This window comes from Emiliania huxleyi (assembly GCF_000372725.1).
Source record: "Emiliania huxleyi CCMP1516 chromosome Unknown EMIHUscaffold_17, whole genome shotgun sequence".
NCBI lineage: Eukaryota > Haptophyta > Isochrysidales > Noelaerhabdaceae > Emiliania > Emiliania huxleyi.
This window is the reverse complement of record NW_005200881.1, coordinates 257462-382352: the sequence shown is the minus strand read 5'-3', so window position 1 is coordinate 382352 and position 124891 is coordinate 257462. Positions and strand designations below refer to the sequence as shown.

Genomic DNA, 124891 nt, shown 5'->3' with positions numbered 1-124891 from the left:
GAACGCGGCCTCCGACTGCTTGCGGTGTAGCTCGTAGTACCCGATGGCGTCTCCGGCCGGAGTGGAGAGGGCCCGCTCCCACATCAGTTTCAGTTGGTTCGACGCGTCGCACGCATCCTCCCACATTCGCCGCGCCGTGTCGAGCGCAGTCCACGCCTTGCGCTCCGCGGCCTCCCGCGCCTTCCAGTTCTCGTGCGCAGCGCGTAGGTCCCGATGTGCCGCTCGTTCCGCTGCTCGCGCCACCTCTGCGTCAAGCTCCGTGGAGGCGGCGGGCTCGGGCGGTGACGGCGGTGCCGATGGCGCTTCAGCCTCCACGGAGGTGACGGGCTCGGGCGGCGACGGCGGTGCCGATGGCGGCGGCAGCGTGTCACCTGTTGGATGCTCAAGCATGTGGTCTTCGGGCGGCGCGGCGGCGGGGGTGGTCGGTTGTGCGGATCCGGTCTCGGCCGGGTGATCGGCAGCTGTTGTCTCGGCGCCGCACCACAGGCACTGGTAGGACGACTGCGTCAATCCGCAGCAGACCCGACCCGCTCCGAGAGAGCGGGCTTCCGCACCATCCCATACCTCTCGGAACGGGAAGGAGCACCGGGGGCAGTCCGCGTCAACGAGTCGGTCGGGCGCAAACCCCGTCGGTAGGGGGGTGGTCCTGAAAGTCGTGATTTCTTGTTGGTCTTCAAAAATCTCTCTCTCACTCACTCAAACACACACACAGTGAGTGAGTGTGGGAAAGAAAGCGAACGACCGAGTCACTTTAAAAGGGGTCGATTAGGGCGGGCCACCCTGTCCAGAGGCAGAGGTGCCTTTCTGGGATCTTGCGATCGAGTCTATGCAGCCCTCGTGCCTCGGCCGTGTTGGGGCGCTCCATTCCGTTTGGCAGCTAGGACCTAGGTCGGCTCAGGGCCCAGTCCACTTCCCTCCCACTTGGCGGTGAAGATGAGATGCCACCCAGGCCGGCCAGAGGGCAAGGGCGGAGGGAGAGGGCGGAATGGGCGCCAAAAGCGGGAGGGAGTGGACGGGCGGGGGGGGATCGACGAATCGTGGAATGCACGGATGGGCGATGGAGAGGGCGGAGGGCGGGAAGGCCGGAGGAATAAAAAAAAACAAAGAGGGCGGCGGGTTTAGCGCGGGGTGGGAAAATTCTTTTTCATCCGCCGGGTTTATTATAATCAGCAGATCCCCCCACCGAAGATGCTAGCCTTCCTCGCGGCCGCCGCGACGGCGTGGGGCAAGCCAGCGCCCGCCCCACCGCCGCCTCCTCCCCCCGGAATGCCTACCTCCTTTATCGTTTGCACCGTGATGTGGTTCATTCACGGCTTCGTCCTCGATGTCGTCGTGATTGGCGTGCTGCCCTTCCTCTCCGCCTCCGCCTCGGACGCTCAGCGGGCTGACAAGTGCGCACCTGCCCCGTGTGAACACGCGACCCCTAGCGAAGGGAGCCGCCTGCCCCGTGTGAACACGCGACCCCTAGCGTCCGCCGTCGCAAACGCCCACACCGTTAGCCAGCGCCCTTCGAGTCCCACTCCGCACCGCCGCCTCCGCCATCGCCGCTGTCGCAATGAAGTCCATCTGGCAATCCCTCGCAGGTTCCCGTGGGCGCTCGGCGGGTACTCGGGCTTCGCAAAGGTGCCCAACCTGGCGCCGACCCACCGCCGCTTCATTGCCGAGAATGCGGCGTACGCTCTGCTGCGCATTGCGCCCGCCTTCTTCATCCAGAATGTGGAGGTACTCCTCCTCGCAGTCATCAGCTACTTCATCGAGGGCGTGACGATCGCGTGGGAGATCTCCTGCTACAAGGCGCCCGCAGGCTCGATGGTGCCGCAGACGCTCATGGCTGTCTTTGCGTCGATCGTCACCTACACCGTCACCAACAACGCCGGCGGGTATATCCCCAACGTGGACGCCTCTCTGCTGACCGCGATGCAGGGCTTCTGCGCGGCCACCTGGGGCTGCTGGCTGGTCGGCGCGCTGTCGACGGCCACGGCAAAGGAAGACGGCCACCGCGTCTGAGGACCAGGGCAAAGATGGAGGGTACGCGCCCTTGCCACCCATGGGTGACGCGAGAGGGCGAGTCAGCGCGCGTGCATAGCAAAACTCGCGCCTGCGGGCCGGAGCCTCCCTTCCGGACTCTTGGCCTTTGCACACGTGACCGATAGACAGACGTTGGGTATGTCGAGTACCAGTAGTAGTGCGGCCTCGTGTGGACGGCCTCGCTTATCATAGGACCGTGCGGACATGTCATGTGGTTAGTGGACTCTCTTCCGCAGGTGGGCGCGAAACACACCAACCACACCATGGTTGGTTGCATTAAATTCATTGTACACATCGCTAATTTTTGATTGTGTTAAATAAATAAATAAAAACGGACACCTCTCTACTGTGCGAGGTGATCTGTGATCTGTAAGGGTCCGCCCGCAGGCGCATTTTGTATACCGAGGCGGTGCCCGGTGCCGAACCTGTCGGACCTTAAGACAGCATTGTAGATCCCTGGGCGAGGGTGGTGGCGTCCCCGTCGGGAGGGGCTGTCTGGCGGAGGAGAGCAACCAGGTGCCCGGCGGCGTCCCGCCACATCCGGATGACCTCTCCTCGTTGTGCCAGTCAGCCCCGTTGGAGGTAGACCGCTCGTCTAGCCAATCAGCCTTAAGCGAGCGGTCTGGCCGTTGGAATGGCCGAGTTTGGTGGACACTGTGAGGTGGGTAAAAAGGAACAGGTCCCCGCCCTAGCCTTGCGATCTTTGTGCAGGGTTCTTTGTGGGTAGTGTGGTCGGCGACACCCGACACTACTCACTAGCCGGGGCCCGGGGTCGTCCTCCCAATGGTTGGGTATAGTAGCTAGTAGGGCTAGAGGGTCGCTCTCTACACTTACGGCTCTAGCCTCTGCAGCGAGCGAGCGCTCAACTTAGCCCCCGCACGGAGCCGGGCTCGGACTTAGACGCTGTATGGTCGGGGGCCATGAACTTAGACGACACCAGGCCAACTCCGGGTAAAACCCGGGTATAACTGCAAAAGTCCAGGTTTACCCGAAAAATACCTGGACGCGTCCCGACCAACGTATGCCGCGCACGACGCCATATCGCCTTCTCCCAGGGCCAGTGCGCTACTTGCGGCGCGCAATTCCTGCTCAATACGCGCACCGTACCATGTGCTGCCGCTATGCGTGTCTTAAGGCGGCTGCGGCGAAGCGGCGGGCGCGGCATGCCGATGGCAGTGCGGACGATGCGGTTGCGATGTGTTCTGCTTCAAGATCGTGGCGGTGCTTGGCATGCACTTCTGCGATCCCAATCAGCTCATCGCAACGAAGCAGCGCAACAAGCTGGCTGCTGCCAACAAGGTTCTATGCTACCTCACGCGCGGATCGTTCAAAGAGGACCAGCATACACAGGCTTCTGTGACATGCGTTTGTTTGAGCTTGAGGCTATTTGTGAGAACTGTTTGGCTTGAAGATTGCGCTCAAGAAGAGCAACGAGAATCGGAAGAGGAGGATGCTGAGGCGGCGATTGCTGAGCATGAGAAGGATCGACCCGGATTAGAAGGCGCCCGCCGCAGGCGAAAAATTTTTGGGGGCTGCGCCGTATCGTTGATCACGGTGGGAGCCTCTTGGCCCCAGGCCGTGCCACGGCAGACTTAGCCCGTATAAGAGGCTGCCGCCGATCTTAGACCACGTAAGCACCCCAGCGTGCCAGGGCACACTTAGACCCGCTAAGCCTCGAGGCTCAGAACTTAGACTACTACCCAACCAGTGTCCTCCCGATCGCCGGATGGGGGACGACTAGCACTAGCCGTCTTCCACATGGTCCCTCGGGTCCCTGCTGCTCCTAATCTCTTCGTACATCCTCCTGCTGATCTCCGCAAAGTCCTGCTCCCTCCCTCGTCTCGCCCTGCGCGTCTGCTCCGCCTAACCGTCTTCTGCCCTGCGTCGTCTGGCGACGGGTCCTCCATAGTCGGTCGAGGTCGCCGCCCTCCTCGTGCCTCTTCCCAACGTTCCCTCGGCGGCCGATGCCGTCCGCTCCGGCTCCCCAGTCCCCGGTTCTGCCCTGCTCTCGTCTGCGCTAGTTTCGATTGTGTTGGCTTTATAATCGGGAGTATTTCCTTCTGCCTATATCTCTTCCTGTTTTTTGTGGGCAACTCGCGTCCGTTTTTGGCTAAATAAATAAATAAATAAAAACGGACACCTCTCTACTGTGAGATGGGTAAAAAGGAACAGGTCCCCGCCCTTGCGATCTTTGTGCAGGGTTCTTTGTGGGTGTGGTCGGCGACTAGCCGGGGTCGTCCTCCCGATGGGGGACTAGCACTAGCCGTCTTCCACATGGTCCCTCGGGTCCCTGCTGCTCCTAATCTCGTCGTACATCCTCCTACTGATCTCCGCAAAGTCCTGCTCCCTCCCTCGTCTCGCCCTGCGCGTTTGCTCCGCCTCCCCGTCGTCTGCCCTGCGTCGTCTGGCGACGGGTCCTCCATAGTCGGTCGAGGTCGCCGCCCTCCTCGTGCCTCTTCCCAGCGTTCCCTCGGCGGCCGATGCCGTCTGCTCCGGCTCCCCAGTCCCCGGTTCTGCCCTGCTCTCGTCTGCGCTAGTTTCTGCTTCGTCATCACTGGCGCCTCTCCTCTTTTTTCTCCTCCTCTTGTATGCTTTGTACATCGCGTCGATTCCCCTCTTTTCGCGCGTGATACGTTTTTTGCTCAAAGTGTGTTTCCGTTTATTTTTGAAAATTTTCTTTTCCATCCGGATTCCCCCGGCCCGCGCACATCCTCCACTCTCCGGTTCATTGCGCGGATGCGCACACAATTTAAGTTATTTTTAAAGAGAGCCGCTCAACACCCGTCACAACCCCCCCGCGCCTCGGCCCTCGCCCTCCGCGCCGAGACGTGTCCAGACCGGGGTCACCCATCTTCGCCCGCGGCCCCGCCCATGTCCCTCGCACCCCCCGCTGCCGCCCCGGGCCGCGCCCCTCGTCGCCCCCCTCGGCCCTCGCGCCTCGAGCCCTCGGGCGGCCTCGGCGCCTCGCGCAGAGGGCAGAGTCTCCAGCGAGAGCCACGGCGCACACGCGGGGGGAGCGGTGGTGTGGAGATCTCAGTCAAAGTGAGAAGAGAAAGAGCAAGACCAAGAGGGTGCGGAGATCTCTCCGGACTCCGCCACCGTCGCCACGAGACGACTCCGGCTCCGGGCTCGCCTCTCGCTGCGCTCTGGGCCCTCGCTCTGCCTCTGGGGGTGCCGACTGCCGCCGTCTGGCGTCTCCCCGCCGCACGAACCCGCGCATGCAGACATCGTGCTTCGTCGTTCGTGGGTGTTTCTGGGTTTAACCAGTTAGAGGGGCTACCGGAACCCCTTGCCCGACATAAAGGGGGGCCGGAACGGCGCGCCCCAGTCTGCCGGCGTACCGAGGTTAGAGGGGTCGTGGAGGAAAGTGCACTGGTCGCCGTTTTTGCAGCCTCCGTTAGCAAAGTAGCGACACGGCCGTGTCCGATACCGCGACCCGCCAGGGCCGCCGGCGCCCTGCGGGAAGCCGAGACCGCGGCCGGCGGGGACGCGGGTGTTCGCCTGGGGAGAGATTCAGGCCGCGGGTTAGGCGGCCAGGCGCGAGACATGGCGCGAGAGCACATCTCTCATGGCGTGTGCACAAGGGGCGAGGACGGGGGCGCTCGCCTGCTGCTGCTGCATGAAGCTACCCATGAGCCTCTCAGTTAGCCCGCCTCCGCCACCTCCACCTCCGCCTCTTCCGCCTCCGCCTCCGCCAAACCCGTTTTGTGGCCCACTCATCATGCCAAACCCGACACCGCCAAACGGCTGCATCGCAGCCGCGGCCTGCTGCTGCTGGCGCTGCTGCTGTAGCTGCTGCTGCTGCTGCAGGAGCATCGCCTGCGCGCCCGCGCCGACGATGTTGACGCCCCCGACCCCCCCCGGCGCGCCGCCGCCCACACCGGCGGGCGGGTGCGGCGCCGGCGTGAGCAGCGGCGCCGGAGCGGCCGCGGGCGGCGGGTCTGGCGTGGCGGCCTTCTCGAACGGGATCTCGACGGGCTCGTGGGGCGGCGCGGACTCGGGCGGCGGCTCCGCCGGCATGCCCACCACGTCCTGCATGCGCCGGAAGGACACCTCGGGCCTCGACTTGCGCCGCGCCGCCTGCGCGTCGCGCTCGCTGCTGTCGTCGCCCTTGGCCTTTGGCCAGAACGTGTCCTCGAGCATGGGCGGCGTGCGCCACGCAACCAGCGCCGGCACCGGCTCGGGCTGCGACGCTGGAGCCGCCGCCGCCGCCGCCGCCGCCGCCGGGGGCTCGGCGGGCGCGGACGCGGACGCGCGCGGCGGCGGCGCGCTCGACGGCGCGGGCGCGCTGGTCTGCGTCTGCGGGGCGGCCTCCGCGGGCTCGTCGTCGCCGCCGCCAATCGCCCACGGGTCGTTGTCCGCCGACAGGCGCTGCTGCATCGCGAGCCGCTCGCGCTCGCGCTCGGCCTGCAGCAGGTCGCCCCACGAGGTGGTCGCCGCCTTCTTCGCCTCGACGATGTACTCGCGCGTCTCGACGAGCTCCTCAGTGCCCCTCCAGGAGACGCGCTTGGAGGAGGGCGGCTTGCGCGCAACCACGGAGCTGGCGGGCGGCTCTGCGGCGGGCTGCGGCGGCGGAGGGGCCGGCGCGGCGGCGGGCGGCGCCGCAACCGGCGCGGCCGCGGGACGCGGCGGCGGGGCCGCGGGCTCGGCTCGGGGCGCGGCGGCGTCCGGCGCTGGCGCGGGCGGCGGCCGGCTGCGCGAGGGGAGCGTCGAGGGGAGCTGCTGCACGGGCCTCCGCGCTCGGAGGTGGTCGGGCTTGAGCGACGCCTTGCGGGGCGCGCCGGCGCCGCTCAGGGCCGAGTCCAGCCCAAAGTCCTCGTCTTCGGCCGCCTCGGGCCGGACGCGTTTGGCGTCGGGCGCGGGCGCTGGCGCCGCGGGCCGCTTGGCAACGGGCGGCGGCTTTGGCGCGGCGGGCTTGCCGCTGGACATGGCCTTCCAGGCCTTGACCAGCTCGACCGCGGCCTTCTTGACCGCCTCGTTCTCCACCTTGCGCGCGTTGTTGACCACGTGCCCCGCCTTTGACGCCATGAGCGCCTCGACCGTCATGGGCAGGTGGGCAAACAGCGAGAGCAGCACGCGCGTCTGATCGGCCCGCTCGCCAGACATGCTCGCCTCGAGCCACTTGACGAGGCGCTTGAGCGCCGCCTCCGAGCGCACAAAGGCGTCGAGCAGCGCCGCGTCCTCGGTCGCCTTGAGCGAGGTGGCGACCAGGTCCTGCCCCGTCTCGTCGAGCGCGCCGCCCGTCTCGTCCGACGCCAGGAGCGAGATGAGCTGCTTCATCTGCGGGGCGCCGCGGATCTCGTCGTTTTGGCCGCACAGCTCGGTCATGGCGGAGATGAGCGCCATGTTTGGGTCCTGACAGAGAGCGGGTGCAGGTCAGCGCGCCCGCACAGGGGGAGACGACGCGCGCGCAGGACGCGGGAGGCGCACATTTTCCATCGCGCCGCGGGCAGGCCCGACTGGCCGCGCGGGGGGCACAATCTGCTGGGCGCGCGCGAGACGGTCCTAGGCGGAGGGCGCGCAACATGGGGTTTAACACACGTACACGTGGCGCGCGCGCAAAGCGCGCAGTTTATGCGTAGTGCGGTTTGTGGGAAAGAGCCCAAGATGGGAGTAAGACACGTATACGCGGACGCCGCGCCTCTCACGCACCCCAATGGTGATAGCGCCCTCCCCCATCCCCCGTATACCCCGCGCCAGCACCTGGTTTTGCCCAAGCCCAGCAGCCTGACTCGCCTCCGCCTGGCTAAGCGAAAAAGAATTACGGGCGGGTTTCTTTTTCTGGGGCCCCTAAGCGACTCCTCGACGACGACGACGAAACTGGACAAGCAAAAAGAAATCGGTGGGCGCGACAAAGCACATGCTCGCCCGATCCACCACGGACACCAGCCCCGACGCGTGGGCGGCTGCGCTCGCTGCGCTCTGCTCGCTCGCCGACGCCGCCGTCGCCGGCGGCGCGCCGCCGCCGGCCAAGGCTGCGAGCCTGCTCTGCCGGCAGGCGGCGCGGCTGAGCGCCGCCTTCCCCGCCACGTCGTTCCTGCACGTCGAGGCGCGCGAGGTGCTGCCGCTGCTCGAGCTTCCCGAGCCGCTCATCGCCCACGTCGTGTCCCACCTCGCGACGATCGGCGACATGGCGTCGTTTGGCTGCCTCTGCACCGCCACCGCGGCGGCGCTCGGGCACGCGTGCGAGGTGCGCGCCGAGCGGCGCGGCTCGCGCCTGCCCGCGCTGCTCGCCGCCGAGCGGCCGCTCGACGCGCTCCGCTTTGTCGAGGCGCTCTGCGCGCAGCCGCCGACCACCATCGCCGCCGGCTCGGCGCACACGCTCGCCACCGCACCGGGCGGAGGGGCGTGGAGCTGCGGCGGCGACTCGCTCGGGGAGCGCGGCTTCCTCGGCCACCTCGGCCACGGCGCGCCGCACGCCCCGCCCCGCCCGCTTCCCGCGGGCACACGTCCACGACGCGTCCACGCCACCTCCCGCAGGCGAGCTGTACGGCGCGCCAGTCTGCTTCCCGCGCCGCGTCGCGCGGGCGGGAGGCGGGCTCGAGGCGGCTGCGTGCGAGGCGGCGGTGCGCGAGGTGGCGGCGCGAGGCTACGTCTCGCTCCTCCTCACCGCCGACGGCGCCGTCTTCTCCTGGGGCTGGAACGGGGACGGCCGCCTCGCGCACAAGGCCGCCCCCGGCGCCGCGGCCGGGGGCGAGGAGGCGCCGCTCAAGAGCGAGCACCTCCCGCTGCCGCGCCGGCTCGCCGGCCTCGGCGGTGTGGCCGTCGCGCGCGTCTCGTGCGGCGAGCGGCACGGCCTCGCCCTCTGCCGCGCCGGCGCCGCCTGCTCGTGGCGCGACGGCCGAACTCAAGGCGCCGAGTTGAGACGTCGGGCGGACGAGTCTAGGCGCGGTCTACTCGTGGGGGCTGGACACGCACGGCCAGCTCGGTCGCTCCGAGGCGGGGCGGCCGCCTCCCCGCAATGCCGACGCGCTAGGAGCCGCCGGCCCGTCGCCGCCGGCCAGGACGCCGAGCGAGACGCGCGCGCGCGCGCCCGGCCCGGTGTGCGCGCTCTCGCACACGCGCGTGGTGGACGTGTCTGCGGGCGGGCTGCACTCCCTCGCCGTCTCGGAGCAGGGCGAGCTCTTCTCGTGGGGCGCCGGCCGGAGCGGCAAGCTGGGCCACGGCGACGAGGAGATGCGGCCGCTTCCGACGGCCGTGCGGGCGCTCGAGGGGCGGCGGATCGTGCGCGCGTGCGCGGGTGACTCCCATTCGCTCGTCCTCGGCGCAAACGGCACCCTGTACTCGTTTGGGCTCGGCGAGGGCGGCCGGCTGGGGCACGGCTCCGAGGAGCGGCTGCTGACTCCGGCGCCCGTCACCGCGCTGCTGCGCGCGGGCGCCGTCTGCGGGATGGGGGTTGGGTCGTACCACTCAATCGTGCTCGTGAGGCCGTGGCCCGGCGGCGCGAGCGCGCAGAAGCGCGCCGCGGGCAACGACGCGACCGAGACCGCGCGGAGCAACTGCTTGACGTCCGAGGCCCCGGAGGCGAAGCGCGCCGCGGTGCTGTCCTTGCACGCCGCGATCGATGCGATGGAGCCGCCGGACGGCGCGGAGCCGGCCGGCGACGCGGACGCGAGCGAGGCGACGCTCGTGTACACGTTTGGCGACGGCGCGTACGGCAAGCTCGGCCACGGCGACACGGCCGACCAGCTCTACCCGCGGCTGGTTCGCTCTCTGGGCGAGGGCGTGGCGGAGGTCGCCGCGGGCTACCAGCACTCGGCCGTGCGCACGCGGCGGGGCGGCGTGCTGACCGCGGGCATCGGCTGGAAGGGGCAGCTCGGCACCGCCGACCTGGGCGCGGGCCGCGAGGCGCTCGGCATGGCCCCCGACTTTTACCACGCACGCGAGTTCCAGCCGGTGGGCGCCGAGCCAAGCTGCAGTAGTAGATGTGCGAGATGAGACGCCTATATGACGCTCATGCATGGAGTCCGAGGGGCTCGAAGGGGCGCGGAGCGCCGCGCGCGGAGTGCGTCCCCGAAGGACAATCAAAAGCGAACTTTAGCTCCTGAGTCCTGTGCCTGTGGCTGTGCCCCGCAGAGTAGTGGTGTAGACTATGACAGTTAGTAAGAGACGACCTGGTCCACGGTCTCACATATCACAACGCTCGACGAGAAGAGGACAAGGCAGCAAGCATGAAATAAATGGCTAGCCAAATAAATAAAAACGGACTCGGACACCTCCTCTAGCTCTACTGTGTGAGGTGGGTAAAAAGGAACAGGTCCCCGCCCTTGCGATCTTTTTGCAGGGTTCTTTGTGGGTGTGGTCGGCGACTAGCCGGGGTCGTCCTCCCGATGGGGGACTAGCACTAGCCGTCTTCCACATGGTCCCTCGGGTCCCTGGACCCTGCTGCTCCTAAAATCTCTTCGTACATCTCCTCCTCGCTCCTGCGGATCTCCGCAAAGTCCTGCTCCCTCCCTCGTCTCGCCCTGCGCGTCTGCTCCGCCTCAACACCCCCGGCGATGTGCATCCACCTATCCTCCGCCGTTTGTACGCCGTTTCTCTGTACTCTTTCTTGAGAATGAGATTCTTCGGACTTCGCCTCGAGCGGGGATACTGGGTTCACTTTGGGTTTTTAAAGCCGTGGGCGGGGGGCATCACATTGTGGGGTAGCACTCCCATGACCTCATGACCTCCTGCGGTCTCTGAGATGGGCACCACAGTGGGTGTGGGACCACAGGCACAGCCAGGGTAACGTACACTCGAGAGAACGCGCTCTCGTGTCGCTGGGCAAGCAGTAGAGGTCGACGTGGGACGACGCCGTACCACACTCCACCGGCCAGACGCGCACCGGCCAGGGCTAGGAATTACAATAGTGCCAGTGAGGCGGAGGCGCGAGTCGGAAAGCGGCCGCGACCATCAGCTCAAATAAAAAAAATCAAATGTGCGCCTGTTCTGTGTGTTCATTTCCCCCTCCTCGCCGCCTGGGTTCCAACTTTTTCCGGGGTATGGTATGGTAGGCTCGGCGGCCCAAAAGGGGGGGGGTATGGCCCTGACCGCCCAAGGCTAGCCCTACCATACCCCAAGCAGGTCTTCCAAGAGGCGGGGGGGTATGGTGTCTCGTCGAGGTGGGTTGGCCGAGCCTACCATACCATACCCGGGTACCCCGGAAAAAGTTGGAACCCTGCCAAATCACCGCGGCCGTCTGTGCCTGCTTCCGAGTATGACTCCGAGTTCGACTTTTCCGACGCTGAGGCGCAGGATAGGACGGCAGGGGTCGTACACGACGCAGTTTAGCAGGCTGTGATGCAATACGGCTATGGGCTATGCTAGGGGCTATGACGACGAGCTCTTCCAGGCGTGGAGGGACGGCGAGATACGGCGAAAGGACTTGCCGGAGGAGGTGGAGGCTATGGCTTTGGACCTTTGCGAGAGGTGGCGAGCGGAGCAAGAGCGGTGTAGGCGCGTCCACGCGGCGCAGCGGCTCTCCCGCGACCCCGGCCCCTCTCGTAGCCGCAGCCGTATAGCCGCAGCCCCAACCAGGCCCCAACTCTTGCCGTCTTCTGTGTCGGGTTGTGACGAGGGGTGAGGGGACACGGATTGAAGATCCCTCACACCAAGATCGTGCAGGGCGGGGACACATGTCCCTAAATCCCATCTCGTCTCAGATGTTGACCGTTTATTCATTTATTTTTTCCGATTTCAGTTTAGAGTTTTCAGAATTTGCAATTTCACCCCTTGGCCCTGCGGATCGCTGTGAACCCAAGCACGCGTATCGGCCTTCAAAACCCTTCATGAACACAACTTCACAAGCCCTCACTCCATGCGCATGCCTCACCCGACACCCCCAGCAATGTATCCCCCGTCCGCCGCTACAAACTGCCCTGCCACCTCTAGTCGACCATCTCCACGAGGCCTGGCATGTCCCCCTCGAGCGCTGGTCGGGACGCGTGGTGGCCGCCCTCGCTCGCGCCCTGCACAATGCCCCAGTTGTGGTCGCTCCAGTCCGCCCGCTGATCCACAAAGGCGGTCGCGAGCACCATCTGCTCGTCGTAGTCGAGGAAGTTGCTGTTGTGCAAGTTTAGCTCGCCGGCCCGCCCCCGCACGGGCGGGTGGCGCGAGGCGATCACCGCGTCCATGTACTGGTTGCCGCTCGGCTCCTCCACCAATGCGTAGGCGATCGGCCGAGCGCTCGCCACGTCGGTGCCGGTTGAGTCGCTGAAGACGACGCGGTCGCCGAGCGGCGCAGGCACGAGGTGGCGGACCTTGGCCTGCGCGCCGTACGGGTCCGCCTTCCGGAAGAAGCGCGACGGCAAGACGCCTGCGGCGGAACTCGGCCTCTCCCATGCGTCGGGGAATGCGAGAAGCTACGGAGGGGAGAGTGGGAGAGTGCGCCGGCGGAAGACTCTGGGAGTGTGCGCTCCGCGCCTGTGCGGAGCGCGTCACGCAGCCCGCCGAAGAGCTCGTCGAACTTTTGCGCCGCCCGGGCCGGGTCCTTGAGCACGTCGGTGCTGGCGGACGGGTCCCAGCCAGAGTAGCGGCCTCGCTCGCCGGCAGAGTAGGGCTCGTGGCGGAGGGTCTGGTGCTTGACGTCCCGCAGCAGCCACTCGACGCCGAAGAACTCCGCCTCGAGCAGCACTCGCTTGCAGAGGTCGGGATCGGTCTCCGGCAGCAGCGCCACGTGGTTGCGGAGGCACGAGAGCAGCACTTTGAAGGCATCCGGGTCGCGGTCGAGGTATATCTCTCGCGATTCGCTGGCCGGAGCCCACTCGTGGGAGAAGAGCGAGGCAAAGTATGTGCACGAGCTCGTCAGCGTGGAGATGGTTGACTTGAAGAGAGTCCCGCCGACGTCGAGCACCACGCAGTCCTGAGCGGTGCGGCGCCGCTTGTGTGGAGACGTCGCGTCCATGGCGTCCATGTTTAGCTCTAAACCGCGAGAAGGCCGGACGATGTCGGGAAACATTAAAAAACTCTGATCTGATTACGTAAGAGCTACATACACAGCGCCCACACACGCACACACGCGCGCGCGCACACACACACATGCATGCATGCACAGACACAGCGCCTTCCCCTTCCCCCACAAGGGCGAGGACACACACGCACACAGGAGTCAGGACGCACCTCTAGCGAGGCCCGCATAGTACGGTGGGAGACTCCTGCCGCCGCCCCTGCCTGCCACCCCTGTGTCAGTGTGCCTTGAGCACTTGAGCACTTGTTGATAGGGTCGATTCCGCATGGTACGGGCTAGGGTACGGGACCCCTCCGATCGTCTCGCCCTCCCTCACTGGGAGAGAGAGATTTTTAAGCAATACCAAACAACTCTAACACTCACGCGTAATTTGGGGCCTTTTTTGTTTGTCTCACTGGTGTGTTCATTGGGGGGGGTCATAACAAACACGGTACAGGATCGAGGTGCACGCTGCCGAAGCAGTGTCGTCCCCCCTCTCCCCGACGGCGATGGCGGTGTGACCGATCGAGCTACAAGAGGAACTTGTTCAGCAGGATCTGAGTTAGACCGGTGCACTACCTCAAAACTGGGCCTGAGATCACCGGAATGCTTGAGAGAGAGATTTTTGAAGACCAACAAGAAATCACGACTTTCACAGTGATTTGGGCTCGGCAGCTTGTTAGCCCTCAGCCGAAGCTGGGGCCGGTCCCGTAGCCGAGAGAGCCCGCGCCGATGAGTTCGACGCGGTCGGGGGGCCCTGCGGAGAGGCCAGCGAGATGGCGATCGCTATACTTCATGGTGTCATCAAGTGACGGGCTGACAAGCCAGAGGTCGATACTCTGGACGACCCATAGGATGCCACGAATGCCTGAAGGAGAGGGAGGCGAGGCCAGAGGCAGGCTCAGGCGCTCAGCTGCTCTCGGGTGATCTCGCTTTGGTGGCTGAAAGACCCGATGGTCCTGTCACATTCGCGTTCCGAGTCGTGGGGGTAGAAGAATTCGAGGTAGAATCGAGTCAGCACTTCCCCTCTCTTCTTGTGTGCCTGTGGTTGCGAGAGACTGCCAGTGAGATGAGTGAGAGAAGCTGGAGGCAGGTCGCTAGATAGACTGAGATGAGACCGCCAGTGGAGTTGGGAGTCCACCGTGCACCGCGCTGCGAGCCTGTCGTGTCCCTTGTCAGGAGCCCTCCTACCGCTACGAGTAGCGGCCGGACAGTCGGGACGGACTAAAAATTTCTTTTCCTTCGAAGGCTAGCCGAAGCTCAGAAAAAGAAAGGAACACAACGCATAAGGGACATTCTGCAGAGATGCAGGGAGGAGCTCAGCCTAAGGAGGAGCTGAGGGGAAAAACGCCGAAAAATAGAAAAAGAAAACATGCGCGAAGGTCATTGCAGTCGCTCGTCCTCTCGCGACCAGAGATACAAGTCATGTGGCCCCTCTGCGTCGCCGCCTCGAGCGGGCTGGTCTTGCCCGCGGCGTCCGGCTCGGCGCCCGCCTCCATCGCCGCTTCGCCGCTGCGCGTCGCGGCGCACCCGCTGCTGCAGGCGCCGCCCGCCGTCTACTCCCCGTCAAAGGATTTGGCAGGGCGTGGCGCAAAGTACTATGACGGTCGGCCGCCTGAGCTGTCGCAGAGCATCGCGCAGGCGCTCAAGGAGGTTGGGAAGCGCAAGATTTGCGTCATCACCGGCGCCTCCTCCGGTCTGGGGCTCCACGCCGTCACGGCGCTGACGTCGAGCTACGAGGGCTACTACGTCATCGCGGCGGTGCGGGACACGGCAAAGATGGACGAGGCGGCGGCGGAGATGGGGATCGACGCCAAGGACTACAAGGCGGTGAAGCTCGAGTGCGCCTCGCTCGCCTCCGTCCGCGACTTTTCGAAGGAGCTGAAGCGGCTGCTGCGCGGGCGCGGGTTGGACCGGCTCGTCTGCAACGCGGCGGTGTACTTGCCGACGGACCCGAAGCCGCGGTTCACGGACGAGGGGTACGAGATGTCGTTTGGCGTCAACCACCTCTCCCACTTCCTCCTGCTGCAGCTGCTCATGCCCGACCTCAAGAAGGCGAAGGACGCGCGCGTGTGCATCGTCGGCTCGGTGGCGGCGGCCCGGCAGCAGGCGGCGGCGCTGGTCGGTGGAGCCTCACGCCCTCCCCGGTGTGGGCAGGTGACGGGGAACAAGAACACGGTGGCCGGCTCGCTGGTCAAGCCGGTGGCGGACGTGGGCGACCTCGAGGGCGTCAAGGCGGGGGCCGGCTCTGTGATGGTGGACGGGTCGAGAAGCTTTGACGGCGCAAAGGCGTACAAGGACGCAAAGGCGCGGCCCCGCGAGGGGGGGGGGGGGGGGGGCCGGGGGAAAGCCGGAAAGCCGGAAAGGCCCCTCTTTACAAACCGTCCTGGTGGGGGGGGAGGCCCCCAAAATGATGACGGGGCTGGAGGGGCCCCGGGGAATTCCCCCCTCGAGGGGGGGGCCTCCCCGCGCCGCGCCGTCCGGAGGGGGGAGGGGGGGGGGGGAGGCCTCACGCGGCCCGGCCGCCCTCCGGCTCGCAGGCATCGTCTTCAACTCGATGTACCCGGGCTGCATCGCCCAGACTCAGCTCTTCCGTGAGAAGCGCGACTGGTTCCGCTACTTCTTCTTCCCCACGCTGATGAAGGCGGACACTTCCTAGACACTTCCTAGACACTTCTTCTTCCCCACGCTGATGAAGGCGGACACGCCGCCGCCTCTCTCTCTCGATCGAGAGAGAGAGGGAGGAGGAGGCGGGGGGCGGCCTACCCACACCTCTGGAGGCGTGAGCAGGCGATCGGGTCGTACGTCTCTCAAAAGGAGGCCGGCGAGCGCCTCGCGCAGACCATCGCCGACCCGCAGGTCTGTCCTTCCTCCGCCAGGGGGGGGGGGGGGGGGGCTGTCCAGGACACGTCCCGAACGTGTCCGCGACGTGCCCCGCAGGCGGCGAAGTCGGGCGTCTACTGGTCGTGGAACGGCGACGCGAAGTCGATCGGCGTGGGCAACGCGGGCGGCGCCGGGGGGGACCTCTTCGAGAATTCCTTCTCGGGCATGGTCCAGGATGAGGCCAACGGGCAGCTCTGCTGGGACTACTCGATGGAGCTGGTCAAGCCGTACCTCAAGTGACGCCCCTCCTGCCGCCTGGGGGAGGCCCTCCCCGCCCCGCCCCTCTCCTCGCCCTTCCCTCTCCCCCTCCCAGAGGCCCAGAGGGCGCCACCGGGTCTGCCGTTGCGTCCGCATTCGAGGCGCCGCCTCGGCGGGCCTGCGGGGGGTGGGACCTCGAGCCGGCGCGACGACCTCGCCCTTTGGACACTTCGTTCGATTTCTTTATTTTCGATGAGTAGAGGAGAGGGCGCTTGGAGGGATGAGAGGAGAAGGCGCTTGTGAGGATTGGGTTTCTTGCGACCGCGTTTGGAGCACTTGGGGCAGTTCGACTTGCTAATTCTTCTTGGCTTGAGGCACTCGCTAGCCGCGCGCTGCTAGTCACTCCACGCAAGCCCAGTTCGCCGCCGCGATGGCGAACCTGGGGTCTGCTGGCGGCCTTCACATGTACGCGCTGACGCTGCAGCGCGCCTCTGGCGTGACCGGGGCGGTGTTCGGCAACTTCTCGGCGCCGCGGCAGCAGGAGATTGCCGTTGCACGCGGCAAAATCTTGGAGCTGTGCAGGCCAGACGACAACGGAAAGGTGCTGACGGTCGTCGCGTCGGAGGTGTTCGGAACGATCCGCTCCATCGCAACCTTCCGCCTCACCGGCGGCAACCGCGACTACCTCGTCGTCGGCTCCGACTCGGGAAGGATTGTTATTCTCGAGTTTGTCGCTGACAAGGGCGGGTGGGAGCGCGTGCACTGCGAGACGTTTGGCAAGGCGCCGCGGCCACCCCACGCTGCTCACCGCGCACCCGCCGCCCGCCCGCATCTGCGCCACGTGCCCACCTGCGGCGGCACTGAGCAGGGATGCACCTCGCATCTACCGCCGCCACAGCCGTCGTCGCCGCTCGACCCGCCGCCGCCGCCTAGCCCGCCCTCGCCACCCCTGACATGACTGCCGCGGGCCCCTTTCCGCCGCCGCGCCGCCGCCGCCCTCCGCCGCCGCTCGCCGCGCCCCCCGACCCACCGCCGCCCACCGCCCTCTTGCCGCAGTCGGGCGTGAGGCGCATTGTGCCGGGCCAGTACGTGGCGACGGACCCGCGCGGGCGGGCGGTGATGGTGGGCGCGGTGGAGAAGCAGAAGCTGGTGTACATCCTCAATCGCGACTCCGCCGCGCGCCTCACCATCTCCTCTCCCCTCGAGGCACCGCATCGCCGCCGCTCCCAAACACCGCCCGGGCCCCCCACACTCCCACCCCTTCCGCTCCCCCTCCCCCTCCCTCTCCCACCCCCTCCCTCCTTGCGGCGAACCCCCCAGGCGCACAAGTCGGCCAGCCTCACCTTTGCGCTCGTCGGCGTCGACGTCGGCTTCGAGAACCCGATCTTTGCGGCCCTCGAAGTCGACATGGACGAGGCGCCAACCCATCCCCTCCCACCGGCCCCTCCCTCCCGCCAACCCAGCCCTCTCCACCTCTCTTGCAGCCGCCTGCCAACCCACCTCCGTGCTCTCCCTCCCCGCCGCCGCCACGCCTCCGCCCGCCACCCCGACCTCTCTTCTCTCCCCTCCTCCGCTCTTGCCTCCCTACTGCTGCCACCCACCTCTCCGCCGCCGCCGCCGCCGCCGCCGCCGCCGCCGCCGCCGCCGCCGCCGCCGCCGCCGCCGCCGCCGCCCCCTTGCCCCCGTGCGGCGTGCACGCGTACGCTGACGACGCGCCCGCGCCTCCTCCCTCTGCAGGTGGAGACGGACCCGGACACGCACGAGCCCCTCTTCGAGAAGGTTCTCACCTTCTACGAGCTCGACCTCGGTCCGCACCCGCCGACACCCGCCGCACCGCCGCACCCGCCGCCGCCTGCTCCGCCTGCTCCGCCTGCTCCGCCCGCTCCGCCTGCTCCGCCTGATCCGCCTGATCCGCCTGCTCCGCCGCCTCCTCCACCGCCGCCGTCGCCGCCGTCGCCGCGGCGGCGCATGCTTGCCGCCGCTGCCGCCCGCCGCCGACCCCGCCCCCGTGCTGTCGCCCGCAGGCCTCAACCACGTCGTCCGCAAGTGGTCCGACGCCGTCGACCCGACCGCAAACCTGCTGGTCGCCGTGCCGGGCGGAGCGGACGGGCCGGGCGGGGTGCTCGTGTGCGCCGAGAACTTCATCGTGTACAAGAACCACGGGCACGCGGACAAGCGGTGCCCTCTGCCGCGGCGGAAGGACCTGCCGCCCGAGCAGGGGCTGCTGCTGGTCGCCTCCGCCGTCCACCGCCAGCGTGACCTCTTCTTCATCGTCGTGCAGAGCGAGGCGGGCGACCTGTACAAGGTGACGGTGCAGACGGACGGCGAGGACAAGGACGCGGTCAGCGAGGTCAAGGTGCGCTACCTCGACTCGGTGCCCACCTGCGTCGCCCTCTGCATCCTCCGCTCGGGCTTCCTCTTTTGCGCCTCCGAGTTTGGCAACTCTGGCTTCTACCAGTTCCAGGGCGTCGGCGAGGACGACGAGTCGCCCTCGTGCTCCTCGCTCACCTTCGAGGGGGGCGACGAGGCGGCCGCCGCGGCGGCTCGCGCGCGGCGCGGTGTGCAGCGCGCCTCTTCACACCTCCAGCTGTGAACAGGCCGTCGTCGAGCTCGAGCCGCGCCCGCTGCGCAACCTGCTGCACGTCGACGACATCGACTCGCTCTGCCCGATGATCGACGCAAAGCTGCTCGAGCTGGGGGAGCGAGGCGCGCCACCCTCGCTCGTCTCGCTCTGCGGCCGCTCGGCGCGGTCGACGCTGCGCGTGGTGCAGCACGGTCTCTCGGTCTCCGACCTGGCTGTCTCTGAGCTTCCCGGCAACCCGAACGCGGTCTGGACGGTCAAGAAGCGCAAGAGCGACCAGTTCGACGCGTACATCGTCGTCTCGTTCGTCAACGCGACGCTGGTCCTCTCGATCGGAGAGACGGTCGAGGAGGTGAGCGACTCGGGCCTCAAGCCCGACACGCCGACCCTCGTCGTCGCGCTCCTCGGCGAGGACTCGCTCGTGCAGGTCTACCCGGCGGGCATCTACCACGTGCGCGCCGACGGCCGTGCGTCCGAGTGGCGGCCTCCGCGCGGCAAGCCGATCGTGCAGGCGTCGGCCAACAACCGGCAGGTCGCGGTCGGGCTGCAGGGCGGCGAGGTCGTCTACTTCGAGCTCGACGAGACGGGCACCCTCGCCGAGCTCGACAAGAAGGACCCTCGCCCCTCGCGGCGGCGCGTGCCTCGAGGCGCGAGCCGCGTCTCTTCACGCGTGCCGCTGTGAACAGGACCTCGGCCTCGAGGTGTCGTGCCTCGAGCTCGGCCGCGTGCCCGACGGCCGCGCGCGCTCGCGATTCCTCGCCGTCGGCGGGCTCGACTCGACGATCCGCATCCTCTCGCTCGACCCGGACGAGTGCATGAACGTGCTCGCCGTCCTCGCGCTGCCCGCGCAGGCCGAGTCGGCGGCGCTCGCCTCGCTGCAGCTCGGCCGGCCCGGCACGCCGCCCGCCCTCTTCCTCTGCATCGGCCTGAGCAACGGCGTGATGCTGCGCGCGCGCATCGACCAGCGGTCAGGCCAGCTCTCGGACACGCGCACCCGTTTCCTCGGCGGCAAGCCAGCGCGCCTCTTCCGCACCTCGCTCGGCGGCGGCGACGGCGTGCTCGCCCTCTCGTCGCGTTCGTGGGTGCTCTACTCGCTCGCGGGCGCGCTGCACACGACGCCGCTCTCGTATGTGCCGCTCGACGCGGGCGCGTCCTTCGCGTCGGAGCACTGCCCCGAGGGCCTCGTCGCCATCGCGGGCAACACGCTGCGCATCGTCTCCGTCGACCGGCTCGGCGACGCCTTCACCTCGGAGGCGGTGCCGCTGCGGTACACGCCGCGCCGGATGGCACACCACTCCGTCTCCGGCCACGTGGTGGTCATCGAGAGCGACCACAACGCGCTCTCCGCCGACGAGAAGGTGCAGCTGTACGAGGCAGCCGGCATCCCGCCGCCGCTGCCCGCGGGGACCGTGCTGCCGGAGGAGGAGGAGGCGGACGGCATGCTGATGGAGGCGTGCGTCGGCGTGCCCCGGGGCGGGGCGGGCAAGTGGGCCTCGGCCATCCGCGTGCTCGATTTGGCGGCGCGGCGCACCCTCTCCGTCATCGAGCTCGCTGAGAACGAGGCGGCCGTCTCGGTGGCGGCGGTGCCGCTGCGCGAGCGCGGCGGCGAGACCTTCATCGTCGTCGGCACCGTCAAAGACATGACGCTGCACCCGCGCACGCTGACCTGCGGCTACCTGCACGTGTACCAGTTCGCAGAGGGCAACACGCAGCTCAACCTCGTCCACAAGACGCAGGTGGAGGACGTGCCCGCCGCCATCGCGCCGTTCGGCGGCCGCGTGCTCGTCGGCGTCGGCAGCGGGCTGCGCATCTACGAGATGGGCGCGAAGAAGCTGCTGCGCAAGGCGGAGCTCAAGGGGCTGCCGACGATGGTGCAGTCGCTGCACGTCATCTCGTCGCAGCGAATCGTCGTCGGCGACCTCTCCGAGTCCTTCCACTTTGTGCACTACAAGCGCGCCGACAACACGCTCACCGTCTTCGCCGATGACATCGCGCCGCGCTGGCTCACCGCCGCCTGCCCGCTCGACGCGCACTCGCTCGCGGGCGCCGACAAGTTCGGCAACATCTTCGTCTGCCGCCTGCCGCGCGAGGTGAGCGACGACGCGGACGACGCGGCGCTGATGGCGGCGAGCGCCGGCCGCGACGACCTCGCGCTCAATGGCGCGCCGTCCAAGGCGGAGGAGGTTGTGCAGTTCCACGTGGGCGAGACGGTCACGTCGCTGCAGAAGGTGTCGCTCGGGCCGGGCTGCGCCGAGGTGATCCTCTACACGACCCTCTTCGGCGGCATCGGCGCGCTGCTCCCGCTCACCTCGCGCGAGGACGTCGAGCTGCTCACCGCCCTCGAGATGCACGTGCGGCAGGAGGCGCCGCCGCTCTGCGGCCGCGAGCAGCTCTTCTTCCGCTCCGCCTACTTCCCCGTCAAGGCGTGCGTCGACGGCGACTACCTGACGCTCTTCAACTCGCTGCCCGCCGCCGAGCAGAAGACGATAGCCGACGACCTCGACCGAACGCCCGCCGAGATCTCCAAAAAGCTCGAGGAGCTCGCCGCGCGCATCCTGTAGTGCCGCCGGCAAAGTCGGCGCCGGTGGGAGGGGGCGCTACCATCTGTCGGGGCCCGCCGAGTCCGCGCGTACACGCTCGGTATCGCAGCGCGGCGGGGGTGTCGCGAGGCCCGTGCGCGTGCGGGTAGTCGCTCAGGGGAGCTAGGAACACATATATCACATCATCGCCGCGGTCTCTGTGGGCGCACTCTGTGACGCATGTGCATCACCATCACTACACGCCACGAAATAAATAAAACGGACACCGCTCTACTGTGAGATGGGTAAAAAGGAACAGGCTGACCAACAGGACCGCCGTGTCCCGCGTTAGGCCGGTCGGACCCGATTTTATTAAATTTTCAAGTTTAAGCGCAGACCTCGAGACTTGAACGCAAGCATGTTCAGGCCATCTAGAGTGCCGAACAACATCGCACCGGTTCGATTCGCGCATCACGGCCGCGCAAACTGGCTGCACTGCGGCGCGAGGCTCAGCGGGGCGTCCGGACCACTGACTCGGGCGATGTGGTGGTCGAGCGCAGCCTTCTTGAGCTGGAGAGCCGCCGCAGTATGCGCGGTGGATGGGACGTCGGCCAAACCGCGACGCGCAAGCTGCAGGGAGGAGCTACAGCGGCTCCGCTCCTCATGCTGGTTCGCCAAACCGAGACGTTGAGGTCCTCGTACACTCATGTCGCGCCTCGAGTAGGAGCCATCACGCTGCCCAGCGCTGGACCGTCGTAAGGTCCGGCCTTAGGCCAGCTCGCAGCACTGTATGAACTCACGCTGGCGAGCACCATCCCAGGATGAGGCCTTGAAGAGCGTGCGCCAGGGACGTCCGTATGGCAAAATCGGCGTGAATTCGCTATGAAAACGCTTCCAACCCATCAAGAGCGGGCTCAGAAGAGACGATACTAACCCAGGATCACCAGGGCACCTTAGGGTATCGAAATTTTCCACCCCCCCACCCCCTCCCGCTCCCCCCCCCGCGCCTCTCCCCCTAACTAACACACGCACCACCGCTGACACCCTCACCAGGCCTCTCCCCCCGCCTCTTCGCTCTCGCGGTGCAAGCCGACTCCTGGCGATCGTCCTGGTCAGCGGCCCTTGCCAGGACGGTCCGAGCGCCGCGCTCGCTCCGGTGAGTGAGCACTACAGTAGCACCTGCACCGCCTGTAATGGCACCAGCACCAGCCTCCCAAGCCCCGCCTCTCCAACGTCTCACTCGCCACCCTGCTCGCTGCCGCCCCGCCCGTCGCCACTGCCACTAATCTGCCGCTCCGCAGCCCGCTCCACCTTCCCGCCCGCAGCGCCTCCCGTGCCGACGCAGCCTAGAGACAACAGAGCTGGGTCAATATCACCGCGGGAACGCCTCCTCTCGACGTGGGACAGAGCCTCCTCCACAACGTCGAGAGAGCGACGGCCAGCGTGGCGCGGCGCAACGTCGCGCGGCAGTGGCCGCAGTGGCTCGAGGCGGGCAGCGCCGGCGACAACGAACGCGGAGCGCGCGGCGACAGCGGTGGCGAGAGCCGAGGGACGTGACTACACCCTCGAGCGCCGTGCGCGCGCAACCTCGTCAGCCAACCACGCGCCGCACCAGCGCCGCGAGCGACGCCTCGAGGCACAACGTGCAGCCGCCGCTTCCCCCGCCGCCGCCGCCGCCGCCGCCGCCGCCGCCGCCGCCGCTGCCTCGCTCCGCGGCGGCGGCGCCGCCGCCGCAGACTGTAAGCACCAACAGCCGGCGGCTCGGCACGCGGCGGCCGCCTCCGGCCTGGGGGCGCGTCGGCAGCGCGGCGCGCCACCTCGCTGCTCGACACGCGCCGGACCTGTCATGCGCGGCTGCGCCACCGCTTCCTCGTGCGGCGCCGTCGCCGCCGCCACGCCGGCCGCCTGCTGTGAGCGCCGCGCTGCTCGGCCGCACCCGCCCGTGCCGGCCGCAGCTGCTCTGCCGTCAGCGCCGTCGCCGTCACGGGCCAAGCCGCCGTTGTCGCCGCAGCCACGCCCGTCGGCCTCGCTGCCGCCGGTCCAGCATGGCTGACACCGCCACTACCACGGCACCGGGCAGGTGAGGCGCTAGAGGGTGAAGGGTGCATAGAGGCGAGGTGAGGCGGCACCTAGGGGCAGTGACCCCCGTGAGCCGGCAAGCCGACGCGCCACCGCCGGGCGAGATGGAGGCCGAGCTGCGACCCTCACAGCTCTCGCGGCATGCGTCCAGAGCTCGATTCATCTGCCTCGCCGCTCGCTCGCCGCCTTTGTGGGACCTAAAGAGAGAGGTTCTGAGCCGTCGGGCGGCGCTGATGGTGGCCCGCGTGGGTGGAGCCCGCGGCAGCTAGGCCGCCTGGGCGCGGGGGGGGCGATCCGGTGCTTCAGAGGTAGCGTGAGCGACGGGGGGGGCGAAGATATGAGGCGGCTCGCCTGCAGCGCCCACCTGCTGGGCCGTCTGGACCAGAGAATACGCCTCGGGACCATCGAGCTCGTGCATAAAATGTTCACACAAGTCATCCCAATGGCCTCAAAAAGTGGTAGGTTGCCACCGATTTTCCGTAGCGCCCGACCCGCCACCTCACCGGCCCGGCGTTCGGAGGCGTAAAATCTTGGTCGGCCGTTGGGCCGGTGCCATCGGCCGCGGTCGAGTCGACCGTGCCCCGCCTTGGGCACGATGGACATGTGACCGGCTCCGGTCAAGATGTGCCCCGGCATGGCGGCTGAGGCTCTCAGGTTGGGCGACGCGAGCGCCGAGAAGGTGGAGCAAGACCTCGCGTCCCCCATGGGCTTGCTCGGTTGGGAGGGTTGGATTTGGGTTCTTTGTGATGCGCCAACTTCAACTTCCGGAACGACTCGACAGGGCCCAAAGACGGGGGAGCGACCGGCCTACCCGCGTACGTTAGACGCTCGTGCCACTCGTTACGCGTTCGATTTAGAGCCGTACCTGTTTCATCAGAAGCTCAACTTTTTGTGCATCCACCATGCACGCATTCAACATCAGAAGAAAGGGGGACAAAATCCTTATACGCGGGCGAACGCGGAGTCTCGGACGTCTCGGAGACTCATCAGAACTTCCACGCGGAGCGTAGCCGAATGCGGACATGGCCGAGTGCTGGGGGAAGGTTCTCACCGGCATGGAATGCCGCCAAGGCGAGGCTGCCGTACGCTCGCCACAGACCCTCGGCACCCGCAATCCGCTAGCACCACATGGCGCCTCATAGTCCTCGCCCGCACTGGACCGCCAGGCACGGAGCAGCCGATTGGCCGCAGCTCCATCGTTGTCAAATTCTGCGCGAGCTGCCAGCACCACGGGCTGTGGGTGCCCGTTGAGCGCGTCCGTGTCCTGCCTCCCACCGTCCGCCTCGACAACACGGCGTCCAACGGGGTGTGGAGCACAGCACATACCAACACTGTGCCGCCCTACAGGGTCTGCAACCAGACCAGGCGCTGCACAGGACCCCGGGTCGTCATCTTTAGCGAGCCGCCGCCAAGCGAGACTCCAGAGTCTGCAGTCTCCGCTGCCAGTGACCTCGGGGGCGTGATGGGCTGGCCGCTTGGCACCGTCTCCGCAGAGCTGATGGCAGCAGCGGCGAGCACAGCCAATGTTTCGGGGCAGCCGGGCTCGCAGACCTGGGACGCGATCCCGGAGCAGTGGAACACCTCGCGAAACGAGCATGGCGCGCTGGGCTTGCACATGAAGTTGGCCCACGGGACGCTGGTGCCCGAAGACAGGCGCCGGAAGGTGCCACGCCGGACGGCCAGAGAGCCGGCGCCGCCGGCAGCCGCGTCCAGCGATGCCTCGACGTCAGCGATGCCTCCGCCCGCGGTCCCGGCCTTCTCCGCGGCGCCACCGCTGCCGCTTCCCGCTGACCCGACGGAGGGGTACGACCTCGACTTTCTCGACAGCGTGCTGAGCGAAGACGCCGAGGGCGGTTCTGGACCCTCCCCTGGACCCTCGCCGCCGGAGCCGTCGCTGCAAGTTCAGCTGCTGACCGAGCGCGTGCGCACAGGAGATGGGCTCTGGGGAGGCTGGAACGGGTTTTACGTGGCGGCCGCGCTCGTCGCAGCGCTCGCTGCGATGCTCAGCGGCTTCGAGGGGTACACGTGCGCCTTCGCCTTTGCCGCCGCGGGTTGCTTCTCCGGCGTCACGCTGCTTGTCGGCAGACCGCGGGTGACGGCGCTCGTGGCGATCGGCTCGCTGGTCGCCCTGCCGGCGGTGCGGGTCGGGATCAAGCTGTTTTTGCGCTCGCCCACCGAGGTCGATGAGACGATCCGCTGCGCGGCCACTTCCCCGCTGGGGATCTCGGTCGCCTGCGCTATGGTGGGAGCCATCATCGGCTCGCAGCGCGGCGTCGCGTACCGCCACAAGGTGCGCGCGGTCGGGCTGTACATTATACTGAGCATCGTGGACCTCGGCTACGGCGCCAGGGTCTCCGGGAACGACGCCGTCTTCCACCCGCGCTTCTCTGTCCCCTACATCTTCGCGCCCATTGTCGGCGGCTTCACCGTCGTGGCCAGGGCCGTTGGGCGCGGAAGAGAGAGACGCTTGCCTCGCGACTACATTTACGCGTAGCCTCTCACCCATACTAGCCGCGACCGTCGTGCCACCTCGCAGTCGTCCCACTCTGTCAAGAGAAGAAAGCAAGTTTTCCAAGTAAATGGCCGCCGCAAACGACGAAACGAGCCAGCGGGATACATGTACTCGCCGAGAAGCGATCGTATACATTCTCAGTGTCGTGTAGCCGAGATGGGAGCCAGGGAGAGAAGCAGAAGGAAAGCGAAAGGGGTACCAGCCTGCCCCTGTCGTCCCGCCCCACCTGCAACGGCTGCAAGAGATCTTGGAAGGACGATCAGGGGCACAGGGGAGGAACACGGAGGCGGGCGGAGGGTATGACGTGTGTATCGAAGGTGAAGAAAACAGTGCTGGGACTGGACTAAAAGAAAGAAAGAAAAAACAACAACCCAAACGAGGGATGAAAGAAAGAAAGGAAACAGACAACCCAAGGGAGGGATGGGAGGACGGCACGCCGCCACCACACAGGGATTTTTAAGGAGAGGAGTGTGGTGCTAGCCGTCGCCCACCCTTAACCCTTGGTCGTCGGCCTCTTTCTATCTCCCTTCGCAGTCCCTCGCCGATTCTTGCTGCAACCTTCATGCCACCTCGCGGTCGTCCCACTCTCTTCGTTCCTGTCGCTTAAAAGAGGGATGGAGGAAGACACGCCTCCGTGGCTCGGGTTACACCAATCCTCGCTACCCAACGCGGCCAAAGGATATCCACCTCGAGAACCTCGAGGATGAGCCGCGGATACTCTTTTTGAGCTCGGCCTTCCACAGCCTCCGCTGAGTATCCACTAGCTGGATATGCTCTCGCTCTACACGCTCGCGCCCGCCTATGCGCCCGTCACCCCGGCGGCTCCCCTGAGCCGAGCTGTGAGCGGTGTGAGAAGAGCCGCTCCGCCCGCTGCCGCCGCCAACAGCGTGCGAGACTCGATCGCCACGACGCTCCTCTCCCTCGGGCTTGCTGCACATCTCACGGCGGCGCCGCTGCCTGCGTTTGCCGAGATCACAAAGGCCGACATAATCGCGGCCGAGCAAAAGTGGGGCGACGGCATCGTGCGCGTGGGAGAGGTCTACTCCAAGGGCGGCGACTACAAGATGGCAGCAAAGGTGCTCGTTGACTCGCTGTACGGCTACGACCAGGCGCGGCGGGGGAAGGGGCGCGGCGCGCGCACGAGGCTGCACCTGTGGTGGCGGCCCCGCACCAGCGAATCCTCGCCGGCCGGGAGCGGGGGCTTCAGCGCTCGCCACACCCGCCCTCTCACCGGCCGCGCCGCTGCCGCTGCCGCAGGGCCCGGTGCTTTTCAAGCCGACCAAGGCGTCGGAGAAGGAGTTCCGCCTGACGCCGGGCGAGGCGTACTCGTACTTTGTCACCGGACAGGAGGTTGAGGACAAGGGCTTCGCCCTCCACCCATGGACCAAGGTTCGCTTTGACAACAAGGCGTTTGTCGTCGACGGCGACACCGCCTTTTCGATGGGCAACTACTACTTCACGGACGCGAAGACGGGGGAGGAGACCAAGGTGGACTTCACGTTTGGATACAACCGCGACCTGCTCGGCAACATGCGCATCAACCTCCACCACTCTTCCCTCCCCTACAACGGCGGCGCGGGCCCCAAACCGGCCGCGCCTGCGCTCGCCGTCGCCGCGCCTGCTGCCCCCGCCGCCGCCCCGGCCGCGAAGCCCGCCGCCGTCGCGGTCGCCGCGCCCTTTGATGCCGCCGCCGCCGCCAAGTCTGCGACCAAGGCTGTGACTGGAGGCACCGCCGCCACCGCGGGCGAGGCTCTGATGGGTGCTGGCGCGCTGGGCCTCGTCCTCAACTCGCTGCTGTAGGCGCCTATGAGGGGCGACTGCTGTGGGGCGACTCGCTGCTGTGAGGCGGGGGGGGAGGGGGGGGGGGGGGGGGAGGGGGGTGTCTTCCGTGCGGGCCCGGTGGGCTCGTGTAGCGTGCGGAGGGTGAGGCGTGTGGCGGCGATCGGGGAGGAGGGGTGTGCTCGGGCGAGTTTTGCGCGCGAGGCGCGGGGTGGGTGCCGTGCAGCCACTGCGGCGCGCGGTGTGGGCGTCCCGGCTGGGCCAACGCCGGTCGGGGCTCCCGGATCGCGCCTTCTGTTGCGTAGTAGACGCTAGACAAGAGAGGAGGGAGGGAGGGAGGGAGAGAGAGAGAGAGAGAGAGAGAGAGAGAGAGAGAGAGAGAGATAGCGCGCTACTAGTGTGGCACAGCCGGGGGCACGAACGACCCTTTGGTCGAGGGCGGTAATGGTCATGTTGTATCTTGTAAATCGCCGCTGCGCAGTGACCAGTGTGCATGTAGCATGTGTGCGCGGTTCTCGTTCATTGGGATTGACGACTTTGACCTGACTCTTTGACGACATATTTATGACGCGACGTTCGGCTCTTCGCGCCTTCGCGGCGGGCTCACTGCGGTGCGCTGCCCCTCTATCGGAAGCCCGGGGCTGCTCGCCGCTTTAGCCTTTATGGCTTTAGCGCGTTGATCTCGCGTCCTCGCCATCGTCCATTGATCGACGCTAGACGCGTGATCGCAGGCTGGAACGGTGGTAGGTCACCTCAGTGCTCAGGTGCGGGGACCCAGGGACCTGTTCCTTTTTACCCATCTCCTAGTAGAGGTGTCCGATTCAGTGTCTTGTGTATCCTATGTAGCTCTTACGTACATTCCCGAAGGAGGACTGCTGACGGGGTTTGCGATGAGGAAGGAGCGATCCTTTTTCTCGTCCAGGAGCAGGATTAGCGGCGGCGGCACCACGTTCCACAGCATCCACGACGCCGCCCGGCAACGCGACAACGACGGCAGGGACAAGAATCGCGCATGAGGGGCTGCTGCGTTGCCCCGAGTGTCAAAAAGTTTGCCACTGTGCACCGTTTTTCGTGCGTCCCTGCGTTCAGATGGCAGAGACACATATCGCAGCTTTGGACCTCGCTAAAGAGGCACAGAACGAGGTCTCGCTCTTGGTGCATCGCACGGCTGCGCGGGCCGTGGCTGTCGCCATGGCTGCAGCTTGCGGCCTCGCGGAGCCTCAACGCACCGCCGCCTCTGAAGAATACTTCCCGGCGTGGGCAGAGCTGCTTGACGCCTGCAGAGAGTACTGTCGGTTGTCAGGGTGGCGGTTTCTGCCGCTCGACTTTGACCTCCGTCGCCCTGTGTCGTCTCCCGAAGCTCTCGCAGCGCGTGTGCGAGCACTGCCCACGATTATCCGCTACGCCGAGCGCTGCCGCAGCGCCGGACAGGAAGGCCCTCTCCTCTCTGAGTTCCGGCAGAGCCAGCGACTCCTGGCGCGGGACGCTGCATACCAGATGATGAAGAAGACGTGTGTGGCGCTCGGAGTGAGTCGCGACCCGCGTGAGGCTTCCGTGCGGGCACAGGCGCTGGTCGAGGAGTGGGACTGTGCCTATGAGGATGCGACTGTGCCGCTCCCGATCATCGCTTCCCGGCTTCAGAACCACGAGGCGAGACAGAACGCTGGGCAAGATGCGGAGGCGCCGATGCTACTGCACGCCACGTTCATCGTCGACTTTGCAGAGGCGCAGGGCGAGCTCAAGGAGCTGCGAGACTCACAGACGGCGCGCTGGAAGTGCGTGCCCTTTGCGCGAAGCCCTTGTGAGCCAGCCGGTGGCGTGCAGGTACTCTCGCAACTGGACGAGTTTTGGGTGCGGGTGGAGGAGTGGGGTGGGTACGACGAAGCCTCGCGTGCTCTTGTTGCCGCGCTCACTGCCAAGTCGACGCCCAAGGGTGAGAGGGTGCTCGCACTCACGACAGCAGCGGCGGCGGCGCAGACGGTGAGGGGCAATGCACAAGCGAGACCCCATGTGCGTGCCAAAGGCGTGGGCTGTGCGAACAGGCGAGAGAAGTCGTCACGCAAGTGGCGGGGGCCACTGCCGTCGTCGCCGCGGAGGTCGACGGGGAGGTGGACCTGTTCCTCGATGACATCGAGAACATGCTCGCGGGCGGGGCGGCGACTGCACGCAGGGCTGCCCGGCACTTGTCGCGAGGTCTGCATCCGCTTGCGATGACTCGCTTTCTCGCGGATGTAGGTAGTCGGCACGGCAGCCACGGCCACGGGCGGCGCGGCGAGGCGCCTCTGGAAGAGCTTTGTCGATCGGCGTGGTGGAGGCTCGTCGAGAGGCTCATTCGCGCGAGCCGCTCCGCCCGGCGCTCCGCCCGACCCCTCGTCGAGCGCAACAGCAGGCCATAGTGTGGACGAATGGGCGGAGCAATAATGTTGTTGATGTGAGTGCAGAGGAAATAAATAAATAAAAACGGACACCTCTCCACTGTGAGATGGGTAAAAAAAAGGAACAGGTCCAGAGTGGAATCCTGTAGTAAAATATTTTCTTCCGTGACTTTATCGCCCTCGCTCATCGAGGAGGCTGCGCTGCACAAGCACGGGTGGGAGGGGCTTCTCCTGATGTCAGTGCCAGTGCGCGCCAGTGGCCCCGTACCTAGTGTTGTGCGAGAGATTTGCTAAATTATTTCTAGAGGCGGCTCCCGTGGTTGACCTAAAAGAAAAAAGAAAAAGAAAACGACAACCCAAGGAGGAATACGACAAAAGAAAGCCCGGGTTTTTCTTTCGTAGGTGTGCCGGTGATAGTACTAGCACGCGCCAGTTCGCACCTGTGTCGAGCCTGTCTGCTGTGAGAGAGAGTTGTTTTGTTTAAATTCTTTCGTAGGCCTCTCTCAGGCGCAGCACGCCAAGCTTGCATCTCGTGCTTGCCGGGCCACTGCGCCCCAGAGTCCTCTCGCCGATCAAAGTGTCCTCTCGCTGGTCAAATGGCACGGAAGCGCTCCAAATCGTTGCCCGACTCGCCGAGCAAACTTGCCGAAGTCGGCAAGACTGAGGCTGACGAGCCTCCGCACAATGTTGGGATTGCCGACTATTTCCTCCTCTGCCTATTTGGACTAGCTTCTATGTTCATACTCAACAGAGGCGTGCAATTCGGTGGCTGGCTACGCGACTGGACCGCTCTTCCTGACCAGGCCATTGAATAGGTTGCCGGCCAAGGCATCACACGCTCGTATGTGAAATGCCATGATCCGATGCATCCAGGGCTGGCAATATGGTGCCTGCCCGAACGGTTGGGATAGGTTGCCAGTGCTACGGAGGTGCGCACAGGTGCGGATGTTGCCGGCAGCGCACATCCGGGTCGCCCACTCTTTTTCCTAGCGGACCGGAGCGGGGAGCGCATCGGCTGGCAGAGGGCCAGCGGTCTCGAGCCAGCGGTGACACAGTCACCCCGGCAGTGTACAATTTCAATTAAATCGAGCCGAAATTAACACGCTGTAGCTCCTCCCGTAATCGCTAGTCGAGCCTAGATGTCGTCGAGCCTCCAGACCCAGACCCCGCTCGGCCTGTGAGATGAGCTCCACTTGCGTCCTGGAGCTGGACCTCTTGCCCGTGCCGCCTGCTAGGCCGCCTGTTGGCTGTCCCAAACTCTGCGTCCGCCCCATGTCCTTTGATCGCGGCGACGGCGCCAGCGGCCGTCGGCCACTCCTCGCGACTGGGCGAGCACCCCGATGCAGTCCTGGGCTGACTGGCTCGGGGGTCGCTTCGCCTTCGGTACATACCCCACTGGGTGGGAGGGGAATCCGCTGTATTCGAGCCCCGCGTGAGAGCGGTTTTGTGCACGAGTCGACAGTCCGAGGCGTTTTTTGCAAAGCAGAGGCGGCTCTGTGAGACCTCTCACGCTCTCAGGCCTCAGCAGCGTCGTGGGCCCGGGGCACATTTTGTCGCATTGTCGGTGGTGTCACGCCGCGTGGTGTATTTAGTTTTGTCTGCGCCTCGCCACGACAAGTGTTCTTCAAGTGAGACATCGGTTTGATATGCCCGACGCGTCCGGGGGAGATTTTCGCCAGTCTCGCCGCAATGGGGGGCCGCGCGGTGCCCTGGCCCCAGCTGACGCCTGTGGGACCTTGAGTCTGACAACGAGCTGAGCTTCTCTCCAACCTCAGCGCAAACCGTAATACCTGGGGCCCCAGCAGGATCCGGTAGGGACGGCAGACGCATACACTCATGCTCGGCCCGAAACACGCCCGGCGCACTGCCTGGGTCCCGCAGAGTGAGCGAACGGCAGCGCCGGCGGGCGCTGTAGACATGCCATGCACTGCTCCGCCCACCCCCCCCCCCCGATGCGCGTTCCGCGGCGAGCGGCTCGCCCCCCATGCACTTCAATCTGGTACAGGCAATTTCTGATGGATATGACCATGCCGTCACGATTCGATCCTCTTCTGTGCGTTGGCTGCCTCGGACACGGACGGGGGACGAGGGCGCGAGGTCGCGGGAGCTTGGGTCGCTATTCACGGAGATCGCGCCAGCTAGCGCTAGATCTGTTGAGGGGGGTGAGAGCGAGCAGAGTTGCGCCTGGATGCGTAGACGCAGAGGCCGTGTAACGCGTGAGGTGCTCCACAGGCTCGGCCCCGCATCTATCGCAAACTCGCCGGCCCGGCGGGCCGCCCAGCTCCTTCCTGTCCGAGGAGGCCACCGGCCAAAAGGCAAAAGCGCATATCTTGAAGGTCCGAGACTGGAAGCCCATATAGGCACCTTACACTCCCCCGCAGTATCGCACCTCTTGAGCGACACTACGTTTCCGCAGCTGGGGATCGGCCGCCGGGGATTCTCCGGGTACCCCTCTTTGTACCCGTGCTGGCCGGATTCCTCCTCCGAGCTCCGTGCTCCGAACAAATCAAGTTCGATCGGCCCCAGTCTCGAACTGGCAGCCACTATCTCACCGGAGGTACCATGTTCCATGTCCGAGGAGGCCACCGGCCAAAAGCGCATATCTTGAAGGTCCGATACTGGAAGCCCATATAGGCACCACACTTCCCCTTTGCCTTGCCAACACGGTACATCCCCCTGTGTCTCACTGTCTCCTCACCGCTCTGCCGCCGCCGAATGTCCGACTACGACTCGGACGGTGTCCGCGAGAACGAGGAGACGAGGCGGAGCAACGTGCGCCGGCTCGCCACCCAGCGCGCCGAGGAGGCGGCTGCCGCCGACGCGCGCACTCGCCGGTAGGACGACGCTCAAGAGCCTCCGCACCGGCGCGATCAGCCGAACCCAGCCTGGGCCATGCGCGTGTGCTCGACGTCGCTGGCTCTCGCTCTGCTGGCGTTTCATGCGGCTGAGGCCGTCGTGCTCCAGCCGCGCGTGAGGGCGCCATTGTTTCCCTCACCGCACGCCCTGCGCTGCCTCTCTTCTTCGGTGCGCCTCGCGGCGGAGCCGTCAGAGACCGAGGCAGCCGCAGGCGACGGCGCCGTGCCCGACGGCGAGGGGATGTCGGACGCCAAGGCGGAGAAGGCGGCCAAGAAGGCGGAGAAGGACGCCCTTCGCGCGCAGATCGACGAGCTCGAGAAGAAGCTCACCTCCGCGCGCGGCGACTTCGTGGCCGCGCAGGACGAGGCGAAGGACGCGGGCGAGAATGGCTACCTGCTCCTCGCTGCCAACTTCGAGCGCGAGCGGCAGCGCGCGCGGACGGAGCTGGATGGACAGGCGGGGTACGGCCGTCTCGAGGCGATGCGGCCGCTCCTCCCGTTCGTCGAGCAGTTTGCGGCGCTGCAGGCCGAGGCGGACGGCGCGGACGGCGGCGCTGCAGAGGTGCACAAGTACTACTCGGGGATCCACAAGCAGCTGACGCAGGCGATGGGCGAGCCGCGCCGGCCACCCCTCTGCCTCTGCAGCCTGACAGCGCGCACGCCGCCTCTTCAGGTGCTCGAGGCGGCGCAGCTCGAGCCCTTCGATAGCGCGCCGGGCGACGCGTATGACTGGAGGAGCGCGACGCACCTCTCGACACACACACCTCGACGCAACCCTGTCGGCACACACGCCTCGACGCACACACACCTGCCGACACAAGTCCTCCGCGCCGCGGTTCTCGCCCGCGTGGGCCCGATCCGTGCCGGGGGGGCGTCGGTGGTTCCGCCGCGCCTCGCCTCTGCCCTCCCGCCCTCTGCCCTCCTGCCCTCTCCCCTCCTGACTCTGCCCTCGGGTGCTGCAGGCGGCACCGCGAGGTGGAGAGGCGCCCGAGCGAGGAGGTTGCAAAGAATTGCGTCCTCGAGCAGACGGCGCGAGGCTACACCATGGGGGGGGAGCTGCTGCGCGAGGCGGAGGTGCTTTCAACCCGCCGCGCACACACGCCGCCTTCCCCCTCCCCTCCCCACCGCCTGCCCGACCCCACACCCGCCCCTCCCACCCCTCTCTCTCCCGTCGCTAGGTCGTCGTCTCTTCGGGCTCCGCCGCCGCCGCCGCCGCTGCCGAGGCCGAGGCGGCGGCCGCTGCGGCGGACGCGGCTGCTGCGGTCGAGGCTGCAGCTGCGGCGGACGGCGAGGAGGCGGGCGAGGCTGGGCCTGAGGCGGGGCCTGAGGGATCGGAGTAGCACGGCGTGCCGGGGGGGGGGGGGGGGGGGCTTCGAGTAGGTCTGTCTAGGGGTCACCACAGCAAACGGACCGGAGAGCGAGCCCAGCTCGACTGCAGCCCTGCACCTCGAGAGCGGGCGCGGGGCTGCCAGGTGCTCGCTAGTGGCGTGGCTTGGGCTGGCGCTCGTGTGCACGGTTGGTGTAGGCATGGCGCTAGTTTGGGGCGAGGTGGGGAGGCGTCCGCGTGTCGACTGTCGTTTCAGCGGGCGGGTGCGCCTGCGCGCGTGCGATACAAAAGATTTTTGAGGTCCGGTACACGGAAGCGTCTGGGTAGCGTTGGCATAGCCAGGGTGATGTGTCGCGCGACATCTCCTTCGTGGGGCGCCAAGCGCAACGCACGAGACTTGGTCGTGCGCCCCGGAATGCGGAAAGGTTACTTCCCCCAGGATTGGTCTTCTCTGCCTGCGCGCTCGTGCGGGAACACCCTCGGGCCGGCCGGGTGGGGCTGCGGCTGGAGCTAGCATGGCTCGGTAGAGCCGAGACCCCGTGTTGAGGCGGCGTTCCTGTGGGTGGCTGTGGAATCGGCAGATTCGACCTTAGAGATCTCCAGTATTCTCATCCCAGTGGATGGACGTCCGGACGCCCCTTTGTGTTCCTCTCGCCGTCCGCCAGCGAGACGCTCTGTCGCTGGCGGCCGCAGTTTTCTGTAACGGAAACGTGTTTTAAAGTGTCTAAGTGACACTGTGAAAAAGTGAAAGCGCTAAGCGGTAGCGGACCCCTCGGCGTTTGCGCTGATAGATAGTATGTGAAGCAATTGGGGAGCGGCCGCAACACTGCTCGGTACCCCCCCCTGCACATCTAAAGCCATGGCCGATCTCCCCCCCAGCAACAGAGCTCTGGTGCTGGGGGGGGGGGGGTGCTGGCCGATCTCTGTACAGACAGCTGTGAGTAAGTAGCGTTCCAGGGGCGAGAATTTATGGTCTCACCGGCGTACCCTCCTACTGCCAGCCAGGCGGCGCGGTGAACACAACTGCCTCGTACCGCTCAAACACGAGCCGAGGGGGGAGGGGGCGGCGGCGGCGAAGAGGCGGGAGCTGGGTCCAGTGCGCTCTGCTGCTGCTGGGGGAGGGGTCGCCCCCCCGGGTCCCGACCCCTCCAGCAGCAGAGCGCTGCTGCCGGGGGGGGGGGATCAGACCCCCTTCAGCAGGGATGGCTTTAGATGTGCAGGGGGGGTACCGAGCAGTGTGCGGCCGCTCCTGAAGGAGTAAATTTTCTTCTCATAACACTCTGTGACTGTGAACTGTGAATCGTGAAAGTTCGGCGGTTAGTGGTGCACTATTATCCACTAACCTCCGAGAAGCCCATCGGCTCGCTTCTCATCGCCAACCCTGTCAGCAGAGTCCTCTCCTACGGGAATGTACGTAAGTAAGAGCCACATACAACGACAAGCGTCGCGCTGAGGGAGGGTGTAGAGGATGTAGAGTGTAGAGCGCTGTAGAGCTGTAGAGATGTGTGAGCGCTGGAGAGCGCTGTAGAGCGCTGTAGAGCTGTAGAGCTCTACATCCGCCGCGGGACGAAGCGCCTCCGTTGTAGAGCGATGTAGAGGCGCTCTACAACGTAAAATCTCTACAACAAACTCTACATCGTAAGCCGCGAACGAGGCACGATCGCTCTCCAACATGAGGCGCGTTGCACTTGCCAATGCGGCCCTGGCCTTCTGTCTGCCCGCCCAATGGGTGGCAGGTGCCTCTGTTGCTGTGGCATGCCTCACGGCTGCGACTGGCCGGCGCCTCGGCGCGTCAGCTCGGCTCGGCGTAGTGATTAGTGGCCAGCGCAACTCGCCTGGACTCAACGCTCAGCCAGGAGCTCCCGCACGCACTGGCCAGGCGCTGGCGCGAGTCATGGCGCATGCAACGCGTCTGAATGCTCGCCTCGCCTCGCGCAAATGCGACCGTCCTCGCAGCCGACAGTCCACCGCCTGAAGCACAGCGACGAATGCGGCACCGGCGACACATGGCAGGCTGGTCATGACGCAGTTATAGGGTGTTGTGTGCCGTCGGAGTGACTCTCTGTGTGTCAGGGATAGTCAGGGCTGTCCATCAGAGCTCCAGTAAGCTCGGAGACACCCCATTAGCGCGGCTCGACCTCTTTGAGTCACTGCCTTCCCGGCGGTGTGTGGCTGTAGAGCCTCGACAACAAACTCTACCGCAAAATCGCGCTCTACATCGCTCTACAACGGAGGCGCTTCGTCCCGCGGCGGATGTAGAGCTCTACAGCTCTACAGCGCTCCAGAGCGCTCTACAGCTCTACAGCTCTACAGCGCTCTACACTCTACATCCTCTACACCCTCCCTCACGCCTCAGGCGTCGCGGGGGAGCTTTTGCGAGGGAGGGCGAGACGACGATCGAGGGGTCCCGTACCACGCGGAATCGACCCTATCCAGTGCTCAAGTGCTCAAGCTTTTGCGACGGCGTTTTTTAGCTCGGTGGGCCAGCATTTCGGCGATAGTTTACTGATGAACTACTGCCCGGCAATTAGCAGGCGGACAAAGGCCGAGCTGCTATGCCGCAGTTCGGTGGCGCCGTGCCGGTGGTGCTCAGACCGGTGCGCAACCCACACGCAGCCACACCTCACGCGCGCTCCACCGCGGCCCGACCGGCAGTACGGTCCTTGGCCCTGCAGGTGCCGCTGCAGACGATGGGACCCATCGTCTGACCCTATGATGGCAGGATCCAGCAACTGGGGCACCACGCCTCAGCAGGAGGACACCGCGTCGAGCGGGATGGCGGAGCGCATCTCCACCCAACAGGGCGTGCTGCATGACGCCAGCACCGAGTGCTGGGGAGGCCTCCTCACAGGCACGGCCTGCAAAACCGGTGAGCGCAGCGCATCATGAAAGCACATCGCGACCCGCGCCGCCTCACTCGCGCCTCTAGGACGACCTCTCCCTACTCCTCCCTCCTCCAATCCCCTTGCAACAGGGCTTTACGTCGCGTGGAGCAATTCCCAGACGGCCTTCTCGGCGCACTTTTGTGCGAGCTGCCAGCAGTGTGGCGGTGCGCCCGCCGCGTCCCTTCCATTGTCTCCTCGCCGAGTTCCCAAATCCTCCTTCCCTCTCCGCTCCGCGCACCCACGCGCTTGCAGTGCATATCCCCGTCTCCCGCATGGTGGTGATGCCCGATAACTCAAAGAACACGCTCATCAACTCGCCGTCCAACGGAGTCTGGACGTCTCACCTGAAGCTGCCGCACTTCCGCGTCCTCAACCAGACGTGCGCTTGCTGCACCCCAGCCCCCTCCGCTCCGGTGGACCACCCCCTCCAACCCTCCGCACAAGCAGCAGCAACCAGCACGCCGCCATCCTCCCTTCAACCCCCTCCAACCAGGCGCCGCTGCAAGGGCCCGCAGATTGCTGTCTTCTCTGATACGCTCACCTCACACCTCGGCGGGCTACAAAGAGACTTTCACCTCCCAGGCCCGCACCAAGCAAGACAGCAAAACGTTCCTCTTCTCACGGACAAGCGTCTCTGATGCCCGCTCCCTTCCGGCCGCTGGCTGCAGTCTTGTCCAGACACGGAGAGGAGATCCTCATGCTTGAGGTGCGCAGAGGCAGCGGCCCGCCCAGCCTTTTTCCACCCCTCCTACCTCTCTTTGCAAGACTCGTTGGGCGCTGCTCGGTAGCAAGACTCACTTGGTGCCGCCGCCGCGATGCAGGGCTGCTTTCGCGCAATACCGCCCGAATGGCAACGCAAGACACACCAGGCCTCGTTGGAACAGTGCATCAAGTTCGAGCTTGCACATGGCACGCTGGTGCGCCACCACACGTTGCCGTTCGTTTTGCCTCCCTCACAGCCCTAGTATGCACTAATGGCTGAAGGTGCCCGTCATCGAGAAACTGGCATTGATGAGAGGCGCCCGGAGAAGCGGCCCAGCTGCGGCGCTCGCGGTGGCCAGCGACTCGCCGTCAGCGGCAGTGGAGGTGGAGGTGGCGACGATCGTTGCGACGTGCTCACCGAGCTGTCTCAGACCCGCGGGCGCTACCTCCGCCGCTGTGACCAACACCCGCGATTTTGCGAGCGTCTGCCGCGTCGCCCCTTCATCGTATGTGCTTCATGCAAAGACGCAACGCGCGGCAAGCGAGTCGGACTCCGCGGCGCCTACACCACCCGCGCCGGTTCCCGTGCCAGAGCTTCCCCCAGCGCCGGCCCCAGGCAGCATCTGCAGGCCGGTGGCGCTGAGGGCGGCCGCATGGCCAGCGGCGCCGCCGGGGCAACTGCCCGTCACCACGGGCGTCGTCATTGGCTCGATCGACATCGTCGGATGCGCCGTCCCTGCGGGTCAGGCGATGGTGATGCATACAAACCCGCCGCGGCAAGCCCTAGCCGCACAGCAGGGCGTCATCCCGCAGCCGTTGCACCTGCCCTCAGCTGACATGCAGTTTCTGCGCTACATGCAGAGCATGTCCGTGCCCACGCCGGGGCAGCCAACGCCTCCGCAGCATCGCTCGCCCGCGCTTGCGCCCACGCCCGCTCCCTCCGCCTTCAAGGCATTTGTCAGGCTCGGGGCAACTCCAGCATACCTGCAACCATGAGTGAGTCAAATACACGTGACGTCCTGTCAGATGGAGATAGAGAAAAGTAGTGCGGAGCCGAGTCGCAATGGTATATATTTTCTGGGTGTAATGGAGAGGAAGTATGTATGTAACTAGTGAGAGGACTCGAGATTGGTTCGAGATTGGGGCAGACTTTTCGGCGGGCGAAATGCGGCGGTTTGGATGCGTCCCCTTTGGTGACGACCTGTTGGTACGACCTGTGGGACGACCTGTGGCAGCGACCGATGCCGTCACCGGACGCGGCGGCGAGGCACACGGGCGCCGGCGTGGCGCGTCGGCAGGCCCACCACGAGCGGATGCGCGACGAGCGCGCTCGGGAAGCGGCCGCGGGCGACGCGGAGCTTCCGCCGGAGGACGACGCGGTCGAGATGGCGAGCGCCGCCCAGCTGCTGGACAGCGTGGCGGAGGTGGGCCCGAACTACACCCTGCTGCGCAGCAAGGAGACGAAGGCGAAGCGGCGGAAGCGACAGCGCGAGGATGCCAGGGCATATAGGTGCATGCGCATGTGCATGCACATGTCGATATAGGTGTCTAGCGCGCGGCGAAAACCCAAACAAGAAACTCAAGTCATCAAAGTGACTTAAAACCCACTTTCACGAAAAGACACATGAAACACGAGAGTCTCTCCTGGCGCACACAGGTGATCTGGGCCGCGGCAGATAGAGAAACACACCAGACATGACACACGGCCGCAGAACGTAAGACGCCGTCACGCGAGGCACGGGCCCATCCGCTCGCGACCATCAACGCTCAGGTCCTTTTGTCTGAAAACAGGGGCTGGAGGGGCGGCGGCAGCGCGCATGGGCGTACCATCTGAATGGGCGGAGGCGCGCACGGGCGGACCCCGGCAGGCGAGAGCTTGAGCGCCTGTGGAGAGCGGAAGGCGTGGTGAACCGCGCCCCCTCCGCGCGTGTGAGAGTTGCGCCGCGCACCGACTCCATCGACGCAGCCACGGGAGACAGGCACTGCGAGCCTACTCCATGACGCGCAGAGGTCGATGCCAATGCGATATGGGTCACATGGGCGCGGGAGGGCGCGCCTGGTGCTGACCATCCCCCTCCTACGGGGCTCCTGCTCGACCCACACAGAGGGAGAGGGGCGGCGCTCCTCCGCCCCGGGAGTGCCGTCACCAGAGATAGCCCCCAAGGCCATGCGCCGAGAGCTTGCGGCGGCTCCCTTAGGGGGCTATCCTCCTGAGAGAGTCCGGGCGTGCCGACTGGCGAGCTCCGAGGGGGCTGGACCTGCTTCGGCTTCGGTGCGCCAGTCACCGAGGCGGAGTCATCCACGGCAACGCGGACGGCCAGCGGCGAGAAGAGGGAAAGGGGTCTCAGCGGCACGGAAGCAGCGCCGTGTCGATGCTGGAAGGTGCGTGCAGAGCTCACATCCTGCGAGACGGGCGGCGGAGGCAAGGCGCCGGCCGAGTTGACGGCTGCCGACACGAACTGGAATGGCCAACTGCCGAGCTCCATGGCGCGTTGGTGCATGTCAAGGCGCTGGCGTTTGGGCGTGTCCGAGTCGGATGGGCACGGCTTGAACGCCGCCTGCGCCTCTGGGCCGTGAGGCACGTCTCTGCTTGTGACGAGCTCGGTCGCCAGCGGATTGCCCGGGCGCTTGGGCCGATAGCCGGGCGAGGAGGTGGTGGCCTGCTCGCGCTCGAGGTGCAGCTCGACCAGCTCGTCCTCCAAGCCAGTCTCCGAGTGCTCGCTCAGCATTAAGCACGCGCGGAGCTTGGAAAGGGGGGCTCGCGAAGCGGCGTGTAGCAGATACGCCAATGCGACAAACAAAACTCCAATGCGATGTAATGGGGGAAGGGCGCGCGCGTTTCGCGGCCGCCGCCCGCAACAGATGGAAGATGAGCGATGGCAACCCTCGGAGACCCGTGTTTACTTTTTTGGCCCTTGCCCTGCGAACGCGCACCCCCGGGGCTAGGGCTTTCTTGCCCGCAACCCGATCCCGATCATCCGGCCCGCTGGGTGCGCTTCTTAGCTCCCCGGCCCTGGATGTGAGGCTAATGACCGCACTCCAAGTGCTCCAAGTGCAATTACAGTCGTACTCGAGTAGTTGGGTCGTGGCTCGGTATCCAGATTGATCTTTTTCAGTGTATATGTATCTCTCTCTCTCAGTGTACGTACGTACTTTCGACCTGGCTGAGCCGGGCGAGGCCCCCGGGGGCAAAGACGAGATCAGCGAGGTCAAACTTTGGACCCCCCTCCGGGGTGGCTTGCCCGTTGGGGTCGGCCGCGCCGACACCGGAGGCAACCCCGGCTCCGTTGGAGACAAGTTCGCCTTCGGCAACACCGAAGAGCGCGCCCGCCTTGCAAACATGGGCTGCAAGCAACGCGGGTTCCGTGGTCAACGGGCGTTCGACCACACCCACCGGCCAAGGCTACGTCAAGTCACAGCGTGGCCACTACCATGATGGGATCTTCACCAAACGAAACAAGTTCAACCTGCTTCTCCACGAGACATTCGGCGGCGGCTTCTCGCCGCCAGCAGTTGCAAAGATCAACCGCCTTGCGCGCAAGGCTCAACGCTCGGGCGTTGACCGCACCGCGTACCCTCCCCACTCCCGCCTCTCATTTGTGTCACACCACGCGGAACGCATCTCCATCGCTTCGGTGAAGGGGGTGAACCGTGCCATCCTCGATCGCCGTGCAAAGCTCGCTTCCGAGCTCTCACGCCGCGCGTAGGGCCCTCAGGGGCCTAGAGAACACAAACCCCCTCTCTCTTTTCTCCTCATGTACGTAGCTCTTACGTACATTCCCGGAGGAGGACTGCTGACAGGGTTTGCGATGAGGAGCTGCGCGAGCGCGGGTGGCCCCCTCCCTCCCCGCCCTTGGCCGCCGGGCGGACGACCGGACCGCGGCTTGGCGCGGCGAGCGAGGCCGACCGCGGGGAAGGGGGCCGGTGAGGATGGATAGCGTTCGTGTTGTTGGGCTCATGAACGGGAGGGCGGCACCCCCCGGTGGCGCTCCGGCCGGTGTGCGCTTGGGCACGTGGAGTTGGATTCGGGTACTTTGCTGGTATGGTATCTGTGAATAAGTGGAGTATTTACTTTTACACCCCTTTTGGGGTGTTCACGACCACTTGCGGTCATTACGCACTTGTGTGTTCACGCCCCTTGCGGCGATCGTTTCACAGTCTCATACCGTTTTCAAGGAAAAACAAAATACGCGAACCCCCCCCCCCCTTCTCTGACGTAGCCAGCCCTCTTGTGGCTTCGACGCACACGCTGCTTCAGCCACAGAGTCCTGGACATGTCTATCAGAACTTCCTTGGGGGTGGGAGTCGCTAAACATATTCGCCGGGGCGGTCACCGCTGCCGCCCCCGGGGCGGTCGCCGCTGCCGCCCCCACAGGGCGATTTCAGCAAGTTTCATTATGAGTCGCCAGTTCGAACTATGAGTTGTCGATTCGACTCTCGGGGCCGCAGCCGTTGCTGCCCCCGTCCCCCCCCCTCGGGTTCGTCAAGCGCCCGCCGTTTAAGTTTCGGGCGCTCATGCCTAAGTGAGGGTGTGAACGGGACTACGCCGCCCCTCCCTGAGAACGAGCAGCACACCCCCCCAACGACTAGCCGATGCCCGAACATCCTCTTAGTCGTTGCATATGTTAGCTCGTACCTAAGCTACGGTGTCATGCTGAATGAGTACGGCGACGCAACCTCCGTCTGCTCACACCATCTCTCTATGGGATGGGCGTCTTGTCTATTCATGTGTGAAAGGAGGGTCCCAGCGCCGGGGCGGCAGGCAAATTGTCCTATGCCTCTTCAATGCCATCTTCAGATTCACCCTCGTAGTCCTCGTAGTATTCGTCCTCGGCCGTGGCGAGGTAGTGCTTAACAACACCGTCATCTTGCTCCTCATTTGCTTTGGAAGCTGACGGCGATCTTTTCCAGGATCTCATCCCGGATCTTCTTGCTGTAGCACAGCTTCGGGTTCTTGTACCAGCAGTGCTTGATGTGGTGCTGGTGGTCCTTGCCACAGACCTCACCGTTTGGGAAGCGGTACGGGCACTGCGTGACCGGCTGAGTGCACTCGCTCCTGTTGTGGTTACCGTCGCAACGGGAGCAACGGCCCTGTAGGCCCGAGTCCCACGTTGCGGTGGGTTTGGAGGATCCCGGGGGAGGCTTGTCTCGCTCTTGGCGCCTGTCCCCGTCGTCGCGCCCCTGCCGATCACGAGGTTTCTCTGGGCCCCTCATTGGCTTGTCAGCCCGCCTCTCGGGTGCAGTATACAGCAACCGCGCGTGTTGAACTTTCGTCGACTGGAGTTTTGTCTCTCGCGTCAGCGAATCTTGCATGTTCTCGGCCAGCTTGTCGACGTGCTGCTTGTAGAATCATTGTAGTCATCTGTCGGCTTTCCGAGCAATATGCCAACACCGCTGATGCACGACTCATACATGCCCTCGGTCTCAGCGTTGATCGAGAAGACAAAGTTGTCATAGAGCTCCGCCGCCGACGGCTTTGGGTCGAGGTCGTCGACGCGAGAGAGCCAGTTGTTTTTGAACACCTGCGGGCTCTGCTCCGCCTGTAGGCGCATGTCGCGCAGCATCTGCCGTAGGATGGGCTGGACTTGTTGGCCGCCCATGAAGTCCGCCTTCATAATCTCCATCGCATGCACACCGCTCTTGCCGGCGCGCTTAGCTAACTAACGATTGCTTGGAGCACTTGGTTATACTTGGAGCACTTGGAGTGCAGTTATCAACCTCACATCCAGGGCCGGGGAGCTAAGAAGCGCACCCAGCGAGCCGGATGATCGGTGTCGGGTTACGGGCAAGAGAGCCCTAGTAGCCCCGGGGGTGCGCGTTCGCAGGCAGGGAAAGGGCCGTAAAGTAAACACGGGTCTCCGAGGGTTAGTTCCGTGTACCGGGTTTCCCTAACACACCACATGTACTCCACGTACGTACACGGACACGCCTCGCGAGGTTATCGGGGACTTTTTATGTCGCTAAAATCCGCTGATATCCGCGCGAATGTCGAAATGATTTCGCATCTCGCGCTCCTGATCGGCGGCGCCTCTGCGCTGCAGCTGCGACCGCGCTGCGGTCACGTGCGCTGCGCCGGCGATTACGAGGCGAAAAATCCGCTCATCTCCCTCCTCGGCACGCTTCTCCCCAGCAAGGGCGGCGAGGCACAGCAGACAGCGGTGGATGCGCTTGCGGACATCGACTGGGAGTCGCCCAAGGCGCGCGGTCTCTCGACGGAGCAGATGGCCGGCCGAATCGACACCGGTCTGCGCGAGCGCGGCTGGTTTGTGACCGGCCGAGGGATGCCGGAGCTCTTCAGCGACAGCTTTCGCTTCTCGGACCCGGACGTGCAGCTGGACGGGTACGAGCCGTACTGTCGGCAGGTCCGCCGGCTCTTCAATCAGGAGACTTCCGCCATGGAGGTGGTCTGCGCTGCAGCCACGGGCCCTCGGGCAATCACGGTGGTCTGGCGGTTGTCGGGCGGCGTTAACCTCGGCGCGTTTGGTGTCGCAATCAAGCCGTACGTCGTGACCACCACGCTGGAGACCGACGCCGACGGCCTCGTCTCTGCCCAGGAGGACCACTTCTCCATCCCCGGCTACGACATCCTCCTCTCTGCGCTGCTCCCGCCGCTGCGCCCGCTGCTGCAGCCCGAAGCCCCGCCCGTGTCGGTTCTCGCATCCCGGTACGACCCGCTCACGTGCGAACCGCTCGCGCCCACGGCTTCCGACGAGGAGGAGCCCGGTGTGGCGACGAAGGGCGTGTGGTTTGCGACGGAGGCATTCGGAAAGCTCGCGGCCGCGGTCAAGGGGCCGCCGCCGCCGCCGCCGCCGACGGAGCCGCCTCCAAAGGAGTCGGACCCTTAGATGAATGCGGCCCCGCGCGCACCGACTCGCACTCGAGAGAGGACGCGCACTCAGTGTGCCACCATAGGACTTGGACGAGGCGATCGAGCGCCTGGCGGCTGACTACGAGGGGAGCGAGGCGGACCCGCGGCCCTCCTCTGACGAGTCGTCTTCATCCACTCAGCTCGGGTCGCACTGTTCACCAGGGGGACCCGCGGCCCTACTTTCTCACCGGCGCGATGGACGTCGCGCTCTACGACGAGCAGTGTGAGTTCGCAGACCCGTTCGTCGCGTTCCGTGGCCGCGACCGCTTCGTCGCCAACCTCGAGAACCTCGCGGGTGAGAGACGCCCTCCCGCTTGCAATCCCAGCTGGCCCTGGATCAGCCGAGGTGGCTGGCCGCGCAGGCGGCTTCATCACCGAGTCGTCGACGCGCACGCTCTCGTCCGAGATCGAGCGGGGCGACGCGGCCGCGGGCGTGCCGCCGTCGTACAAGACGAAGCTGCTGGTCAAGCTGCGGCTCGGCCTGCCGTGGAGCCCGGTGCTGGCGTGGCCGTGGGGCGTGGAGCACGTCTTCGACCCGGCGACTGGCCTGGTCGTGCGCCACCTCGAGAGCTGGGACGTGAGCCCGCAGGAGGGCATCCGGCAGCTGGTCAGCCCCGGGGCGGGCAGGAAGGTCAAGTGAGGTGTCTCTGCGCTAGCCTAAATAGACCGGGCAGTCTGACAAGGGCGGCTTCTGCGTCCACCACCCTCGCCCAGGGATCTACAATGCTGTCTTAAGGTCCGACAGGTTCGGCACCGGGCACCGCCTCGGTATACAAAATGCGCCTGCGGGCGGACCCTCACAGATCACAGATCACTTGATCTCAGCGCTTTCCGTCTCGAAAGAAATCCCTTTGCCCCAAACGATGGTGGGGCGGCGCCCTCAGCGCCCTTGTCTCTTCTTGCGCTGTCCTCACGCGCGCGCCTTGCCTCAGGTGTACCAGGGCGGCGAGGATGGGCGTGGCCGGCGCATTTTCGTCGGCAACGTCAACTACGAGGTCAACGAGGACGAGCTCAGGGATCACTTCGGCAAGGTGCGCATCACGCGCAGGGCCCAAACATGCGCAGCTGCGCGCGCGCGCGGGGGGGGGGGGGGGGGTGGCGCCAACTATCTGCCTGCCCCCTGCCTACAGTACGGCGACATCTCGATGCTCTCCGCCAAGGAGGGCTTTGCCTTCATCGAGTACACAGACCCCAACGCGGCCACGGTGCGCGCTCTCTCTCCCCTCCCCTTCACTGCCGGCCTCTTCGCCCGCACCCCGTCCCGCCCTTCTTGCTCGCTACCCACCGCCCCCCGCCCACGCGCGGCAGGACGCCATCCGCGGGATGCACAACTTTGAGATGAAGGGGCGCGGCCTTCGCGTCGAGTTGGCGACGCAAAAGACGGAGGACCGGGGGCCGCCGATGCGGAGGGACCGGCGCGACGCGGACCGCGACGGCGGAAACTTTGGCCGCGGCGACGGCGGAAACTTTGGCGAGCGCGGCCGCGGCCCGCCGCGCCAGTCGGAGCGCAACGACCCGACGCGCCACCTCTTTGTGGGCAACCTGCCCGACACGACTGGCGAGCAGGACCTGCGCAGCCACTTTGAGCGGTGGGGCAAGGTGACGCGCGTCAAGTTCCTGCCCAAGGCGAACGGCAAGACGACGCTGGCCGCCTTCATCGACTTCGACTCCGTCGACGAGGCCATCGGCGCCAAGCAGGAGGAGCACGACGTCGGCGGAAACATCCTCCGCCTCGACTTCAACCGCGCGCCGCCGTGGGGCGACAACCGCGGCGGCGGCGGCGGCGGCGGCGGGGCGCCGCCGCCGCGGTACGACGATCGGGGGCCGCCCCCGCGGGACGACTACGACCGGCCGCCGCCTCGCTATGACGACTATGATCGGGGCCCTCCGCCGCCGCGCTACGACCGGTACGACGACCGCGGGCCGCCGCCTCGCTACGACGACAGGGGCCCGCCTCCGCGCTTCGACGACTACGACCGGGGCCCACCCCCGCGGTACGACGATCGGGGCCCGCCGCCTCGCTACGACGATCGCGGCCCGCCGCCCCGCTACGACGACTACGACCGCGGCCCGCCCCCGCGCGAGCGCGACTACTACGACGAGCGGCGGTACAACTCACCCCCCCTCCCCGAGACCACCGCCCGACAGCACCAACACCGCACCCCCGCGGCGCGCGCGCGAGAGAGACGGAGAGGGCAGAGGAAGAACGCGCAGGAACGGCCAGCGTAGCTCCCAACAAAGCGCTGACGACCATCCTACTTAGGGCCACCACCCATGGACTGATGCTCTCCCCCTTCCCAGCTCGCACCTGCCTGCCGCTCCTCAATCCGCCCCCTCCTCGCGCCCCACGCGTCTTGCCCCCCCGACGCTGGCCTCTCCCCCGCTCAGGTACGACGACCGCGGCCCGCCTCCGCGTTACGACGACCGCGGCCCGCCGCCCCGCTACGACGATTACGAGCGTGGGCCGCCGCCCCGGTGTGCCACACGCGCACACGCACGCGGCAGCACACACACCAGTGCAGCCCACGCGCCCACTCCCCCCCCCCCCCCCCACCTCTTCTCCTCTTCTCCTCTTCTCCTCTTCTCCTCTTCTCCTCTCCCACACCTCTCCCCACGGCGCGGGGCCAGGCAGGGCCAGCGCTCAGTACCGACTCCTGAATCTAATATAGCAACTCCGAGACAGGCGGCCCTCGGCATCGACGTGCTCTCGCTCTCCGCCACGCCCATCCCGCGCACCATGTACATGTGCATGTCCGGCATCCGCGACATGTCCTCCCTCGAGACCCCCCCCGACGGGAGGAGGCACGCCCAGAGATGCTAAAAGCCCAGAGATGGCGCCGCATGGCCGTCTCCACCTCGCTGCATCTCGGATCACGCCTCGCGACCCCTCTCCCCTGCAGGCCCGTCGAGACGCGCGTCATGACGCGGCAGCGCGAGCTCCTTTCCGCGAGGCCGCCCTCCCCGCAGGACGAGTGTCCATGACGCGCCCCTCCGGCCCCTCCAGGCACGACGAGTCGGTCTGTGACGCCATCCGCGCGGAGATGGCTCGCGGCGGGCAGGCACCCTTCCTGGACACGCTGTACACACCTCCTCCACGCCTCCTGCACGCCTCCTGCACGCCTCCTGCACGCCTCCTGCACGCCTCCTGCACGCCTCCTGCACACACTGGCGCAAGTCTTCTTCGTCATGCTAACCCCAACCCCAACCCTAACCCCAACCCTGACCCCAATCCTGACCCCACCCCCAACCCCACCCCTAACCCCAACCCCCGACCCAGGTCTTTTACGTCGTGCCTCGCATCGAGCACGTGCAGCGCGAGATGGACTTCCTCACGAGCCTCGTCCCCGAGGCGCGCCTCTCGTACGCGTACGGCGAGCTGCGCGACCTCGAGCCGCGTCCTCGGCACGGACCCTTCCCTCACCCTTCGCTCGCACCCTATCTGCAGGCAGCTGACACCGCTGGCGTCGGCGTACCTCGTCTCTCGGTCCCTTCCCCGACCCTCCTCTCGCGCCCTGCTGCAGGCGGGCTGCGCGACCTCGAGCGGCGGATCGTCGACTTCACGCTCGGCGAGTCGGACGTGCTGGTGGCCACCACAATCATGGAGAACGGGATCGACATCCCCAACGTCAACACGATCGTCGTGCAGGACACGCAGCTCTTCGGCCTCTCGCAGCTGCACCAGCTGCGCGGCCGCGTCGGGCGCGCCTCGGTGCAGGCGTACGCGCTGATGATGCACCCCGACCCGGCGACGCTGCGGCCCGAGACGCTCGAGCGGTTGCGAGTCCTCCAGAGAGAGACGGGGCTCGGCGCGGGGCGCGCCGTTCCCTCTCGCGCGACGCCGTCTTGCTGTTTGGGCCGCCCCATCACACGCATCGGTGTGAACGAAGGCACGCCCTCTCGCGCGCCGACCTCGAGCTGCGAGGCGCCGGCACGCTCTTCGGCACGGCGCAGAAGGGCAGCTTCGGCGCCAAGGAGGTCGGGACCGACTTCTACTTCGAGGTGCTGCAGCGCGCGATGCGCTACATCGAGGAGCAGCGCGAGTCGGGCGTCGACGCGGCCGACATCAACACGGCGCTGCAGGGAGACGAGCTGCTCGCCGCCCTCGGCCTCGACGGCGACGAGTCGTCGCTGATGGACCTCTCCGACGCGCTCGCCGCAAAGTGAGGCATGCAGCGTAAAATTTTCGCCCTGTTTGGTTGTGCGCCCGCCCCGCGTGTGCCGGCCACCCCGCGCTGCAGTAACGCCGAGAAATACGTGTTACGTGTTACGTCACAGACACAGTACACTGGGCGGTCCACACCCGTACCTGTGTTTATCTTGAGACACATGTATTATGCGAGGCCGTATAAAGCTTCACGCGCAGACGCTCGCTGTGTCGCAGCACCGCGCACCGCGCGGCCCTTCTCAGGTCACGCATCAGGCATCACGATAGAGGATCGAGCCTCGCGAGGGACCCCTGCAGTCGCCCACACCACGACCGCCCACCACGGCCCCGAGGAAAAACTACGGATGCTGTCTACTCTCAGCGACTCACCGACATCGGCCTCCCATCGCGCTCACTTCAAGCGAGAGAGCTGCTCCCGCTTGCGCTCCACCTCTCTCGCCCTCTCAGCCGCAAACTGCTCGACCGACTGCTTCGCCTCCGAGGCCGCTTTTCCCGGCATAGTGAACGCCTCGCTCAACAGCCGGTCCACCTCGCCCTGAGCCGCGGCAGCCGCACGCCCCGGAGCCGCCCGCACGCTCTCCGCCGCCTCCTCCGCCGTCGCCTGCGCCGCCGCCACCGCCGCGTCCAATCGATCCTGCGCCGCCGCCTGAGCCTTTGCTGGCGCCGCCTGCACCTCCGCCGCGATCGCCTCCGCCTTGGCCCTTGCGGCGGAGGCGACGGCATCGGCAGCGCCGGTCACGGCTTCGCCGACCGCGGCCGCAGCCTTGTCCAGGACCCCAGGCGCAGGAGGCGGAGGCGGCGGGATCGCCTCATCCGCAATAGGCGCCTCCGTCTCTGGCTGCTCAGCTGTGAGGCGCACCGAGCGGCGCGGCGTGAGCGTGGGCGCGAGCGAGGCCAGAGCGCCGAGCCGCAACGCGGAGGAGCCCGAGGTGCACAGAAGGAGAAGTGCGACCGAAGCCTTCATCTTGGTTCTTCATAAAGAGAAAGCGAAAAACCACACAAGGCACTCTCTCACATGACAAGCGATCCCACGTCAGCGATTGTGGGGACTACATGATTACATGAAGGGTGGGGGGGGCCGTCCGCAGAGCTAGGCGGCGCGGGCACCCCCCACTGGGGCCGAGCGTAAGAAGCCGTTTGCCACAGAAACTGGAATCTAACTTTAAAAAATAATCAGTTTCTGAAAAAGAAATTTGCGTGCTTCGCTCTGCCCAGTGGCGCCATCCTCTCCCGCGCCCTCGCGCGCGCGGTCGACTTGACGTGGGAGCCGCGCCCCGGGCGAACCAGGGGTGCACCTCGCCGCCTGGCCGGCATGGCCTCGCCTCACGACGCCATCGACCTGACGGGCGACTCCGACGAGGAGGAGCCTCAGCTCGCCGTCGCCGGGCCGGTCTCCGAGTCCGGCGAGGAGCCGGAGCCCATGCCCCGTGAGCCTTCGCCGCATCAGATCGATCCCGCGCCACCAGCGCCGCCGCCGCCGCCACCGTCGGATGAGCTGGATCCGGAGCAAGTTGAGGCAGTGCGCGCGGTGCTGCAGCACGAGCGGCTCAAGCTCGGCCAGTACGCCGAGAACCTCGTCGCCGCGGGCTATGACGATGTCCGCTACATGCGGCATCTCACGACGGAGGAGCTGAGAGTAGCCGGGCGGGAGCACGCCTCTATGAAGCAGGGGCACGCTGCCAAGTTCGCCAAGTGGTTCCACGAGGCGGCAGGCGGAATGCTGCCGGACACGGCCGCGGCGGTAGGCGCCGGCGTCGATCCCGCAGCAGGAGCAGGGGCGGCGGCGCAGGCGGAGGCAGCGGCGGTGGCGGCGGAATCGGAGGCGGAGGCGGCGGAAGCGCGGGCGACGCCACCGCGCAAGCGCTCGCGGCACGAGGCCGCGCACCCGCCGCCGCAGCAGGCAGGAGGTGGCTCTGCCGGGAGCAGCGAGAGCCACGCGTCTGCTGCCGGCGCAGCTGGCGGCGCGCCGCTCGCTGCGCTGAGCAGCGACGACCAGGAGGTCGCGGGGCGGCTCCTCCCCTTCCTGAAGGACCACGGGCGGCGCGAGGAAGCTGCAGCCGCCAAGGCGTGCACCCCCTCTCCCCTTGCGCACCCCCTCTCCCCTTGCGCACCCCCCCGTGCCAGCCGCCGGCCCGGCTCGAGGGTATTCCCACCACACGCGCACGGCACACCCGCAGGCGGCCCTGCTGAGCCTGCGGCCGGCGAGCGGGCCGCTCGGCAACCTCTCCGCCAGCGACTTCCGCGTGTGCCCCTTCAGCGACCGCGGCCTCGCCGGCGGCATCTGGAGCAGCGACTCTCGCCGCGTCGCGCTGCTGCAAAAGGGCGCGCGGGCGGGCGGGCGGCGCCACTGGCCGCCTCTCGACTCTCCGTGACACGTCCGCGACTCTCGCCCACAGGCGGCGCCGCCGGCTTCATCCGCGGCCGCGCAGCGCATGGGCTCCTCTCGATTGCCGGTCACGGCGACGGCGACGCGGCGCTGCGCGAGCTGCGCGCGCGCGCAGAGGCGCAGTACCGCCAGAAGGCGGTGACTGTGCGCGTCAAGGCGTATGGGCTTCGGTCGGCGGCGCCGGGCGCGCGGGCGGACGACGGGACCGAGGCGGGCGAGGGGGAGAGCAGCCATTGCGCCGGCCATGGAACCGTCCGGCTGGTGGAGTTCGTCGACGGCGGACAGGTCCGCCTACCCCGTACCCTCCTCCTCGGCGCCGCCACCTCTCTCTCTCTTCCCGCCTCCTCTGCTTGGCCGCGCCCCTCCCGCCCCGACCCCCCACGCTCCCCTCCTCCAGGGCGCCGTGATGCGGCTCGAGGATGCGCAGGCTCGCCGGAGATACGCCGCCACAGCCTTCGGCCGAGACGAGGCTTGCCCTCAGCCTCCCGCGCGAACTGTCCCGCGCCGCCCCTCCCCTCCCGCCGCCAGGCGAAGCAGCTCGGCCTCGACCTCCCCGGCATCGAGGCGCCCGCCAACACTTTCCGCATCGACAAGGACTTCTCGTACGGTCCGCCACCCGCCCCGCCCCGCCCCGCCTCCGCCGCCAGCCACTGCGCCGCCTCGCGGCCCTTCTCTCGCGGCCCTTCTCTCGCGGCACCCCCCCGCTCGCGTGTCGGACAGGCCTGCAGCTGATGCACCGAGGCTTCCTCACCAAGACGCACAAGGACCAGGCCGGCGTGATGCCCCTCATCGTCCAGGCGCCGACCGGCCGAGAGACCCCGCCGAGAGGATGGCCGAGAGCCAGCCCGGGAGGTTGCGTTCCTCTCCCGCAGGTGCGCGGCGACTCGCTCTTCCTCGTCTGGTCCCTCGAGGACGGGCTCAAGGCGGGCCTCACCGGCGGAGGCGGCGCCGCGGAGACGCCGGAGAGCGAGTGGGAGCACGAGTGGTTGCCGCCGGAGGAGGGCGGCGAGGAGGGCGGCGAGCCGCGGCCGGGTGCGTGGAGGCGTTTCGCGTCGATGCCGTCGGCGGCGATGGCGCGCCTCTGGCGGGGCGGGCGAGCCTCGGGAGCGCGGGGTCGGAGAGGCGCTCCCGCGTGCGGCACTGTAGGTGCTCTTGAAGGGCGGCGACCTCGCGCTGCTCCGGCCGGGGGCGTGGCACCGCGTCTTCTCGCTCACCTCCAAGGCTGCTGCTGCCCGCCGTCAGGACGGGCCCACGCCGCGCCGTGAGGCGGTCCGTCACTTGCACCCCGCCCTGTCGGCAGGTGGCGCTGTACTGGAACTACCACGACTTGCTCACCCTCGCCGAGGGCCTCCCCTCGTGCGCCTCTCCCCCGCCCCTCCGCCCCGCCCCTCCGCCCGGCCGTCGCCCCGCCCTCGAGGCGACTCTCTCACCCGCGCGCCGAGCAGGTGTGCGCTCGAGCGGGCCAGCAGCGGCGAGTTGCCCGCGCGGCTGCTCAAGGTGCCTCCGCGCCCCCCCGCGCCGCACATCTTGCCCGACGCCCCGCCCACCACCGCCAATACCGCCCCGCCCACCACCGCCGCCTCCTGTCCGCCCAGGCCATCTGCGCTGAGGCGGATCAGTCTGGCGCCGCCGCGCCGAACCTCGCGACGATCGCGAGGCGCTGGCGGGAGAGGACCGGAGCGGCTAAGACGTTCCTCGAGCGCCTCTCCGCGCCGGGCGCGAACATCGCCCATACGAGCGTCGAGTCGGCCGATGCGGCGGAGGCGGAGGCGGCCGCGCTGCTGGAGGGGGCGAGCGAGACGGTGCCCCGCAGCGTAGCACACTCCGACCCTCGAGACCTCCTGGCTTGAGAGTGTAGGCGAGCAAGGAGCTGTCTGCGGCGCGACGCCAGAAGGTCGACCTCAAGAGGCTCATCGAGGGCGTGTGCGACCCCAGGCTCTGCCTGCCGGAGAGCGCGCCCTCCCGCGACGACGACGACGACGAGTGACGGCGGGCTCTCGATCCGGCCGCCGCCCCGCCGCCGCCGCGCCGGCACGCCCACGGTAGTGTAGCCCGTGGACGTGGTCCAGGGAGAAGCTTAGAGTCCTCGGCCGGCCGCGGCGCACAGCCCATTAGCTGTTAGCTCAAGGGGGCCTCGCTCTAACATACGTGCATGTATTCGCTATTCCCGTTTCCCCGAGTCTTCTCTACGTCGTGACGGCTATATTATTATCGGTCGAACGGTCGGGGATTGTTGTGCGTCTATTTATCGGTTCTTGCTGGAGTATTATCGGCTCATACATACATACATCAATTCCTTTCCGCGCGCGCGCGAGACGTGCGAGTCGGTTCAGGCCGCGGAGGGCGGAGCGCTCGGCCCTCGCGGCGTAAGGAACGTAACGCGGAAGTATGTCTCGTGTAAAAGAGAGCGGAGAACCAAGCCGTACACGTCGAGCGCACCGCGCCGAGGAAGAAGGAGCTCACCGATGAGAAGCTTGCGGCAAAGGCCGCGTCTCGCAGGGCCAAGAAGATCCGGCAGAAGGAGCGCCGGGCGAAGCCGAGGCCGGCGAGCGCGCTGCGAGCGAGGCCGAGCGCGCGGAGCCCCCGCGCGCGCAGCTACGCGAGAAACATCCAGTACGTGATGGACGGACTACGGTCTGCAGCTGCGCGGGCGCGCAGCCAGGCGGGGTCCAAAACTCGGGTCACCTATTCGCTGCCCCCGGAGAGGGACGACGGATATCGGCGCGGCCCTAGCGTGGTGTGCGCCACGGTCCCCCAGGGCACCGTGGCGACGACCGTCGCCCCGGACTGGCTCGCGAACGAGCTGGCCGGGCGCGGCAAGGTTGATGCGGCATGCCGCGACCAAATGGTTATGCACCTGATGACGGCCGCCGGCGCCTCGGCGCCGGCCGACGCCGTGTTCAGGTTCACGGCCGGCGAGGCGATGCAGACGGACGACGACGAGCAGGACGCCGAGGTCGCCGACCGGTCCGAGGAGTATTCCGACGACGGGAGGGTGTCCGACTAGCTGGCCTCGCCCATATCTTACCCCTTCTGCCCCCCCCCCCCCCTCCTAGATAAGCCGGATGAAGATTCTGCCCCACACAGCCCCTTACCCCTTCACCCTCGACTCGCTGCTTGGTGTTTCTGAACACGTAGACGTCCACGCTGTGGGGGTTGTGTGCGGGTTGTGTGTCTGGGAGGGAGGGAGTGGGGTGCAGGTTGCTCACCCACGGCACCGGGCGGGTGCTGCACTTTCCGTGGGGCTCCTCCCCGTGTCCGCGCACTTTCTTCACGCCTCGCACTCTGTTCACAGCGTGGATTGTCACGCTCCTTGAGTTGGGGCTGACCGTTTTGCTTTTGAAGTGGCCCGTCCGGCTTTCACCTGCCCCCGGCAGTTTGACTGTGGACCTGGATGCTGCTGATCCTGCTCCCACTCACGGTCGCCGTGCTCCACCCTTCATTACCGACGGCGCGCCTCGCGCACGCGCACGCTCTTGTCGGCCGAGCGCGAGACGCGTACAGCGTGGTCGCGACGAAGCACTACCTGGCGACGGCAGCTGCTAGTAGCGGAATCCTGCGAGCTGGGGCTGACCTTGCCGGGCAGTGCGCGCGCGATGGAGCAGCAGATCCGACGCACACTCTTTCAATGGCTGCGGTGGCGACAGTCGTCTCGGGTTTGTGCGGCGCTCAGTGGATGCGGCACTTGGATTCAACGCTCGGCGACAGCACGGCGGAGAGCGCAGGACTCGTGGCGGCGAAGGCCTTCGCTGACTACACCTGTTTTGCCCCCTGCGCCAACTCGGCGTACCTGTTCCTGCTTCCCCTGCTCACTGGCGCCGGCGTCGAGGCAGCCACCACCTCCGTGGTGGCGCACTTGCCGTTCTTGATGCAGGCGCGGATAGACCGTAGACGCAACGTTGCAGCCAGACGCAACCTGCTCTCTGCTGCCACACCCGCTGACCTCCCTCCGCTCACCCCCTGCCGCGCAGCTCGAGTTCATGCTGTGGATGCCGTACAACCTCATCGCCTTTTCGCACCTGCCGCTGCACCTCCGGCCTGCGACCTCTGCGCTGCTCTCGGCCCTCTTCACCGTCTCCATCGCGACCGTGGCGTGAGCTGCGGCGCGGGGACGACTCGTCCTCCCCGGCCGATGTACACTTTTGCATGCCGTTCGCCTTCCTCCCATGTCCGACGGCATGATGCGGCATCCCGCGTGCGTCGGGCTGTCGGCAGGACTGCTACTGAACACGGGAGCTGCCGCGGCCGAGCCGCTCGCTGTGGCGCGACTCCCCCCGTACCGTACAGTACACTCGTTACTCGTCATGTATTCTCTTCTGGGTTCAATGTTTTTTTTTACGCGGCGGGCACTTGGCGACCCAAAGCAGCCGTGCGACGGACGAGGGGCGAGGTCGTCGCGGTCATGGCGGTTTTGCCAAATCGCTGGCTCGTGTTCGACGTCGGACTCGTGCTCCTCATCATCTACTACGCCTTTCCGGCCTCGGCAACATCCGGCACCGCAGCTGTCGAGCGCCGCTCTACTGGTCTCGTGACAGACGCAGCGCCGGTCAGTGCACCCGCCTGGTCGCTCCAGGACCCCAGGAAAGGTGACGAGGCTGGAGGCCAAGGCGTCAGCGACGACGACAGCCAACCACAGGTCCAAAAAGAGGGCAAGGGAGGTCGGAGGCGGCGGGCAAAGGGCGGGCGAAGGGGCGGCGGAGGTGGCAGGCGAGGCAGAGGCCGTGCCTCTGGCGGCGACAGCGCTGGTGACGGTGGCATGGTCAACGCCAGTGATGGCAGCAGTGGAACCACCGGTGGCGGTGGCGACATCGCCGATGGTGGTGGTGGCGGCGGCGGCGGCGGCAGCGGCCGTCGCAGGCGTGGCGGCGGCAAGAGCTTCACCAACCTCGGCATGCCTTCGTGCGGTGCGGCGCTCGCAGAGTACAAGTGCCCAGCCTCGCCTCGGCGGGCGTTGGTGACCCTCTCGACCGGCTCCCGCTCCCACTTCGGCGTAACCAAGGTGTCGATGCTCGCCTACGCCCGCCGCACCGGCGCCGACCCTCGCCTGTCCCCGCGCCACACCCCACCCGGCACAAAAGAGAGAGGGAGAAAACGCGCCATCTCTAGGCGCCGACTTCCACGTGGTCGACTCGCCGCAGCACCCTGCGCTGGCGGCGTACAACGCGTCGGCGCAGGCGGGCGGCTCGTCGCACTTCGTCAAGCTGCCGATGCTGCGCCACTTCCTCGCCGTGTACGACCAGGTCCTCTTCATCGACGACGACGTCCTGCTGTCGCCCTTCGCGCCAGACTTGTTCGCCCAGGTGGACTGCTCGAGGCGGATCCCTGCCTGGGCCCTCTCTGAGCCCTGTCTGAGCCAACCTGCTTGCGCAGGTGGACTGCCGCTCGCTCGGCGCGGTGGTGGAGGCGTACCACGTGCAGGGCTGGCACACGATGCACGCAAAGTCGCTCTGCCAGATCTACGGCCTCTCGCGTGACAGCTGCTCCAACGTCGCGCTCAAGCGGCAGCGCATCTTCAACTCGGGCAACACGGCTCCCTCCCCGCCGCATCGCCGCGGCCACGTCGGCCGCACGCCGGCCGCACGTGAGCCGTAGGCGTGATGCTCCTCTCCTCCGCCCACCGGCCCCTCCTCGAGAGCTGGGACAAGGAGCCGCTGCGGTGCAAGATCCTCTGCGACCAGCTCTTCATGAACGCGATGCTGCGCAAGCGCGGCGGCTGTCGCGAGGGACCTCGGCGCCGCGGCATGTCCACGACGCGTCCACGACACGTCCGCTATAGGCACGGCGGCTGCCTCGAGGACCTCGGCACCGCCTTCAACCTGCCGGGCACGCAGGTGCGCAAGATGCTCACCAGCACGCCCTCCGAGCGCGAGTCCGAGGCGGGCGCGCTGCAGCCGCGCGACTCGCCCCTAGCCGACGCGTGCGTCGCCCACTTGACCATCCTACCGAGCAAGAGTGTCTCCGCCGCCTACCTGCTGCGGCGCTCCCTCCTCTCCCGCGACATCCTGCAGTGCGCGGGCAAGGGCGGGCCGGTCGACGCGGCGGCGATGCTCGCGCAGCTGCCGCCAAAGGAGGCGGCAGCCTCGGACGCAGACGTGCAGAAGCTCTGGTGTAAGGGCCAGTCCGTCGGGTGCGCCATCGTGCCAGCCCCGACCTCGGGCGAGGCCGCGCTGCCCTCGCCAGGGCTGCAGGCAGCCGCCGGGCCAGCTGGTGGAGCTGGCTCCAGTGGCGGCGGCACCTCTCCTCTGGCCGCGCTCGTGCCGTCCGGCCCGACCGACGAGCTGCCGGAGGCGGCGCTCGCGGTGATGCGGCGCGCGGCTGCGGCGGCGTGGGACGGCAAGACGGTGACGCTGCTTTTCGCGACGAGCAGTTTCCTCGACCTCGCCCTCAACTGGTGCCAGGCCACGCGCGCGCTCGGGCTGCGCAACTTTGTGCTTGTCGCGATGGACAAGGCGCTCGGCGCGACGCTCGGCCGCTTCGACGCCCCGCCCGGCCTGCTGCTGCCGCGCGTGGCGAGCGGGAGCGTGAGCATCACCAAGCTCAACGTGATCGGGGAGCGGCAGCGATTCGGGCTCCGCGTGCTCGAGGCGGGCTTCAACGTCCTCTTTGCCGACCTGGACGCGGTGCCGCCCCTCCGCCCGCCGCTCGGCCCGCCCATCCGCCCGCCACACGCCGCCCGTCACTTCGGCCCGCCACTGCGCCGCTCCCCCGAGGCGGAGCCCCTGACGCGTCGCTCGGCCGCAGGTCTTTCTGCGCTCACCCGAGCCTTTGCTTCGCGACGGTGACATCATCGGCGAGCGCATCTGGGGCCGGCCGCGCAACGTCGTCAAGAAGTGGGGCGCCGCCATCTGCACCGGCTTCTACTTTCTACGTGCGACTGCGGCCAACGTGGCCATCTTCCGCAAGACGCAGTTCCTCATCGCCGAGAAGCGGCAGAAGCAGCCACGCTGGCAGGCGTCCGACCAGTGGGCCATCAACAACGCGCTCGACCAGCAGGTCGTCGACTGGAGCGGCGGCAGCCGCATGAAGTCGAACGCCGACTTCCAGGCAAAGTACTACGACAACACGTCGCACGTCGGCTACACGCGGCTCGTCCGCTCCAAGTTTGTGGTGCTGCCGCACGTGGCAGTGGCGCGCTCGTGCCCGGTGCTCAAGTACAACACGACCCGCCCGCCGGCGAGCGACAAGGCGGAGCTGCGGAAGTGGCGGCTGTGGCAACACCTGCTCAAGCACTCGTTCGTGTTGCACTGCTTCCCGCCAGACTCGATGCCATGCGGCATGTCGGTCAAGCACGGCGAGAAGGGGTGCGCCTCTCTGCCGCCCTCTCCACCGCCCTCTCTGCCGCCCTCTCCTCCCTTGCCGCCGTGCGGCCATCGCACTCGGTGCTACTATTGCCGCGGGCAGCTCACGCCGACGAGCCTTTGACGTGGTAGGTGCGACAAGTCTGTGGTGATGGGCCACCCCACCCACATCCACGGCGAAGTGGTCTTCGACCAGCGGCAGGGACTATGGTTTATGAAGGAGGGGTGGGAGGAGGCGATCGCCACGCCGGCGATCAAGGATTTTTGGGCGTGGCTCGAGTCGCAGTACAATGGGCTCGTGCCGGGCCGCACGTCGTCAGCGTGAGCGCACGCGTCGACCGCAGGGCTTCCTCTCCCTGCCCCGGGAAATGGAGAGGGGCGGTGCACGACTGGAGAGGGGCGGCGCACACAACCATCAAGCACAACCATCAAGCACCCATCACACACACACACACACACACACACACACACACACACACACACACACACACACACACACACACACACACACACACACACACACACACACACGCACGCACCCACCACGTCAATCACCACGTCAATCACACATCATACATACTAGAACAATCATGAAAAAAAGAATCAATCCACAATCGCCGGATTCTCTTCGTATCTAGATAGTGAAAAGATCAAATTGTTCGCGACCGCCGACGGGAACGACCGTGAATGCTTGGGTTTTGCATTGTCAAGGCCATTTCTTTCCTTCCATCACCCTGGTCGGAAGCGGCGTGCCGGTGGAGGCGCGTCCGGGTTTTGGGAATCAAGAAATTACTCAACCCTTTTCCTGGCTCACAAGCTGAAGATGTTCTCCGCATGGGGAGCCCCGGGTACTCTTTAGCTGTACTCGTCTAGGCAGGGGTTGGAAATTACTTGTCATCGTGACTTCTGGTTTCCGGCCGGGATTGGTCTTGGTGCCTTTGCGTGTGTGTGATGTGGCCCTGCCGTGGTCGAATTTATCTTCTCTTGAGAATTACCCTCGTTTTTGGCACACCCGACACGGCGCCGGCACCCTGCAAAGACGCCGCCCGACAAGTAAAGTACTTTTCGAATCAGGAGTCGCGGAAGGCACGCTTGCCGGAAGGACGTCGATGAGAGGCGGCCATCGTGAGAGTCCGCCATGCGCGGACACGCATCGCTCGGTGATCGCGTTCCCTTTCACGCTCGAGAGTGTACCGTCGGCCGCCTCGTCAAAGCCGCCAGCTACCTCGCCAGCAGAGCCCGTGGAGGAGCCGAGGTTTGCTGATCATGATGTGACCACCAACCTTCCATGCGAAAGACCCGGTCTTGAACTTGAGCAGCTGGAAGCACGTACCACCGCATTTGGGGAGGGGGAGGAGGAGGTGCACCGGGAGGAGGAGGTACCAGCTCTTCAGCATTGCCTTCTGCCCTCGAGTCCACAAACACCTGACCGACATCCCATGATTGCGTAGGTGGCGCCACCGGGTCAAGTAGTCATGGCTCTTCAACAAGGTGAAGGGCTTAGGACGCGCGCCCCGCACGTGGGCGGCCTCGTACGACATACTATGCTTCCACACGCCGGCCACTCCGCGTTCGCAGCACCAGCGCTGGCCGGTGCTCGGCCGCCCAGTTACGCAGAGGTGAGAAGGGACCGAGTACGACCGCCGGGCTATGGGCTGCTGCATCAAGGGGCCGGGTATTGATTTAGGTCGCTGCTGTGGCGCCGCCCCAGAGCATACATCCTAGGTGGATCAGCCGAAGAGCGAGCGAGGTGTTTTGCACCCGCCTCCCCGCCCTTCGAAGACAGCCTCACGTGTTGTCTGCTCCTTCAGGCTCTAACTTTGGACGGGCAGGGTGCGGAGGAGGCACAGGAAGGTGGACACCAAGTGATGGGAGCCGTCTTTCTCAGTCTTCTACTCGGCAGTCGCGCACGCACCAAGAGGGCAAAGCTTGCTGAGCGGCTGCCGGTTTCTGTCTACAGCCCAAACAAACGGCGTTGCAGCCGCGAGCCACAAGATGTGTCTAGCGATGCAGGGTCTGGTCAGATGTGCGTCATCTGCCAGGAAGACTACATGGATGGAGAAGCCGTCAAGACGCTGCCGTGCCATCACTCCTTCCACGACGCATGCGTTTCCCGTTGGTTGGTCGAGGAGAAGAGCAGCTGCCCACTATGCAAAAGGCGCATCGCTGCGTCAGCCTCCGACGAGGAAGAGGTTGGCGCTGACGTCTTCCTGTCACATCGCGCTACTGCAGGGCAGGGCAGGGCTTCGCGCGAGCTGTCATTTTCCCGCGAGTTCAGCACCACTTGGTAGCCTGACTGGAGGAGACTTGGGGGCCGGGGGAGGTGGGGGAGACCGACATCAGTCGACCCGAGTATGCTGGGCATCTATGATGGAATGCATCGTGCATGGGCGGCATCGACCCGGACGCATCGTGCGTTTGTGTGCGCTGGGCCTTCCTCGGCGGCGGACCGCGAGGGGCAGCCATGACCGCGCTAGACACCGTCACGCGTGTTGCTGTCGAGTGCTTGGAGAGTGGAGATCGTCTCACGTGCTTTGCAAAAACACACACCCTCATGGCTTTGGCTCGTTTCTACAAATCTGAATTTTAAGGTGGCCCCGCACGTCATAGAGCAAGCGCAACGTACAAGTATGAGCACCCGCGAGAAAGAGCCATATGGCGGGAAGTGTGTGAGTGGGTTCACCCCCGACTCGCGCTAGCGTGCCTACGCCGATGAAACGCAAAGAGGAGGTCACCGCCACATCGTGCTAGATTCCGCCGCTTGCTGCTTCAGGTGGAGCACCGAGGCCTGCTTGCTCTTTTGTTGCATCTCGAAATTTACGAACCAGTTGAGTAGCCGTAGAGGCTCGTACGACGCCTGCACACGTCTGAAGTGCCGGAAGCCAATAACTGACATTGCTAGAATGACGAGAGAGTTTGCCCCGGCGATGCAAGCGCCATTGACAGTTCGCCTGCAGGGGAAACCAACGGCTCAGCTCACGGTCTGCAGGGCGCAGGACAGAAATGACGGACCATCGTGCCTCTCATTGGCAATCGGGTCGCGTGGATCAATACACGTGATTGTTTGGCTTCCATCGAAGAGGTCTACCAAGTACTCAAGCTCCTCCTCCTCCTCCGCCGCCGCCTCCTCCTCCTCCAACGGCGCCTCGCCATCGAGCGTCTCCTCGGCAAGGCGCTTCCGCGTCGGGCCAGCAATCGCCTTTGCTCCCATATCGCAGCAGCCTCGGCAGCCAGAGCAGCCGTGCGCCTCAAGAAAGGAGCAGTCCAGCCGGGAGAAGACTGAGCACGGCAGACCGACAGAGGCACCCGCAAAGTGGCACTGCTCGGCACAAGAGGGCGCAGACAGCCGTCGCTCGGCGTGGGCTTCGGCGGCGATCAAAGGGGAGCGGACATACGGGATTCTCGCCGGCATGCCTACGAAGAGCACAATGAGGAGGACCGCCGAGAGGCCAAACGAGGTGTAGGTGACGACAAAGATGCGGTTGAGCGAGCGCAGGTGTAGCCGTGTGACGGCGACTGCTGCTCCCGTCGAGACGATGAGCGCTGCCTCTTGCGCATACTGCTTAATGTATGAGACGACCGAGACCACGAGCATACAGCAGGAGATGGTGAGGGCGACGCACACGAAAAATACTGTGGCGATGCCAAGGTTTAGCCCCGACTTCCAGATACACATCTGTGACTCGTCCTCGAGCAGCGGCTTGAGCGTGGCGCCCGCCCACATGCCGAGCGCCGCACCGAGAAGCAGAGTCTGCAGCAGGGATAGGACCTCCGCCAGTCAACTGGGAGGGCAGAGGCAGAAGGCTGAGGGTGAGGCGCAGCCACCGACTGAAGGGAGAGGTTGTCAAGCATAGTCTGCAGCACGCCGAGCTGGAGCATGTCGATCTGCATCATGTTGACCGCATTCTGCTGGTCCACCTTGGCCGCACTCACTGACGCCCACATGGCAAAGACGCGACACGAACGCGCTCTGCGCACTGGGGACGGACGAGTGTGTGTGCCGTTGAAGAATGAGCGCGTTGTCACAGCGCAGGCCAGGTCTACACTGGCCGCGGCACCAGCTCCCGCGGTCTGCACGCTAGGAGTGGTCCGCCCTCGCAATGAATGCGGAATACTGTTACGAAAAGTACATACAACTAGTGCGACACACTAGAGTCAGTCTCGTAATCGCGCCAACTTTGCCGACAACAAACCCTAACACCCTAAGGGGTTCATCCCGTCGTCCCGTGCGTCTTCTCTTCTCCTTGATGTTGGGGAACGTGACTTGGCGAGGCGTGCGAACACATTGAAGTGGAGCCGTGCGGAGAGGGAGGGCCTCGCCCTGGTCACCAGTAGCAGCAGCATCACCGGCTACAAAGGTGTGACCTTCTGCCCGAAGCGGCAAAGCAGCAAGAAGTACGTGCCTCGGCTTCTCCTTGATGTTGGGGAACGTGACGAAGCTCGGCTTCTCGCCTCCGGCACACGTTACGAGTTTCGAAGGTCAGCGTCGCGGATGCATGTGTGGAGCCGCGCGACGCTGCATCGCTGTTGACATCCCCAGCATTCGACCCATGAGTGCGGAGCAGGACAGATCATGAGTGCCTCGTCTGCCGACGTGTGCTCGGGCTGTCCCTACGGCGCGATTGCACTGGCTGACTTTACAGCAGAGGTGCACGCGTTCTGCTCTCTCGGCGCAAATACACCGCTCCACTGATCACAGAGTCACTGCGCCGTTCGCCTGCACATGCGCCCCCTGCTGGATTTACAACTCGGGTGGGCCGTCTCCAGGTCCCAGGCGAGCTCAGCTTCACGCGCTGTACAGTGATGCTAATTGTGCGCCACAGCAGCACTGCCCGCTAGACGGAGGGCATCATACTCGGAAGCTCTTATGTTTGGTCCAGGTGTCGACCTCTCCGGGAAATGGCTGGCTGATGGCCCGGCTAGCGGACGAGCGGGGCCTCGTGCCGGAGAGCTACGTCCGTCGCCACGAGCTGCAGCCCGCGGTGATGTGTCACGACTTTGATGCGGAGGAGACGGCAGAGCTGTCCACCCGTCGAGGCGAGCGGCTGAGCATCGTCGCCTCGATCGCGGCGCCGGCAGGCTGGACATTTGTTGTACGCACGCATGGCAGCGGGGCTGTGGGGCCCGGTCTGGTCCCCTGCGATTGGCTCATTCGGTCGCCGGCAGTGCGCATGCGAGCCGCGTTTCAGCGCGAGGTGGTGGGGGGCCAATGCGGATATCCGGCGATTATCGCTTCTCCAATCACTGTCTCTGCCAAGTAGGTTGGAGAGGAGCTCACTGCTGAGGTATCAGAGCGGCTGTGGGCACTCAGGGCGCAGGGCGGTTGGACCGAGGCGCGCGACGCCCGCCCGTTTGTCTCAAACCTAGCTTCGCTGCGCATCGGCCACAAGTTTGTATCCTGCCGCAGGTGATCAGCCTATCTGGGACGAGCGGTATTGTGCCGTCGAGCTTTCTTATCGAGATCGCTACCGAGTCCATCACCGGCGTCCCGGCTGACACTATCAGCCGGCGAGACTTGCCTCGGTTCGACGTGCGCATCCCCTTGCTGGGACGGGCCTCGGAGAGGGTTGCGCCCGTCTACGATGTCGACGAGGCTGCGGACGGGGCCGCACAGCCTGCAGACAGTGGCACGGCCGCGGCGCATGCCGCCGCTGGGTCTCGATCGCTCTCCCGCGTTGTGCCGATCAACCCTTGGGACGATCCCGACGTGCTGCAGGCGCGCCTAGCCGGGGCGCCGCAGCGGGATGCAACGGCGAGCACCAGCGAAGGCCACGCTGAGATGTGCATCTCTCCGGCTAGCGGGGCGCACGCCGTGCCCCCCAACCCGCGAGCGCCTCCTCCTCGTCGACTGACGGGCTTATTGCGCTCCCTCTCCCTATCGGCGGGTGGCTTGAGGGGTGCGCCCATCTCACCATCCAAGCCATCCAGGGCCGCACCGGAGGGCCAAAGGGCACCGCGGCTCGCGAGTACTATGTAGCACGTTGTGGCCGTGGTGACACGGTGTCCCACAACCTCTAGTCGATGTTGTCAGTGCGCATGTAGTGCTCGCCTCCAGTCCGTTGTGTGCGTATGTCTCGTGCAGCGCCTGCCGCCTCGCGCGAGCGCGGTAACGAGAGCGCGCGGGCAGAAGAGCGCGCGGCCGCGTGTGTTTCACCCCCCCGGCCGCGCGCGCGAGATATACGTCGGCGTTTCTTTCTGATGTACGTGTGTCGGAGTTTCTTTCTGTTGTCTGCTGTACGTCGAGTTTTAGAGTGGATTTTGCACGAGGACTCGCTCGTGGAAAAGAGGGGAAGATGGGGAGGGGCGGGCTGGGGGGCGCTCGTGGCTCGAGCCCACATGGCTCGCGCTCTGAGCTAGCCAAAAACCGGGAGCAGGATAAGCGACCAGGACGCGATCCGTGGTCCAGCCCCTCCTGTATGGGTCTCTGGACAGAGAGGTGGTGCAGGAGGGCGGTTAAGGGGGAAATCTTGCGGACGACGATTGTATTGCCAGAAGCTTGCGGCATCAGGGCTCGTTCTCGTGCTCTCGTGCAAAGCGGTACGCCTCGGCCGCGTTAGCTTTGCGCAGCAACTGGAGGAGAGAGGGGGGGGTGGGGGGGGGTGAAATATGACTGACACACTGTACACAGGGCGGGTGGCTGAAGGTGTGCCTGCTCCTTCCTCAGCCTGAGCCGGTCGACCTCTGCCTGCGCTCGCGTCAGCGCCTGCTCGACGTTGTCGACAGTCAGCAACGAGCCAGTTCGGGCCGGTGCAGGGGACATGTCGATCGTCACGCGCGAGGGTGTCTCGATATCGTCGTCGTACACCAGAGTGGTCGACGGTGCGAGGGAAGTCCCCTCTTCGATGGCGATGGTGCCATGGGTGTGCACGAGTGAAGCCTACGCAAAGGCCGGGATGGCGTCAGCCATTAAGCCAATGGCCGCGTGCTCGCCGCCGCTCGTTCCTCATCGGTCTCATCAGAGACGTGAGGCTCAAAGGCATCGTCCTCATCGTCGTGAGGCGGAAACATCCCGCTACCCACTCGCATTGGCCAGCCGCCCCACGAGTCTTGCGACGAGAGGTTGAGCGATTGAGAGGTCATTGAGCCGTCGGCAACGTAGAGGGCGAGCAACGCCGCCACAAGCACGAGGGAGGCCACGACGCCGAGAAGCTGTCGCAGCGATGCCGCCGGGAGGTCGGCGTGCATCGCACACAGCCGACTCCTCACTGAGCTGCGGGGCCGCGGCCGGCGTGCGGCGTCCTGCGCGATTTCGACCCTGCGCGCCTGCGCACCAGCATGAGGCGGGGTGAGATGGCGCCGCTCCGCGGAACCGTTGTTGCCAACCGGCGGAAGAGTAGTGGTCGTGCTACGGCGCTCGGCGTTCACGGGGGAGGCAATGCTATACGGCGGCGGCCTTGGTTTCCTCCGGAAAGGTCTGGGTGAGCAGCCGGGATAGCAAGTGGTTGACCGCTAGCACTTGAGAGGCGGGCTGGCGACAGACTGGGCACGCGGCGGTCCGCCGAAGCGCCGTCTGGACGCAGCGCGAGCAGAACGTGTGGCCGCACTGCAACGACGCGGGCTCGTGCAGGATGGAGAGGCAGATGGCGCAAGTGACATCGTCGAGAAGCACGCACTCGTCTCCAATCTCGAGCACGCTCATCTGCGCGTCCACGGCCGACGTGCCCCCCGCCTTGTTTGGCTGCGCCGAGACCTGCGCCGCGACCATGGTTGATTCGGTCCTGCGGTTGCCGCCCCCTCGGCAACGACGACGGACGGTTTCGGCACAATGTGATTTGAGGTTTCAAACCGCACTCCAAGTGCTCCAAGATCCGCAGTCCACGCTTCCCCAACGCACTATCGTCCACCTTCTTCAGTGTATGTAGCTCTTACGAACATACCCGAGGGTGAACTGCTGACAGGGTTTGCGATGAGGAGCGATCCGAACGTGGTATTCGGGTGATTAGATCACTCTTAGTACTGCTCGAATTCCGTGAAAAAATAAAACGGGTTGTCTTCTAAAATTCTTTGTCGTCGTGGAACGTCATGCAGATCTGGGCCCGCGACTCCCTTCCCTCGTTCGAGGAGCTGCAGCCGGAGCCCGCTCTCCTGGCGAGCTCGGAGACCATCCCGACGAGGGCACAGATGAGGATGCAGCGCTGGCCCGGGAAGAGGAGTTACTGCCATACGATTGGCAGGGGATGTGGCGGCCCGCAACACCGCCAGGCGTGGGAAGAGCTGAGCACGGAGCTCGACCACAACGCACGGGCGCTCGCGCTCCACTTTGTGGACGACCAGTGCAAGGACCTGCCGCCAGAACGACGAGCGGCTTCCGCTCGGTTCGTGGAGCTCCTCCTGACTACAGGGTTGGAGCTTTTGTGCAGCGTGGCCTCAAAGCTGCACAGCCTGGAAGTGGAGCAGTGCTGGGCGTGGTGCGCGCGGTGACCGCGTCCCAGCACATGCGCGATCGCTACTCACTGACGCAGCTGTGCAAACAGGGACCTTAACGGTGAGAGATCCGGCGAGCAGTACTCGGCGCCGTGGTGCATCAAGCGCGTGCTCAGTCTACTCCTAAATGGCATGATACGCAGCGGGTGGGTGCCGGACATTTCCAACCAGGCGCTGGGCGCGTACGACTGCTGCGCCCGCTACGAGGGCTGCCACGAACACTTTCTTCTCGTCGCCGGACGGCGGGAGAGGTGGTACAGTCTGGCACCATGTGCGAGAGCCTCAACCCCCAATCCCTTGCGACCTTGCGCCTCCGCGGAGCCCTGCTTGTCAGGGTGGTTGCCACCGGGCGTGACTCACGCGCGCGCCTCCCGCGGATGCAGGTATGCATTGGGTGTGCAACGTTTGCTATCCGCGAGCACTCGGCACGCAGGTGCGGGAGGCGAGGGAGCGGGCGAGGGTTGCGGCGAGCAAGGCTGCAGCTGCCGCATCGGACGCACGCAACGCTGCGATGGCGGTCGCCATCTCGGACCGGCACCAGGCAGCAGACATATTCAAAGAAGTGGCGCGCGAAACGGAACTGAGTGCGGCTGCAGCTGAAAAGTTCCGAGGGGACGATCCAGTCTGCCCCAGCTGCGGCGCGCGCGTAGGAGCCGCGTGGTCCGCCAACTTGCGGGCTGAGACGCGTGGTGGTGAGGGTACTAGTAGTACAGTAGGATGAGAAATATGAAAAACACCGGAATTTAGGGACTCTGCTCAGGGAATGACGCCGGACACAGATACAACAATATAATACGACGCCAGGTGGCCTCCGTCTGATCCACCTTTAAAATCGCTGTTCGCGTTGCGCCGGTCTTGCTGTTGGCTTGAATGCCGTCCTCGCGACAAGGGCCACTGCCGATCACTGCAAACGATGCACCCGGCGCCGGTGCCGGTCGAGGCGATTCAACCCCTAGCAATTGACCACGTCGGCGCAGGCGGCTGAGACACAGAACGTCGCCAAGGCACAGGTCTTCAGGCTGGACTCCAAATGCGACGAGCGCACACCTCGGCCCACACATCCGTCTCTGGCGAGTTGGCGTCGCTGTCGACGCCTGTCCAGTCGACGAGCAGTGCACTGGACTCTCTGATGCCCATGCCGGAGGAGAATTGGTTGGTTGCGTAGACGCTGTAACCGAGCAGCTCATCCATCCAACTCCATGGGACGTCGAGTCGCATCCATCTCACCACCAGCAAGGCACCAGCAGGGACCAATTGCAACAGCCTCGCGACTCTCGCAGTCATACTGCGTGCAATCGCGTCCCGATGCGGCGAACGTCCATGGCTCTGCTGGCTCAGCTTCCCAGCCAGACGCCATCCATCCGGCAAGCATGCGTCGGCAATCGCATCTGCGATAGAGGACATGCTCTGCGGGTGCACAAAGAAGAGCACGTACGGCTTCGTGGCTGTCATTGGCAGCACGCGTACAGCGCCGCGCAAATGCCGTGGCTGATCGGGCGGACGGCCGAGTTCGGTCCTCCTTCCTAGACCTAGTAAGCTACGTTTTGAAAGCTGCGTTGGTTCTGCGCGAGGGCACTCTGGGACGCAAGCACGTAGACGTCTGAAAGCCCCAAGTAGCTAGAACTTACAGTTCCGTCAACCGGATCGCCGTGGCTTGGTTTTCCCCAAATGCAAAAATCTCTTGTTATTGAGAAGTAAATACCGCGTCACCGCATACGGGCACAGCTCCCCGTTAAGCAGCGGGTCCCCGAGACGCGTCTACCGTCTTCTTTTGTGCTCATCTCGCGCTGGGGGCAAAAAAAGAAACAACGCCAAACGCCTTTTCTCGACCTACGTTCGCCGTGACGGTCGCTCCACAGGTGCCCTATATTAGGCAACCTACCTGCCTCATGCGGTGTTGTTTATGTGAAATTGACCAGCGGCGGCAAGCGGGCGCCTCCCGCGGGCGCCTCCCGCTTCTCAGAAGCCGAGCCCCACCCACTTGCACCAGGCGCCGCGCTCGACGCCCATCTCGATGATGGCGGTGGCGAGCGCGGGCCGGCGGCTGACAAAACGCCCGCTGTTTTTGACAAGGCTCCACCCCTTGAAGGCGGGCACACCGTTCCACGAGCCCGCCTACCAGAGTGGGGCGGAGGTTGGCGAGGTGCAGCATGTTACCCATCTCTGGGGTCGCCATGTGCATGTGCTATTATTTAAGTGTGGCGGGGTTGGGGCGGCGCGCCTGCTTGCGCTCGCGGATGTGCGCCGCGAGGCTCTGCAGGAACTTGTTGGCGGCCACCTCGTGCACGTCCCACACGAACCCGCGCTCGGTCAGGGCGAGGATGCGGTCGGGGTAGCCCTTGACGAAGATGCCCATGCTGCGGACGTTGTGCCACAGCGAGCCCACCTTGACGCCTGCGAAGACGGCGTCTTCCCGGTGCAGCTCCGGCTTGTCCATGCAGCAGCTCCAAAGCACAAGCAGCCACGAGAAGCCCGCCGCCGACGCGAGCAAGGTGCCGGACGAGTCGCACGCCGCGCCGCTGCCCTCGCCGCCGCGCGTGAGGTTCCAGGTCTCGGGGTAGGGGCCGCCCGCAGCCTCGACGATCGCCTATGTGGTGAGATCTCGCGAATGCAAGGGAGGAGAGGGGCGGGATGCGCGGCGAGCTTTCTCTCGCCCGCTCTTGCTGGCCCGCCCATGGGCGCAGGTCCTCGGGTCGAGCGAGCTCGCCGTCGCCCTGGACGGCCGGCGCGTCGAGCAGCGCCGTGTGGCTGACCGGCACGTCGCCGTCCTTGAGCACGATGCGCCAGTCGAAGCTGTCTGCGCCGAACCTGTGGAGCGCCACCTGGAAGGAGATCTCCTGCAGCGTGCGCTCGGCGGCCTGGAGGTGCTCGTCGCGGCGCTGCGAGAAGAGGACCTCGATCGGCAGCTCGACCCAACCGTTGCGGCCGAGCATCAGCGCCTTGCGGCAAAACAAGCCGACGTAGTGCCGCGGCAAGCCGTGCCGCGTTGCCAACGCCGCGTTGAGCGTCGCCACGTAGACGCCCGCCTTGTGCGTCTTGCCGTCCGCGCGCTGCGTGTCCGCCGCCGCCTGCTGCCGCGCCGTCCCGTCGTCGAACCGCTTCTCGAGGATCGCGGAGAGGAAGGCGGCCTGCGCGTCCGCGCTCGCGAACGGGTCGTGGTCGGCCCACAGCGACTGCCGCTGAGCGGAGGCGAGCTTGGGGCCGATCTCGCCCACCATCCCGAGGAGCTGCGGCAGTGTCGCCTTCTTCTTGGCGGGCACCGGCCCGTCCTCGAAGCGGAGCTGGATTGAGGTCTTCCCTCGGCTGCTGGTGCGCACCACCGTAGCGCGGAGCGTGTGCCCACCCAATCCGACGCTGGCGGAAATGTCTGGCAGCGGCTTGTTGAGCGGCACCGCCGCGCCGCGGAGCAGCAGCGGGTCGCTCTGCGCCTTGAGCCAATCGAGCTGGGACACATCGAGGGCCGCGCCGCCGCCCTCGGGTGCTCCCGGCTCGAGCTGCGAGGCGAGCCGCTGCATGTCGATGAAGGCAGAGAAGTCGTCAACGGTCGGCGAGGGCTGCACCGCCTGCTGAAGCAGCTCGAGCGCTGCACTCGGCGTGGCGAGCCGCGCGGGTCTTCGAGGCGGGGCAAGGGCAGCGCCGGCGGGTGGTCGGCGCTGCGCTGCAGCTCGTCGTCGGTCACGCCGCAGAGCTGGTCTGGCCTTGGCGTCACCTTGAACGCCTCCGCGAAGGACAACTTTGGCTTCATGAGCTGCCGCTCGGCGCCTCCAGCGCCCGCGTCTGCGGGCCTCTTCTTGCGCGGTTGGGCAGGCGCGGCCTTTTCCGGCGTCTTTGGAGGAGGAGCAGAAGACATACCTGCTGTCGCCACTGCTGTCGTGCGCGCTGTCGTCGCCACTCGCGTCGCCGCTTGGAGCTAAAAAAAGATTATGAACACCCAATATTGTGTGGAGGGGCGAGATCGTGCACTCTGATTCCAGGCTGACCCAGAGGCTGGCGGTTCGCTCGCCCGTGTCCGGCGCCTCCTCTTCAGACTGATTTCACACGGCACTTGCCTCTCCGCCGCAGGCCACCACACCGCCGACAGCCAGCATGGAGTTCGGCTACATCTTTGAGCGGCTGTGCTGGCTGATGTACACGAGCCACGTCATGTGGACGGCGCTGACCAACCCAAACTACTTCGGCCACCTCACCTACTGGAGCCTGTGCCTCCAATCCGTCTACTTCACTGTCGACAAGGGCTCGCCCCGTGCCGGCCCGGCCATCTGCCTCTTCCACGGCACCGCAACCATCGGCGCGCTCGCTGTCATGCTCGGCTACACCTTCATGACCGTCGGCGGCATTTACCGCTTCGGCTCTTTTTTGGAGTGGGAGAACGCGATCGGCAAGTACGCGGGCACGATCGGGGCGGACCGCACGCTGCCCGTCCTCGTCGCGCAAAAGTTCTACGAGCACTACTGGCCAGTGATCGTGCTCCTGCTCGACAAGAGCATCAACCGCGCGTCGCTGAGAAGCGCCTACGCCGGAGCGGGCCCTCTTCGCACCGCGGCACCCGTGCGGCTGGGCAGCTCCGGCTCCGCACCTCCGCCTCCTCATCGCTCTCCCTCTCCGCACACCCCCTAGGCGCTCGGCATGGCTGGCTACCTGGCGGTTGGCAGCGCGTGGGAGCAGTACTCACACAGCCTCGGGCTCGGGTCGGCGCTCGACGTGTACCAGCAGCCAGACGAGTTCAAGACGGCGCGCCGCCGCCACCAGCCTCCCACCACACGCCCCGCCACCCTCCGTTTGTGGCCGTGTCCAGAGCTGCCGGACCCGCCTGCCCTCGCCCGCCGCCGCCCTCGCCGCCGCCGCCCTCGCCGCCGCCTTCCTCGCTGCCGCTCGCTGGACGGAGGGGCGAGAGGCGTCACGCCTCAAGACCTCGCGAGTAGGAGCGCTGCCTCGGCCGGCTCGGCCTCAGCGCCGACGGCCTCCCGGAGGACTTTGTCTACAACAGCTTTCTCAAGGTGTTTTGCATCGGAGGGGCGGGCTTCCTGTACTGGTCGCTGGTGCCGCCTCTCTTCAAGGCCAACGGCAAGGCCAAGGCGAACTGAAGTCTGAACCACTCCGCAGCCAACGCAGCCCGCCCCTCCCCTGCCGTTTGCCTTCCCTAGATCGCGCAAGCGCACCCCGCGCATCTCCTCGGCCCGCCCCCTCTCCTCGAGCCTCCTAACGAAGTGTTGTGTCCCGTGGTTGTCCCACGGGCCCTGTCAGAGGCGTGTGTGGCATGTATGTGGTGGGGGGCGAGCGGTGGAATGTTATGGGGGTATGCGCAGTGTGTCGTCCCGGCATATTTAGGGCGCGGGGCCTCTCTCTGCGAGCTCGCATGTACGTGTGTATGCGGTATGAGGTTGCGCCTCCCATGCATCATGAGTATCGTCCCGGAGGCGACGGCTGTGCAACAATAACCTAGATTCTTCCGGGGTATGCTCGAATGGCTCAGAGCCGTACCATCGCACGTACATGGTCAGAGACACACACTGCCAGTGATCTCACTGTGCTCATTGGGAATTCGTGGGTGTAATGTGCGTGTGCGGTGTGCGCGCGCCGACCGAGCCGCGGAACCCAAAGGTAAGCCTAAGCGGCTGTGCGTGCGTCTGCGGCACCACATCGCAACATCGCTGCTCATCCGACGCCCAATCTCATGCTCCGGAGGAATTCACACCCCATGCGACCCCCCCTCTCCCACCCATCCCGCTCTCAATCTTCTCCGCTCTGAAGGGTCTCGTGCCGCCTCGCCGCTTGCCCAAGCTCCCGCCCCGGCGTGGCGCAGAGGCGGTCAGAGCTGCGCAGTGAGCACCTTGAGTGTCGCTGCGGCTTTGAGGGAGGCGGCAGGCGGCAGGCGGTGATTACACGCGGCGAAGTCGAGGTGGTCGCACCTGTCGCCCGGGCGGGGAGGGGAGGAGGGGGAGGAGGGGAGGGGTGGTTCGAGTTTGAGAGGGGGGGGGGGAAGTGGCGGGGCGGGGAGACTGGTGGAGATCGGGCGGGGGTCGGGCCGAAGGGCGGCGTCACCGCACGGCGCCGAGGATGGCCTCGGGCAGCTCTGCCGCCTCGCGCCCCTCAAGGGTGACTGCGAGGTCGAGGCAGACCTGGGGCCGGGAGGGGGGTGGGGGCTAGGTCAAGCCGCGTGCGGAGGGGAGGGAGGGGCGGCGATCCAGGGGCGGGCAGCGGTGTGGTGGCGGGAGGAGGAGGCGGACCGAGGACGCCATCGCGTCACGCACCATCCGCGTGATGCGGTCTGCAAAGCGATCCGACGAGACGTCGATGTCCACCTGACAGAGCCGGTGCTCTCACTCATTCCACGCGGGGCGAGGAGGAGGGGCTGTCGAGCTCCAACCTCGAAGGCGCCCGGCTGGCGGTGGTAGAGCACCGTGATCCGCTTGCCGAGGAGGACTGGCTTGGCGCCGACGCCGCGCCGGATCAGCAGCGGCCCCTGAAGGCAGGGTGGGTGGGGACGCGTGTCGGCGAGGCGTCGGCGGGGCGGGGCGGTGCCGCGGTGTGCGCTCGGGCGTGCGAGGGCTGCCTTTGCCACGCGGGGGATCAGCTAGATATGGTGAGATATGGGGAGATATGGGGAGATATGCCTTTGCCACGCGGGGGATCAGCTAGATATGGTGAGATATGGGGAGATATGGGGAGATATGGGGAGATATGGGGAGATATGCCTTTGCCACGCGGGGGATCAGCTTGAAGCGCTCGTTGCGGAAGGCGTCTGTGCCGTCGCACCAGGCGCAGAAGAGGCGCGCTGCGGCGGAGTCGCCCTTAGTGACGGCGCCTGGGCTTGGCTCGCGGAAGTAGGCAAGCATGATCAGGTTCGCAGCCTACAGACACCCTCCGAGCCTCGGCAGGGAGAGGGGAGGGGCGAGGGGGGGGGGGGCGTGGTCGGGCGTGCCGACGGGATGATGACGTTGAGGACGAACACGAACCCGTCCTCGCCGCGCTTCCGCTGGTTGAGCCAATGGTCGGGCCGGTTGATCACCTGCAGAGGGGTGTCTCCACCTCCGCTCACACCCCTCTCGCTTGCGCCGACTCGAGCCGGCGGCGAGGGCAGGGGCGGGCCTCACATTGTACCGGTCCTCGGGCACGTCGCAAGCGTACACCTTTCGCGACGAGTCTCATCTTCATACTCACAATCACAATCACAATCACAAGGACTACCAGTGCTCGTCGTGACGGTTCGCCTCGCACGCGAAGAGCTCGAAGAGGGAAGGGCCCGAGGGCCGCTTGATCGAGGTGGTCATGTACGAGCCGGAGCGCAGCTGCGTCGGCGCAGCGGCCGAGGTGAGCTGGGGCTTTGGCCAGAGGCGTGCGGCAGCTGTGCGGCGGCTGTGCGGCAGCTGTGCGGCAGCTGTGCGGCGTGCGCGGGCCCAAACCGCACCTGGTACGATGAGGCCGCCGGCTCGCCCCACATGCGGAGCGGCGGCGTCGCGTCCGTCTGCCGCCGCCGCTCGATCATCTCTGCGCCTACGGCCCGCCACACTCCACCCTCGGCACACGAGCCGCCGGCAGCAGCAGCCCGGCTCTCAGCGGCGCCGCGTCGTAGCAGAGGGTCGCACGCACCGCCAGCGGGGGCGGAGGCGGGGGTGCCGCCGCCGTTCGCGCCGCCGTCGCTGCCTCCGCCGCCAGCTGCCGCGACGGCGCGGCTGCCGAGCGCATTCGAGGTCCGCGCCGGCGCGGCAGGCGGCGGCGGCGCCTCGGGCTCGCAAGCGTGCTCGGCGGCGGCGGCGAGGCTTCGCGAGAGGGAGCGCAGGTGAAGGAGGAGCGGCAGGAGCAGCAGCGACACGCAGAGCCGCAGCGTCGAGGCGAGGGTCGGCGGGAGCAGCAGACCTGCCAGCCCCAACCACAGCACGTGCAACCGCAGCGCGGCGGTGCCACGCGCAAAGCGTCCGACGGAGCCCGGCCCCCAGCGCTGCTCGACCTCGGCCAGCGCTGCCTCGACGGGCGACGGGGCCTCCGGCTCCGCCACCGCTGGCTCCCCACCCTCTGCACTTGCGCTATGCCGTGAGCTCGTGCGCTGCTTCGCTACAGGACGCGGCGTCTGCGGCGTCGTGTCGTAGCCGAGCATCGGCCCGAAGCATGCTGCCCAGCGCGGGAGCCCGGGAGCGGCGGGCCGGGTCTGCTGCCGCGCCAGCGTCGTCGTCGTCGTCGTGATCGAGCCCACGCTCATGACTGGTTTCCACAGACCTACTCGCCCGGGTTCGGAGCTTGCAGGGGTAAGGTAAGGGCAGCACCAAACCCCGCCGGGGAAAACTCAATTCTCCTTATGCGCCATCAAGGCCAGCCTATTACTGCAGACTCCTCTTTAGGATAAAGGAAAAAGAAAAAATATGTACTCGGGAAGAAGAGCGCCGAAAGCTCAAAGCTCACCAGCGCCACACCGACGAGATCCGGCATCCCGCGCGACCCCCTATCGACAGCAACTGCGGGCGCAACTACTCCAACTACTCCGCGAGCGACATGCCTCCGTCTCCACGGGTCTGTGCCACTGCGACGCTGCAGGCACGCCTCGAGGCCAACCGGGGCGAGCTGGCCCGCGTGCGCGTGAGCAGAGTCCACTCGTCACCGCCCGCTGCCAGGGCTGAGCCGGCGGACGCTGCTCCGGCGGCGGCGGTGGCGGTGGCTGCGGCGACGGCGACGGCGAGTGCGGCCGACGAGACCATCGCGGCACTGCGCGAGGAGGTCAGGGCGCTGCGCGAGGAGCGAGCACGCTCCGCCGAGGAGCGCGAGCGGCACCAGCGTCAGGCGCAGATCCACGCGACGCTGCTGGCGGCGGCCCACGCCGAGGCGCAGTCGCGCGTTGAGGAGATGCGGCGCGAGCAAGAGACGTCTCGCGCCGAGATGGCGAGCACGGAGGCGCGGCTCGCCGCGGCGAACGTCGAGCTCTCGCGCCTGCGCGCTGGCCGCGAGGCGAGGGCCTCGTGCGCGGAGGCCGAGATTGCGGCGGCGCAGGCGCGGCTCGAGGCGGCGGCGCTGCGCGAGAGGCTGTGTGCGGCAGTCGACCGCGCCACTTTGACGCGAGAGGTGCGGGCGCTGGACGAGCAGCACGCAGCCGCAGGAGGGGGCCCTCCCGCCGGAGCACCGCCTGTGCAGCGCGGGGTGGTGTCCTTGGGCGAGTTTGCTGCGGCCGAGGCGCAGTCTGCGCTCGAGAGCCAGAGGCGGCTTGCGCGGCTGGAGAGGCTCGAGGAGGTGGCCGAGGCGGCGGCGAAGCGCTTTGCGGCGCTGGCTCGGGTGAAGGGGCGACGCATAGAGGCCCCGCGGGTCGCACCGGCGCGCGCAGTCTCATGACGAGTCATGTTTCTCATTGGTCAATCGATTTTGGGTCACATGTTCTCACGGTTTCTCACACTCCCCTCTCCCCCCCGTCACACGCATACATACATGCATGTTGTGCATGATGTCTCATGTGCGGAGGGGGAGTCGTTGTTGCTTTTCTCTCCGCCAAATCACTGTGAGAGTCGTGATTTCTTGTTGGTTTTCTAAAATCTCTCTCTCCCAATAAGCAATATATCTTAATGTTTAATTTTTTATTTATAATTTATCTTTTATGATCATGCTCATGTGTCGGAGACGGGAGTCGGGACAGACTGGCATGTGTGTCTCGACCTCTCAGAGACTCAGACCGCGTGAGAGATAGCGCTGTGTAACTTGTACTCTCTCTCGCGGTGAGGCCGTGTTCGCGCGTGCATACGCGGCTAGGGACTATTCCTATAGGCGACTCGCTACCGGTCTAGGCGCCGGAGCCCCCCCCCTCCCCCCCCCCCCCCCCAGACCGACCGGCGAGGCCGCGGCCCTCACCGCCCACACGCGACGTAAGATCGCGCAGCATTGAGCAGATTTCCCCTTCCACCCCCAATGGCTGGGCACCCGCGCACGGCGCTCGGCGGCGGTCCTGCGGGGTCCCCGGGGGCGCTCGGCACAGCCAGCACGCAGCTCAGCCGCGCACGCACCAGGCACACGCCCGTCCCCTCGGGTCGACCCTGTCCCCTCGGGAGGGACTCGAGGGAGGGACGCTGCGGACGGGGGCACCCCGCGCTGGCCGCCACGCCGGAGGCGCGTGTCTATTTTCCCGCGACGAGTCGCGGGCGCCCTCACGCCTCCACACCTCAGTGCATCTCGACGCTTGCGGGCTTGGGCTTCGGGAAGGACCTAGGGAAGGACGCCACCCGCGCCACCGCCCGCGCCTGGAGGTCTTGGGCGGCGTCGACGAGCAGCGACCGCGCCTGGTCACGCAGGAGCAAGCGAGGTGGGCGCGTGTGGGCGATGGCAGGCGCCGAGGTGTGGCTCGGCGCGCCGCGTCGAGGTCCCTCGACGCGGTGGAGGAGCGGCTGGGTGCGTTGACCAGCCAGAGGGCGCCGAACAGCCTGGGCGGGAAGGGCGCGTGGGGGGGAGGGGGGGGTAAGGGGGGGGGGGGTCTCGGGGCCGCGTGGGAGTCGCGAACAGATCTCACTCACCCTGCCGCTATCCCCGCCGCGCTGAGGAGGTAGAGCGGCAGTAGCTCGACGAAGTGGTGGCGGTGGGGAGACCGCCGTGCGTCGAGGGCGACGAGGGGCGCAGCTCCGCAGCAGCGCGGCGCCCGTGCCGGAGGGCAAGCGCAAAAGGCGTGCTGCTCTGTGCAGCCACCACTGCAGTCGCAAAAGTCGCCCGGATTGAAGCCAGGGCAGAGGACCGAGGGAGAGTCGGAGTCGAACTCGTAGCTGGTCGCCGACGTGTTTTGCGAATCGGCTGGAGGCGGCAAAGGTGAGAGCTCGGGAGGCGGGGGCGGCATCTTCTCTGGCGGCTCCGACGGCGAAGGAGAGGGCGAAGATGGCAGTGGCGGCGGCGGCGAGGCCGGCGACGGCGGCGGCGAGGCTGGCGACGGCGGTGGCGAGGACGGCGGCGGCGTCGACGGGAACGCTGAGGGCGGCGGTAGTGACGGCGAGGCGGATGGCGGCGGCGTTGACGGGGACGCTGAGGGCGGCGGCAATGATGGCGAGGCAGAGGGCGGTGGAGGCGAGGGCGAGGCGGACGGCGGTGGCGGCGGCGGCGGCGGCTTCGAGGGCGAGGCAGACGGCGGCGGCGGCGGCGGCGGCAAAGGCGTAGCTGAGGGCGGCGGCAATGACGGCGAGGCAGAGGGCGGCGGAGGCGCGGGCGAGGCGGACGGCGGCGGCGGCGGCGGCAAAGGCGATGCTGAGGGCGGCGGCAATGACGGCGAGGCAGAGGGCGGTGGAGGCGCGGGCGAGGCGGACGGCGGCGGCGGTGACGGAGTCGGCGAGGGCGGTGGTGAGGGCGGCGGTGCCGGAGTCGGCGAGGGCGGTGGTGAGGGCGGTGGTGCCGGAGTCGGTGAGGGCGGTGGTGAGGGCAACTGCGATGGCAAGGGCAACAGTGATGGAGGACGATCAAGTGTCGCGACCAATGGTTGCGGCTTGGACGCAGAAGGCGGGAGTTGGGTCGCAGGCACTGAAGTAGTGAGTGTCGGCGCCGAATTGAGTGGTGACGGCGCCGACGTGAGTGCTGACGGCGCCGCGATTGCCAGGATCGCTATCGAGCCGCCAGACAGCATCTGCCCAACTCGGCCGCGATTCGATGCAGACAGCCGCCGAGTAGGGGGAAAAGAAAGTCGCCGCGAGCACCGCACTTCTCTTCTTAAAATTCCTGTGTGGTGGCGGCGTGCCGTCCTCCCATCCCTCCCTTGGATTTTGTGCTTTCTTTCTTTCTTTTTGAAGAGAGAGATTTTTGAGAGAGAGAGAGATTTTTAGCAATACCAAACAACTCTAACACTCACACGTCATTTGGGGCCTGGAGCCCTGTTCACGCGCGCGCGAGACGTGCAGACAGGGTTGCCAGGTGAGAGCCATTTGTTTTAGCAATACCAAACTGACTCTAACACTCACACGTAATCTCTCTCTCTCTCCCAAACTGCAATCTCTCTCTCTCTCTCCCAAACTGTCTCTCTCTCTCCCAAACTGTGTTTTGAGATTTTTGAAGACCAACAAGAAATCACGACCCTCACAGTGATTTGGGCTCGGCAGCTTGTTAGCCCCCAGCTTGTCTCTTTCCCGTGAATCCCTGGGGGCGGCCGGTGCCTCCCTTCCCTCTCTTGGGGGTGGGGGTGGGGGGGAGCACTTGGGCAGTTTTTTCTTTCTGGCTCTTCTAAACACTAAGAAAGAGAGAAAAAGAAGAGAAAGAGAAAGCGGATAGGAAACAAGAACACAACGCACTCTCTCACGTTACAAAGGGACATTCTGCGAGATGCAGGGAGGAGCTCAGCCTTGGGAGGAGCTCAGGCGCTTAAAAAAGCGCCAAGACAGGGGTGCCACAAAGGTGTGGCGGAGAGGTGCCGCCGCGGTGCCCACCGGTGCCCGCAAGGAGCGCCGGCCCTGGGCCCTGGAAGCCCGCCCCGCGCCCGCCGGGCGAGAAAGAAAACAGGCAACCCAAGGGAGGGATGGCGGATGCGGATGGGACTTTCGGTTTCTTCTAAATCGGTTGGGGAGATTTCTTCCGATCAGGAATCGCACCGCTCTCTCTCCCCGTTCTTGCACTTGGAGTTGGACCGTTCTGGGTTCTCCTATCCGTCCCTCGGCGCTCGGGCCCTGAGCTATTTCTTCCCTCCTTTATCGCCACGAACAACTATCAACTAAGCGGCTGGCACACTAAGTATCCAGGAAGGGGCCCTGCTCGCTCTCCGCCTCTGCGCCTGCGCCTGTGGCATCGCCGCCACGGCCACCGCCACGGCCGCCGCGTCCACCGCCGCCGCCACGGCCGCCGCCGCCGCCGTCGCTCCTCGAGTGAGCGTGTGCACGAGGCGTCGGCGGGAGTGAGGGGGCGAGCGGTGGCGGAGGGGGTACCTCCGGGTGAGACGTCGGCGTCGGAGGCGCGTCGGCGGCGCCGCCGCCGGCGGTCGCACTGGTCGGTATCTTGACCCGGAGCTGCTGTCCGGGGGAGACGCCTTCGGGCACGAGCACGACGACGCTGCCAAAGGGTGAGGTGACGGAGAGCCTCTGTCCCGGCGCGACGCCCGCGGGTACCGTCACGGTGACCTCGCGATCTGCGCCGGGCTGCTGCGCTAAGGGCTTCGGGCCCGACGCCGGCGCGGGGGAGGACGGGAGGGCCGGGGCCGCGGGCGGCGGGGGCGACGAGGGCGCCGGGGAGGGGGAGGGCGGCGGCGAGGCCGGTGGTGGTGGTGGCGGCGGCGGTGGCGGCGGCGGGGGCGACGAGGGCGCCGGGGAGGGGGAGGGCGGCGGCGAGGCCGGTGGTGGTGGTGGCGGCGGCGGTGGCGGCGGCGGTGGCGACGACGGAGCGGGGCTGGCCGAGGTCTGTGTCGCGACCTGCGCCGCCGCCGCCACTGTGATTGGCACCGCCTCGTTGCCTGGCGCCGGCGCCGCGTGTCCGACCGCCGCGACGAGCTCTTCACGGGAGAGCTTGCTATCGCCGTCGGTGTCGAGCTTGTCGAAGAAGCGGAGCACGGTGCTGATGCACTGGGACGGGGAGTCCGCCGGAGGGTCCGCACTGATCGACACAATGGCTCGGGTAGGAGCGGCGGGCGTGGCAGCGGAGACGGCGACAGGGATGGCCGCGGCGACGACATTAGAGCCGGAGGCGGGCGAGGCGACGACGGCGATTGCGGAGGCTGAGGCTTCCGGTGGCACAGTGAGCGCGCCAGCGGTGGAGAGCGCGCTGGCGGCGGGCTCGGTCACAGTGGCCCTGGCCGCTCCGCTCGAGTCTGCCGTCGAGGTTGCCTCCACCGTCGGCACCACCATGGGCGCTGCTGCGGCGGAGAACGGCACTGTGGCCGCGGTCCCGTTGTCCTCGCGGCGGTGATTTTTGTGTTTTTCCCTCCCGTGGGTCTCGTGTGGAAAGGTGAGACACAGCAGAATGGAGAGCAGGGACAACATCACCTCTCTTGCCACAGCCGCCGTCCTCGGTCTGAACTCGCATTAATAAAAATCTCTCTCTCTACACCAGCGCGCAGCGCCAGGCCTGTGTATTTTCTTCTTTCTCAGTTCAATCCTTTTTGACGAGCAGTGGAGTGGGAGGCGCCGGGCGATAAACGCTCAAAGTGCTAGGGCTTCTCTGAAAGGGCAGTAGCGTTTCTTTTTGGCGTGATATCCACCTCCATTCGGCCAGACCGAGGCCAACCGCTCTTTTTGCTCTCCCTCTCGGCGGCGCTGCTGCTCGGAGACGTGCCATGATGCTCGCCCTCTCCGCGGCGCTGCTGCTCGGAGACGTCTACCTCCACAACCCGCGAGGCTCCAACAACAAGCTCAACGAGCAGAACAACAACGTCCAGAACAACAACCGTCTCTTCGACTCGCAGAACAACAACGCCGGCGGCTATCAGGTCGGCGACAGATGTGACCCCGTTTGCCAAGGCGCCGGCGGCCTCAACCCGGGCAGCACCGAGTACAATCGCAGCCTGCCCGGAGCCGCGCAGGGTCAGATGTACTTCTACGAGGGCAGCGTCCTCGAGTTGGAGTGGACCAATCAGCACGGATGCGGCAGCAAACAGGGCAACGTAGAGTGCGAAATCGTCATCCAGTACATGTGCAACGACGGAGCGGGGCCCTACTCGTCGCCAACTTTGCGGGACGGTCTCGAGTTCTCGAGGGTTGACGGCACCGCCGGCGGACCGCAGGGCCAGGCGCCCTCGGCTGGGCGCGCGAATGAGAGTCAGCGCGGTCTGCATGAATCTCTCGCCTGGTATGAGGACTGCAAGGCGCGCGAGCGAAACAAGGGGCTCTACATTGCCGATCAGAACCTCGGGGGCGGGCGCGACCGGGCAACCAACACCCGGCAGGACCGAGGAGCGCCGGCACAAAACAACGACAACGACAGAGAGGGGCTAGAGTGCCCAGAGGAGCGGGACTATTTTCCGTACTGGCACCCGACGCCGTGGCGCGACATCGCTGTCCTCACCGACGATCTCCGCCGCTGTGACTTTTACCAGGCCGCTTCCCAGAACGTGCGCGACTACGGCAACTGCTGCGACCCTGCAGTGCTGGCCGAGTCTGGTCACTGCCGTCAGCTGCAGGCTGCGGACGAAGCCGGCCCAAACAACGAGGCCGCCTGCGTGGCGCGCGGAGGCAAGTGGCGCGAGTACGGGCGCTGGGACACGAAGCCGCCGCGCTGTGGGCAGACGCCGTTCTCGCGGGACAACCATCTCGGGAACGCCGCACCCAGCGCACCGGGCACGCCCGACGCAGACCTCGCCGCGTCGCGCTTTGTGTGGAGCATCCCCGACGACGTTCTCGACGAGACGGGTGCCGACGAAGCCACTTGCGTGCTCCGACTGCGCTACAACGTCTCGACTACCGACTACGACGGATGGGCGGGCTTTGACGGTCGAAAGACGTCGCGGACGCCGGTGGACTCTGTCTTCAACGGCGGTGACGCGCTGATCAGCGGGAACGAGGAGGCCGACTTTGTGGGCTTCTCTCCGATGGAGGACCCGCCGCTGGGCACCGACCTCCGGCTCGAGCTCAACGTAAACACCGACCAGCTGGGCCGCACCTTCCAGGACCGCTCCCACACCTTCAAGATCAAGCGGCGACCGAGCAGCGGTCCGTGCGCCTCAGCTGGCATCTACAACCTCAACGTGCGCGGCCGGCGGGGAAACATCGTCCAGGTCTACCCCAGCGTCGAGTACGACTTTGTGCCCGCCAACCTCGAGGTGTCCGAGGGCGAGTGCGTTCACTTCCAATGGACTGGGAGCGACGCGAACCAGGGCGGCAACGACGGCAACGGGCGCGACAAGACCGACCGCTCCAACCTCGTCGAAGTTGCGAGCCTCGGTGACAGCCGCCCGGCGAGGCAAGCGTTCGCCAGCGGCGAGCCCGCCGTCGCGTCCATGTTCGTCGAACGGCAAGCGGTGGCCTGGTGGACCCACCGCTCGGACGAGGAGACCGTTCGCCGAATGGCCTACCTCGACCAGGCGGCTGCCCCTCACTCCCTCCCTCCTTCGCCCGGCCACCCAGCCTCCCGCCTCGGCACCCCCCCCCTCCTCACGCAACTGCCTTCCTCGTCCATTCCTCACCCGGGCCCGTCTCCCGCATGCCCCAGGAGTGGAACTACTCGATGGCGGGCGCCCGCACGCCGTCTCTGATCTGCGACGACGAGACCAACAACGAGAACGACGTGCGCGGCTGCAAGCACATCAACGCGGCGCCCGCCTACTTTGATGGCGGCCTCGTGCAGATGAATCGGCCGGGCACCTTCCACTACATCTCGACGCGCAACAACGACTTCTCCAACCGGAGCCAGAAGGCCACCCTCGTGGTCCGCGGCTGGAGGCTCACGCTCGTCGTCGCCGTCGGGGTCGTCCTCGCGGTGGCGTGCCTCTCGGGCGTCTGCCTGCTCCGGCGGCACGCGCGGCACCATCCAGACGGGCGCCTCGCGCGCTCGCGCCTCGGCGCTCTGCTCGTCAGATGCCCGTCCCTCACCGCCATGGTGCAGCGCTCGCTTGCCTGCCGCTACCCGGCCACCACCGCCCTGCTCTGCCTCTGCGCGGCCCTCTGGGGTGTCGGCTTTCGGCTCGCCCTCGAGCGGACCGGTGCCCCTCCGTCCTACCCGTATGCCAAGGGCTTTGGGATGGCGCTCAACGTGCTTTGCAATCTCGTCTTTGTGCCGGTGATGCGGAATCTCATCTCGTGGCTCCGCACCACCTCCGCGGCAGCCTTTCTCCCGGTCGACGACACCGCCTACTTCCACAAGCTCATCGGTGCGCTCATCCTCTCCGCCGCCGCCGGCCACATCGCCTGCCACTACTCCGCCTACTCGTGGCGCGCGACCTACGGCGCCGGTGGCAGCGTCGCGGGGCAGGCCCTCGGCCGATGGGACGGCTTGTCGGGCCACCTCATCGCGCTCTTCATGCTCCTCATGTCGCTGACTGGCCTGGAGCGCTTTCGCCGAGCGCGCTTCGGGCTGCCGGGCCGTCGTGGCAAGGTTGGCGGGTACTCGATCTTCAGCCACGTGCACAAGCTGTGGGTTCTGGTGCTGGCGCTTCTCTGGTTCCACTCGCGCAGCTTTTGGAAGTTCAGCCTCTTCCCCACGCTCCTGCTCGTCCTCGACAAGTGCATCGCGTTGCGCGCCAAGAAGCCGGTCGTCCTCGTCCGCGCGCACAGCCCGACCAAGGACGTTCTCGCGTTGACGCTGAGACTTTCCAGCGGGCGCCGCTTCAAGTTCAAGGCGGGGCAGTACGTCTTCCTCCAGTGCGGCGAGGTGAGCAGCGAGTGGCACCCCTTCTCCGTCTCGTCGTCGGCCGAGGACAACCACACCTTCAGCTTGCACATCCGCTGTCGCGCCGACATGGACTGGACATTCGCGCTGAGCCAGGCCCTGCTGCAGCAGGACTTGGTCACGGTGGCGCCCGCCGTGTCGGACGTCGAGGGCGGACCTCGTCCGAGCATCCGCACGAAGCGGCTGATGTCGCTGTCGGATGATGACCTGACGCGGGCGGTCGAGGCCAGCCCGGCCATCCCGGCGCCGCTAGGGGGCGTGCCTGTCGGCCGGTCATGCGGCCCGTCCCTCTGCGTGGACGGGCCGTACGGCAGCTCTTCGGAGGAGGTGTTTCATTACGAGGTTCTCCTCCTCGTCGCCGCCGGCATCGGAGTGACGCCCTTCGCGTCCATCCTGAAGACCTTGGCGCGGCAGGCGCAGACCAACCGCCTCGAGACGCCGCTCAAGCGCTGCTCCTTCTTCTGGATCTGCCGCGACGAGCGCGAGTTTCAATCCTTCAAGGACGTGCTCGTCGACATCCTCGCCGACACGGCCCTCGCCAACATCTTCGAACTGAACACGTGCGCGGCGCAGCTACAGTCGAAACGCGCGCATGATCACGTGACTGAACCCCCCCTTGCCCCTTCCTTGGCGACAGGTACATCACGGGAGAGGTCGACCTCAAGGCAGTCACCGCCGACGCCTCGTACAACCAGTTTGCGGGCAAGCCGGACTGGGGCCGCGTCGGCCGCGCACTGGGCGAAAGCTTCCCCGCTTCTGACGTCGGCGTCTTCGTCTGCGGGCCGAGCGCGCTGAGCAACCAGCTCTCCGCCATGTGCCGCACGCTGACCCCGCCCCGCCGCCGCGAACGCCGTAACTATGGCGCGGCAGCCGACGAGAAGTCTGTGTACGCGGAGCCGCGCAAGGGCAAGTTTGTCTTCCACAAGGAGCACTTTTGAGAGGAGACCAGACGCGACAGGACTCAGCGGACAGCGCTCGCGGCTGGGTCTGAGGACTTGCGCGGCAGAGTTGAGAGGGGCGAATGCGCGCGCGGCCGCGGGCCGGGAGCTGCTTCACCTTCAGGGGCTTCAGGCTTCAGAGCCTGCTGGGCCTGCGCCTGGAATTACTGAGTGGAATGCGAAACATGCCGCTGGATCTGGATGGGTTCGTCTTTCGAGGTGTCGCGAGGTTCCAGTTTGGTGTTGAGTTGTCGCACATGAGAAAGTTGAGACATGTCGCGAGAGCCGAGAGCGAGCTGGTTGGTTGAGTATATCGCGAGTTGGTGTTGAGTGTTGTCGAGCTCGAGGCCAGGAGGAACAGAGGATTGTAGTCACGTCACACGAAAAGTATAAGTATTAAGAAGAGGCGGAGCCCGATCCGGCACGAGCATGGGAACCGCACACGCACCTGTCACACGGCGCTCTCGGCGGCCGGCGGGGGATCCGAATCCATAACGACCAGTAGAGCACACACACCGTATCAGCGAGAGCGAGCAGACTCCAGTGTCCAGTCGTCCGACTCACGTACGTGCAGAAGAGTAGCCGGCCCTAGGGCAGCCGGATGTCGACGCGGTCGCCCGAACTCGTCGCGACAAACGCGACCGACGGCTCCGAGTCGCCCGTCGGCACGCCGCGCCGCCGGCTTGCGCCACAAGCGGCCGCCAGCCGCGCAAGGAAAGGGCCTACTTGCCGGCGCGGCCGCGTGAGGCGCATTGCACGCGTGAGGGAGCGAGGGAGCGGGGGGGCGGGGCAGGAGTGCACCGTCGGCGGCGGGGAGGCGTTGCGACGGCCCGCCCTGGAGAGCGATCTCGGCGAAGGAGGCGCCGGCGGTGGCCTCGAAGGATGCGAAGCGCCCGACCCCGACCTCTCGCGACCAGTCCGAGGGCGTGCCTAATCCGAGCGTGACCCGCGTGTCTCTCGGGTCGAGGAGGCGGGGGTCGCGCGCCCCGTCCGGCGCACTGGAAGGAGCGCTGTCGGTCGGGCTTCCTGCGGCGCTCCCTCCCGCCCCGCCGCGCCCCTCCGCCTCGTCCGGCAAGCGCGAGTAGCCGAGCGCCGAATACCACGAGTCGCGCCAGCTGCCCGACGCCGTGGTCGACAGCGGGCGGCGGCCGGCGGGGGTCGCTGGCGCAGGCGTCCTCGCGATTACGACTGGCGAGCGCGCCTGCGAGAACGCTGCGCCGTCGTCCTCTGCCGCCTCGTCTCCTCCCTCCGCCAACTCGTCGCCGCCCGGCGCAACGCGCTGCGCCGTCGCCGCGCGCCACGCACCGACCCCCGCCCAGCCGCGCGACTGGGCGGCCCGCTCGCGCGCGCCGTACTCGAGCGACCCCTTCCCCTTTGTCGACCCGTCCCCGGCCCCGGCCTCTGCCCCGCCCTCGCGCCACGAGTCGGACCGCGAGCCGAGCAGCGCCGCCGCGAGGGCGGGGAGGAGGAGGAGCAGAGGCAGCCAACGGGCGGTGCTCCCGGCACCCTCCCCTCCGCCAGCAAGCGGCGAGCAGCAGACGCCGCCCCCTCCTCCTCCGCCCTCTCCTCCTCCGCTAACGGAGGGAAGCGAGTCGGCGGCCGCGGCGCCGACCTCGAGGGAAAACGAGTCCATGAGCGCGAACCCGAAGTTGTGCGAGGACGTGTGCTGGGTCAGGCCGACACGCAGCGGCCCCGCGAGGCCTACTCGCACACACAGGCTGCGTGGGGAGGGGAAGCCTTGCCCGGCGGACCGTCTGCAGCGGCAAAGCGACCGGCGGATCCGACGCTCGGACCGAGCTGCTGCCAAGCCTGTGCGGCCGACGCTCGCCACCACGCCGAGAGGTTGCCTGGCCGGGACGAGGAGAGGCGCAACCTCTGAGGGGTCTCGCCGATGCGACCGTCCTTCTCCGCCCTCTGCCCGCGGGTCTGGGAGAGTGTGTGTGGGCGCAGGAGGGAGTGAAGGAGTAGGAGGGGTGTGTGGGAGGGTGTGGGAGGGTGTCTGCTCAGTCTAGAGAGGTTGCCGTCCGAAGCGCGCACGAGCCGCAGCCAGACGGGGGCGCGGCGACGGCCCGGGTGGGGGGCGTGGCTCGAGAAGGGGGGCACGCCTGGCCGGAGCAGAAGGTCGGAGCAGAGGCGAGTCAACGCGTCTCGGCGAGCCGACGCGGGAGAGGAGGCGGGAGAGGAGGCGGGAGAGGAGGCGGGAGAGGAGGCGGGAGAGGAGGCGGGAGTGGCGGGGAGGGGGCAGGGAGGGAGGAGGGGCGTAGCGAGGCGGGGCGCACCGGCGGGCGCGGCCTGCAGCGTGGTGGCACGGGACTGCGCTGACAGCAGCGCCGCCCACTCGGCCGTCCTCTTTGCCGCCAGCGCCCCGGCAGGCTGCGGCCTTGGCCGAGCCTCTGCTGCAGTGGCCAGCAGTCCAGCCGCGGACCACTGCACGTCGGAGCACTGCAGCACCCGCACCGTTGCGGCGAACGGGCCGCGCGGCACCTCTCTCCACAGAAAGGGAGCCGCGCCGCCGCCCGACGGCGGCGCGTCACACCCTCCAGAGGAGAGCTCGACGGTGCCGTCCAGAGACTGGCGCGCGAGCTCGACTGCGCAGCCGCCGCCGCCGCCAAGCCGCATCCCGTCCCACGCCGTCGCGCACTGCGCGGGCGATTCGCCGCCGAGGAACTCGCACCAGCCGCCCGGGCGGAAGTAGACGCTGAGGCGAGCGACCACATCCGGGCCGTACTCGAGCGGCAGCGCGGCGACCTGCACGCGGCTCCCCGCCTCCACCACCCGCGTGAAGGGCAGGACGGCCTCGCCCGCCTCGCAGGCGCACCCATCTGCGAGCGAAAACCCATCCACACAAGCGCCCTCGGAGACGTGGTCATCGGAAAGGCAGGTGGACGCTGGCGGGAGGGCGCCCGGCTCCCAGGCGGACTCGCCGACGAGCACGTGCTTGAGCGAGCTCGGCGCCCGCCCAGACCATTGCAGCGTAACCTCGCCCCACACGACGCCCGAGTCGGTGACGCGGAGAGTCCCATCCTTTCCAGTCAGGAACTGCGGGCTGCTCAGATTCGCGGCCGGCACGAGCCAACGGTAGCCGGTCCACGGCAAGTCAACGTGCTGCGACCAGGCGAGGGGGACGGGCCGGCTGCTGGAGAACGGGAGTGGTAGAGCGGCGGACATCCCACACCGACTTTGTCGGGGCCGGTACAGATCGCGCGCGCTTTCGAGGTTCTCTGCTCGCCGTTATGTTGTGGGCCGACGAGTTTCTTTTTGGTAGAATCTCCAAAAGAGGCGGGCCCCAACAACCTACCCCGCAGGCCAGGGCAGGCTGCGCCTCGCCGCCAGCCAGGCCGCCGTGACGGCCTTCGAGCAGGCGACGACGGGCGCGGCGGAGAGCCTGCCGACGCACCCCGGCACGCGGTGGAGAGGCAGCGCGCCGGTCTGGACGCGGTAGCCAGCGACGGCGAGCGCCCACGGCCACACCTCGTTGTGCGTGCCCCGGAGGAAGCCGCGGGCCCACCTCACCGGCGCCTTGGCCAGCGTCGCCCCCCTGATTGCCCAGGCCAGCCACCCTGCCAGCTCACGAAGCGCGGAGGCCCACCTTCCGATGCGGCGGCCGGCGGGGCTCCGGGCGAAGCGCATCACCTCCCGGTAGAGGACGTACTCCTGCCCCAACAGGCTGCGCTCCAGGCGCGCCTCCAGGCGGATGGCGGACCCAAAGGCGGAGCGCGCCCCGCCGAAAAGGAGCCTGCAGAGGGCAAAGAGCCACCCGAGCGGACGGCGCAGCAGCCGCGGAGCGAGGGTGACCAGCTGCACCGTGGCCGTACGCATGCGGAAGGCGTTCAGGTATCGCACCTCGCGCAGGGCGCTCGTGAGCTCAAACGCCCCCACGAGCGCGGGAGCGAAGAGGGCCAGCGCCTCTGGTGAAGGCGGGGAGGGGAGGCGGTCTGCGAGTGGTAGCCGACGCTCGCATGCAACCGCCAGCCCCGCCGCCGTCCCCGTGACGGCGATTGCCGTACGCGCTACCTGCTTGCCGATCCGCTGCGCGCTCGCCCTACGAGCCGCCTCCTGCGCCCTGGAGCCTGAGGAGAGCGCCTTCTTGACCGCCTCACGCGCCCGCTCGGCCGCCTCGTTCAGCGCGCGCTCCTCCTCGCTACCCCAAGCGCTGGAGAGCGCCTCGTCGAGGTCGACAAACACGCTGGCATGCTCCGGCGTGAAGATGGCTCGCTTCGCGGCGAGGTAGCGGAGGCTCTCGTGGAGCTCCGACGAGAAGTGGTCAAAGACTGCCGTCGCTGAGCGCGCAATCACCACGCCAAGCGCCAGCCCACCCGGCAAGGCGCGACGCAACGTGGTAGCACCAGCCTCCCACCCGAGATGGCGCGACGCGGTCGAAGCGAGAGCCAGCAATGCGGCGCGCATGGCGAACTTTCTCAGCCTGCCATTATTGGAGCGCGGGACTGCAAACACGTCCACGCGGGCGACGAGGAGTCCGCACAGGCGAAAGTAGAAGTGGGCTGCAAAGAAGAGCTGCAGCACCGAGCGGCCGAGCGGTCGGTCAACAAGCCCCGCGTGCCTGAGAGGCTGGAAGAGGAGCCACACGCCCATCAGACAGCGAAGGGCGCTGATTGCGGATCGGTGGTCGTCTTGACGCACCCTCTCCTCCATCATGACTCGAGCCTGTGTGGCGGCGAATTGCAAGACACCACCGCCTCGCAGCCGCAAGATGCCGGAACGGAGCCGGGGCCGCGCGGGATGTGCCAGGAAGCAGGAGCAGATGGCCGGGCACACATCCGCGGCTCCTACGCCCAAGTGCCCGGCCGCCGCCGAGAGGCACAACGACATCGGCGGAGCTCTCGTGCGACTTGACGAGTATGCGTGCGTCCCCTGGAACGGTCGGCGCCGGCCAAAGGATATCCACCTCGAGAACGTCCGGATAGGCCAGGTGTGTATTCTTTTTGCTTGGCCTTACATCATGATGAAATTCTGCAAAAACCCTGGCCGGCCCCTGCGGTGCCCCTACCTACCTACCTACCTACCTACCTACCTTACTTAGGGAAACTAAAAAAGAAATCACTCGATCGGGCGGGATTTCTTTTTCTGCTGTGAAAATTCCAGCGTGAAGAGAGGGAAAAATCCGACGGGAGGGCCCAGACCTACCCTTCCACCCTGTTATAATGTACGGCTATGCAAAAAGAATACACGCCTGGATAGGACCGGTCCTGGGCGCGGTCCGGCCACACACACACTCACACACACGGCCGCTGGGACGCACGCGCTTGTGTCCGGCGGACGCAAAGATGGGCTGGGTGGCTGTCTGCGCGCTGCGCGAGGTTGGACGGGAGCCCGTTCGCCACTCGCTGCCTGATGGCACCGACATCGTCTTGATCCGTCACGGCGGCCGCCTGCTTGCGATGAGCAACAGCTGCCCGCACAAGAAGGCCAGTCTGCACCGCTCTGGCGACATTGAGGACCTCGGCGGAGACCTTGGGCTCTGTTTGCGATGCCCGAAGCACAAAAGCAAGTTCGGTGGGGGCCTCTTTGTTTCTTTCGCCACCGGCAAATGCACGACCCGCCGCCAATGCAGTCGCTCGGACGACGTGGCGGCATGGGCGGTTCCGACTTACCAGACAAAGGAGGAGGACGGTGTGATCTTCGTTCGCAGGCTCGCGGAGCACGCTGCACCAGAGCCTGCGCCGGCCGCGCCTACGAGAGCCGCGGCTGATGAGCAGCATGCCAGGCTGCTGGCTGCCAAGCTGCTCCGAATCCGCGCCCTGAGCCCCGACAGCGACGAGTACACTCTGCAGCTGGTTGAGGAACGGGACCGTGCCGCCTTTGCGCAGGAGCCGGCGGCCATGTGGCACCTCTGGCTGGCCATGGGGGGAGTAAGCCGCGAGTACACCCCGACGAGCACCAGCGAGGACACAACGCGGAGCGGGCTGATCACCCTGGTCATCAAGCTGTACTCCAAGGGTGAGATGTCGGACCAACTCGCGAGGGCGGCGATTGGAGACCTAGCCGCAGTTAGTCCGCCGAGGGTGACGCTGAGGATCCCAGCATTCGATCTCGCTCCGACACCGCGCGGGCTGACCTTCAATCTGTTGGCTGGCGGGACTGGCGTCGCGCCGTGCTTGCAGTTCCTGCGCCGGGCCAAGGCGGCAGCGGCGTGCGTGCAAATGCTCTACTCGTGCTGGACGCTGGAGGATGCGCTGCTGGCGGCTGAGCTGGAGGATCTCGCCGCCTCCTGGCCCGAGCGGGGCTTCCGCTACGCGTACGTGCTCACGAGGGAGAAGGACAGGGCAGTGCTAGTAGATGCGAGGGAGCCCAAGCGGAGCCGGACCGGCGGCGCCGCTGCTGTCCGCGGCCGGCGTATTGACGCGGCGATGATGCGTGAGCACCTGGTGGATCGACGACAGGACGCAGTGGTGATGACCGTTGTCAGCGGCCCGTCGGGGTTCAACGCACGCTGCGAGGAGTTGGTGCGCCGCAACCTGACGCCGGAGGAGCGAGGAGAAGTTGTCGTGCTGGATGCCTGAGGCTGGAACGCTGGATGCGCCCCGTCTTACTCTGAGCACTTGCGTGCTAGCCTCACCATTTGCTTTGTCATTCGCGGGGCGTCTCAGAGTGCGAGTGTGCCCGCGAAAAGTCCGCTCTGCGCTCTCTAGGTAGCGAGGGATCGAGGGTGCAGTCCGTGAGCCCGTGTGCGCGTGTCTCGTGCTGTCTCCATCTCTCTCTTTGTCTCGATCTGTCCACTGAGCACTGCCAAGTACTGGTTGTGTGACTCCGCCGTTTTCAACACCGTGTCGGCCACGAGTGGATACCTAGGTACGGCTTGCTTAAGCGTTAAGGGTAGTGTGGTCGTTTGCGCGTTGGAGAGGGTTTTGTATGATAAAAAACAAAGGTGAATAAAGACAACACCGCACCCCGTTGTATGCAACTCCGTGAACCCGTGCGTCGAGAGAGGCCGCTCGAGTGACTGCGATGTCGAGCGATGTATCAGGGGGACGTATACACAGCGTCACTTCACGCGGCGCCGGACTCGCCCGCCTCCGCGGCGGGTGGCTGCACCCACCCCGCCCCGACGCAATAGTCCCACAGCATCGCCGCGCGCGCCGTGTCCACTTCCGGCCGGAGCACCGCCGCCGCCTCCCTCCTGGCGAGGCCGCCGCCGGCGAGCGCGGCGAGCACGAGCTGGCGCTTGGCACGCGGCAGCAAGTGGCGCGGCAGCGCGAGCCGCTCGCACAGCTCCGCCTCTTCGCTCGACAGCAGCGACGGTGCCTCGGCCCGGGCGGAGGCGGCGGCGGCGGCGGCAACCTCGGCGGCGGCGGCGGCGCCCCGCTCCGCCGCGTCGTCCTCCGCGGCGGCCGCGCGCCGCGCCGTGCGCGACGCGCCCGCGACCTTGCGGTGGCCGGTCCCCTTGCCCTGGGAGCCCTTGCCGAGCCCGGCGGGCAGCCTCGCCGGCGGCGGCCGAGGAGGGCGGCTCGCCTCCGCCTACGCGGGGCCGGTTCCGAGACGGTTCCGAGACGGTTCCGAGACGGTTCCGAGACGGTTCCCCCCCTTCCCCGAGGACGAGCGGGCGCGCCTCTCGCAGCGAGGTGATGCCCTTGGCGGCGGCCGCCTGCAGGTGGCGCAGGTCGAGCGCCATCCCCTGCTGCTTCAGCACCGACTGGACCAGCTCCTCGTGCTGCGCCGCGCTGTGGAAGCGGGCGAGCGGCCGCAGCCGCGCGCGCGCCGCGACCTCCGCCACCGGAGCGATCCGCTCGATCTCGATCTGCTCGTGCACGTCGTCGAGCAGGTCGCGCGCCACGACGAGCTCGTGCCTCCACTGCCGCCCGTCGAGCGTCGCGTTGTACGTGTGGAGCTTCTGCATCTTCTCGCGCCTGCTCGCAGCCGCGGACGCGTCGCAGTCGCGCCCGTGGGGCGTGAGAGAGAAGCTTCCGCAGTCTTCTCTCGCGTCTCGGTCGACGCCACGCCGGCCTCGACCGCCTCGAGCTCGCCGGGCACGAACTCGATCTCCGAGACGAGCGCCTCTGCCTCGTCCTCCCACTCGACGTCAAACTCTTGCCGGAGAGGCATCCAGCCCTGGTACCTGCTCTCATCATGATTCCTTGAACTGAAGCGAAGGGCATCCGGTCTTGGTGCCTGGGAGAAGGGCAAGAAGGTTGCAGGAAGCGTCCGAGGAGGGTGCTAAGCGCGGCCAGAGAGAGAGAGAGAGAGAGAGAGAGAGAGAGGGAGAGAGAGAGAGAGAGAGAGAGAGAGAGAGAGAGAGAGAGAGAGAGAGAGAGAGAGAGAGAGAGAGAGAGAGAGAGAGAGACGCGCGCGCGAGAGAGAGGGAGGCACGCCACCCGCGCGCACCGAAACTCCTCCTCTGGAGGCCTTGGACCAACCTCGCTCGGGTCCGGGCCGGGCACGCCGCCAGAGCTTCCGGCACCGTCCGCGCCTCCGCTGTCCGCGCCGGCCGCCGTGTCTGGCGGCGGCGCGGCGGGCACCGCGTCGCTGTCGGTGCGACGGCGCTTGGCGGCACTGCCGTCCGCGGCGCCGCCCTCGCCCTCCGCCGCGCCTCCGCCCTCGAGGCCCTCGAAGTGGGGCGTCGGGAAGTGGGGCGACTCGAGGTAGCAGCGGCGGTAGTGCCGCTCGACGGCCTCGCGCGAGCGGCCGCCACCGACGTGCTCGGCGATGTCCATCCAGTTGCCAAACCCGTACAGCTGCACGCCCTCGAGCAGCCGAAGCTCGTCGGTGCCGCGCCAGCCAACCTCGAGCAGCGCGTCGGAGCCGACGTCAATCACGCGGTACTTGTGCGCGGGCGTGTGGCCGCGCGTGTGGATGGAGACGCCCGCGCGCAGGCAGTCGACGCAGAGCAGCAGCCGCGGCGTGCACTCGGCGCACTCGATCCGCACCTCTGCGCCGAGCGCGCGGCGACAGTATCCGCACCTGCGAGGCGCGGAATCTCGGGTGGGTCTCTACCGCTGCATCTCGGGTGGGTCTCTACCGCCATCTCTCACCCGTCGCGCGGCTCAAAGGCGCAAAGCTCCTGAGCGACTTGGTTTCGCATGTCGACGACAATTGCACCGGAGATTCGTTCGCGGGTGGGGCTGCGAGGGAGCAGGCGGCGCGATGGGCAGGGCTCGCAGGTGTATTTTATTTTTGCTTGGGCGGACAGCATGACGGGGTAGGTAGGGTAGGTCTGGGCCCCCCCGTCGGGTTTTTGCCTCTCTTCACGCCGGAATTTTCACAGCAAAAAAAGAAATTTTCCGGCGAAATCACGATGTCAACCCTCCCCAAGTGTGGGTGATCTGATGCTTGTATGGCCTTGAGAGTGGCCTGCCATGCCACAGGAAGGACTGTGGTTGCAGGAGAGTACCACCAGCCATCACTTTAGTTGGTATAGTACCCCACCTTCACCCCGCCAGTGATTTCTTTTTTAGTTTCCCATAAGTAGGGTAGGTAGGTAGGTAGGTAGGTAGGGGCAGGGCAGGGGCCGGTCAGGTTTTTCCAGAATTTCATCATGCTGTCCGCCCAAGCAAAAATAAAATACACCTGGGGCTCGCTGTAAAAATCGACTGTACAATGCCAGTATGTCATCTCCCCCAGGACGGGGAATCACACACCTCTCCTTAAAATCCCTGTGTGGTGGCGGCGTGCCGTCCTCCCATTCCTCCCTGTCTTTCTTCAAAAAAGAAAAATGCGGTCTTGGCGCGCGCGGCGGGTTTGACCAGGGGTGCGCACACCAGAGCCCCCACATGAGCCAGTTCTCTGCAGCCGCCTCCGACGCGGCCTTCCTGAGCGGCGACACGCTGGTGGTCGTGGTGCCCAAGCTGCGGACGGCGCCGATCCGATTGCTCTGCGGGCGGGAGGTCGAGCTCACACCACCGGTGCCAGTCGAGGCGCGAGCGAGCGAGAGGCGGCGGCGCAGCACGAGCCCTCTTTCGGCGCCACTATTTCCGCTCGCGCGTAGGTCCCGCTCTGGGTGGCTGCGTACCTCAAGAAGCGCGACAAGTGTTTCATCAAACTGCCCGAGTGGCTGGAGCCGGACAACCTGCAGGCCTCTCTCGCCGAGGAGCGCGACAACCCCGACCGCTTCTCGGCGTTGCCGCACCACTACGTCGAGATTGCAAAGGAGCTGCTGCAGATTGCGAGCGAAGACCTGCCCGAGGCCACCCGCTCCCTCTGTCACCGGCCGCACGCTTCCGTTCCCACACACTCCTCGCCCCTCTGTCACCACAGGCCAACAAAATCCGTGGGCTGGTCGCAGACATCGAGGACGTGCGGCGAACCAAGCTGCAGACGTGCCTCCCGCCTTGTCCCCCCCCCCCTCCCGCTCCCTTCCCCCCCCCTGCTCCCGCTCCACACCCGCCCTGGACGCGCAGGGGCTTGCGCAACCTCGACGCAGACACGACGCTGGTGCGCTGCTCGCTGCTGTTGCGCCCCCCCCCCGTCGCGCCCGCCCTCACGTGCACCCGACTCGTGTGGTAGGTGCACCTCAAGCACGTCTCTGCGATGGAGCTGCACGGCATCCGCAAAATCGCTGCAAAGGCGAGCGGCAGCTGCTCGACATCGCGCACGCGACATCACACACGTCACACACCACCCCTCCTCCCGCCGCCAGGCCCTCGACCACATGCAGAAGGACGCCGCCGCGGCGCGGCAGGGCGGCGGGACAGCCGCGGCCGCAGGCGGAGACGCGTCTCAGACGGGGGCGGACGTGCGCGCGGACAACACCGGCCGGCTGCTGCGAGCGCTGCAGGGGCGCAGGTAGCGGTGCCATATGTACGGGGGCGGCCGCCGCGCGCGCGGTCGCACTCCGCTTGGCGTTGCTCCGACAGAGCCTCTCGTGCATCACACGGCCAGGCTCGCTCAGGGTGTACTCGGGGCGCGACGCATCGTTCGCCAGTCCCACTCCTACAGAGGTACTACAGTGACGGAGAGCTGGCTTCCGTGTCATCATAACTATTGTTCCGATTTTGTGAATAAATAATAACGGACTCGAACACCTCTAGGGCGGCTATACTAGGATATGGGCAAAAAGGAACAAGTCCCACCCGTGGGCGTGGCCGTGCGATCTTCTTACATCTTTCGGTGTGCAGGGTCGGACTTTTGTTGTGCTTGTGGGGGGTGGTGGTCGCCTCGCGGGGCTCCGGCGCGCGCGCGCGCGCGCGCGCTCTCGCCCTCTCGCGGTCTCGCGCGCGTCTCTGCTCCGCGTCTCCGCCTCCCGATCGTCTGCTCTGCGTCGTCTGGCGACCAGACCGCGGGTGGGGTCCTCCATACTCGGTTGAGGTCGCCGCCCTCCTCGTCCGCCTCCGCTCCCCAACACCCCCTCGTGTCGGTCACCGGGCTCCGCTACCAATAGGATGTGTGTGAGGCCTCATGTTCATGTTCATGTGAGTCATGTCATCAGCCCTCTCTGTGCGCTCGGCGGGCGCTCTCGGTTGTTCTGGTTGTCCCGCCCCCGGGCCCGAGTTGCGCTGTCACATGGACACAACGGCCTGGTTTGAGGTGGCGATCTTCGTCCTTTCGGGCCTTGCCTTCCCGCTCTGCTGCTGCATCCTACTCGCCACCAGCCGCGTCGGCATTCGTTGTGCCCGAGCGGCGGGCCTTGATCCTCTCCTTGGGGGCCAGCGAGGCGACGATGCCGATGGCGAAGAGGAAGGCATTCTGGATCCACTGGCTAGAGTGGCGCCGTGCAAGACCCTCCGTGTCACAGTGCGGCTGGAGGAGGACCAGGGCGGTGAGGAAGTGTTACTACTGGACGTGTCAGGGCTCGCCACAGTCGCCGATGTCCGGGCCGCTGTCGCCCGGCGTGTGACCGCAAGCGAGGCTGCAGCGGCGGAGTTGGAGCGCGAATTGGTGGCGAGCTGCATGGACGAGGAACGCAGTCTGCTAGTCTCACTGCCTGGTCGCACGCCTTTGTCGTCGCTCGCGGGGATTCGCGAGATCGTTGTGCGACGCAAGGCTGCAGAACGCGAGGGGCATCTCGATGAGGACACGGGCACAAGCTCGCGCCTCCAAGGCCTCCCTCGGGCCGTCGCCGACGCTATTGGAGCCGTTCACGAGCGCTCTCGGGCCGCGGCAGTGCCGCACGAATGCCACGAAGGTGGCGGCGGCGGCGTTGGAAGTGAGTGGGCGAGGGAAAGAGACGCAGAGATTTTGTTGATGATGGCTGCTCGACGCGAGCGGCTGGACAGTTGCACACCGGAGTCGGGCGAGGCCCCCGTCGGCATTGGTGTTACAGCCACCATCACCACCACTGCTGCCAGCCCTGATGCTGCAGGCGTCAACACTGCCGTCCCACCACCTCCGCCTCTGCCACCTCCACCACCGCCTCTGCCGCCACCTCCGCCTCCGCCGCCGCCGCCTCCGCCGCCGCCTGCACCGCCGCCGCCGCCCCCGGCTCGTCCTCCGCCCCTTCCGCCATCTGCAAGCGTCCAGGAGCAAGCCTCCACCAGCCCAGGTGGCAGCTTCCTGCTTTCGCCCGAGTTTGCCTCCAAGCTGGAGCGGCGGCGTGCGTCACTCGATGCGGCGGAGACGGCGCAGCCGCCGCCTCCTCCCGGCGTCCCGCCTCGTGGCGGTGAGGGGCAGCCGGTTGGGCGGCAGACGACCTACTCACAGAATGGCAAGTCCGAGGAAATGTCCTACCTCGACCAACTGGCAGAACGGATCGCGCAGCGCAAGAGCCAGGGCCGAGGGCAGGGTCAGAGCCGCGCACAGTCCGAGGCGACTCAGGTGCCGGTGCCTGACTCACCTCAACTGCCGGTGCACGAGATCTGAGCATCTCCTGCCCCGAATAATACCTCTACATATCGGTCCCAACCACTCCCGCCCGATTGCAGCTCGATCAAGTTCGAGAACACAGCTCACAGAGGTGCGAAGAAAGCCCATCGGTCAGACGGGCCTTTCTGGTCTCGGGGTGGCCACAAAACCCGCCGATATCAAGTGACTCGAGGTGCGTGGTGACCGGCGAGATGGTGTATGTGCGCAGTGGCTGCGCGCAGAGAGAGAGAGACGCGGGATGTGTGTCTTCAGTCGTTTACTTGTTTGATTTTTCGTTGTGTTTGAATTTTGTGCCGGCCTGCCGCCGGCGGGGGCGTAATGGTACGGGGACGCGCGGGCACGCAGGACCATGCACAGGCAGGCCTGCGTGCCTTCGGTATGTGCGCACGCCTGTGCCGGACTTAACACTTATGATCAGAGGCATCCTCGTCCGCCTCCTCCTCTCCTTTCCTAGCCCCTCGCTCTCTTGTGTTGTCTCTCCACACGGGGGGGCTTTTTTGTGGAGTCCTCTCTCTCTCTCTCTCTCTCTCTCTCTCTCTCTCCCTCCCTCCCTCCCTCCCTCCCTCCCTCCCTCCCTCCCTCTCCCTCTCCCTCTCCCTCTCTCTCCCTCTCCCTCTCCCTCTCTCCCTCTCCCCACTCCCTCTCTTTCCTCTTTCTCTTTCAGAGCCCATTACCGAAACACGTAAAACGAGCGCCCGAGCGCCCGGCCCGGCGCGCCGCGGCGGTTGGGCACCCCACCGTTCTTGGGACGCGCTGGCGCTCGCCAGCGATCGTCCCCTTCCCCTCCCCCCTTTTTGCTTTGAGACTGTCGCTCCGAGAAAGCTCGTCTCGCAGCTGCGAGAAGGTATAAATAGGATAAAACGGACACCTCTACTGTGAGATGGGTTAAAAAAGAACAGGTCCCCGCCCTTGGCCTTGCGATCTTTGTGCAGGGTTCTTTGTGGGTGTGGTCGGCGACTAGCCGGGGTCGTCCTCCCGATGGGGGACTAGCACTAGCCGTCTTCCACATGGTCCCTCGGGTCCCTGCTGCTCCTAATCTCTTCGTACATCCTCCTGCTGATCTCCGCAAAGTCCTGCTCCCTCCCTCGTCTCGCCCTGCGCGTCTGCTCCGCCTCACCGTCTGCTGCCCTGCGTCGTCTGGCGACGGGTCCTCCATAGTCGCGCGGTCGAGGTCGCCGCCCTCCTCGTGCCTCTTCCCAACGTTCCCTCGGCGGCCGATGCCGTCTGCTCCGGCTCCCCACTCCCCGGGTCTGCCCTGCTCTCGTCTGCGCTAGTTTCTGCTTCGTCACCACCGGCGTCTCTCCTCTTCCTTCTCCCCTTCTTGTATGCTTTGCACATCGCGTCGATTCCTTTTGCGAGAAGGTATATTTTCCCCACGGCGCGCGAAAAGGCAGGCCACAAGAAGGAAAGTGACGATGACATGGAATGTGTGTCCTCCGGGTCCGGCTCTAGCGCGTCTAAAGGGGAAGGACCCTGAGTTGAACAGGGGTTGTGCGCCAAGCCCTCCTGCTCGGCTCCAGCGAGTAGACAAGTGTTACCATTCACAGAGGAGAAGGATATGACCTCAAGGCTGATGTGACCAAGCGCTGGTAGCCTGGTTTTACCTCACACCCATGGTCTCAAAGACACAGTGTGCCGGCAGTCGCCGCGCAGTGTCGCTCACACAAGCCGCAGCACAAGTGACTGAGGGCCAGTGAGGGCGAGCCCATCGCTGTGACAGCTGTGGCAGCCGCACAGTGGGCTTGTGGGCTGTGCCATCTGTGCAGAGTGTGTGAGCAGCAGAGGAGCTTCACTCCAGGCTTCAGGCGCAAAGAGCTGCATGCCACCGAAGGCGCTGTCGAGGTTCGCCGAGCGCGGCGCACAGGTTGGAGGAAGCCGTCACCGACGAGCGCGTTGGACTTTTCACTCCGGACAAAAAACGCGGCACAGCTCGGGACGGTGCGGGGCGTGCCACACAAACTTAGCGCCCTCGTAGACTGAGACAGTATAGAGTTAGTCTCAACGCTCAACGTACCGCAGTGCGTGACCCTGCGCAGCGCCCGCCGCGTGCTGACTATCATGAACCTGAGAGTGTTGAGGGGCTTGGGCTGACACAGCCACAGATGCGCCACCGCCTTTTACTCTGTACGAGGCGCGCGCTCTCTCTACTGCGGTGCCCATGTCTCCATAAGAGATCTCTCACCGATGTCGCCGGATGCCACGTACGGGCACACGCTCGCCGGCAGGTCGGTGTAGGCGAGCTGTGGCTCGGCATCGCCAATCGCAAAGGACAGCGTGCGTGCCTCCATGTCGAGAATGACACGCACTGGCGTGCCTCTCTTGACGCGGTCGCCGTCCCACAGCGGGTTTTTGGCCCCGTTGCTGCGCGCAGCCGCCATCGCAGCCGAGCCGGTGCTCAGGAACCCCCGAGAGCCGTCCATCCGCGTGTAGCCCATCCCGCGGGTGACGTTGTGCGCGACGCCCGAGCACAGGGTGCCGTCGCAGAGGTGCAAGGCCCAGGCAGAGGTGTCGCTAGGATAAGTTCGCTTGTCGCACGCATCCGCAGCGACGCCGACGTAATTGTTCGGGCTCCAGTTTGGAGCCTTGACCACCCACTCGTGCCTTCCGGCGGTGAGTTCCTCGCCGAGCGCTGCGTCGAACCCCTTGTACAGTGTCCGCTTCAGCGAGGTCGTCATGCTTTCCGCGTCCTCGTTCACGGTGAGGTTTCCATCGAAGGCTCGCCACGGCATCGTTCGTTTTGTGGCGGGCAGACTGGCTGGCAGACGGGCCTCGATCACGCGACCAATGGCGGAAGGGTGCTGGAAGTGAGCACAGGGGCCGGCTCCACAAGAAAAAGAAATTGTGCGCTTTTGGTCATAACCAAACGCAAAACTTGTGTTTCCGTTTACGCACAGCTGCTCCAAGTCGCCCGCACCGGCGAGTGCGCGGTGATGCAGGAGACCACGGACCCACACCAAGCGCGCCAAATCATGCCCGCAGCCGGATCTGCGCCGCCTCAACCTCGCTAAACATCTTCCCCGCGTCTGCTGCTCCCGCCGCCAGCGCGACATCGTACGTGCCGTCCTCATTCACGTCCGCGATGCTCGCCGGCTCCCACCTCCCGCCGCACAGCATCTCGACGCGCTGACCCTCGGAGAAGGTCCCGGCGCGTGCCGCCGCCGCCGCAGCCGGCTTTCGCCGCTTGGCGAGCGGCGCGTCCTCCTCGTCCTCCTCCTCGTTCTCCTCGCCGCCACCGCCACCGCCACCGCCACCGCTCTCGCCCCCCCTCGCCGCGCCGTCACCGCCCGCCGCTTGCCACGCGCCGTCTCCCGTCAGCCGCCGCATCGTCGCTTCGTGCCCCATCTCCTTGAGCTCGTCCAGGTGCTCGCAGTAGAGCCGGATCTTCATGAGCGGGTGGTTGAGCAGCCAGCCGTTGGACGTGTCGAAGGGGCCGCGATCTGGCTGCTTGACGATCCTCTCTCCGCCGACGGTCCGACCGACCAGGTCCTGGGCGAGGCGAGGAGGCCCGCTCTTGGGTGGCGAGGGGGCGGCGAGGGGGTGGCAAGGGGGCGGCGAGGGGGCGGCGAGAGGGTCCGCATGTCACCTCCGGCGCGCGCTTTTGAGGCATCCACACTTGCGCCTCGGCCCGCAGCGCGTCCACCTGCTCCGCCTGGATGCCGAGTCCGATCGGCCGCCCCTTGCCGAAGGCGCCGCCTCGCTTCTCCGTCGTCACGCCAGCGCCGGAGACGAGGCAGAAGACCTGCTTCAGCACGGACTTGAGGTTCTGGCGCGAGAGGGACGACTCGCCCTTGCCGCCGAAGCGCGCAGTGAAGATCACAAATGGCGCGAGCCACTCCTGTGCGCCGTCCAGCCGCCGCATCTCCTCCTCGCCCAACCGCTCCACCCACGCCATGCGGAGCACATCCGCACGAAGCGCGTCGCACCAGGCCTTGAGCTCTGGCGCCGTCATGGCCGAGACGTCGTTCGGATCGCGGTACGCGGGATGGTCCTTCTCGCCATCCGAGTCGACGAGTCCCCCGTTGGCAGCGGCCTCGCCAGACAGGCGGCGAGAGCTGCGGCGTGCGGATGGGTCGGCAGCCGGCCTCTTGCTTCGCGCCTTGGGCAGCTTGGGCCTGGAGGCGGCGGCACGCAGGCCGGCGACTGCATCGCCGAGGCCCATGCTCTCGAACGCGAGCTGGTTTTTGCGGATGGTCTCGAGGCGGGCCAGTTCGTACTCGGAGAGTGCCTCCGTCATCGGTAGCAACGGCGTCGGCGCTGGTGCACGAAAAAAAATTTTTCTCGGGCGCTTTCTGCAGGTCGGGCGGGGTTTGTTTGAGGCGCCACGGATCCACTGGGTAGGTATAGGGAGGGAGGCTGCCGCGTGTTTTTCTCCCGCCGTGCGGATTCGGGTCTTCTACTACTCTTCTACTCTTCTTCGTCCTTTAGACGTTTCACCTCACCCGGGTAGGGGGGAACCTTCCCCATCCATAGGCGCCGGGGCTCGACCGGCACGCCGCCGCGCGCGCCGCCGGTCGGCTGACCGCTCAGCGTCAGGCTCCGGGCTCGCCGCTCGACCAGGTGGCGGAGCTGAAGGGGACGGTGGCGGCGCGCGACGTGGAGCTCGTACGAGAAGGTCCGCGCGGAGGTGGCCGAGCGGGCATGAGTGAGGGGCAGCGCCCCACGCGCCCACGCCCTGCTCGCTCGCCGGTTGGCACTATAGATCGATATAAGTGAGAGCAGTGTGAGAGCGCAGCCAGAGCGCAGCGCGCCGTGTACAGGGAACGCGCTTCTGCGCGACACCGTTGATGGGGACGCGTAAGTACGTCAGTAATCGCACGCGAAACTGTGTTGCCACAAATGCCGTTACCCCACAAGTCCGTGTCCCGAATCCAGCATCGACGAACCATCGACCATCGTTGTTCGCGCGCGATGGCGTCCAGCGGAGAAGCACGGCTATAAACAGGCCGTGCCAGGCCGTGCCAGCCCACGAGGCTGCCCGCCCGTCCCGGGTTCACACATTGGTCGGTAGGTAGGGGGCCGGCACCGCCCCGAAAGGAACGATTTTTCGCGAATTTGCGAACTGCAGCCCCCCTAGACGGCTGGAGCCCGGACCCAGTACGAAAGACAAGCGCGGAAAACGCATTTTTCTTCCAATCGGACCCCATACAAGAATCGTATCGCCCCCGTCAACAAGAGTTGGGACCGACTCTCGATGCTGGCGGAGGGGAGCGCTCGCGCGGGAGGCGCTGCTGCTTCATCAGAGATCCCGGAGAGCGCTGTCCATCCACGGGCTGATGTCGCGCCGGCATGCACTGCAGGGGCCGTCAGCAGCCTCCTGACTGAGCAGCACGCGCAAGCCACGGTGCGCATTGAGGCGGAGGAGCCGGCATCGGTGAAGGCGGCAGTTCCCCCCTTCTTGGATTCCGACTCGAAAGCGCCTCGGCGTACGAGCGGCCGCAAGAGCATCGACGCTGAGACCAGGGCGAGGCTCGCCTGCGCCAAGCAGTACGGTAAAGAGGCAGTCGGGCAGCGGGTCAGCCTATTTTGGGCCGGAGAGGACAGGTGGTTCGACGGCACAGTCAAGGGCTACTCGCTTGCAGACGGGCAGCACTGCGTCAAGTACGACGATGGCGACCAGTGGCACTATCACCTCGGTCGAGAGGAGACGCTCGGCTACTTGAGTTGGCTAAGCCTAGAGGCGAAAGCAGCGACCAGCGGAGGCGAGCGGCCGCTCGCCTCGTCAGCCACGAGACAGAGACAGCCACGCGGCGACGTGCAGCCGGAGGAGCCGCAGCAGAAGCGGCAAGTGGCAGCGGCGGAGGAGGCGGCTCCGAAAGTGGTGACGGAGGCGGAGGGGCTGAAGCTGCGCCTGTCGAGCAGCAACAGCACCGGCTACACGGGCGTGTTCCTCCAGGCCTCTGGCAAGTTCCAAGCGAGGCACGAAAGAGCAAGGAAAACGGTCTACTTGGGCACCTTTGCCACGGCGGTGGAGGCGGCGGTGGCCTACGCTCGGCACGTAGGCGAAGGGGTCCAGGCGGTCGGCGAGGCGCCGGCGGCTGCGATGGTGTTGACGGAGGCGCCGCAGCAAAAGCGGCAGAAGGCAGGGACAGAGGAGGCGGCTCCGTCGGCGGTGGCGGAGGCGGAGGGCTTGCGCTTGCACGTCTCCAGCAGCAGCGGCAGCGGCTACTTGGGCGTGTGGCTGTCCTCTGGCCGCTTCCGGGCGATGCAGTCGGTAGACGGTAAGAAGGTCCCCTTGGGCTGCTTTGACTCGGCAGAGGCGGCCGGGGAGTACCGGCCTCGGGCAGAGACGGCGGATGCAGGGGGCGCCATCGGTCAGCGCGTCCTCGTTCCCGCTACGGTCTACCCTCAGTACGCGTGCAGCGAGCAAGGGGGGCGCGGTTGGGAGGGGCTGATCATCAGCCGACGCCACGACCACGCGCAGATTCGATTCCTGCATGCAACCGGCGAGGATGGAGCTGCATATGAGCCGGTGCGCCTGCAGCACTCGGCCTATGTTGTGCTCGACCAGAATGAGCCAGAGCAGCATCCGCAGGACCAGGAGCTACTAGTGGCGGCGGAGCCGATGGAGACGAGGTTGGATTCGGCGGCATTGCTCCGCCCCGACGAGATTGTGACCGCGATCGTGTGCGACGGCTGCGATGGCGACTTCGAGCTGCCGCCGGGGACGCTCGCTCCGGAAGGCGAGTGGTACTGCGCGGCTTGCGGCGTGGGCGCCGGCGCGCGCGCCGGCCCCGTCCAAGAGGCTCTGGTGGCGGTGGAGGATGGCGTGCGCTTGCACCTCTCCAGCAGCAGCAACACCGGATACAGAGGCGTGTGGGAGCAATACCCTGGCCGCTTCCTGGCGCGGCACACGGTGGACGGGAGGCGGATCGTCCTCGGCACCTTCGACACTGCGGTGGAGGCGGCGACGGCCTACGCGCGGGCGGTTGGGGAGGCTCTGGCGTCGATGGAGCTTCCGGCAGCAGCGCTGGAGGTGGCGGAGGGGCCGGGCGCGAGTGAGGAGACGCCAGGCCTGAGACCGCGCCTCTCAAACAGCACGGGTTGCGGCATGGGCTTGGACCCCGGCGGCAGCGGCCGATTCCGCGTGCGGCACAGGGTGGAGGGGCGAGAGGCCGTCCTCAAGAAGCGATTCAGCGCGGCGCCGGAGGGGCCAGTGGCGGAGCCGGTGGCGGCAACGGCAGGGCACGCCAAGGCGCCGTCAGAGGCGGAGCTCGCGGCGAACGCAGAGCTCGCGCTGAGGGCAGGCTGGGCGGCGGGCAGCCGGCTGGATTGCTACTGCCTGCGTGTCCGCCAGTGGATGGCGACCAGGGCGTTGGACGCCCGAGGCGGGGTGGGCACCTCGCGCCGCGCGGAGCTCCTGGTCCACTATCAGGGGAGTGACTCGATGTTGGACGAGTGGGTACCGTTAAGCTCCGGGAGGCTCCGCGTTGCTCAGTCGTCGGGCGTCAACCCGTCGACGTCCAGCGAGCCCGTGGCGGACTCGAATCGCTCCTCATTGCACCTGCCGCGGGGCGAGTCGGAGGCGCACCATGGGGCCAAGGAGGTTGCATCTCCCGTCGCTCGGCGTGTCAGCCATCTTGTGGCTCAGCGGGTGCGAGTTGGTGCTCGGCAGTACCTCGTGCATTGGGATGGCTATTCGGTTGAAGAGCGGTCCTGGGAGGACGAGCAGGACATCCACGACAAGACCCTGATCCGCAAGCTGCAGGTCGCCGATGGACCGTACGCCTTTGTGACCGAGGGGGTCCTCGACCGGCCGAACGGAGCCAAGCAGCTGGGTCTGTTCGCCCGCAAGCCAATCCCGCGGGATGCGGCAATCTGCGAGTACCGGGGAGCGAGGATCCCCAAGTCGCTGCAGCAGCGAGGAGACTACGTCCTCGAGGTGAGCGATGAGCCAGTCGTCATCGACGGGCTCTCGGAGAACATCGGCCCTTTTTACGTGCCGGGGAGCTGCGCGGTCTATGCCAACCACAGCTCGAGGCCGAATGCGCGGATCGACAAACGGCACGGCGGGATGTGGCTCGTCGCCTCCGAGCCGATCGCGGCAGGGCAGGAAATCCGGTTCGATTTCACAGAGGGGCACCGGCCGGTGGGCGAGCCGCGCGAGACGAGGGACTGGGAGACGGTCCGGCGCACGCCGCCGCCACCAGTCGTGGGCGCAAAGGGGCCGCCGCCGTCGCTGTCATGGGAGGCTGGCCCGGGCGATGATGAGCGCTTGCGCAAGCTCGTGGGCGACGAGCGCTTGCGCAGACTTGTGCCCAGGTTCCGCGAAGCCATGGCCGCCGACGGGTTCGGGGAGGAGCGGCTGTGGGAGCTGATTGCTTCCACCATCCCACGGCGCTCCGCGGAGGAGTGCCGGCAGCGATGGCAGACGCTCGAGCGAGGCAGCGAGCGAGGCGGAAAAGGGTGAGCAGCGCAATTCTCCCGATTCGACTGGTGCGCAGGCGGGAGCCGTGGACGAGGCAAGCAGCTGGGGGGCTAGCGGCCACGCGCGAGACCCGGCGAGCGACGAGCCTCCGCCAAAGCGGCGATCGAGCGCAGATAGCGCCAGCGCCGGCTGTGTCTTTTCCGCCTCGCCGAACAACGGCCTTGTGGCTCCTTTGGTGGAGCTTCCCGTGGTGACCACCGTCCCACGGACTGCCTTTCCCGCCACGCAAGGAGGACCCGTGGGCGGTGACGTGCTGGAGCTTGGCGAGACCCTGGTGGAGGCATGGAGGTGGCGCAGCAACCGAGAACGATACGTAACGATCTAGGTTCTACTTCTAGCGAAGGCGTTCGTTAGATCGGTCAAAGTTGAGTAAGGCGCCCCCCAAAGTACCGGGGCCACGCGGTATTTTCCCGAGACAAGTTCTGACAAGACATAATTTATTAGGCCGGTCGGACCCGATTTTATTAAATTTTCAAGTTTAAGCGCAGACCTCAAGACTTGAACGCAAGCATGTTCAGGCCATCTAGAGTGCCGAACAACATCGCACCGGTTCGGTTCGCGCATCACGGCCGCGCAAACTGGCTGCACTGCGGCGCGAGGCTCAGCGGGGCGTCCGGACCACTGACTCGGGCGATGTGGTGGTCGAGCGCAGCCTTCTTGAGCTGGAGAGCCGCCGCAGTATGCGCGGTGGATGGGACGTCGGCCAAACCGCGACGCGCAAGCTGCAGGGAGGAGCTACAGCGGCTCCTCTCCTCATGCTGGTTCGCCAAACCGAGACGTTGAGGTCCTCGTACACTCATGTCGCGCCTCGAGTAAGAGCCATCACGCTGCCCAGCGCTGGACCGTCGTAAGGTCCGGCCTTAGGCCAGCTCGCAGCACTGTATGAACTCACGCTGGCGAGCACCATCCCAGGATGAGGCCTTCAAGAGCGCGCGCCAGGGACGTCCGTATGGCAAAATCGGCGTGAATTCGCTATGAAAACGCTTCCAACCCATCAAGAGCGGGCTCAGAAGAGACGATACTAACCCAGGATCACCAGGGCACCTTAGGGTATCGAAATTTTCCACCCCCCCACCCCCTCCCGCTCCCCCGGCCCGCGCCTCTCCCCCTAACTAACACACGCACCACCGCTGACACCCTCACCAGGCCTCTCCCCCCGCCTCGCCGCTCTCGCGGTGCAAGCCGACTCCTGGCGACCGTCCTGGTCAGCGGCCCTTGCCAGGACGGTCCGAGCGCCGCGCTCGCTCCGGTGAGCGAGCACTACAGTAGCACACCGCACCTGCACCGCCTGTAGTGGCACCGGCACCAGCCTCCCCAGCCCCGCCTCTCCAACGTCTCACTCGCCACCCTGCTCGCTGCCGCCCCGCCCGTCGCCACTGCCACTAATCTGCCGCTCCGCAGCCCGCTCCACCTTCCCGCCCGCAGCGCCTCCCGTGCCGACGCAGCCTAGAGACAACAGAGCTGGGTCAATATCACCGCGGGAACGCCTCCTCTCGACGTGGGACAGAGCCTCCTCCACAACGTCGAGAGAGCGACGGCCAGCGTGGCGCGGCGCAACGTCGCGCGGCAGTGGCCGCAGTGGCTCGAGGCGGGCAGCGCCGGCGACAACGAACGCGGAGCGCGCGGCGACAGCGGTGGCGAGAGCCGAGGGACGTGACTACACCCTCGAGCGCCGTGCGCGCGCAACCTCGTCAGCCAACCACGCGCCGCACCAGCGCCGCGAGCGACGCCTCGAGGCACAACGTGCAGCCGCCGCATCCCCCGCCGCCGCCGCCGCCGCCGCCGCCGCCGCCGCTGCCTCGCTCCACGGCGGCGGCGGCGCCGCCGCCGCAGACTGTAAGCACCAACAGCCGGCGGCTCGGCACGCGGCGGCCGCCTCCGGCCTGGGGGCGCGTCGGCAGCGCGGCGCGCCACCTCGCTGCTCGACACGCGCCGGACCTGTCATGCGCGGCTGCGCCACCGCTTCCTCGTGCGGCGCCGTCGCCGCCGCCACGCCGGCCGCCTGCTGTGAGCGCCGCGCTGCTCGGCCGCACCCGCCCGTGCCGGCCGCAGCTGCTCTGCCGTCAGCGCCGTCGCCGTCACGGGCCAAGCCGCCGTTGTCGCCGCAGCCACGCCCGTCGGCCTCGCTGCCGCCGGTCCAGCATGGCTGACATCGCCACTACCACGGCACCGGGCAGGGTGAGGCGCTAGAGGGTGAAGGGTGCATAGAGGCGAGGTGAGGCGGCACCTAGGGGCAGTGACCCCCGTGAGCCGGCAAGCCGACGCGCCACTACCGGGCAAGATGGAGGCCGAGCTGCGACCCTCACAGCTCTCGCGGCATGCGTCCAGAGCTCGATTCATCTGCCTCGCCGCTCGCTCGCCGCCTTTGTGGGACCTAAAGAGAGAGGTTCTGAGCCGTCGGGCGGCGCTGATGGTGGCCCGCGTGGGTGGAGCCCGCGGCAGCTAGGCCGCCTGGGCGCGGGGGGGGTGGTCCGGTGCTTCAGAGGCAGCGTGAGCGACGGGGGGGGCGAAGGATGTGAGGCGGCTCGCCTGCAGCGCCCACCTGCTGGGCCGTCTGGATCTGCGATTACGCCTCGGGAAATGCGAGATCATCCAGAAAATGTCTGCAGACCTCAAACCGATGGCCTCAAAAAGTCGTTGTCAGCCACCGATTTTCCGTGTCGCCCGACCCGCCACCTCACCGGCCCGGCGTTCGGAGGCGTAAAATCTTGGTCGGCCGTTGGGCCGGTGCCATCGGCCGCGGTCGAGTCGACCGTGCCCCGTCTTGGGCACGATGGACATGTGACCGGCTCCGGTCAAGATGTGCCCCGGCATGGCGGATGAGGCTCTCAGGTTGGGCGACGCGAGCGCCGAGAAGGTGGAGCAAGACCTCGCGTCCCACATGGGCTTGCTCGGTTGGCAGGGTTGGATTTGGGTTCTTTGTGATGCGCCAACTTCAACTTCCGGAACGACTCAACAGGGCCCAAAGACGGGGGAGCGACCGGCCTAATCATAATGAGCAAAATGAGGTAAGTGAGACAAGGTCAAGGGGAAAACCGCGCACGGCCGGCCAACAACAAAACTACATCGGTTGTCGCGCGTGAAAAATTTCGTGCATGATCTCGTGTCTTTTAAAATGGGTGAACCACACCCCCGACAACCGATCGTGTCGTTCATGCGCGCCGCCGCTGCCGTCCCACCGATGTGCCGCGACGGCGCCCGCTCGGCTGCCGGCCCGGGAGACGGAGAAGCGGCTGGTCCACGAGTGCCAGCCCAGGGCCACCAGCCCGCAGCGGCACCCACGCCTCGCGCAGGCGTGGCCCACACAGCGCTCCAAAAGCAATCCCTCCGAGCGCTCCTCCCGCGTGACCAAAGTTGTCGAGTCGCGAGCCGGGCGAGAGGCCGAGGGCGGCGTTGAGCGCGCAGGTGGTGGCGAGCGAGCTGAGCGACTCGCCGATGTTTCGCGCGCCTCGCGCCTCGAGCACTCGCTGGTTGGAGGCGAGAAAGACGGCCCAGCCTCCAAGCAGGCCGAAGATGGCGCCGCTGGCGCCGACAGAGAGCGGTGCGCGGCCGAGCGACCAGGAGAGCACGTTGCCGCAGACACCTGAGGCGGCGTAGAGGGCAGCGAAGCGTGTCGATCCAAAGTGGGCCTCGACAACAGGACCAATGTTGTGGAGCGACGCCGAGTTGACAAACAGGTGCGCTGCGTTGGCGTGGAGCAGGCAAGAGCTGGCCAGCCGATAGTACTGCCCACGCGCGAGCGCCGCGTTGGACTTTGCCAGAGCGAGAAAGAGACGTTGCCGACGCTGCACGACTGCGAAGGAGGCCACGTTGGCCGCTAGTAGCGCTTTTGTGACGGGAGACGCTCGCTGCAGGCGGTAGGGACGTGCAGACCCGTCTGAGTCGCGTAACGCAGAGGCGGGAATTGCGAGAAGAGAGAGGAGAACAGTGCGCGACATGGGCATCGCCCGACGACGAGAGAAGGCAGCCCACGGCCCGAAGGCGCCGCGATAGCAGTGCAACATCAAATTGACTTCTCTTGTGCCAGTCGGCGCCAGTCCGCGCCCTGTCGTGCTTCGTTGAGGCACGCTGAATTCTTTTCTAGGCGCCGAGGGCGTATTTTGTGTCTGTGTGTCGCTCGTGCGTGTCGTCATCATCTGTCTAGCGTCCACCCATACCGCGTTGGTGTCCAGTCCGAGCCTGGCTGTTCTTCACCTTTCTACCTATGTATGTTGGTAGTGAGGTGATGAGGAGTCAGTTCGCGCGGCGGGCGGTTAGACGTTACGGGGGCGAATCCCTACCTCTGGCTTAGGGGACCTTTTAAGAAACGAGGAGGTTTGGGGGCTTAACTTGCCATTTAAGAGATTGCAGGCACGGGGGGTCCCTCTTTTAAGACCGTTTAAGAAATCGGCCTCACCGACATGCGTCGCTGGGTTCCGCGCCGGTTTCTCCAATACTGCCGTTATTAGGCACGAACCCGCCACTGAAGACACATCTGTAAGTCTGGTGCACTGGCAGGAGCCATACTCGCATAGGGGACGCGTGCTAGCTGACTGTAGCCAGCTTCCCGGCCTCCGGCCGTGTCTACCGGGAGCCTCCCGGACCATCGACCTCGGGAGCTCTCCCGCACCTTTAAGCGTTTAAGACCGTTTAAGGAATTGGCGGCCCAGCAGCTCTTATGTCTTAAAACTTGCCATGGCAAGTTTTAAGCCGTTTAAGCCGCAGGCGCCCCAGGGCACCCTTTTAAGCCTATACGCTATAGGGGTCCCCCTAAGACCTCTGGTCCTGTGTTCTGATTAGGTTTGTTGTTGGCAAAGTTAGTGCCAGTCCCGTGCCCAGCGGTGTCTTGACTGTGTTTGTGCCAGGGGAGCGTGCGAGAGGGAGATTTGGAACGGATTGAAGATCCCTGTTCCCTCTGACCCTCATGCCTCAACACCAAGAAGCAAGATCGTGCAGGGCGGGGACACAAAATCATGTCCCTAAATCCCATCTCGTCTCAGAGTTTGAGCTTTGACCGTTTTATTTGTCAGGTCTATGTTTATTTATTTGCAATACTCTGCGTCTCCGACGCGGGCGCCTTGTGGGCAGAGCCCTGAGCGCCACCCTTATGTCTTGCGCGGTCAAAACATCATTGCTGCTGTGTTACATCCCTCGCCCGACCCGGCCCCGCGCGCCACTCGCGCGTCGCATTGGCGAGCCACTCGGACGCCTCGAGCATCGTGCCGCCCTCACACGAGGTGGCCCACAGCGGGGCGGCCTCGGCGCACGCATGCAGCCGCTCGGGCGCGCGCACGCCGAGCGCCTCCTCGAAGGTGGAGATCGCGCGGCGCATCCGCCTCGACGGCTCGTCGCAGTCTGTTCCGTACGGCCGAGGGCCGCGGCGCCTCGTCGGCGGAGGCGCGTCGGGCAGGTGGCGTGGCGTGTCGGTGCGCGGGGCGGGGAGGCGGTCGAAGAGGTGGTCAAAGGGCGCCGCCCACGCGTCGCGCTTCGTCAGGAAGTTGGGCAGCCCGAAGAGCCGCTTGATCGTCGCGACGATGGACGTGCCGTCGTACTGCGAGTCGGCGAACGGCCGGACCGAAGGCTCCGAGACGACGGTGCCCTTTGCGAGCCACGGCGAGATGAGGATGACAGGCAGCCGCGAGCCGAGCCGCGCGTACGGGTCGAGGCCTCGCGGGTCGCGGCCGTGGCAAGAGGCGCCTCCGCCCTCGAAGCAGAAGCAGGCGGGCTGGTCGTCGGGCGGCGGAGCGGCCATCGGCGGCGGCACGTGGTCGTAGAAGCCCCCTGGGTCGTCCCACGTGAAGAGGAGCGCCGTCTCGTTCCAGCCCGGCCCGGCCCGCACGGCCTCGTACAGGTCCTTCCGCAGCCGCTCGCCGAGCGCCACGTCGCAGCAGTCGGGGTGGTCGCTGTTTGGCCCGCCGAGCGCGCCGAGCGACTTGTTGACTCCCTGCCCCGGCGAGGTCCACGGGAGGGAGGGGTGCAGCCGAGGTGCGGCCAAGGTGCAGCCGAGGTGCAGCCGAGGTGTGCCTGCCGCGGCGCGATCCACGTGAGGGCGGGCAGCGTGCCCGCAGCTGCGTCGTGGAAGAAGCGGTCCATGCTCTGCGTGCGCGCCTTTGCCTCCGGGGAGTGGAGCGCCTCGAGGTAGAGCTCGACGACAGAGTCGTTGTAGATGCGGGCGTACTCGTGCCCCGCCGCCAGCAGAGAGTCGAAGATGGTGCGCTGCGGGTACCTCGCACCCGGACGACAGAGGTGGCCATCCCCGGTGTTTGTCCCGCCGCCGGCCGTGCCAGAGATCGAAAACATGTGGTTCGGCCAAGACGGGCCGGGGAACGCCGCAAACCAGCGGTCGAAGACGGCAAACTCGGCTGCAAGCGCGGTGCTCACGGGCAGCGCTCCATCCGAGAAGCCCTGCATCACCGCGTCGGCCGTGCGATGCGCGAAAGGATGCACGGACCGCTCGTACTCGACAAAGCCGTCCATGCGAGGCACACCGCCGACGATATCGAGCTTGGTCTGGTAGGCCGCGTAGCCGTGCCTCGGCTGCTCCCTCGCCACGTAAGGAGCGCCGCCGGACACGCCGACGGCTCCGGCAGCCGGGTCGGCCGGGTTGACGGGGTTGCTCTCGTCGCCCTTGAGCCCGTTCACCTTGAGCCTCCGCTGGTGGCCAAAGAAGTGGTCAAAGGCACGGTTCTCCTCGTAGAGCACGACGACGTGCTTGATGCGAGGGTGAGCCGGAGGGAGGAGCAGGAGGGTGTGCATCGCCGCACGACGAGGCGAAGCGTGTGTGGACCGCGGCGAGCTCGTCGAGGGCCGCGCGTTCTTCTCCTGGGACGACGCAAATAGGAGGGCTACTTCCCACTCGTCTGATGTGCCTGACGGCCGTCGGCGTGGCCCCGGTGGGCTGTCCGACGCCGCCTTTCGGTTCTTTCGGACACGACGGAAAGCGCGTTCAGAAATTAGTGGTTTCTCTTTTCCCCTTCCGGCCAAGAACCTTTTCCCCTGGTAGTTGGAGCAGAGGTCCTTGGCCGGAAAAGCCTGAGGCCACGGGGAGAAGCATGCCGGCGCGCAGGAGTCCATCCCTTGTTGCAAGTCGAACAGATGCATAGATTACGAATTACGTGCAGACCAACGCACTCAAAGGATTATGCAACGCGTGCCCCCTTCCCCGCCATCCACGGCGCCTGACTAGCTGGCCGGCCAAACAGCCAAGCCGCGACAAACCCCACGGGCAACGCCCTCCTCTCCCGATGGACACCACGGTGCGCCACCTTCCCCGGGGCCTCCCGCGACGCGCGCACGCCCAGCGGAAGCCCTCGGCCCTCCCGTCCGTTCGCCCGCATCGCTTTTATTGAGAAGCTTTTATTGAGAAGAAAATACGTCCGATGCCGCTGTACGCTGGTCATACGACGAATTTGAGACGGGGGGAGAGCTGAGAGACGGCAAAGGAGCGCAAATCAAGATGGGGAAAGACAGCGAGCCGCTCCGATCCGGGAACTGAATGTGAAAGAGAAAGTAGGAAGTAGCGCAGACATGCCTCGCGCTGCACGTATCACACCAGTTCACACACTTTGCGGCGACGGACGGAGGAAAGGACCATGAAGACAAACTGGCAGAGGATAGAAGTACGTGCCGAACCCTAGGGTGGCGTACGGCGTCTTCGTACTTCGAACGAAAAGGACCCGGGCAGTCCTCTGTCTTTGACTAAGAATTTTACAGCAAACTCCCTCGCACGACGCACGACACTAGGCACGGGACTGAGAATTTTACACAACAAAACTCCCTCGCACGACACTAGGCACGAGCCTGGAAGCAAAACAGGCCGTGTGGGGTGTGGGTGTCACGAGGACAGACGTCCACGAAGACGGTGGACGGACGCAAACTCCTTATCCGATTCACACTCACGGCTGTCCTACTGGTTATATAGAAAGTCGGCCGTCTGCGAGCCCCCGGCTCGCCGACGGCGAGAGAGATGCCACGAGGGGTCGCGGTGGCGTCCATCGCCAGGCTCCCTAGCTCAACCGACGACCCTTCGGGATCGACGGCCGATCGTCACGGGACTGGCGCGCACTGGCACTATCCACTAACACAGGTACACCAGACTAAAAATTGTACAACAAACTCCCTCGCACGACACTGGGCACGGGACTTGGCGCGCACTGGCACTAACACAGGTACACCACGGGAGCCGCCTAAGCGACTCCTGCGAGGACGGCGAGGCACTTAGCTCCGTGCACTCGTCCGCCCTCGCCGCAGGCAAGCTCATTCACAATCTGCTCTCGCGATGGCCGTGTGAAGAACGACTGAGATACGCTGCTTCTGCAGCCCTAGCCAGTTCTTGGTGGTCCAAGTCACCTTATCGAGGTACTGGGCCCGCGTCAGCTTGTTCTGCAGCGCGTTCGCCGCCCTCCAGAGGATCTCGCCGACCCCCTTCCCGAACCCACCGAACGACTCGAACAACAGCAGCTGCACGTCGACGTCCTTGTCCTCCCTGTCGTAGCGATACTCGCCGCCATAGGACGGTATGCGGCGGTCGCCGCCCACCACCCTCCCCCCCCTAGTATGCCATCGACCCGTCCCCTGCCCCCTCTCGCCCTTGCTCTTCCTCTCCCCCTCCATGCCCTCGCCCCCGTACCCCTCAGCCCTCACACACTCACACTCCCCTCCCCCCCCTCTCCCTGCCCCCCACCTCCCTCTCCCTCCTCGCAGTAGGGCCCATGCCCCACGACCATGTTCCGGTAGAAAGCCTCGGTGTTGCCGAAAGCGACAAAAGCGCCCTTCCGACCGTGCTCCCCGCTGCTGGTGAGGGGGCAGACGACCTTGACATGATCGCCGGGATAGCGCTCGCCCCTGCCAATGAATGTTGTGCGTCCACGTCGGGTTGTTTGTTGTAACTATGACCGAGTTGGTTCTTCGGCTCCATTCGCACAGCTGTGCCTGCCACGCGGCGCGTAGGGCGAGGATGAGGCGCTGAAGAGTGCACTTGTGTTTGATGTTGTGGCCCTGCTGCGGAACGTTGACAGCAGCGTCGCCGAACTCGTCGTGGTATTTCTTGTTTCGAGTCTTCTTGCCCACCGACACGGCCTGGCAAGCCACGTCGAGGGGGAGACCCAGGCGGCGCTGCACCGGGATCCGCATCGCCCAGGTCTCCATTCGCATGTCATCCCGCATGGGGATGGCGTTGAGAATTCCCGCGTTTCACAGGGGGGTTAAGATTAGGGAATCGGCGGGATTTGCGGGACGTTACGACGTCTTCCTTCGACAACGTGTGGACGGTTTCAGCTGAGTTGCTAGGAATCCTATAGAGAACTGAGCCCTGGCCTGTCGACGCCAAACCTCGACACCGACTCGACACCTCGACACCCCATGCCAACTCGACCAACTCGACACCCCTCGACACCCCTCGACACCATCTGGCGCGCCCCTCGCCGGTCTCCCGCACGCTCCTGAGGGCCGAGAGGGCCGAGAGGCGGGGTTGGTGACCCGGGGGCATGGGCGGTGCGGCCCGCGCCGCGCGCGGGCGCGTGGCAGCCCGTGAGTGCCGAGATCGGGTCTGTGCTTCGACGTAGCATGGGCCCCCGGAGGCCCATCTACAGCAGCGGCGAAGTGAGCGTGTTTGTGGTGTTGGTGTGACGTCTGAGCTTGGATCTGTGACTAAAGCCGCTTACCACTGATGGATCCCCACCCGAATAACACACAGTGAGCGCCCCAGCACTTCACTACGCCCTCCGCGCGAAATCGCTAGTGGTGCTTTGTGGCAGCACATTGTGCTTTGTGGCAGCACGGGTGCGGTGCCCGAGACCGTCAGGCCCAGTGAGGTAGTGCACGAGACTATCCCAGATCCTGCTGACCAAGCTCCTCTTGTAGCTCGATCGGTCACACCGCCATCGCCGTCGGGGAGAGGGGGGACGACACTGCTTCGGCAGCGTGCACCTCGATCCTGTACCGTGTTTGTTATGACCCCCCCCAATGAACATACCAGTGAGGGAGGGCGAGACGATCGAGGGGTCCCGTACCACGCGGAATCGGCCCTATCCAGTGCTCAAGTGCTCAAGTGTAGGTACTCGAGTATCCGTGGGGGAACCGCTTGCTGCAACAATAGTCGAACAGTCATCATCCAGCAAACGTGTGTGTATATGGCCCCGCCCTGGCTGAGCCGCTTCGCACTCATCTCCAGCGTCGTCGCCGCGTCCGCCATCGTGCGCCGTAGCGCCGCGCTGCGCTCTCACCTCGCGCGAATTCTCGGTGTGACGCGGTGGCACGTGCCACGCGTCGATGGTGTGATCGAGGCGGACGTGGCAATCGCCGGCGCGGGCTTGGGCGGGTTGGCGCTTAGCGCTGCGCTCCGCCGGCGAGGGTTTCGGGTCGTCGTTCTGGAGCGCGCTGCCGCGGCGCGCTACACCAGTCAGGGCACGATTGCGCTCTGGCCCAACGGGCTGGCGGCATTGGAGGCGGCTGGCGGGGCTCGGCTGCCAGCCGCGGTCTCCAAGCGGGGAGTGGCCGTCGAAGCAACCGAGATTCTGAACTGCGGCCTCCACGGCAGCGAGAGCACGCGGCGCATCGAGGTTGGGTCACACGGCGTCAGCGCCTTTTTTATACCGTGGGCCAAGGTTCAACAGGAGCTGATGGCTGCGGCGGAGGAGGGCGAGGCTGTGGGCGGAGCCGTGCGAGGGCCGTGGCTTCTGGAGTCGTGGACCTTGGACGGGAGGGGCGTGCTCGGTGCCCTGAGCAGCGCGCTGCGCCGGTGGCGATCCCCGCCCTGGCTGATGTGCTCTCACGAGGCGGCTGGCTTTGCGGAGGACGCGGAGGCTGTGGAGGTGCGAGTGGCGGGAGGAGCGGCCGGCGCGGCGCCCCGCGTCGCCGTCCGCGCGTCGCTGCTCGTCGGGGCGGACGGCCTCTTCTCTCGCGTGCGGGCGGCGCTGCAGGGCAGCCCCGGCGGCGGCGTCGACCTCGAGCGGATCAACGACTACAGCACGACCAACTGGAACGCGATCCTGCGCCACGCCGCCATCCCCGGCCCACCGGTGGTGCCCCGAGGTGAGATATAGCCGAGATATAGCCGCCACCCCCGGCCCTCGGGTGGTGCCCCGAGGCGAGCGCCCCCCCCCCCCGCTCCTCTCTCGGCCCACTCGAGACGAGAGGCCCCGAGCACCGCGAGCAGGCGAGTCGCGCATCCTCAACCTCGCCTCGCCAAAGCTCTCCTGCTACCTCGTCGACTGCGGCGAGGGGGAGCTGTTCTGGCAGATCCGGCAGGCGGACGCGGCGTGGGGGCACGCGCAGCGCGGCGCAGGGCTCGGGCGGCCGGGCATCAAGGCGAGGCTCCTCTCTCTCTTCGACGAGGCGGAGACCGCTGCCGGTGCCGCCGCCGAGGGCAGCTCCGCGAGCCACCGCCCCGTGCTACTGGAGCGAGCCGCCGCGCGAGTAGGCGTCGGCGCGAGAGACATTCTGCGGGTGATTCGCGCGACGGCGGAGGAGGGGATCTTCGAGAGGCGCATCTTCGACACGCAGCCGCTGCCGGCCTGGTCCTCCGCAGCCGGGCGCGTGACGCTGCTCGGCGACGCGGCGCACGCTCTCCACCCCACCCCCGGCCAAGGCGCCAACCAGGCCTTCGAGGATGCCGCGGCCCTCGCAGAGGCGCTCTGCGACGCAGCCGACCGCACGGGCGGCGGACGGCGGCTCCGGGCCGAGGACGTGCCGGCGGCCGTCGCCACGTACGAGGAGCGCCGCCGCCGCAGGGCAACCGCAGTGCAGGCGTGGGCGGCAGGCGGCGGCCGCCGGCAGCGAGACGGCACCTGGCAGCGCACAAAGCCAGGGCCGGAGGCGGAGGCGTTCCGGCAGTGGGTGCTGAAGTACCCGGCGCCGGGCGAGGAGGCGAGCGTACCTCCTGTTCCCAACGACATTTCGAAGTGAAGCATGCATGTCGACCACGTTTGAGAGCATGTCACCCATGTGCGAGCTGCACGAGCCACGACGGCTGTGAGGGTGTCCGGCGTCCGCCCGCACGCGAGGCGCATATTTGTTTATTGATATTGTATAATCTAAGTGTCGCAAGTGCAATTCATGTGTGATGTGACAAACTGACAGCGAGTGACACTGCGAGACTGACAGAGCCCGCCCCGGTGTGGGCATATGTGTGCAATTTAGTATCTATCTATCTTTCAGTGCAGAAAAACTCAATAAAAGCTTCCCAACTCGTGGGTCGCGACGCAAACCGGTCTGCGGCCGGAAGGACTCGCGCTTTTCGCTCTCGTTTCTCACGCGCCGCCTCCCCATGCCGCCAGCCGCGGGTCGTCCTGCACGGCGCTCTTCATGCGCGGGTCCTCCGGAGGCGCGGCCAAGGCCTGCGCCTTGCTGGGCGGCGCCTCATCGGCCCCAGCCTCGAGCGGCCGCTTGGCCGCGCCCGCCGCCACGTCGCCCGCCGCCGCGTCGCCCACTCCGGCGTCAAAGTCGTCACGCGGTGCGGCGGCGGCGGCGGCGGCCGCCTCCGCCTCGGCCGCCGCCGCCTCGCGCCGCCTCGCCTCGAGCACGCGCTTGCGCGCCGCCTTTGCGTTTGCGATCCCGCCCAGGCCGGCGTCGAGCACGGCCTCGGGCAGCTCCTTCCAGGAGCCGTACACGGAGAAGCGCACCTGCGACAAGGGAGGCAGCCGACCCGCTGCGAGGGAGGGGCGCGTTGCTGCGATCGAGGAGCCACGGCCGGACCGCGTTGCTGCGATCGAGGAGCCACGGCCGGACGTGGCGCGGGGTGGTGTGTGGTGTGTGGCCCTGCGCGGCCCCCCCGGAGAGTGGCGCTGCGAGCGTCGCGGAGCGGCTACTCTGTGCGCTTTGCCTTGAGGAAGGGTGCCGTGGTCGCCGTGACGATGGCCTGGTTGGCGGCGCGGTCGTACAACTCGGCCCGGAAGGCCTCGACCTGGCGGAGCGGCACCGGCGGCTGAGAGAGGCGGGCGAGCGGGCGGGCGCGGGGTCCGGGAGGCGGGGTTCGGGAGGCGGGGTCCGGGAGGCGGGGTCCGGGAGGCGGGGTCCGGGAGGCGGGGTCCGAGAGGGGGGGCGTGCCTTGTTTGTCATGTGGAGTTCGCCGCCCTGCATCCGCGTCTTGTCGACGTCGAAGCCGATGAGGTAGCTGCCGCCGTCGCAAGGCGGAGGGGCGGAGGCCGAGTCGGCCGGCGGGGCGGCGGCGGCCCCCACGGAGAGGAGGGGCAGCTTGCGCGGCATGAGGCGGAGGGCGGCGAGAGGGAGGTACGAGAGGAAGTCGACCAGCTTCTTGACCTGCGACTCGGTGTACCCGACCCACGAGCGAACCAAGTCCTGCTGCAGGCCGGCGGGCGCGCCCTGCACGTACACCTCGACGGCGAGGTACTTTGAGTGCGCGACCCAAAAGTCGGTCGGCTCGTAGAGCGGCGCCCAGTCGCTGGCTCCGGCTGCGAGGATCGAGACGACCCTCTGGTGGGCGATCGCCATCTCGGACCGCATCACCTCGGGGGAGAAGAGAGAGGTGCTGCTATCCTCGTCGTCGGCATCCTCCTCACTATGGCTGCCTCCCCTCGAGTGTATTCTACTCACTATGACTCTCATCTCCTCGTCCCTCGCCTCGAGCGAGACTTGCGATACGGAGAGCGACGAGTTCATCGACGGGTAGGCTGGCGTCAGGATCGGCATCTGGTCGTACCTGGCTCGGGGGCGGGGGGGGGAGGGCTCGGGGGCAGGGCCGGGGGCCGGGGTCAGGGCCCATGCCAAGCGGCCGGGGAACCGGCTGGGCGGGAGGGGCTGGGCGGGAGGGGCTGGGCGGGAGGGGCGGCTATGAGGGGCGGCGGTCACCGGCCGCGCCCCTGCGAGTCCCAGACCTCGTACATACGCCCGTCGGCGTCGGTGTACCCCGCGTCGGTCGGCGGCGTGAGCATGATTGGCGTGGGCCAGTTCCAGTCCTTGAGGATGAAGAAGAAGCGCTCGAGCAGCAGGGAGGCACACGCCTTCGGGTAGAGCTGGCAGAGGAAGGCGCAGAGCAGGTTGCAGTTGATCCCGCCCAAGTAGCTCATCTTGTTCGAGTAGATGCCGCGCCTACCCCCACCTCTCTTATGTGGGCTCACAACAGCCCTCTTTCCTCGTCCCTGTTGGCGAGGAGGCTCCGCGCCGCTTAGCCCACAGCCGGATGCAGCGCAGCAGCTGCCGGAAGGCGTCGAACTGCGGCACGAGCCGCTCGATCAGGTTGGTGACGCGCGGCCCGTTGAGCGAGCGCTGCGTGCCCGTGTCGAGGCCCTGCAGCGCCGAGTCCGCGTTGATGTCGATGGTAGGAGGCACCTGCGACCAGGCTCAGGTCTGTGAGCAGCGGGCACACCCTCGCAGCGTGTGCCGCTGGTGGCGGCGGCAGGAGGCACCGAATCGACGGGCAGCTGCGCAAACATCAGGTCGATGTTGATGTCGCCGTAGTCGAACGTGATGATGGGCACCGCCGCGCCTGCCGCACTGGCGAGAGGGTGTGCCGAGGAGGGTCGGGCGCAGGGCGAGGGGCGAGGGGCGCGCCGGCAATCGCGACGAGGTTGTGGATCGACTCGTGGTCCTCGAGAATCACCTTGAGCGTCTCGAAGAAATCGTCGCGCGTCACCATGCGCGGCGCGACGCAGACGGCGTCAATGTCCATCCCCACCTCGTTGAGGCCGAGCCGGTACGAGCCGGACGTGAAGAGAGCGCCGCCCGCCGCCTCGGCGACCGGCTGCGCCAGGCCCTTGGCGAGGCAGACCGAGTGGACCCACTGCTTGAAGGTCGAAGTCAGGTCCGACAGGATTGCGATCCGCTTCTGCTGACGGTCCTTGGACTCTTGCGGCACCGCCTGCTCCATGTACGCGTTGAGCTTCTCGGTGTACGCGAGGTGCAGCGGCGTGGGCGGCTCCGTCGAGATGGCCTGCATCGAGGGCCGCAGCGCCGCCATGGCGCTCGTCGAAGGCCACCACCTCGGCAGCGAACACGCTCAAAGCAATTCTCAAAGAGGCTGACTACGACCGGCGAGCGGCGCCCGTGAAGAATTTAGAGACCCGCCCGATGAAGAAACCCATCGCGGGGACCCTCGACAGCTTTAAAAACGCTTATTGAAAACTCCGCTGCAAGTAATGTTAAGAAACGATGAGGATAAGGCGAATCGCCTCCGAATCCCGGGCTGGCAGCCGTCGCCAGGGGAGGGGCCTGTTGCGGAGTGGGAGACGGAGTGGCTCGCGCCTCAGGTTGCGGGGGAAATTCTTTTCCAGCGAAAGCGAGTGCGAGTGCCGAGAGCCCGAGACGCTCGCTCTGGGGGGAGGCGAGGGCCCTAGGGGGTACCCATGCGTGGGGGAGATGGGGGTTCCCTTTCCCGCCGCAGGCGCCGATTTTTTGGATTTTTTGAACGTTTTTTACTTGTTTTCATGAGAATTCGGCGTATTGCGGCCATGCTATCACGCCTTGCGACAGCCTGTCGGCGCTGCTGACCGTGCCATGCTGCACAATTGATCACCTGCATAGCTCGCGGCCTTAGTATCAAGCATTCAGTGACGACCTGATCGTACGGCCAGTAGGAAGGTGTCCTTCCAACATGTGCACGCTTCTGGCGCAATGCGCGTCGCCTCGGATTGGCTGCTGGCACTCTCGAGGCTATGCCTACACAGCCTCGCGCGCATGGGCAGTCAAGAGGGACCACGCACCTTCTCAGGACAGCGCCGGTGCCTCTCTCTTGGACCGGCAAACTTGGTGGTCTCGTGTCACCAATGTGGGACCAGTGCAGCATCGCGCCATCGACAGCTCTGAACTGCGCCTCACCACTGACCGGGAAGGCCGCCAAGTGGGCCAGCACCGGTCGCACATTGTGGCAGCAGTCAGCAGTGCATGTCTGATAGCTAGAGCAGCAGCGTCAGGGTCGCAGGGTCGGATCGTGTCAAGCCTCTCGCCCGGCCGGCCGCGTGCAGACGTCGGCCTGTCTGCTGTCTGGAGTGATCTGTCGGCGGTCAGTACGACCGATCAGGTTGGAGGTTTCTGATGGTTGGAGGGTCTATTTGTATGTACTCCTCGAGATCTCTCCAAATCTGCCCTCTACTCAACCCTCCTCATTCGGGAAGTTGGTGCTAACGGAGACTAACGGAGCCGGAGCCCCGTTTCCGCACTGCTGCGCGGCGCACGGTGCCTCCGGGGGCCCCCGCCTCCCCCCAGAGGACGCTCGCGGAATCCGTCCGAGCACGAGGGGTGGCGGCAAACGGCTATGCGGTGAGCACAGTCGCACTGCTCTACGCCACTCGTTAGACCCTGGCGCAGGGTTTAGACGCCACTATCTGGCACATGAAGGATAAACTTTAGCTGACACGAACCAGGTGAAGGATAAACTTTAGCTGGCTGCCGTCTGCGGAGGAGCTGCCGCCTGTGGAGGAGTCCGCAGGTGTCCACAGGCGCAGGTAGGGTTGTGTGGGTGGGCGGGCGGGCGGGGGGGGGGGGGGGGGGGACCCTTTTAGCCAAAAGCCAAAAAAGCCAATTCCGAAAGAGCAGATGCATCAGCCGAAGATGGCTTGGCCGATCTTCCCAAGATCAATTCCAAACGAGCTGCCGAGAACAGGAAATCCCACCTTGCGGCCAATCGTGACACCGGTCCCCAAAACCTTCACCTCGACCGAGTCGTCGTTAATACCGGCGGCCGTGCCGACGCCGGCGCCGATATTGAAGTCGAAGTCAGAGACGGAGCCCCCAGCGAGGCTGACCCCAGCGCCAACATCAAAGCCTGCGGGGCTGAACTTGGCATGCGCCTCGGCTTGGCCGATGCCAACGTCCACTGTGATACGCGCCGACGTACAGGTCCGTGCTTCCTGGCGCCAGAGCGTAGTCGCCGTTCTCTTTCTTAATGGCATATCTCGAGACTCAAGGTAGTTCATGGAGTCGTAGCGGCAGCTTTCTTAATTTTATCCTTCTTCTCGGTGCTCACCATCCCCATGGTTGACGGAATGGACGCCGAGGGTCCCGGTATTCGCCTATTCGGCAAGCAACCTGCAACCTGTGGCGGCTCGGTAGCGAGGGGAGGCGCCGGGCGAGGGGAGGCGCCGGCACTGGAGAGGGAGGAGGCGAGCACTGGCACACTTTTTGCAGGCGCGCCTCGTTGTGCGAGAACAGCGGCGTCCCCGTGCAAACGGCGGGCGGCAGACGGCAGACGAGATCCCTCCACCTGTAATCAACGCTTGCATTTACGCAATTGCCTGGCGAGGCACTCCCACGCCTCACGGGGTCCCCCTGCCCCAGGGGGGCGAGGGAACCCGAGATGGGGCGAGCGTTCAGCCTGTTCCCACAGCAGGCTGGAAGTACCTCGCCAGGCTTAGCCCTCTATGCTGTCTCTCGCAGGCGAGGGAAAGGCACATTCAGAATGATGGATGGGCTTGCCCATCCCGGAGTGGTTCGATCCCACACAAATCCGAGACGGTGACGGGGAGCGTCCCGGCGGTCTCAGGCCCAGTGAGGTAGTGCGCCAGACTAACCCGGATCCTGCTGAACAAGCTCTTCTTGTAGCTCGATCGGTCACACCGCCATCCGCATCACCGCCGCGGCGCCGACGTCTCCCAGTGAGATGATGGAGAGGGGGGACGACCAGGGGACGACACTGCTTCAGCAGCGTGCACCTCGATCCTGTACCGTGTTTGTTATGACCCCCCCGATGGCCCAGTGCTTGCCATTTACTGGTATAGCCCACCAGAACAATCAAAACACTCTACGGCCAAAACAATCAAACGGTGGTAAGATTTACCACGACTTCTGAGGCAAAATCTGATAGAAATCGGAGAAATCGGCAAAATACCGGGTATTTCCCAGGTATACCCGGGGTTTCCCAGGTATTTTGCCGATTTTGCTGAATTTGGCGGCAAACCAGCCTCAGACTCGGCTCAGAGCTCGAAAAAATGATGATTCCACGGACGGAGTTTCGTATTTTACCATACCACTCTCTGCTCCCACCATACCACCACTCATTTACCAGTAAAAATGGCAAGCACTGCGATGGCCGCGATGCGGAAAAGTCTCCGTGGCGCGCGTGGGGAAAAGTGCGTACTAGAGGGAGTGGACCCTGAGTTGACCAGGGGCTGTGCGCTGGGCCCTCCTGCTCGGCTCCAGCCAGTAGACAAGTCTTGTCATCAACAGAGTAGAAGGATCTGACCTCGGGGCCGATGTGACCAAGCGCTGGTAGCGTGGTTTAACCTCACACCCATGGTCTCACAGTGTGCCGGCAGTCGCCGAGCAGTGTCGTGTGCTCACACAAGCCGCAGCACAAGTGACTGAGGGCCAGTGAGGGCGAGCCCATCGCTGCCACAGCTGTGGCAGCCGCACAGTGGGCTGTGCCATCTCTGTGCAGAGTGTGTGAGCAGCAGAGAGAGGAGCTGCTCTCCAGGCTTCAGGCGCAAAGAGATGCATGCCACCGAAGGCGCTGTCAAGGTTCGCCGAGCGTGGCGCAGGTTGGGGGACACCGTCACCGACGAGCGCGTTGGAGTATTCACTCCGGACAAAGACGGCGGCACGCACACGAGATGCGGCCGTGCCGCCGTCATAGTGGCGGGGGAGGCGCGGGACCGTCTGTGGCGAGGTGGGTCGCGTCCCCCGATTTCCTCAACTCACGGTCCACACCCTTTAGTGTGCGTTCAGACGACAGCGGCAGATGAACTACACGGCGCCCCCCCCCCCGCGGTTTCGGCGCGGTTTCACGAGCCTCCTCACGGCGGAGGAAAGGCCTGCAGGCGCGCCGCCTCGCGTGCCTTGATCTTCTCCTCCATCGCCCTCCTTGTAGGCGACTT

At 66.2% G+C, this 124891-nt stretch overlaps 37 protein-coding genes across 37 annotated transcripts in view; 22 read left to right on the top strand and 15 right to left on the bottom strand.

Moving 5' to 3' along the window:
* The first annotated feature begins 1212 nt into the window (after positions 1-1212).
* EMIHUDRAFT_434191 (hypothetical protein) lies at positions 1213-2336 on the top strand. The gene is made up of 2 exons (XM_005784443.1): positions 1213-1391; positions 1584-2336. Exons 1-2 carry the CDS (start codon positions 1267-1269, stop codon positions 2005-2007), a joined length of 549 nt encoding a protein of 182 aa, XP_005784500.1. The 5' UTR covers positions 1213-1266; the 3' UTR covers positions 2008-2336.
* A 2438-nt stretch (positions 2337-4774) lies between these two features.
* EMIHUDRAFT_434188 (hypothetical protein) lies at positions 4775-7764 on the bottom strand. Its single transcript, XM_005784442.1, is given in 6 exon segments — positions 4775-4815; positions 4837-4846; positions 4865-5516; positions 5622-7383; positions 7459-7533; positions 7732-7764. The coding sequence occupies 3 exon segments, from the start codon at positions 7465-7467 to the stop codon at positions 5305-5307; spliced, it is 1983 nt and encodes a 660-aa protein (XP_005784499.1). The 5' UTR covers positions 7468-7533; positions 7732-7764; the 3' UTR covers positions 4775-4815; positions 4837-4846; positions 4865-5304.
* Positions 7765-9504: 1740 nt separating this feature from the next.
* Positions 9505-10152, top strand: EMIHUDRAFT_352586 (hypothetical protein). Its single transcript, XM_005784441.1, has one exon. It carries the CDS (start codon positions 9598-9600, stop codon positions 9964-9966), a length of 369 nt encoding a protein of 122 aa, XP_005784498.1. The 5' UTR covers positions 9505-9597; the 3' UTR covers positions 9967-10152.
* A 1171-nt stretch (positions 10153-11323) lies between these two features.
* Positions 11324-11583, top strand: EMIHUDRAFT_202633 (hypothetical protein; the record flags this gene model as incomplete). The annotated part of the gene is made up of 2 exons (XM_005784440.1): positions 11324-11460; positions 11538-11583. The coding sequence occupies 2 exons, from the start codon at positions 11324-11326 to the stop codon at positions 11581-11583; spliced, it is 183 nt and encodes a 60-aa protein (XP_005784497.1).
* Positions 11584-11897: 314 nt separating this feature from the next.
* On the bottom strand, positions 11898-12967 carry EMIHUDRAFT_202632 (hypothetical protein; the record flags this gene model as incomplete). Its single annotated transcript, XM_005784439.1, has 2 exons — positions 11898-12325; positions 12451-12967. The coding sequence occupies 2 exons, from the start codon at positions 12965-12967 to the stop codon at positions 11898-11900; spliced, it is 945 nt and encodes a 314-aa protein (XP_005784496.1).
* A 1413-nt stretch (positions 12968-14380) lies between these two features.
* Positions 14381-16078, top strand: EMIHUDRAFT_63485 (Protochlorophyllide reductase; the record flags this gene model as incomplete). Its single annotated transcript, XM_005784438.1, has 5 exons — positions 14381-15043; positions 15113-15344; positions 15496-15565; positions 15706-15814; positions 15896-16078. 5 exons carry the CDS (start codon positions 14381-14383, stop codon positions 16076-16078), a joined length of 1257 nt encoding a protein of 418 aa, XP_005784495.1.
* A 339-nt stretch (positions 16079-16417) lies between these two features.
* EMIHUDRAFT_421023 (hypothetical protein) lies at positions 16418-21412 on the top strand. Its single transcript, XM_005784437.1, has 8 exons — positions 16418-16817; positions 17093-17242; positions 17357-17452; positions 17774-17843; positions 18061-18596; positions 18634-19254; positions 19304-19975; positions 20039-21412. The coding sequence occupies exons 1-8, from the start codon at positions 16467-16469 to the stop codon at positions 21176-21178; spliced, it is 3636 nt and encodes a 1211-aa protein (XP_005784494.1). The 5' UTR covers positions 16418-16466; the 3' UTR covers positions 21179-21412.
* Positions 21413-23837: 2425 nt separating this feature from the next.
* On the top strand, positions 23838-25709 carry EMIHUDRAFT_202628 (hypothetical protein; the record flags this gene model as incomplete). The annotated part of the gene is made up of 3 exons (XM_005784436.1): positions 23838-23931; positions 24382-25068; positions 25147-25709. 3 exons carry the CDS (start codon positions 23838-23840, stop codon positions 25707-25709), a joined length of 1344 nt encoding a protein of 447 aa, XP_005784493.1.
* A 788-nt stretch (positions 25710-26497) lies between these two features.
* On the top strand, positions 26498-27527 carry EMIHUDRAFT_202627 (hypothetical protein; the record flags this gene model as incomplete). Its single annotated transcript, XM_005784435.1, has 3 exons — positions 26498-26803; positions 26985-27215; positions 27477-27527. 3 exons carry the CDS (start codon positions 26498-26500, stop codon positions 27525-27527), a joined length of 588 nt encoding a protein of 195 aa, XP_005784492.1.
* A 5246-nt stretch (positions 27528-32773) lies between these two features.
* On the top strand, positions 32774-34370 carry EMIHUDRAFT_462701 (hypothetical protein; the record flags this gene model as incomplete). Its single annotated transcript, XM_005784434.1, has 3 exons — positions 32774-33459; positions 33699-33810; positions 33915-34370. 3 exons carry the CDS (start codon positions 32774-32776, stop codon positions 34074-34076), a joined length of 960 nt encoding a protein of 319 aa, XP_005784491.1. The 3' UTR covers positions 34077-34370.
* Positions 34371-38891: 4521 nt separating this feature from the next.
* Positions 38892-39194, top strand: EMIHUDRAFT_202621 (Hypothetical protein; the record flags this gene model as incomplete). Its single annotated transcript, XM_005784433.1, has 1 exon — positions 38892-39194. The coding sequence occupies one exon, from the start codon at positions 38892-38894 to the stop codon at positions 39192-39194; it is 303 nt and encodes a 100-aa protein (XP_005784490.1).
* A 4434-nt stretch (positions 39195-43628) lies between these two features.
* EMIHUDRAFT_434185 (hypothetical protein) lies at positions 43629-45316 on the top strand. Its single transcript, XM_005784432.1, has 4 exons — positions 43629-44480; positions 44563-44613; positions 44681-44813; positions 44881-45316. The coding sequence occupies exons 1-4, from the start codon at positions 43644-43646 to the stop codon at positions 45156-45158; spliced, it is 1299 nt and encodes a 432-aa protein (XP_005784489.1). The 5' UTR covers positions 43629-43643; the 3' UTR covers positions 45159-45316.
* A 4583-nt stretch (positions 45317-49899) lies between these two features.
* EMIHUDRAFT_449491 (hypothetical protein) lies at positions 49900-53347 on the top strand. The gene is made up of 13 exons (XM_005784431.1): positions 49900-50110; positions 50195-50424; positions 50584-50750; positions 50826-50926; positions 51080-51213; positions 51289-51354; positions 51598-51676; positions 51790-51860; positions 51942-52211; positions 52370-52425; positions 52515-52566; positions 52665-52859; positions 52928-53347. The coding sequence occupies exons 1-13, from the start codon at positions 49996-49998 to the stop codon at positions 53054-53056; spliced, it is 1665 nt and encodes a 554-aa protein (XP_005784488.1). The 5' UTR covers positions 49900-49995; the 3' UTR covers positions 53057-53347.
* A 342-nt stretch (positions 53348-53689) lies between these two features.
* Positions 53690-54076, top strand: EMIHUDRAFT_202615 (hypothetical protein; the record flags this gene model as incomplete). Its single annotated transcript, XM_005784430.1, has 1 exon — positions 53690-54076. The coding sequence occupies one exon, from the start codon at positions 53690-53692 to the stop codon at positions 54074-54076; it is 387 nt and encodes a 128-aa protein (XP_005784487.1).
* Positions 54077-54463: 387 nt separating this feature from the next.
* Positions 54464-55166, top strand: EMIHUDRAFT_202614 (hypothetical protein; the record flags this gene model as incomplete). The annotated part of the gene is made up of 2 exons (XM_005784429.1): positions 54464-54967; positions 55041-55166. 2 exons carry the CDS (start codon positions 54464-54466, stop codon positions 55164-55166), a joined length of 630 nt encoding a protein of 209 aa, XP_005784486.1.
* A 69-nt stretch (positions 55167-55235) lies between these two features.
* On the top strand, positions 55236-58692 carry EMIHUDRAFT_202613 (hypothetical protein; the record flags this gene model as incomplete). Its single annotated transcript, XM_005784428.1, has 8 exons — positions 55236-55375; positions 55453-55727; positions 56176-56369; positions 56440-56628; positions 56703-56784; positions 56980-57689; positions 57811-58370; positions 58500-58692. 8 exons carry the CDS (start codon positions 55236-55238, stop codon positions 58690-58692), a joined length of 2343 nt encoding a protein of 780 aa, XP_005784485.1.
* A 649-nt stretch (positions 58693-59341) lies between these two features.
* Positions 59342-59708, bottom strand: EMIHUDRAFT_202612 (hypothetical protein; the record flags this gene model as incomplete). Its single annotated transcript, XM_005784427.1, has 3 exons — positions 59342-59398; positions 59473-59592; positions 59667-59708. The coding sequence occupies 3 exons, from the start codon at positions 59706-59708 to the stop codon at positions 59342-59344; spliced, it is 219 nt and encodes a 72-aa protein (XP_005784484.1).
* Positions 59709-60235: 527 nt separating this feature from the next.
* Positions 60236-60658, top strand: EMIHUDRAFT_202611 (hypothetical protein; the record flags this gene model as incomplete). The annotated part of the gene is made up of 1 exon (XM_005784426.1): positions 60236-60658. One exon carries the CDS (start codon positions 60236-60238, stop codon positions 60656-60658), a length of 423 nt encoding a protein of 140 aa, XP_005784483.1.
* A 2127-nt stretch (positions 60659-62785) lies between these two features.
* On the top strand, positions 62786-64477 carry EMIHUDRAFT_202609 (hypothetical protein; the record flags this gene model as incomplete). The annotated part of the gene is made up of 7 exons (XM_005784425.1): positions 62786-62846; positions 62933-63015; positions 63135-63179; positions 63248-63613; positions 63686-63760; positions 63829-64148; positions 64450-64477. 7 exons carry the CDS (start codon positions 62786-62788, stop codon positions 64475-64477), a joined length of 978 nt encoding a protein of 325 aa, XP_005784482.1.
* A 394-nt stretch (positions 64478-64871) lies between these two features.
* On the bottom strand, positions 64872-66006 carry EMIHUDRAFT_309560 (hypothetical protein; the record flags this gene model as incomplete). The annotated part of the gene is made up of 4 exons (XM_005784424.1): positions 64872-64937; positions 65047-65244; positions 65331-65630; positions 65752-66006. The coding sequence occupies 4 exons, from the start codon at positions 66004-66006 to the stop codon at positions 64872-64874; spliced, it is 819 nt and encodes a 272-aa protein (XP_005784481.1).
* A 2744-nt stretch (positions 66007-68750) lies between these two features.
* EMIHUDRAFT_99051 (hypothetical protein) lies at positions 68751-70641 on the bottom strand (the record flags this gene model as incomplete). Its single annotated transcript, XM_005784423.1, has 4 exons — positions 68751-68906; positions 69070-69378; positions 69545-70354; positions 70501-70641. The coding sequence occupies 4 exons, from the start codon at positions 70639-70641 to the stop codon at positions 68751-68753; spliced, it is 1416 nt and encodes a 471-aa protein (XP_005784480.1).
* Positions 70642-72829: 2188 nt separating this feature from the next.
* Positions 72830-74988, bottom strand: EMIHUDRAFT_202603 (hypothetical protein; the record flags this gene model as incomplete). Its single annotated transcript, XM_005784422.1, has 8 exons — positions 72830-72880; positions 73043-73093; positions 73159-73254; positions 73496-73642; positions 73729-73800; positions 73886-73921; positions 74200-74285; positions 74649-74988. 8 exons carry the CDS (start codon positions 74986-74988, stop codon positions 72830-72832), a joined length of 879 nt encoding a protein of 292 aa, XP_005784479.1.
* A 651-nt stretch (positions 74989-75639) lies between these two features.
* On the top strand, positions 75640-76280 carry EMIHUDRAFT_352578 (hypothetical protein). Its single transcript, XM_005784421.1, has one exon. It carries the CDS (start codon positions 75660-75662, stop codon positions 76104-76106), a length of 447 nt encoding a protein of 148 aa, XP_005784478.1. The 5' UTR covers positions 75640-75659; the 3' UTR covers positions 76107-76280.
* A 4038-nt stretch (positions 76281-80318) lies between these two features.
* EMIHUDRAFT_449489 (hypothetical protein) lies at positions 80319-85368 on the top strand (the record flags this gene model as incomplete). The annotated part of the gene is made up of 5 exons (XM_005784420.1): positions 80319-80327; positions 80532-80614; positions 80979-82701; positions 82857-84592; positions 84670-85368. The coding sequence occupies 5 exons, from the start codon at positions 80319-80321 to the stop codon at positions 84968-84970; spliced, it is 3852 nt and encodes a 1283-aa protein (XP_005784477.1). The 3' UTR covers positions 84971-85368.
* On the bottom strand, positions 85342-88161 carry EMIHUDRAFT_449488 (hypothetical protein). The gene is made up of 6 exons (XM_005784419.1): positions 87250-88161; positions 86743-86817; positions 86182-86671; positions 85970-86085; positions 85772-85900; positions 85342-85692 (listed from the first exon to the last, which is right to left on the bottom strand). The coding sequence occupies exons 1-6, from the start codon at positions 88136-88138 to the stop codon at positions 85559-85561; spliced, it is 1833 nt and encodes a 610-aa protein (XP_005784476.1). The 5' UTR covers positions 88139-88161; the 3' UTR covers positions 85342-85558.
* A 2200-nt stretch (positions 88162-90361) lies between these two features.
* On the top strand, positions 90362-91859 carry EMIHUDRAFT_434183 (hypothetical protein). Its single transcript, XM_005784418.1, has one exon. The coding sequence runs from the start codon at positions 90370-90372 to the stop codon at positions 91489-91491; it is 1122 nt and encodes a 373-aa protein (XP_005784475.1). The 5' UTR covers positions 90362-90369; the 3' UTR covers positions 91492-91859.
* A 119-nt stretch (positions 91860-91978) lies between these two features.
* On the bottom strand, positions 91979-94118 carry EMIHUDRAFT_202596 (hypothetical protein; the record flags this gene model as incomplete). The annotated part of the gene is made up of 6 exons (XM_005784417.1): positions 91979-92206; positions 92526-92835; positions 92922-93044; positions 93311-93331; positions 93563-93886; positions 93958-94118. 6 exons carry the CDS (start codon positions 94116-94118, stop codon positions 91979-91981), a joined length of 1167 nt encoding a protein of 388 aa, XP_005784474.1.
* A 577-nt stretch (positions 94119-94695) lies between these two features.
* On the top strand, positions 94696-95711 carry EMIHUDRAFT_99044 (hypothetical protein; the record flags this gene model as incomplete). Its single annotated transcript, XM_005784416.1, has 5 exons — positions 94696-94827; positions 94911-95144; positions 95180-95241; positions 95323-95356; positions 95562-95711. The coding sequence occupies 5 exons, from the start codon at positions 94696-94698 to the stop codon at positions 95709-95711; spliced, it is 612 nt and encodes a 203-aa protein (XP_005784473.1).
* Positions 95712-99702: 3991 nt separating this feature from the next.
* Positions 99703-100516, bottom strand: EMIHUDRAFT_352574 (hypothetical protein). Its single transcript, XM_005784415.1, has one exon. It carries the CDS (start codon positions 100450-100452, stop codon positions 99868-99870), a length of 585 nt encoding a protein of 194 aa, XP_005784472.1. The 5' UTR covers positions 100453-100516; the 3' UTR covers positions 99703-99867.
* Positions 100517-100580: 64 nt separating this feature from the next.
* EMIHUDRAFT_449486 (hypothetical protein) lies at positions 100581-101971 on the bottom strand. Its single transcript, XM_005784414.1, has 3 exons — positions 101307-101971; positions 101022-101209; positions 100581-100820 (listed from the first exon to the last, which is right to left on the bottom strand). Exons 1-3 carry the CDS (start codon positions 101955-101957, stop codon positions 100691-100693), a joined length of 969 nt encoding a protein of 322 aa, XP_005784471.1. The 5' UTR covers positions 101958-101971; the 3' UTR covers positions 100581-100690.
* Positions 101972-102914: 943 nt separating this feature from the next.
* Positions 102915-106130, top strand: EMIHUDRAFT_99042 (hypothetical protein; the record flags this gene model as incomplete). The annotated part of the gene is made up of 1 exon (XM_005784413.1): positions 102915-106130. The coding sequence occupies one exon, from the start codon at positions 102915-102917 to the stop codon at positions 106128-106130; it is 3216 nt and encodes a 1071-aa protein (XP_005784470.1).
* Positions 106131-109300: 3170 nt separating this feature from the next.
* Positions 109301-110092, bottom strand: EMIHUDRAFT_309555 (hypothetical protein; the record flags this gene model as incomplete). Its single annotated transcript, XM_005784412.1, has 1 exon — positions 109301-110092. The coding sequence occupies one exon, from the start codon at positions 110090-110092 to the stop codon at positions 109301-109303; it is 792 nt and encodes a 263-aa protein (XP_005784469.1).
* Positions 110093-111255: 1163 nt separating this feature from the next.
* Positions 111256-112883, bottom strand: EMIHUDRAFT_99040 (hypothetical protein; the record flags this gene model as incomplete). Its single annotated transcript, XM_005784411.1, has 2 exons — positions 111256-112071; positions 112281-112883. The coding sequence occupies 2 exons, from the start codon at positions 112881-112883 to the stop codon at positions 111256-111258; spliced, it is 1419 nt and encodes a 472-aa protein (XP_005784468.1).
* Positions 112884-116257: 3374 nt separating this feature from the next.
* On the top strand, positions 116258-118182 carry EMIHUDRAFT_449485 (hypothetical protein; the record flags this gene model as incomplete). Its single annotated transcript, XM_005784410.1, has 4 exons — positions 116258-116938; positions 117047-117158; positions 117283-117477; positions 117547-118182. 4 exons carry the CDS (start codon positions 116258-116260, stop codon positions 118029-118031), a joined length of 1473 nt encoding a protein of 490 aa, XP_005784467.1. The 3' UTR covers positions 118032-118182.
* Positions 118183-118260: 78 nt separating this feature from the next.
* On the bottom strand, positions 118261-121121 carry EMIHUDRAFT_434179 (hypothetical protein). Its single transcript, XM_005784409.1, has 5 exons — positions 120636-121121; positions 120491-120570; positions 120247-120413; positions 120005-120173; positions 118261-118593 (listed from the first exon to the last, which is right to left on the bottom strand). Exons 1-5 carry the CDS (start codon positions 121039-121041, stop codon positions 118429-118431), a joined length of 987 nt encoding a protein of 328 aa, XP_005784466.1. The 5' UTR covers positions 121042-121121; the 3' UTR covers positions 118261-118428.
* Positions 121122-122620: 1499 nt separating this feature from the next.
* EMIHUDRAFT_202581 (hypothetical protein) lies at positions 122621-122971 on the bottom strand (the record flags this gene model as incomplete). Its single annotated transcript, XM_005784408.1, has 1 exon — positions 122621-122971. The coding sequence occupies one exon, from the start codon at positions 122969-122971 to the stop codon at positions 122621-122623; it is 351 nt and encodes a 116-aa protein (XP_005784465.1).
* A 1839-nt stretch (positions 122972-124810) lies between these two features.
* The window catches only part of EMIHUDRAFT_202580 (hypothetical protein), a gene marked incomplete at both ends in the record, with an annotated part of 471 nt that continues 390 nt past the window's right edge, over positions 124811-124891 (bottom strand). Inside the window, one exon of the mRNA XM_005784407.1 lies at positions 124811-124891. This exon is cut by the window's right edge and continues 125 nt beyond it. Coding sequence (XP_005784464.1) covers positions 124811-124891 — 81 coding nt within the window.

What these genes read in the sequence shown, in the direction of transcription:
- EMIHUDRAFT_352578 (XM_005784421.1), top strand. Translation starts at nt 75,660, where the DNA reads ATGGCGAGCACGGAGGCGCGGCTCGCCGCGGCGAACGTCGAGCTCTCG.
- EMIHUDRAFT_434188 (XM_005784442.1), bottom strand. An exon ending in GCAGCAGGCGAGCGCCCCCG is followed by an intron (nt 5,517 to 5,621) that starts TCCTCGCCCCTT and finishes CGAACACCCGCG; the next exon opens with TCCCCGCCGGCCGCGGTCTC.
- EMIHUDRAFT_434183 (XM_005784418.1), top strand. Translation starts at nt 90,370, where the DNA reads ATGAGCAACAGCTGCCCGCACAAGAAGGCCAGTCTGCACCGCTCTGGC.
- EMIHUDRAFT_434179 (XM_005784409.1), bottom strand. Translation starts at nt 121,041, where the DNA reads ATGGCGGCGCTGCGGCCCTCGATGCAGGCCATCTCGACGGAGCCGCCC. An exon ending in CAACCTCGTCGCGATTGCCG is followed by an intron (nt 120,571 to 120,635) that starts GCGCGCCCCTCG and finishes CCAGTGCGGCAG; the next exon opens with GCGCGGCGGTGCCCATCATC. An exon ending in ATCCGGCTGTGGGCTAAGCG is followed by an intron (nt 120,174 to 120,246) that starts GCGCGGAGCCTC and finishes AGGTGGGGGTAG; the next exon opens with GCGCGGCATCTACTCGAACA.
- EMIHUDRAFT_352574 (XM_005784415.1), bottom strand. Translation starts at nt 100,452, where the DNA reads ATGCCGTGGCGAGCCTTCGATGGAAACCTCACCGTGAACGAGGACGCG.
- EMIHUDRAFT_449486 (XM_005784414.1), bottom strand. Translation starts at nt 101,957, where the DNA reads ATGACGGAGGCACTCTCCGAGTACGAACTGGCCCGCCTCGAGACCATC. An exon ending in CTCAAAAGCGCGCGCCGGAG is followed by an intron (nt 101,210 to 101,306) that starts GTGACATGCGGA and finishes CGCCTCGCCCAG; the next exon opens with GACCTGGTCGGTCGGACCGT. An exon ending in CGGCTGACGGGAGACGGCGC is followed by an intron (nt 100,821 to 101,021) that starts GTGGCAAGCGGC and finishes GTGCGGCGGGAG; the next exon opens with GTGGGAGCCGGCGAGCATCG.
- EMIHUDRAFT_434185 (XM_005784432.1), top strand. Translation starts at nt 43,644, where the DNA reads ATGATTTCGCATCTCGCGCTCCTGATCGGCGGCGCCTCTGCGCTGCAG. An exon ending in CTGACTACGAGGGGAGCGAG is followed by an intron (nt 44,614 to 44,680) that starts GCGGACCCGCGG and finishes ACTGTTCACCAG; the next exon opens with GGGGACCCGCGGCCCTACTT. An exon ending in CAACCTCGAGAACCTCGCGG is followed by an intron (nt 44,814 to 44,880) that starts GTGAGAGACGCC and finishes CTGGCCGCGCAG; the next exon opens with GCGGCTTCATCACCGAGTCG.
- EMIHUDRAFT_449488 (XM_005784419.1), bottom strand. Translation starts at nt 88,138, where the DNA reads ATGTCCGCCGCTCTACCACTCCCGTTCTCCAGCAGCCGGCCCGTCCCC. An exon ending in GCAGAGGACGACGGCGCAGC is followed by an intron (nt 86,086 to 86,181) that starts GTTCTCGCAGGC and finishes GGCGTCGGGCAG; the next exon opens with CTGGCGCGACTCGTGGTATT. An exon ending in ACGCCTCCCCGCCGCCGACG is followed by an intron (nt 85,693 to 85,771) that starts GTGCACTCCTGC and finishes GCCGGCAAGTAG; the next exon opens with GCCCTTTCCTTGCGCGGCTG.
- EMIHUDRAFT_421023 (XM_005784437.1), top strand. Translation starts at nt 16,467, where the DNA reads ATGGCGAACCTGGGGTCTGCTGGCGGCCTTCACATGTACGCGCTGACG. An exon ending in CTTCTACGAGCTCGACCTCG is followed by an intron (nt 17,844 to 18,060) that starts GTCCGCACCCGC and finishes TGTCGCCCGCAG; the next exon opens with GCCTCAACCACGTCGTCCGC. An exon ending in CGCTCTCCGCCGACGAGAAG is followed by an intron (nt 19,976 to 20,038) that starts GTGCAGCTGTAC and finishes GTGCTGCCGGAG; the next exon opens with GAGGAGGAGGCGGACGGCAT.
- EMIHUDRAFT_352586 (XM_005784441.1), top strand. Translation starts at nt 9,598, where the DNA reads ATGGAGCCGCCGGACGGCGCGGAGCCGGCCGGCGACGCGGACGCGAGC.
- EMIHUDRAFT_434191 (XM_005784443.1), top strand. Translation starts at nt 1,267, where the DNA reads ATGCCTACCTCCTTTATCGTTTGCACCGTGATGTGGTTCATTCACGGC. An exon ending in GACGCTCAGCGGGCTGACAA is followed by an intron (nt 1,392 to 1,583) that starts GTGCGCACCTGC and finishes AATCCCTCGCAG; the next exon opens with GTTCCCGTGGGCGCTCGGCG.
- EMIHUDRAFT_449491 (XM_005784431.1), top strand. Translation starts at nt 49,996, where the DNA reads ATGGCCTCGCCTCACGACGCCATCGACCTGACGGGCGACTCCGACGAG. An exon ending in GGAGCCGGAGCCCATGCCCC is followed by an intron (nt 50,111 to 50,194) that starts GTGAGCCTTCGC and finishes ATCCGGAGCAAG; the next exon opens with TTGAGGCAGTGCGCGCGGTG. An exon ending in CGGCCGCGCTGCTGGAGGGG is followed by an intron (nt 52,860 to 52,927) that starts GCGAGCGAGACG and finishes TTGAGAGTGTAG; the next exon opens with GCGAGCAAGGAGCTGTCTGC.